This window comes from Dipodomys merriami, unplaced genomic scaffold (assembly GCF_024711535.1).
Source record: "Dipodomys merriami isolate MVZ:Mamm:240054 unplaced genomic scaffold, mDipMer1.0.p SCAF_8, whole genome shotgun sequence".
Taxonomy (NCBI): Eukaryota; Metazoa; Chordata; class Mammalia; order Rodentia; family Heteromyidae; genus Dipodomys; species Dipodomys merriami.
In genome coordinates this window covers 56291517-56435695 of record NW_027206401.1, presented here as the reverse complement: position 1 = coordinate 56435695, position 144179 = coordinate 56291517, and the positions used below count along the sequence as shown (strand labels likewise).

Below are 144179 nucleotides of genomic sequence, written 5' to 3'. Positions count from 1 at the left end.
GCATGGGAGCCCAAGACAATGAAGCACTCAGCTGAAGGAAGCCTGAGGAACGGGGAGAGCTGGATCATTCATCCTGATAGCCTTTCACCACCAACGAGTCAAGCTGCACATTGAGACTGGCAGCCAAGTCCTTGATGGTTAGGGGCTGGCTCCGGACACTTTGCAGCATCTGATAGCCTTGAGAGGAAGAAGAAAGGTCAGAGCGTTTAGGAGCACAAGAAGCCTATGGGAACACAAGGGAAGGAGAGGGAGGCAAGAGAAATCCCAGCACACCCCTCTAAGAGAACCCATTCATATCCCTCATTTCCTTTTTCTCCCTCGATGACTTGATTCATAATATGGTTGACTCTGGGGTCCTGCACTGCAGGGGACTGTGGGAACATCTGGATTCTCAGATTCCTGAGCAGTCCAAGTCTTCATGATGCCGTATAGGAGCACCAAGTTTGGCATCAAGGCCTCAACCACGATTAGATCACAGACACTTACCTCGAGCTCGATAGTGAAAGTTCCTGTGCTCCAAAAGCCATATCATGCCCACCAGCCACTGCCTGGCCCTAGGTGGACCCACCACAGTGACTCGGGTGTGGCCTGTGACTGTGAACCAGGGCTCCAGCTGAATGAGGGTGTGGCTGTGCTCTTCTATGCAGCGGAGGTATCTTTCCTCCTGCCCTAGGAACAGAAAAGGAGAGAGGAAGAACAGGAAAACCACCCACAGAACTGGGAGTCAGGTGAACGTGAGAGTGGAGGCTTGGCACAGATCCCAGAGGAAACATGGGGAGATAATGATGAATGTGAAGAGACAGGAGATGGCATAAGGGCCACCTACCGAATATTATCTGCTCCAGCTCCTCTGCCAGGTAAAAGACCAATGGGGCATTGAAAATTTCAGGCTTGATCAACCATTCTCCTATACCAAAAGAATTCATGTCCATGTTGTCTTCTCTCTGTGCTTTACTCAGCACAGAGTAAGTCCAAGAAGCTGATTGTAGAGATGAAGAAGTTCTGAAGCCCTGGGTTTTATATCCTCACTCAGCTAATCCAAGCTTCCCCAACCTGGACCCACCCTAGAGAGGCTGAACTAGCCCTTAAAACTTTCAAAGATAATCCACTCAATCACAGATGAATCCAACCCTGGATTCCTCCAGTCTAGATCCAAACCTTCATGATAAACTAGTTAGTTAACACAACCCATGTATCTGGTGCCTAGGAATGCAAGCTCGTTTTCACTCTGATGGAGTGAGCATTACTGAGGTTTGAGGGGTGCCTATGCTAGAACAAAAATGGCTTCAGAATGGGTCTTGTTGGTTTTTCTGTCCCAACCATGCAGGATATGGAAGAAAGAGGATAGAGAATGAGGGATCTATTCATAAACTATCTCAAATTAATAAAAGTTAATAAGAGCAAATGGTTTGGGATGTGGAGCAGTCCTAGAGCTAGGGAAGTTCAGCACTAACTGCATTCAATCCAGGATAGGATAGAATAGGATAGGGGAGAATTTGAGAGGAAAAGCAGAGGAGAAGTGGGAATGGAAGAAGACAAGACAGCGCAGGACAAGATGGGAAGACAAGGAAGAGGATGGGAGAGGAGAAGGGAAAGGGGACATTGCTTCATTGAAGGCATCTGTTTCTTTACCTGAAGGTTTGTGCTTCAGGTCTCTTTCCATGGATGATATTTGTTTCTCTACCTCACTGTAGAAAGCTCAGTTCATGGTTTCCAAGTGGGGTCCTTTCAATCAAGGGCCAGTTAACTTTTCCTCTTCATTAGACATTGGGCAGAGGCTAATGTAGCAATTTTCAGGCTGTTGAAAGCTGAATTATTTATTTTAAATTCACAAACACCTTTTGATCTTCATAATGATAGTCACTGTAAGCCTATGCCCAACTTTGGTCCTCAGCTCCATCCAGACCTGAGCCCCTCCCTGCCATGGAGTTCCCAGGGTACAGCTGGCCTCTCCCTCTCTCTGCCCAGACCCACCTAACTCCATCTACCTCACTTCCTAACCTCCAGACCCTGCTGTACCTAGATAGCAGGGGTTGCCATGTGCTCTCTCTTTGGGGCAAATATGGCTCCTCTATTAATCCTTGTAATGATCTTTCTCCTGTGCCTGCCTGCCTACCCATGGTCTCCTAGGATGGATGTGATGGATCCTTTTAGTCATCATTTCAATCTACATTGCTCATGAACTCTATGACCTTTTACAATGACACTTTTTTCTTTACAAATAGAGTGATATGTACATTTCTTTCCTTTTGCTTTTGCTTCATATCAGTTATTCCTTCATTCTCGTTCCCTCCATCCCATCTCCACACTTGCATTGATTAGTCCACTGTCACCAATGTCCAGTGTCCCTTATGGGTCCTTCTGCTGTATTTTGTCACCTGCTTTCCACTGATTCTGTGCTCTGCTCCTAACTTCTCTCAGATGTGCACATGTATACACCATAGATAAGGTAAAGAATACAGAGTCATCTAAAATGATCACACAAACTAAGAAGAGGTTCTTTGTTTTCTATCTTCGGGGTTCTTTTCAGTATGCATATTATTTTATATATAAATGGAGAGGTGCTTGGGTATTGCACTTGGGTGGATAGCTGAGTTTTGAAGAGTATTCTGAATTTACTTTTGGAATCCATATTTTCTCTCTCTGTTGATTCTAATTATTCACCAAAGACAGGGAAGAATTTAATAGCTTTTCTAAGGACAGTAAAAAATGTCAGTAATTCTTCCGTAACAGAGTGAAATATAGCCCACCTTGCTGAAATGGAGTTTTGCACCTCAGCCAGGAAATCTTACCTACTTAGGAGCCCGAGACATGAAAGAATGCTCATCAAAACAGTGCTGTCAGAAAATTCAGGGAGTCTACATCTCCAAAATAATCAGTAACAGCTGGGCTAGAGAAGTCATGTTTCAAGTGGTAGAGTGACAGCTGAGCAAGCAAGAAGAGCAAACCTGTATGCCTGAGTATAATTCATAGTGCTAGATAAAAAAGGAAAGGTGTTTCCAGACATGGGCTTGCATGCCTTTAATCCCTTGAATCGCTATTATAGGAGACAGAGGAAGGAAGATGGTGAGCTTGAAGCTAGTCTCAAATTCTGCCTCAAAACACGAAGGCTTGTATGCAGAATATTTTTTCGTTTTGTAAAAAGTGGCCAAACTTACTTTCCTGTATTTTACCCTACTCAATGGCATTTAACGTTACTAATATTCCTTGCCTTATTTTGTTTCCATTTTCCAAAGTGGCTGTCCCATCTTGCATTCCCACCACCAAGGAATGTGAGTTGCTAAAGCTTCATATCCTTGCTCATATTTAGTGTTCTCAGTTTGTTACCTTACTGTTGAGAATTTCTTAGGGTTTTTCTACTTATTTATTTACTTGTTTGTTTGTAAAGGTGCTGTAGAGAGGGGTTATTGTTACATATATCCAATTCAGAGTACATTTCTTTTTGATCAGTGTCACCCATTTTCTAACTCTCGCCCAGTTTTTCCTTCCTGTGCCCACCCATGAGTCCCCACCAATTTTCAATCGTGTTTTGTGAGTGTCACTGCTACATTTATTCCCCTTTTGTCCCTCCATTTCTGTGCTGACCATACTATCCTCTCCCATGCTCTCCCATTTTGTCCTGTCCTGTCCTGTCCTGTTGTCCTGTTCTGTGTTCTCTTCTCTCTTCTTTCTCCTCTATCTGATCATATCCTATCCTGGATTGAATGTGTCTGTGCTGAAGCTTCCCTACCTCTACTACTGTACCACATCCCCAAATGTTCTGACCATACTATCCAGCAATTGTACATGTAGGTATTTGTCTCCAGGACTCCAAAGTGTATATTTACATAAGCATTTACACATCAATATGTGTTGTAACTTTATTCTCAATTGTCAAAAGCTAAAAGAAAGCAAGGTATCAGTGAATGGATAAATAAACTATGATATATCCAGACAACTTGGTAATCTTCACCATTGAAATGAGCTGTCACACCTAAAAGACATGGAAGAGTCTTAAATGCCTATTTGTTCTTTTTTTTTTTATTGTGAAAGTACTGTACAGAGGGGTTACAATTACTTGGGCAAGATAATGAGTACATTTCTTATCAAGCATTGTAGCCTCCTCCTTTGTTTTCCCTTTCCATCCATTCCCATCCTCCCCCCACCCTCCCAACCAATCCTCCTCATTCCCCCACCAAAGTTTAAAGTTTGTTTTTGACATAATGACTTGTACATCTCATTGTTGCAATGGGTCCACCTGTATCCCTATTTAAACAATTTGTTTTTCCCCTGCCCCTCCACAAATTATACCAACATCAAATACAGTGAAAGCAGGCGTTATAACATGGGGGAGGGACATACAAAGCAACAAAGAAATCATCTTATAAATGTGTTAGAAACAATCACATGAAAGAAAAAAAACATTTGAATACATATCTTAGGGTTCATTTCCCTAACATGAACTTATCTGACCTTTTCTGCTTGACTCAGACATATACTAATTTTTGCAAATAATGGAAACCATGGGCCTATGTTTCTTTGGGCCTGGCTTACTTCACTTAATAAAATTTTTTCCAAGCCTTTCCATTTACTAACAAATAGGGCAATTTCATTCTTTCTGAGGGAGGCATATAATTCCATTGTGTATATATACCACATTTTCTTGATCCATTCATCTACTGAGGGCCATCTGGGTTGGTTCCATATCTTAGCTATAGTAAATAATGCTGCAATAAACATAGCCATGCTGGTAGCTTTAGTGCAGTCTTGTTTGTGAATTAAATGCTTATTTATATGTGAAAGAAAATCCACCTGAAGAGGGTCAGATCTGTATGTTTCCAACTATTTTATCCCTATGGATAATATTAAAAGATCAGGGCTGCCAAGATTTATGGTTAAGAAAGAGGAGTAGACACAATACAGAATTTGTAGGACAACAAAAATATCCAATCATACTGTCGTAATACTTGTCAAGACCCATATGATGCACAAAAGGTACAAAAGGAGGGGCTGAGAAGTTGGCTGAGTTTTAGAATGCTTGTCTTGCATCCATGAGGCCCTGGGTTCGATTCCTCAGCACCACATAAGCAGAAATAGCCACAAGTGGTGCTAAGGCTCAAGTGGTAGAGCACTAACTTTGAGCTGAAGAGCTGAGGGACAGTGCCCAGACCTAGAGTTCAGGCCCTATGAAAGACAAAAAAAAAAGAAAAAAAAAAAAAGAAAAGAAAAGAAAAGAAAAAGAATGTCATCAGTTATAACAGATGTTTCCCTGAGGCATTGATTAAAAATAGATGAGTTGAAGGGAGGGCAGGAGATATTTGGAAAATATCTTTTAGGGTTTCAGTAAAATAAAACTTTCACTGAAATAATAAAATCTCTTTCACTCTTGCCTCCCCGCCCCCTCTTTTTGTTGTTCATGGAGCTTGACCTCTGTGCCTGGGTGTTGTCCCTAAGCTCTTCAGCTCAAGACGAGTTCTCTACTACTTGAGCCACAGCACCACTTCCAATTCTCTCGTGGGTTTTTATTGGCGTTACATAAGAGTCTCATGGACTTTCCTGCTCCAGCTGTCTTTGAACAGCAATACTCAGATCTCAGCATCCAGAGAAGCTAGGATTACAGGCATGAGCCACTGGAGTTAGGTGTCTATTTCTCTTTTGAAAAGCGGGGGTGGAGGGGGGGTATAGACCATCATGAGTTGGTGTGTGGCTAGTGGTAGAACACTTGCCCCAGTCAAGTCTACCAGGAAATTATGTCTGAGGAATACTGGCACTTGCACAAACACTGTGTTGCCATTTTCTTTTATCAACCCATACTATAAACGACGGTTGTTATTTCCAGTGAGAAGTATAATTAATACCAGATGCTGGGGATAGGGGTGTGGCTTAGTGGTTGAGTGCTTACCTAGCATGCATATAAGGCCCTGGTTTGATTCTCAGATGCTAGTGGCTCACACATCTAATACCTAAGTTCACTACTCAAGAGGCTGAGATCTGAGTCTGGGAAGACCAATCTGACCATAAATTGACAGGGAAACTGCTGGGAGTGGGTCAGAGATTCAATGGTAAAATGGCAGCCTTGAGGAAAAGAGTCAAGCAAGAGTTCAGGCTCCAGTGTGTCCACAAACAGGAAGGAAGGGAGAAAAGAAGGTGTGAGAGAGAAACCACCAGTTCAACTCCAGTACTAGCACAGATACACACAAAGGTACAATTAACATCCAATATTGTTTTCTCACTTTTTTAATTCTATTTTTTGGTAATTATAAGTGTAATGTATTTTGGTAATTATAAACATGTTTGAGTTACAGAAATGATTGAGAATTTCAAGCAAACGCAAGTGTTCCTAAAATCTTTCCTGATAAGAAGAAAGGTGTCATTTTTACTAATGATGGTCAAACCAAACCAAAACACAGATAAAAGGACATTTTTCGAAGATGCATCTCCCTATGGGGGAGACAAATGGGAAGTTCTTGGTCTCAGTGAGGGAAGAATTCAGGAGCTGATCCACAGAGGACTTTGAACACAAGTTAACTTCTGGCAAATCTACATTTTAAATTACATTTTTATTGTCTTTTGGTATACAAAGGGAAGAGCTGAAAAGGATACAAAACCAGGAAAGATATGTATCATATATATGCATATAATCTTATTGTATAGTATACAAAGATAGGGTCCTCTGAGGGCAGATTGGGGGCAGCAGGCCCCCTAACAGAGAGCAGCCCTTGGCTCCACTCTCCAGACTCCTCCCCTTCCAGCTGTCAGGGTGAAGGACTGGTCTGGCACTGACAGCTCTTTCCAGGGCCAGGGTCTGAGGAATTACACCTTCTGAATTCTCCCCTGCAAATACCATCCTTCCATTAATACCTTTGTGTACACTTGGCATTTACTTCTACATGTCTCATCTCCACTAACCACAGAAAGTCCGGGAGTAGACAGTGCTAGCTGTGATATCTAAGTTGCTATTCACTCGCAGTATGGTCTCCTATTGTCTGGCCTCAATCTCTCCTGCTGTTGGAAATTTAGTCTCTCCCCTGAGCCCCCTTTCCCTTGGAAAAGAAGGATATCCATGAGAACAAAATGTGAAATCAGAAACAGAACAAAGTTACTGATAAAGGACAAACTCCTTGCTAAAGGAAAACTCCAGGCTAAGGCTGACCAGCAGTCAGCTCTAACCCGTTTACATCCTTGCTAAAAAGCAAAAGAATGTCTCTCCATCTTCTCTCAAGTTTACCAACCAAGCTGGCAGCTTTGCAGATTACCACAAACTTTGCTGAAGCCACTGACAACCTTGAGGCTTATTACCAGCTGAACTGAGTTGCTGTGTTAGTCCGGACCTTATAATGAAAATCATTTCAGCCTGGCACCAGTGGCTTATGCTGTAATCCTAGCTACTCAGGAGGCTGAGATCTGAGGATCACACTTCAAAGCCAGCCCAGGCAGGAAAGTCAGTATGACTTTTATCTCAAAAAAAAAAAAAACACCAGAAAACCAGAAGTGGTGCTGTGGCTGAAGTGGTGGAGTTCTTGCCTTGAGCTGAAGAAGTGAGGGACAGCCCCCAGGCTCAGAGTTCTAAACCAACCACTGACCAAAATTTTAAAAAAAATCATTACTGTAAAATAGACTATCCCCACCCAAGCTTGTATTTTGACTTCTGTAAACCATGCATATGTTTTGACTTTTTGTAATCAAGTATCAATAATGTCAATAGCATTGATAGTATCAGTCATGCTGACCAAGGAAAGATTGTTTTGCCTGTGCTCCTGTGACTCAAAGCTATGTTTTGTTTCTATGTGTCTTTACTTGCTTGCTTTGGTAAACATCACCCACATGAAAACCCTCCTTATAAAACCCTCCAGGAAAAGCAAACAGGGCTGTTCTGCAGCTGTGCGAGCTGAGGGCAGATGCCATGTGGTTAAGTAAAAAGCTTCCAGCCAGATTGACTGAGTGCTGTCATATCTTACTGGGAAATTGGAGTACTGCATTTTAAATTGGAACACAACACTAACCTTAAACAAAATAGCTCAGTGACTAGAACCTGAGTTCAAGCTATAGAGCCACCAAAAGATAGATAAATATATAAATATAATCAAAGCACTTTCAAAATTAACAATTTAATTTCCACCTTCTGATTTCACATCTCAGGAAAAGTCAGTTCTACACTCAGCTATCTACATAACTGTGTTTTCTGCTGCAGGTGTCTGTGCGATTTATTTCATGAAATCATTTTGATGCCCCAAAAGCAATGTATAATTTAGGTGCTTAATTGATGTGGTAAAATAAAAAACCTGAAATTTCTTGAGAGGGGTTGTTTTTCCAGGGGTGTTGGAGGCATTACAGGAAGAATGAATGGGCTGTAAAAGCTTGTAAAACAACACAGGCATGAAAGATTACTGAGGCTTTCCTCAGCACATGCCCAGAATGCATGAGGGAGCCAACGGGTCCGCATGGGCAAACCTGTCAGTGTCTTCCAAGACTTTCTCATCATGGGCTGAGCAAGACTCACCTCCCATCTCAGCTTCCCAGGGGAGGTCAGCCTTTACAGCATATAGAATGAACAGAAATGAAACCAAAGACCAACAAGGAATTGAGCCTGGGTAACCAGAGGAAGATGAAAAGATAGATGCCACCTCGTGCTGACAGGTAAACACAGGTGCCAGGTTTCCAGCTGCATATGGAGACAACTGACTAAAGTACGATTTACTCAGGCATTGGCTCCAGACACTCTGCAGCCTTTGCAGGCCTGGTCAGAGGGAAGAACTGATCAAACAGAGCCTGCAAGTAAGCCAAGATGCCTATGGATCACTAGGGGATAAGGAGACACCCAGCCCATCCCTGCCGAGGGATTCACGTATATCTCCCCAATCCCGTCTTCCTGAGTAACTTCATGCCACAAAGTGCTCAGTTCTGGGTTCCCACCAACAGAGTGTGTCTTCAAAAATTTAACCAGTCTTCAAGAATACCAGGGCTGGCATGAAACCTTCAAACCCAATTCAGTCACAGACATCTACCTTGGCCTTGTCAGTAAGTGTCTTGGTGCTCCAAATACCAAACCCTGTGTATGCGCCACTGCCTGGCCCTGTGTGGACAAATGACAGCAATGGACAGGTGGAGTCTGGCCTGTGCCTATGAACTCTGGCTCCAGCTGAATGAGGGCATGGCTGTGCTCTTCCATGCAGTAGAGGTAGCTGTGCCTTTGGCTTTGGAACAAAAGAGAGAACAGCTAAGCCACCAGCATTAGGGGATGTTGGAAGGGAAGAGGAGGTGCTGAAGATGGGGGCCTTTCCCAGACACGGGAGGAGGCACAAGGAGAATCTTGAAAGCATACTGAAGACAGGAGATAGGCTTGTGTTTGTCCCACAGCATTGTTTAGGAGACAAATGTTCAGTGCAGAAGCCAGAAAGGAGCCTGAGCCGAGGAGAGAGGTTCAAACCAGAGATTTAGCTATGTGCCATGATAACCAGGCCAGGAAACTGTGTGTATGCATGTATGTGTGCATCACAAGGCCATGTGTAAGAATGGCCATGTAAATGTGTGTATGCATGTATGTACCACAAATTTATTATATATATATTTCTGCATGTATCCATACATAAGTGTGTATATCTGTTACATGCCTGGGTGTCCCTTGGGAGAATGCAGCTGCCCTGTCCCATCCTGAGACTGTGCGGGTCCCACTGGAAACCTCTGCAGTGGTGACCACCATTGCCACCACTGGGGTTCGCGGCCACGCACAGTGACAACATGCCAGGCCATCCCAGGACACATGTCACCGGGAATGGGTGGGGCTGGGCAGGCCCCAAGAGACAAATCGACGCATCCAAGGTAACCACCAAGCAGCAGAGGAGGGGTTCGAGTCCACCCAGGAACCGGAGGCTGAGCCCTGCCGCACGGGGCCACCCAGGCGTGGAGGACAGGGCTGCCAGACATCCTGCTGTCAGCACGTGACAGGCCGGGCTCATGGCGTGGGGGTGGGGAGGGCCCACGCGGACACGGAGATGACCTCACTGGCCTCACAATGCACGAATGGAACCTGGAACCCAGGGTCCAACAGCCACGCTCGCCGCAGACCCTGGCTCACTTGTCAGGCGACGGAGGAGCAGGCAACATGTCCTGTGAGCTCCCTTCGTCCCCTGGCTCAGATGTCAATGGATGGTGGGGAGGGAGGCTGGTCCGTGCTCTGCGCCGCTGGACCACAACCCGGGTGACACCCCACTCCGGATCAGGATACCAGCCAAGATCCCATCCACAGCCCCCGCCCCGCCCCAGAGCCGAGCCAAGACCCGGGCCGAGACCTCGGCAGGGACCACGGCGCTTCTGGCCCTTTCGCTGGAGGAGCACGAAGGTGGCCCCTGCCAGCCAGGAGCAGACCCCTGAAGGGCAGGGGGACACCCAGACTGCTCATTGCCCAGCCAGTATGCTTGCGGTCCAGGAGCACACCCTGACCACCCGTGACTTTTCCTGGATTTATGGGATCCAGGGACGCCCAGTGACTGTCCGCGGCCCGGCCCAGGGGCCTGGTATCCAGGGACACCCAGTGATTGTCCACAGCCCGGCCCAGGGGCCTGGTATCCAGGGGTGCCCAATGACTGACTGCAGCCCGGCCCAGGGGCTCAGTATCCAGGGACTCCCAGTGACCGCCCGCGGCCCAGCCCAGAGACTCGATATCCAGGGGCGCCCAGTGTCCGCCCGCGGCCCAGCCCAGAGGCCCGGTATCCAGGGGCACCCAGTGACTGTCTGTGGCCCGGCCCAGGGGCATGGTATCCAGGGACACCCAGTGATTGTCTGCGGCCCGGCCCAGGGGCCCAATATCCAGGGGTGCCCAGTGACTGACTGCGGCCCGGCCCAGAGACTCGATATCCAGGGGCGCCCAGTGACCCTCCATGGCCCGGCCCAGAGACTCGATATCCAGGGGCACCCTGTGACCCTCCATGGCCCTACCCAGAGACTCGATATCCAGGGGCACCAAGTGACCCTCCATGGCCCGGCCCAGAGACTCGATATCCAGGGGCGCCCAAAGACCGCCCGTGGCCTGGCCCAGAGACTCAATATCCAGGGACGCCCAGTGACCGCCCGCGGCCCAGCCCAGAGGCCCGGTATCCAGGGACGCCCAGTGACCGCCCGCGGCCCAGCCCAGAGGCTCGATATCCAGGGGCGTCCAGTGACCGCGCGCGGCCTGGCCCAGAGTCCCGATATCCAGGGACGCCCAGTGACCGCCCGCGGCCTGGCCCAGAGGCCCGGTATCCAGGGACGCCCAGTGACTGACTGCAGCCTGGCCCAGGGGCCCGGTATCCAGGGTCGCCCAGTGACCGCCCGCGGCCCGGCCCAGGGGCTCGGTATCCAGGGACGCCCAGTGACCGCCGGCGGCCCTGCCGGGAACCCCAGCATTGGGGGTCTGATATTCAGGGAAGGGACCTTGGCAGAGGCACCTGAGAAGCCACTGCAGCCCAAAGTGGCCCTGAGGTCCTTCCCGGCAGTGCCCAGGCCCTGGGCGCAGCAGCTCCCGGTCTTGGTGGAGGAAGAAGAACCTCAGAGCGACACCGACGCCGAGGACCCGGAGCCCCCGAAGGCAGGCTACGACGCTGAGGAGCATGCACTGGCCCCGATGGACCAGCGAGCCCCGGCCTGCTCCGAGGCCAGGGACCTCCTGGAGGCCAAGCAGGCCTTGGAGATGGAGCTGGCCCTGCTGGACCTGGCGCTGGCCAAGCAGAACCTGGGCCTGGTGTGTGACAAGGTAGCCTCCAGGACCCCCTACGACGACAACCTGGACCTGGACCTGGACCTGGACGACTATCTGGACCTCGACAGCAACTCGGACTTGGAAATCTAGTGCCCCATCATCTCCCACAAGGGCCCGGCATCGTTGTGATCTGGGACGCTGAGTTCCAGCGGCCCTGCTGACCCCGTGGAGGAGGCCGCACCCCCAGACTCATCCACCACCCGTCCAAGTGTCCAAGCTGAGACCCGCCGATGTCACTGCCCCTCCCTGACCCCCCCTACCCCACCCTCCTCAGAGCCCTGTTCCCGCCCCTCCCGGAGACCCCGCCCTCCCCTTGGACCCCCAAGACTGCACTTTCCCCTCATTTATTTCATATTTGATTTGTAATGTTATTATTTTAATAAAAGCTGGTTGTGACTCACTTCAGTAGCATCACTCAAGCCGTCTACGCACACGGGGTTCCACAGGAGCCAGAGGCCCTGCAATTGGAAGCCATGGCCTAGCATGGCGGGGGAGGCCACAGCCAGCCTGGAGGAAAGGGCGGAGGGGAGGGAGCGAATGCCTGGGGCCAGGGTACAGATGGGGCCTAGAGCTCGACCAGGGCCCCGGGCCATATGGGGATCTTGGGTCCCCTGGCAGAGTCCCTGTGCAGGAGGCCCTAGGAGGAGGCCCTTGGTCGTGGACCCTGTGGTTAGACGGCACTGGAGTCTAAGGAGCAGCGGACTCTGCATCTGCCAGATGGGCTGCTGCCCTCCAGAGCAGGATGAAGAAGAATCACACAGCAGGGTGTGGGGTCACTCCAACTGCAAGCTCAGGCTGTGCGCCTTCTGAAGCTCTGGCGATGCACAGTGCTGAGAGCAGAAGGCGGGCTTCTCTTCTGGAGATCTTTAATCCATCCTAGACACACAAAGCCAGGCTGATTTTAGGAGGGCGTGACTGAGCCTTTCCCCACAGGGTTTGGTGGACTCTGAAAGACGATCTTGTATGAAAGTGGTCTGGATGCCATCCCACTGCCCTTGTCCCCACCACTGCTGTCCTGGTAGTCATGGCACCTGGCACAAGAGCTGTTGGGACAGGGTTGGGCCCAAGGGGTTTGGGGATTCTCTAATAATAGATTAGCTCCTGCCATATCAAGGGAGCCATCATTATATTCTCTGCACAGTGGCCAAGCTGAGCCACACCTGGTCCCAGGTGAGGAGACAGGGGAGGCCCAGTGCTGCACGTACCTGAGTTAGACTCCCACACCCAATGAAGATGAAGTGGGGTTCTGAGGTGGCCATGGCCATGGACAGAGTGGATAGAGGTAAGGGGGCAGAAGTCAGCAGCAGGGCATCAGCAGGAAATTATTAGCAGCCACAAACAAAAGGAAATACAAACTATACATTCACAAGTCACAGATGACCTAATACTATATACACACAATTCTAGGGAGTCTAGAAAATACCCTTTGTATGCTTTAAGGTCCCCCACCTCCCCTCTGATCCTCCCCCCTGGCTCTCCACACACACATACCCTCCTCTCCTACCCCCCCCCCCCGCAGCTCCCCCCTTTCTCCTGATCCTTTCCCCTGGTCCTCCCCCCTGATCCTCCCTATGATCCTCCTCTCTCATCCTCCCCACTGGTCCTCTTGCACAAGAGGCAGAGTGCATGCTGTGGCCTCCAGGAGGATGGACAGACATCTCACTGTGCTTTGGGTGACTCCCTCATGGGGCCCAGCATCTCCTTGTGACACAGGCCAGGCCCTGTAGCTCACTGCTACTTTCTGATACAGCGTGGCTCCCCGCAGCCCAAAAGACGTGTCCGGGGCTCAGAGTCAAAGCTGGTCCAATGGAAAGGGCAGACAGTGGGGCAGACATAAAACCAAGAGATGGGGATGCAAACATGGCACTTGGGCGTGTGTATTAAAGATTGATAGTAAATTAGGGCATTATTTATAAAGCCTTTAGTATAATTCTCTCCTCCTTGAAAGTCCAAGGACATAGTTTTTCCCCTCCCTTTCTTCCTCTGATAGTACAAATTTCATTTTTATATACTTTTTCATGTTCTTCATGTTCATCAGCATCATTGGGCGTGCAGAGGAGGGCAACGGCTGTTCCTGGGTTGGGGAGATGAGGACCATGCTTCCTCCCGTAATGGGAGGAAGTGGGTCTCCACTTCACCAGTTCAGAGCCCGGGCAGCCGACAGCCCAAAGCTGGGGGGGGGTGAGCGTGGCTTGGCAAGGCCAGGGGCCACCCAGCTCAGCCAGCCTCCTCATGGAGAGACCCTCTGCGTGTCATCCTTGCCGTCTCAAGTAAACCGACTCTGTCTGCTCTAACCACCTTCTACCTTTTAAATCTTTCGTTAGAGGACACATGAACCCAAACCCTAGAAGGCATCAGAGAGGCACAGATATGACCAGGCCACTGATGCCACAGGACTCACGATCAGAGTCTTCCGTCCCTTCTCACCTTCCCTCCACCCGTGTCCCTACTTGTTTACTTATTTAACCATATTTTAAATAAGTGAGAACAAATAAACAAAATCCCCTGCATTCAAACACAAGCCAGGACAGTGTGAGCCATTGCTCCTGCACATCTCAACACGTCTCCAGACTTCTCTCTCTCTCTTCCCCATGCAGGCCAGCTGACTGGGGGACATTGTATTTGCTTATCTAATTTATTCCAAAATCTCCCACCTCATTAAGCATCCATGGGAGCCACTGACTTAAGCCTGTGTAATATTCCCTCCCTCCTCCATTCTTAACAAATTAATCTCAGAACACAAGGTACCTCCACCTCTTGTAAGTTGTGTTTCAGTGTCTCGTGCAATGGCTTCAATGGCAATCCTCTCAGCAAAGTGCCACTGGGTTGGGTGTCACCATCTTTTCTTCACAACATTTTGAATGCTTGACCTCTGTCATTCCTAAGACTGGACATCTGCCAGAACTCACACAGTAATTGCAGTATTAGATACATTTTTTCTGGCAATGGAACAGCTTATGAATTCAGAAATTGTGTAATAATCGGAAGACAAATATAATGAAATAAAGAAGCAAATTTTCCGTGAGAGAAAGGATTTTTGTAATGAAAAATTTCCTCTTGCTATTTTTCTCTTCAAACCCCACCTTTTTTTGTTGCTGTTGTTGGTTGGGGGCTTGAACTCTGGGCCTGGGTGCTGTCCCTCAGCTCTTCAGTTCAAGGTTAGCACTCTGCCACTTGAGCCACAGCACCACTTCTGACTTTTTCTGTTTATATGATGCTGAGGAATCGAACCCAGGACCTCATGCATGTGAGGCAAGCACTCTACCACTGAGCCACCTTCCCAGCACCAAATCCCACTTTTAAAAGAGGAATCTGAATAAAGTATTTCCAAAGAGAGTGTGCAGCATCTGTGGAATTACACAAGGAAATTCCTGATTACACAAAGCTTGATCAATTTCATGCACAAACCTTTCAGATTATTCTTACAATATATGATTTTCTGAAAGATCATTCTTTCCTAGATGCTTTTGTTCTAAACACCTTCCAGTACAAGTTTGCAGAGGCTGAGACTCAATCAAGCAAATTCAGTCAGTCATATATATTCCTCCCAGCCCTCAGCACGTGGGTGACATTTTTAATCACCTATTAAGCACTGAGAGAGAGAGAGAGAGAGAGAGAGAGAGAGAGAGAGAGAGAGAGAGAGAGAGAGAGAGAGAGAGAGAGAGAGAGAGAGAGAGAGCGAGAGAGAGAGAGAGAGAGAGAGAATATGCTGGTCTTGGGGCTTGAATTCAGGGCCTGGGTGCGGTCCCTGAGCTTTTTTGCTCAAGGATGACTACCACTTGAGCCACAGCTCTATTTCTGCCTTTTTGGTGGTTCATTGGAGATAAGAGTCTCACAGACTTTCCTGACCCAGATGGCTTTGAACTGTAATTGTTAGTAATCTTAGTGAGAAGGTAGGATTATCGGCCTGAACCACTAGCACCCAGTAAGGCCATATCTTTTGATATCCTAGGGAACTTCAGGTAACATGTTCCCCTATATAAACTTCTTAAAATCCTTAAATCTCCATATTCAATACAAAAGCATGCAAGTATAATTTGTATTTAGTATGAATATAATTATACTGGTAATTATATATTATGAAGTAAGGTCATAATTCAAATTATATTTTTATAATAATATAAACAATATTAATCAGATGTAAAGGAATAGTATTTATTTTAGTTTTATGCCTTAATGTACGCACTAGCAAGCTTCAGTATATGATGAACATAATATATTTACTCTTTCCAGAGCTTCCGTTTCTTTCATTTCCCACACTGATCTTTTATTATTGATGTAACCCCAATTATTTAAGTTTCAATGTTTCTTAATCTCACTTAACTATTTCATAATTTAGATTTTTCTACAGATTAAGTTTTCTCTAGAAAATCTCCCCGGCTGCTGCTAGTGTTAAGTAAATAGAGTTGGGATAGAGTTTGCTCTGCTTAGTGTTTTAAAGTAGATACTCACAGTGTGAAAAATTGCTCTTCTACATATTACATTTTAAAAACCATCTATCATCCCATTCAAGGAATATATGGTACACCTGCACTGTCCACCAGCCAGGAGGAAGGGGCTGGAGAACAGACATAGCCTTCAGGGCCGGTGCCCAGTGACCTGATGCCCACCAGACTCCAGTTCCCAATAACCTAACCCAATGACATCATCTGCAGATCGGAACAGGAGTCACACTGGCCCGGGTGACCGGTCACCTGCCAATATCAGCTGGGGCTTCAAGGACTAAGCCTTAAACACATGGATTTTGGTAGGGGTCATTTTATATTCACACCACCATACTTGTTTACCCTCATTTTGAGCTTTTGGTCTTTACACATTGTATTTCATAGGTTATGGTTCCTTCTTGATTAGATATTTCTGTGAAATACCTAATATTATAATGTAATAGGGACACTTATTACAACTATCAGGAAAGTAAGATCCAGAGTTTAGCTGGGTGGCTCTCACTTGTAATCCTAGCTACTTGGGGAGGCTGAGATCTGAGGATCACAGTTCAAAGCCAGCCTGGCTGGGCAGGAAAGTCTGTGAGACTCTTAACTTCAACAAACTACCAAAAAAGCTGGAAGTGGAGCTGTGGCTCAACTGGTAAAGTGCTATTCTCCAGCAAAAAGAAACTCACAGACACTGCCCAGGCCCTGAGTTCAGGCATAGAAAAGAAAAAAATTAAGAGTTTGGAGTATACTCTTTAATTAGGTTCCCCAAGAACCAAGCCAACTAAAATTAAGCAGATCAAAGATGAGGCATTTGTCCACTTGAACCAACCAGCCTGTTTACCAATTTTTGCAACCGAGTCTTCCTATTATTTTGTTGGTATTGGGGTTTGAACTGACGTCCTTATGCTTGCTAGGCAGGCCCTCTACCAGCTGAGCCACATCCCCAGCCCTACAACCAAGCCTCCACAGTGCCTGAAGCAGGTACCCACAGAAGACAAGCCCCCTCAGCACCACACAGGCTCTTCTCTCTCTAGCTGGTAGGCAGTGTCTCCGTCATGTAGCCGTGGGGTCGGGCCCAGTTCAAACAGACGAGAAAGACTGCGAGCACTGCAGACAAACATCTGCAATGGGAATATTGCGTGTTCTGCCAAGTGGTGGTCAGGAATAAGAGAATACTATTTTACTATGTAACCATGGTGTAGCTACTACAATTAACTTAGGCACATAATCATTTTAGTCTAAATTTGGAGCTCAGTTGGCTATGGACTGTCAAAAGGTTGTCTGTCCCACCTTTTGTCTCAACGTTGAGTGTTTCAGTCACTGGCACGTCTCTGGCCTTCTGGTGGCTGATCTAGCACCAGGCTGGCACGTGACTGCGTGGCCTAGCACCTGCCTAGCACACGCGAGGCGCTGACTCATCCTCAATACCCCAGGAAACACCCACATCAAACTAGTCCTACAAAGGACTAGTTTGGCCTGCTGTCCAAGGGTGAGGAATTATGACAGAAGCCAGCCAGGGAGGGCACCCGGACTCCTGCCTGCGCGGCGCTGATCACTAATCTAGTTTGGGTATTGCTTTCATAATGTATCCTCCGAGCCTAAAAGTACTTGTATAAATACCACTTTGAGGAATACTGATAAACCAAGACCTCCAGCGCTGATCAAGCCCAGGACTTCTTTTAGTAACCCGATTTCTCCACGTAGGTCATAGCTGTTTCTTCAGTGGCCAAGTCCTAAGTGTCAGGGTACGTTTGGTTTCTGGTGAAACCCTGTCCTCATCACACCAGGGGGTCGCCGATTGCCGGCAGCAGCGCAAGGGCCAAGGGAAGCTCACACGGGCACCTCTTTTATGTAGGAAGGAAAATTTTCTTTCAATTCCTCTCTACCATGAAAAACCGGGCAGTTTAATCCACTTAGCTCAACATCGAGGTCAAAGGGATTCGTGATTCCAGTCTGAGTTAGCCTGCCCCGATGGCACAACACTGGCCCTGAGCGGAAAAGCTAAGGGGAGCATGTAAGGCCCCGAGTTCAAGCCCCAGTATTGGCAAAACAAAAAATTAAAAAACAACCCCCCCCCTGACAGCCTCGTAAGAAGGAAGATGCACATAAATGATCGATTTTTTTAAGTCATGGTATATAAGTAGTACAAAAGCATAGTACTAGCCAGGTGCTGGTGCTCATGCCTGTAATCCTAGCTACTCAGGAAGCTGAAATCTGAGGACTGCTGGTCAGCCCTGGAAGGAAAGTCCATGAAACTCTTAATTAACCAGCCAAAAGACCAGAAGTGAAGCCATGGCTCAAATGGTAGAGCACCAGCCTTGAGTGAAAAACAACTGAGGGACAGTCCCCAGATCCTGAGTTCAAGCCCCTGTACTGCGTGCACGCATGTGCACATGAGTGCACGTGTGCACGTGCACACACACATACACACACACACACACACACACACACACACACACTTCAAGACCCCCCAAAAGCACAGTGCTTTGGAACTCTTGAAGTGGACATGCTCTTGTCCACACCGTGTGGCTTCTACTGTCGGGCTTGATGTTGGGAGGCACATGCACCAAGTGTCCACAACCACAGGGGCAGCACTTCAGCGGGCAATCATCTAGAAACGGAAGTACTGCATGTCTGAGACAGAGCTGGACTTTGCATTCTGGCACGCACTTGGAACATTTCCTTCCAACGGCTTTCTTGTGGCCTAGGAAAATGAGGGCCAGGGCAGTAGCGGCCACGTGCCCTGGCCACTCATGCAGATCCATGTGACTGATGTGGCTTCATGGGTGGAGGCCCTACACACCCACAGGCCCACAAATAGCAGCCTTGAAACAAATCGATGCCCAGAGCAGAGCTGGGCTTCTTAGTGGAACTGTGGGCCCAGCTTTCCTGACTACACAGCAAACGTCTCAGTTCCCACACTACATGAAACAAGACACCTTGAGATGCTTTGATTCTGAAGTACTGAGAATTCCTCTTTGGTTAGCATCAGGTATGACAACCTGGTGTTGGTGGCTCACGCCTGGAATTCTAGTTACTCAGGAGGCTGAGATCTGAAGATTGCAGTTCAAAGCCAGTCTGAGCCGGAAAATCTGTGAGACTCTTATCTCCAACTAACCCCTAAAAAGCCAGCTGTAGAGGTGTGGCTCAAGTGGTAGAGGTGCTAGCTATGGGCAAGGAAAGTTCAGGGACAGAGCCCAGGACCTGAGTTCAAGCAGAGGACCAGTGGCGTGTACACACACACACAAACACACACACACTATGTATGTGTGTGTATATATATATATATGTAAATGTATACATATACATATATACGTGTATGTCATGATAATCTATTAATTCCACAGTGGGCCTCACAGTGGGCCTTGGGGCCCTGGGGACCTGGTTTGGATCATCCCCTGGGCTGGTCCTCCTCGGAGCCAAATTTGGAAACCAGGAGGCCAAGGAAAGCCACTGAAGCCCCCAGATTCAGCAAGCTCACAGAGGTGGCTCTACTTGAATGTAATATGTGTGTGTGTGTGTGTGTGTGTGTGTGTGTGTGTGTGTGTGTGTGTGTGTGTGTGTGTGTGTGTGTGTGTGCTGGTCCTGAGGCTTGAACTCAAGGCCTGGATTACAGGCCTGAGCCACAGTGTTGGGCTATGATATTATTTCTCTATGATAAGAAATTTATGAAATTTACAAAACTTCTGTGTGATTAGTTTTTAATGAATGCCCCAAATCCAACTTCATTTCTTGCCTGGAAATGAAGTACCATGGTTGATTTTTTTTAAAAAGTCAAACTCTATCTTACAAGGGAGATTACATCTATAGGTTAGATGGATATAGCTCAATGAAGTCTTACTGAGTTCAATCTTAGGCACTTAGCATACAAAGTTCAGTTCTGTATTCTACCTTTCTTCAAATAATTCAAAATACGGGGCTGGGAAGGTGGCTCAGTGGTAGAATGCTTGCCTTGCATGCCAGAGGCCCTGGGTTTGATTCCTCAGCGCCACCTAAGCAAAAAGAAAAAGTCAGAGTGGCACTGTGGCTCAAGTGGTAGAGCGCTAGCCTTGAGCTGAAGAGCTGAGGGACAGCACCCAGGCCCAGAGTTCAGGCCCCATGACTGGACCCACCCACCAAAAAAACATTCAAAATAGGGTAAGGATTTCTCTGTCATCTTTCCCTCCTTTAGGTCCAGACTGAGGACTTGACGCTGGGTAGCTGACGCTTTGGCTCATTGGCTGGTGCTCTACCAACCGAGCCACACCTCCAACCCCTGCCTCTCTGCTTCTCTCTCCTCCCTGACACACATCTGGAACAGATGGGAGGAACCCAGAGAGGATGAACTGTATCGGGCTGGCTGGGCAAGTATGAGGGACAAGAATGATGCTCTAGAAGTGACCCCTGGGTTGGGATTGGCAGGATTGGTGGAGTTTGCTGGAAACTGTGTCACTCCACAGAGCCAGGCATGGAGGCTTCTGAGATTCCTGGTGAGGGGGGACAGTGCCTCCTAGTGGTCAGGAATCGCAGGAACCAAGGCTTACAAATCAGACCTGACTGGACCGACCATCGGTGGTATTCACAGCGCTTGGCCTTCGATGATCAAGAGTTGACTGAGGTTTTTAAGTCAGGACAAGGTGGTGAAAGGGAGTTTTCAGAAGGAGGTCCTCGAGCAGCTCCATGCAGGTGCACTGGGGTGAGGTTTTGGGGAGGAATTATCTTGAAGCACAGAGCCCAACATAGACCTGGGGCCTCTCCGCCCAGGACAAGGCAGAGAGAGGGCAGGAGAGGGCATGCCCTGTGGTCAGAGGATGAGGTCTCAGCATGGTTCATGGCTGCTGAGTGCGGTGGACAGCGCCGGGGACCTCTGGCCAGCCAAGCACCACTGTGAGAACTGGAGCCCAGACCAATCAAGAAAGCAAAAGCAGCTCTGAGGCAAGAGATAAGGAGGTCATTGATAACGAGCAGGCATGTTAACCAGGGCTGTGCCGTGTGTATCATAAATTGACATTGCCCTTACACAGACGAAAAAGTTAACTTAAAAAAGCAAAAACATTTTAAGCTCCTATAGTAAACTAAACCATCAATTGTGTGTGGGGGGGGGTGGGGGGGTGTGGGTGTGGGTGTGTGCTACTACTGGCTTTGAACTCAGGGCTGGACACTCACTCCTTTAGCTAGCTCCCTATTAATTGAGCCACAGCTTCACTTCTGGCTTTTTGCTGTTTTTTTGTTTTTGTTTTTGAGATGAGTCTCATGGACCTTCCTACCTGGGCTGTCTTCAAACTGTGATCCTCAGATCTCAGCCTCCTGAGTAGCTAGCATTACAGGCATGAGCTACTGGCACCCAGCTTTTATTTTTTTTTAAAGTGCAATAATAACAGAAAAACAACAAAGAGATGATTTGATGAAAGTAGTGATGACAACATTCACACTACAGTTCAAAACTTCCATTCGAGATGGGTGTTCAATGGGTGTGAGCTCTTCTACTATGATGAGCTGACCAAGAACTACGTGGACTCCAATGTGGTGGAACTCTGGCCTGGTCCAGCCCTGCGTGCGCACCTACAGGGATGAACTCCTCCACCCTGAAGCTCCCTACGCTCCCAGACTCCCCGGGGATGACAGGGAGCCCGGTCAAGTGTCCACCAATGGATGCAGGGAGAGAGACAACACAACAGAGTACTGTTCAGAATCCAAGGAAAGGGAAATGCTGTCATTTGCAAGAATATGGTTGCAACTGGACAAACTGCAAGGTCACCTATGCCAGGTATAAAATGAAAAACAGTGTGTTATCTAACCTGTATGTGTTATCTAAAATACAAGTCAGACTCACAGAAAGCAAGGAGCAGTGACCACAGAGGCCGGGTAATTCTTGGTAGAAGCATACAAGCATCAGTCAGACAGGAGAAAGGAAGTTTTCAAGATCCATTGCTTGGCACAGCAATTAGAGCTAACACTAAGGTGTTACACGCTCATAACTGCTAAGAGAATACAATGCTTTTAGTTCTCTTTAAATTCATTTTCACCAATGAACAAAGTATAGATTTATTGATGAAATATGTATACACAGAAGAGCGTCTAAACTAAGCGACTCAACATATGTATTGCTTCACATATTTATCCAAGCTAGTAAATTTCAAGTGTTTTCACCACAAACAATACATATATGAGGTTATAGATGTTAGCAGGATTTAATCATTTTACATTAAGTATGTATGTACATGTACATATATATTAGCTATGCATATATGCAATTATAATATATCCATTAAAACAAACAAGCATGGTAGTACATAGCCATAATCCCACTCTCAGAAGTCAGAGGTACGAGGCTCTCAAAGTTAAGGTCAGCCTGGCCTAGATAACTACATAATGTTTCATAGACCCAAACAACAGTAAAAAAAAAAAAAAAAAAAAAAAGCCAATTGAGCATTGGTGGCTCATGCCTGCAAATCTTCACTACTCAGGAGTCTGGGATCTGAGCATCATGGTTTGAAGCCAGTCAAGGCAGGAAAATTGAGATAAATAAGACTCTTATCTTGAATTAACCACCAAAAAGCTAGAAGTAGAGCTGTGGCTCACATGGCAGAATGCTAGCCTTGAGCACGAAAGCTCAGTGACAGCGCCCAGGCCCTGAGTTCAAGCCCCAACACTAAAAACAAAAAAAGAGAGGCAGAGTAAGAGAACAGAAAGACTCACCATGTAAGAACACCAAGGGCAAACTGGTCTGTCTTCAACATTACCCCAAGATGAGGTTTTCCCATGCCCGGAGCGTCTCCTCCAGTACCTTGGCTCTAGAACGGTCTCCCACTTCTCAGCACAGCGAAGTTCTAGTGTCTGACTTTATAAATAGGCTTATAACATTTTACTATGAAGAATTTTTTTCTTCCCTGGGACATTCCATGAAGAATAACAGTGTATTAAATGCCAATACTAACCTCAAAATTATAATCTATACCAATATACAAGGACACGTGCACCTCCATGTTTATTGCAGCACTGTTCACAATAGCTAGGATATGGAAACAACCCAGATGCCCCACCACGGATGAATGGATCCAAAAATTGTGATTTCTGTACACAATGGAATATTATGCAGCCATTAGAAATGACAAAATAATGGCATTTGCAGGGAAATGGATGGAGCTAGAAGGAATCATGTTGAGCGAGGTAAGCCAAGAGCAAAGAGACAAACGGTACATGGTCTCCCTGATAAGTGGATGCTAAATCCAAAATGTTAGGTGATACGACAAAACTAACAGGACTTAAGAAACAAAGAACTCCCACTCATCTGGTTGAACTACTACTAAATATCCCCATGCTGCTGATCACATGTATGGTGTATAACATGTGAACACTGTTATATGTTATAGAGTGTGATAGACAATTTGCTCCAGGAAAGTTAGAATGAACTTGTGACTTTAAATGAGCATCATTATTCCATAATACTGTGAAATTTGGGAAATTATGTAATCACTTAATCACAATAAAAAAAAAAAAGAACCTCGGGGAAGGTAGGGAGGGAAGGGATGGTAGGGGGAAAGCAATGGAGGGGGTAACAATGTTCAATAGGAAGTGTACTCATTACCTCACTCATGTAACTGTAACCCTCTGTATAGTATCTTTACAATAAAAAAATTATAATCTAAAACACTTTAATTACAGTATGTCCACAAAACAATATATAAAAAGTAACTCATAAAATTCATATGATAAAGTCATCTACTCAGCTTATGAAATTTAGCTTTCAAGATAAAAATCTTGAACTAAGGAAAAAACATCTTTAAATAAGGAAAGAGTAGGTTTTAGATAGAAGAGTATTTTTCTTTTGATAAACACTTTTACTTAAGATTGAACTATTTCGCCCCCCTCCTCCCCCCCGCCCCCCGTGCTAGGAACCGAATCCCGGCCTTGGGTGCTCCCTGCCCCCCATCCCTGAGACTGCTCTTTTGAGATGCTGTAACAATCTAGTTTAGGCCCAGTCTCCGTGTGTCAATGTGTGTGTGTGTGTGCAGGCCAGCATCAGGCGGCATGGGCTTCTTCGACTTCCATAGAGAATTCTTGCAAACCATCACAAGATTTTAGCTGCATGTTTTACAAGAAAGCAAACCCTAAGATATAAACACCCCTAAGAAAACAGACCCTGAGATAATTTATTTGGCAATAGGTATGGGGTCCCAAGTTAAATGACGATGGCTCATTAAAATGCCTCCCCCACCCTGCTTTTAAATGATAGGACCAAGGAAAACTATATTGGCACCAACGGCATTTCTCATCTTGAATATTAAAAAGATTTCAGCCTCGTGCCTTTGACATGAGCCTTTGGAAATAATCAACGAGAGAAAGGTTAAGTTTGCGTTTTCTTTGTTCAAGGTGTTTATTGCATCTCAGAGGGCGTACATGCACTGGGGTTTGAAACTGAAATACAAAGAAAAGCCATTTTGAAATTGGTTTTGGGTAATTTCCCCCTGTTACAGTGTATGTTATCCCCACAGTAAATTCAGATACAACCACTTTTAAATGGTACCATACATCTATTAAGTGATTTGAAAAACAGGCGAATGCCTTTCCAATCCAATATGCTTTTATGAAGAGCCGTCAAGCCACGAGCAACACTGATTGACAGCGACCTCATTTGTGCTCCCACATCGTAAGCCAAGCCATCAGCACAGACAACATGACAACAGATTAAAAACCAAAGAATGCAGTATGTACAGTGAAGGCTACACTTCTTGGAATCAGTTTAAATTCTAGTCACAATGGTACAACAAAGTCCACGCTGAGTTCAGTGGAAGGATGGAAAAACACCAGTCTCCAGAACACACAAAGAAATATGACATGAACAGATGTACAGAAAACCCACAGCCAAGTAAAAATATTTGCAGTAATCTTGAAGTCACAGATATCCCTGGGGTATTTTCATAGCCACAGAAATAGCACATCTCGAATTGTATTGTCACAGACAGGAGAGAAATGGACGCTTCACTTTTCAGTGCATTTAATCAAGAATTCATAAATAGGTCAATTTAGATGCAAAACCTGTCAAATATAATTAAAATATACATCTTAATATAGCAGTGATAAATAGGGACGTCTTCCCCTATGAGTTTTCATTCTTGGTAAGGTAGCTTCAAGGAGAAGTATTTATTATGGACGTTAACCTTTATATATATATTTTTAAAATAAAATTTCTTAACATATACAGTGCCACAAAAATAAACATTTCTCACGACAGCTGAAGTTTCTGTGATTGGAAAAATGTACTCCACACCGAAAAAAGTTTTGTGTATTTTAAGAGCGTTTTCCTTACTATCTGGTATTATCACATTACGCTTGTAACACAAGATACGGAAGAGAATTCATGGGGAGAGTTTAGGGTTTGTCCAAAAGTTGTATATACACATCAAAACTTTCAAAAAACACAAGACACACCTTTCTCAATGGCTCGCCACACCACAGCTGTGTCACCCGTCCACAAGCAAGGTCCAGAAAAGCACTAAAGGCATTGGAAATATCCATTCATTGTTTACGACAACGTACAATGCACAAGTAGCCCACATACACTAGGGGTTGAGAGGAGGGGGAACAGCTAAGGTTCACGTTCCTAACTCTTGCTTCGCGGCTGCACTACGCGTCCTGGAAGAGGAGTTATGAGGAAGCATGGGGCTCGCACGGCGCTCTGCCCCTGGGAGCCTCTGAGCAGCCATCTCATCTGAAGTTCCCAAACTCATTTCAGTTTTCCTATCCAGTCACAAAAACTGCAGCTGTAAAGAGAAAAGGCCTTGTGTTAGAAGAGAACAAGTACTTGAATTAGAAATAACACCGTCAGTCCCTCTACAGCCCTGAGACATTTTGCCTTCCTAACAAGAATTCTGCACCATGACGAGGGAAAAGCCTTTTGCTGCTGAAGGGGTCTGTAGTAACAAATCCACATTGATACACTTTCACAGTTTTTTCCCCCGATTCAGAATGTGTCATCTCTTTCAAGGCATGGGTTAGTTGTTCTGGGCATTTCACTTTGGCATGCTCGTCTGTGTGTACGCCGTTCCTGTTCTCTCACCCCATACCACCCTCCCCAAGTTTCCTGGCCCATGTTTACAGTAAGCATTTTGGCCTTATTCAATGTTCTCCTCCATCCCCTGCACCCCTCCTCTCCCACTGTAGCCCCATCCTACAGGGAACACCTCTCATTGTCCTATCAAGTCTCCGTTTTTGAAAAGAAAAACACAGAACACTTCATGAATTCACATGTTCTCTTTCAGCAGGGGCCACGCCCATCTTTTCCACGTCAGTCCAATGCTAGTGTGTGCACACACATATATATGCATATATATACATATATATATATATATATATATATATATATATATATATATATATACATACACTGCCAAAGCAAGCACTCCGCATGCTTCAGAACAGGCCTAACATTTCATCTAGTAGACGTAAACAAACTGGCTGCGTACCACTTCATCTGAGGTGAGAATGATATCACTAAAGCTTTGAAAATTCAGCTACACACAGGACATTCAGGAATCAATGAACAATGAACCTTTAAAACTGGGCAGTGGAAAAAAACCAGGTGACTCGAGTGGCCGTGGGTACCCTTCTTTTTTTGTTTCTCCTCCACGATGGAGGTCAGTGAGTCACGCGGGGACTAAACAGCTGGAGCAGAGACGGCCCAGCAGGGAGAGCCCAGCTGCTCCCCCCCAACCCTCTTCTTCTCAGGGAACCTTCCTAGGGACCAGGACCCCTCACGGAGCCCCGCTGGTGTCCCTGCTGTTTCCATTCCTCACCACAGTTCTGGGCAGGCCAGGGCTCTGCATATTAAGAGGCGGATGGATACAAGGTGGCTCTGTGCTGCTCCTTAGCTATTCCTGGAACTTAAGGAATGAGGGTCGCTGTCTTACTTAGCGCTCTGCTGGCCCAACTCAAAATGGAATGGGAACACTGGGCACAAAGAGAAATCACTTGAAATCACACTGAGGTGCCAAGGTCCTACAACGACTTGCTATTTTTAAAAGGAAAACCAGTCGTAGAGCAGGAGTCCGCAAACATTTCAGTAAGCAGATTTTTTTAAAATGTGGGGAATAGAAATATAATGAAAGTAACACTGGAAAGCAGTTTAAAAGCTGCTGCCTTCTTATTGTTCATTCTAAAAATAAAATTCTGGACTTATCGCCCAGGGCTCAGTTCCTTTAGCTCTACACGAGGGTGTAAAAAAAACCCCAAAAACACAACAACCCACACAAACCCCTGAACTGCCTGGTGCCAGAGCTCAGGCCTGTAATCCTTACTACTCAGGAGGCTGAGATCTGAGGATGGAGGCTGGAAGCCAGTCTGGACAGGAAAGTCTGTGAGAATCATCTCTAATGAACCACCAAAGATCAGGAATAGAGTTGTGACTCAAGTAGTAAAATGCCAGCCTTCAGCAAAAAAAGCCAAGCAAGATGGAAGGCCCTCAGTTCAGGCTCCAGTATGAGCTCAAAAAAAAAAAAATGCAAACAATAACATCCTGAGCTTTAGTTTGAGGTAAAATAAGGGTAATAAAAGTATGAACAGGTAGCCAAATGCATTCTTAGACTGATTTCTAAATGTAACAGTACAGATGTTAGCATTCTATAAATTACAGACATATTAGAATGAAGCAGTAATTTTCAACAACTACCACATGGCTTAGATAGCTTTGTTTTGTCAATATCATCTTAGTTCTTTCAGGGTGAGGTCATCTTAAAGTTCTTGCTCTTGCAGTTTTATACATTAAGTAAGATCTAAAATACATCTTCAGTAATGACAGCTTTTCATGTGAATTTTAGAATTTGATTCCAGTTATTAGCCAGCCAGAACTCAGAAATAACAAATATCGTATCTGAAATAGCTAAGCATTGTGTCTATGGCTCAATAGCACAAGCTCACAGGAAAAGCTCAATAGTAGATACCTTCAATGGTTTACATGAAGTCCTTGATGTTAAGATCCGCTAACGGGTCCTTTGCTGGAGGTTTCTTGGGACTCTGAGCAGCAGGTGAGGGGCTTGGAGAAAGCTAAGGAAACCAGCCAGCCCCAAAGAGCAGGAATAGAAAGCAAACAGAGAGACAGCAAGCGTTAGGCAGAATGCATACCCCAGAAAATAAGCATGCAGAAAACAGGTGGCTCAACGTCACACACAAACAAACGAACTTTGTTCTCCTTTGACACAATGTTTGTCACCGTGTTTGATTCTGGGGTGATAAAATAACACTTCAAATGATATTTGACTTTCTTGAAATTCTCTGCTATCAGATCGAGCCAAATGTTACTTAGCCTCCAGGTAAAACTGGCGAAGTCTGGCAGAGTGGCATGGTTACAAGTGAGGAGAGAGGGAAACGAGCCACACACAGAAGTGATGGCTACACAGTACAACGGCACACAAATGAAAACTCATCAGTTTCCCGCACAAAAGCATTTTTACTGCGTTATTAGTGCCACTAAACCAGCAAAGGCATTTAAATGGCTTTTCTTGCAGCAGGAGGGAGGGCGGTGGTGGGAAAGGCTGAAAGGCAACTTTGCAGAAGCCACTTAAGATATTTCTTAAAATGATGAGCAAACTAGACTAAGATTGTAAGCAGTTTATTTGAAATGAAAACCAGGTTTTGGTGGGTAGGGCTTGTTTAGGGAGCAGGTGGGTTTCTAGTTATGAGTGTGGTGAAGATGCAATCCACCCATCCAGCTGGCAGTAGGAAAGACCTTCACGAGATGTACAGCCAAAGGCACACAGCACTCCTACACCACCTCGGAACTGGAGAGAGCGGAGAGAGCTCGGGAGCAGGCTTCTCTACAAGGCTCAGGGCTAAGGCCTCCTCAGGCCTCAGGCTAGCATCGCAGGTAATAGCTAGCTCTCTGTTGCACCTAATGCAAAATCTCTTATTTGTCTGATGAAATCTGAGTTCAGTGGGGCGGGGCTGGGGAGGGAGGACCTCCCGGTAGGCTTAGCACACAGAAGGAGCAATTCTGAGCTTCACCCTAGAACATCCAGAAGCATCATCTAATGGTCAAATGCCATTTGCAAAGTGGAGATGATGCTTGGCAAATACTGGAAAAGTAAATGTAAGCTCGAAGAGACACGAGCATTGGTCCATAAATGAATCCATAGATGAAGTGACAATGTTAGGATATGAACCAATTAATGAGCACTGGGATAGCCTAGGCATTGGTAATAAGTAATTACATTCTCAAGCTACAAACCCAAGTTTACTTTATATTCTAGGATAATTATACTTCTTTGACATAAAAATATAATCTCAAGGGCTGGGAAGGTGGCTCAGTGGTAGAGCACTTGCCTTGCATGCCAGAGGCTCTGGGTTCCATTCCTCAGCACCATATAAGCAAAAAAGAAAAAAAGCCGGAAGTGGCGCTGTGGCTCAAGTGGTAGAGCCCTAGCCTTGAGCTGAAGAGCTGAGAGACAGCGCCCAGGCCCAGAGTTCAGGCCCCATGACTGGACCCAAAAAAAAAAAATCTCAAAATTACATAAAAATAGCATGCCATCCACCTGCTTACTATAAATTGATGTATTAATTAAAATGATGTATCTTTATTATATCATGCTTTTCATTTCTATTCTCCAAATTAAGTAACAATTGATGCTAAACTAGTATTATGAAAGAAAGACTACTGCAAGTGATAAAACTCCATTAATTTACTTCTAAAGCATTTAGCACAACAAATACAATAAGGTTTAAAAAAAAATCCCAATAACAGCAAGGCACTGGTCATGCCTGTAATCCTAGCTGCTCAGGAGCCAGAGATTTGAGGATTGAGGTTTCAAGCCAGTCTGGGCTAGAAAGTCCATGCTCCAATAAACTACCAAAAAGATAAAAGTGGAGGTGTGGCTCAAGTGGTAGAGCACCAGCTTTGAGTGACAAAGCTAAGGGATACCACCCAGGCCCTGAGTCCAAGCCCCAATGCTGGCATAAAAAATAAAACAACAATAATAAGACCTCCACAAACTCTTAAGATTGTGCTAAGTCCATCAAAATTAGAAACATCCTTTCTTTCTTCCCCAAAGGGTAGCATTTGCTGATCTATTCAACTACCAGGCAACACAGCAAATAAAATCCATCTTAGAATACAGGCTAATTTTACTCCAACCAGAGGCTTGTAACTTTCCTTGTGTCCCCTAAAGCACTGTTAGATGAGATTCATTAGTGTCCAACAGACTAGAAAACCTTTCCTGAAACCAGAGTCCTGGGTATGGTGCAGGCCAGGGTTTCTTGCCTTCTACACCATCTTTTGGGAAACCAACCCTTTGCTCACTTGCAGCTTTTTAGGGGCCAAAGAAGCTGAGAGTAAACTTTGGGGACAGATAGAAGATAGACAATGATGGAGCAAGGAAAAAAGGGATGCAATCTACCCACAAGGCTCCCAGTGTAAGTCTTCCAAGGATAAGAGGCAACACTCATTTGGTTAAGTAAAAAACAGGACAGGCACGGAACCGTGCTCTGGTGTGAGTGGCTTTTGGTTTAGCGTGCTCAGGATGTTGCTCTTCCAAGTCCTAATTAGGACTCTGCCCAAGTCAGTGTCTCACGATGGCCAAAGTGCTTTGGCTGCATAACACCACTCTACTTTGACAAGGGAGGAGAGGCTGGCTCCCAGGGTAGTTGGGAATTATTAGTGAAACTTACATGTATTTTGCCTTTTTTGTGTAAGTGGAAGCAGCACATGGCATAGATGAGAACCCAGCCTCACTTAAACGGATTCCCGCAGCCCCCTTCCCCTCCACCTGCTCCCCCCCCCCCCATCCTGCATCCTGGTGGTTAATGTGGAAGGCCTAACTCCTTGAGTTATAGGCTTGTTCTCTGCCCCCCCCCCCCCCAGGTCTTGGTGACAAGGTGGCTGGCTGCTCCTGCTGGCAGGATGAGTCACGGAAGAGGCTTTCCTGAGTCTGTAGGCCTAGGCTGGTGTGAACCCCAGAGTGCCGCTCGCCCAGCCATCGCCACCCCAAGGGCCTGGCTAGGCAGCTTCCGACCTGACACACAGGGGAACGCACTCTGGGGACACTCTGGGGCCAGCTGTCCCCACGGCTCTATCCAGTGGGCTCACGGGTATGCGCAGTCCCACGACCCGGGTGTTCTGGCGTAGGCGCCCGGGGAACCCGCGCGGGGAAGCCGCTGATCCGAGGCCGTGGGGACCCGCAGCGTGGGCGCCCGGGCAGACCCTTCCCGAGGCCAGAGCCTTCCCGAGGCCAGAGCCGTGGGGGCGCATCGGCCCCTGGGAGCCGCCCCAAGCGCCGCCCTGGCCGATGCTCCCGCCACGGTGCTCCCCGTGCCGGCTTCCTACCTGCGCGCCCGGGCCCGCGGCGGCTCCGAAGGGCGGCCTCATCATGGGCTGTGCGAACATGACCGGCTGCTGGGGCATCATGGGCATGGCGGCGCCCGCGGGAGGCTGCGGGGGAAAGAGGTTTGCACAGGCGCGGACCACATGCGCGGACCGCCCAGACCGGCCACCGTGAACAGGGGGAGGCACCGGGGCGTGGACAGCCCGCTACCCACGGCGGGCGCCTTCATCCCGCCCGGCTGTGTGGCCCACGGACCTATTCTAGCGCGCACATGCGCTGTCTGTGTGCGTGTGCACACACGTGCGTGTGTCAGTCCTAGGGCTGGCACTCTCATGGGACTTATTCGCTCCAGGCGCATGCTCTACCGCTTGAGCCACAGCGCCACTTCCGGTTTCTTGATGGCTCGTGGGAGATCAGAGTCTCACGTACTTTCCTGCCCGGGCTGGCTTCGAACCTCGATCGTCAGATCTCAGCCTCCCGAGCAGCTGGGGGGGGCGGGGGAGGGTGGACAGGCGGGAGCCGCCGGCGCCCCGCTCCCGGCTCAGGACTCACCATGCCGAATCCTGCTCCAGGCTGTCCCACGGACGGGGCGCCCGGCCCGGGGGGCACCGCGCCGGCCGGAGGCACCGCTCCTTGCTGCGCACCACGAGCCCGGAGGAAGATGACAGCGCGGCGGCAGGGGCAGCAGCAGACACACACACACACAGAAACAACACCGTTGGCTTTCAGACGGCAGGACGCGAGTTAAAAACACGCATTTCAAGCCTGTGCGCACGCGCGCATGCGCGCACAGTCCCACACGTCAGCGCTGGAGGCCAAACGCCGGCGTGAGCGTGACGCCGAGGCACGCAGAGGCCACGCACGCCGAGGCACGCCAAGGTCACGCACTCCGAGGCCCGCCCGGGGCGGCGCCCTCCCTGCCCTCCCCGGCCCGGCCTGGTCCGCACATGGGCCGCATTTCTGACCACTCCTGTCTGTGTCGGTGTCGTTCCTGGTTTTGTCCTGTTGTGCGCATGCACCAGGTTCTTCCTGTAGGAAGCCGTTAGGAGATGGCAGTGCAGTCTACCAGTTCCGGGTCAGGGCTGGGGGTTTTTGCATACCCCATTGAGCTTCCCCTCACACCTTCCCCTCATTTAAAACATCCCAGCCGAGGGCCGGTGGCTCACGCCTGTCATCCTAGCTAAGCAGGAGGCTGAGCTCTGAGGATCACGGTTCAAAGCCAGCCCGGGCAGGAAAGTCCATGAGACTCTTATCTCCAATAAACCACTAGAAAACCAGAAGTGGCGCTGTGGCTCAAGTGGTAGAGCGCTAGCCTTGAGCTGAAGAGCGCAGGGACAGTGCCCAGGCCCAGAGTTCAAGCCCACGACCGACCGACAAAAAGCTAAGTGCAATCAAGGGCCATTTCTCTTCCCCAGGTGTGAACCACCTGTGCTCAGCCTGGTATTTTCTTTATAAAACACTTGACTGAGAGAAAACTCATGCAGCACTTACATGCACTGTTTACAGTTATAAACTGTGAAATCATCATCATTGTCTAATCCCAGAATATTTCTATCATTCCCCAAAGAAACAGTCCCTTCTAACTTCCCTTTCCCCTACCTCCTGAGCCATTCAATTGCTGAGTGCCTGTTTCTATGGACTGGCCTATTGTGAATACTGAATCTAAACAGAATCTTAAGCTACTAATTCCTTTGATTATGGCTTCTTCTACTAGGCATACACTTATACATTCTAATTCACCTTAGTTCATATTTATGTTGTATTTGTATTTATTCATATTTATATTTCTTTCATGCGTGCTTGTCTGGCTGGAGTCTGAGCAAAGTTCAGGAGTTAGTTCAGAACAAGGAGAGGGTAGTGCCCAGAGAGTTTAAGGAGTGGCAGACAGGAGCAGGTGAGCACAGGACAGAAACCCCAGAGGGGTTCAAGCAGCAATGGCTCACCTAGTTTTGCTTTTAAAAGTAAACATAGAGAGCCTGAGCACTACCTTTAGCCTTTTGTGCTCAAGGCTGGTGCTCTACCACTTGAGCTACTGCTCTACTTCTGGCTTTTTGCTAGTTCATTGGAGATAAGAGTCTCATAGAACCTTCCTGCCTAGGCTGACTTTGAATCATGATCCTCAGATCTAGGCCTCCAGAGTAGCTAGGGTTGCAGGAATGAGCCCTTGGCTCTGGGGAAAAAAAAAAAAAAGTTTTCATTGCTTATTGATTGGGACAATCAGAAAAATGTAGGAAAAAAATAAGACTAAAAGATTGCATGATCGACGACAACAATAATGTAATATCTGAGTTACTATTCACTGGCAAAAAGTTCTTCCTATTGTCTGGCCTCAGTCCCTCCTGCTGTTGGAAATGTACTCTTTCCCCCTGGACCCCCTTTTCTCTGGCAAAAGAATGTCCATGGGAACAAAAATGCGAAATCAGAAAACGGAACAAAATTATTGATAAAGAGCAAAACCTCTTGGGAAAGAAAAACCCCAGACAAAGGCTGACCAGTAGTCAGCTTTTGTCTCTTCTCCATCCTTGCTAAAAAGCAATCTCTCCCTCACTCAAGTTTACCAAGCTGGCAGTTTTGTAGAAGGCTACTGACCACCTTGAGGCTTATCACCAGCTGCACTGAGCTGCTGTATTAGTCAGAAGCTTATAATAAAAATCACTTCTGTAATAGTGTCAATAGCTTTGATAGCACTGATCACACTGACCAAGTCAAGATTATGTTTTGCCTATGCTCCTGTGACTCAAGGCTATGTTTTTGCTATGTTTTACTTCTGTAACCTTGCTTGCTTGCCTCAGTAACAGGGCCTTAAGCCCACCAACTGAAGACTACCACCTAGTGGTCCCACTATGGGTAGCCTATTGCAAATTATTATGTATGATATTTACCATAAAGAACAAATGAATTTAAAGGTCATATAACTATAACCAATGAAAATGTGCCAAACCTGCCTTGCATGGCTCATCTATGTAACTCTATGTAACCTATTCCTACAAAAACCCATCCTATCCTGAGCTCAAGGCCAGTCTCCTACTTTCCCAGTGGTAGGAAGCAGTCCCTGCACGGTAGTAATAAAGTTTCTAGCTCCTTTCACTGGGTATCTTGGAGTCCCTTTGGATCTGGGATATTATAATGAAATGCTTTGGAAAAACTGTTCCCATAATTATTTAAATATAGAAGAAGCATAGACAGCATTTCAAACTAAAGTAAAAAATAGGTCCCGTTACTGAACATCAAAGTCAGTGGAACTGTGTTCCGGTAGACTTTGCATCTTGCTACTTCTTCACCATGGAGGCAGAAACCCAACATGAGTGGCCACATTCAGAGAAATGCCCTCTGCTCTGCACACCTGAACCTGGACACTGGGGGGCTTCCTCCCATATTCCCCCCCTCCACCCCCTGCCACGTTACCTACCAGAGGCGCACTGGGGGGCACGCCCGCAGACCATGTGGCTGGCGTCACCTTTGGCTGCCAGTTGGCTCCACCAGTCAGCTTTTTCTCCCCAGCATTCCACTGGAGATCTCCCCTACAAATCAAGCAGACAAAGGAAACAGAGCCAAGAATTAGAAAAAGAAAAAATGGAAGAAGGTAAAAACTTACAAAGGGTGTCTTATCCTATTTTATCTAAAAGACTGGAGAAAATATTCATTTCAATCTCAATGATAACAGAAATTTCCTGTCACCTGTACAGAAAAGTATTCTGGAATATTTAACTCAATTCCTCACTCATCATGGAGTTTACAAAGAATACATAATTACTGTTAGGCACTTCTATTTTGTTGGATTTGAGACACACTGCTGATGGCAGCTTGGGATCTTGGAGAGTTTCATATCACTGTGTCATGCTGACACTTTGCCTTGCTGTGATTTGAAGGCAGGACACCATACATTGCCTACCACCGTAAAAGCCTTCCTTGCTACCAAGGTGCCGTGAAAGACTCGTAAAAACCAGTGTTAGCTAGGAACAGTGTAATGAGTTTGGAATTTTAAGTTATTAAGCTATTTGAACCACCATCCTAAAGTACGTGTGGATAGAATGGAAACAGTCTTTGAGACCACAATGGATTATCCTTTTTCATTGCAGGGTAAGAGCAGCGGTTTCAAGAGAAGAGCAGCTGACAACTATTTGACATGAAGAATGGATTTCGAAATTATCCAGTCTGAGCATGACAGCAATGTTTGATAGTCTCAAACCAACACAAATACACTGTTAAAAGGAAATTAGATCATTTCAAAACACTTACTTTTTGGTTGTGGTACCAGAGATTCCAAGATCTATAAATGGATAAAAGAAAAAAAAAAGGAATTGAAATCACTATATTCCACTTACATACTTAAGAAGTCAAGGAATAAAAAACTTAGAGAAAGTCTAACATTTTGCTTGGAGTGCCTGCATCCAATTGTAAAAAGATCTTTACAAACTTTACGATTTAATTTTATTACATGTCATGCTTAAGAATTGCATCTTGGTGTTTTGTTTTGTTTCTCTGGGGCTTGAACGTAGGGCCTAGGCACTGTTCCTTAGCATTTCATTCAAGGCTGTTGCTCTACCACTTGAGCCACAGTTCCATGTCTGGCTTCTTGCTGGTTAACTGGAGATAAGAGTCTTGGATTTGTCTTCTTAGGCTGGTTTTCAACTGTGGTCCTCAGATCTCAGCCCCCTGAGTAGCTGGAGTTATGGGTGTGAGCTGCACACACTTGGCTCAAGGACCACATTGTGATGTGTTGCCGAAGGGTATGCATGGGTAGATTCAGCTGTCTACCTTGTGTCTGAGAACTGGATTGACTAGTCCATAATCCATGGTTACAAACTGTTCTGTAAGTGGAAGGTGACAAGCACTTGTGATTAAATAATTAGTTATTTACCATTAGTTTCATAGAGAATGGTAACCAGCTAACTGACTGAAAATGTGCTCCTGTGGAGCATACTTCCTGCTTCCTTGAAGGTGTAGAAGTGAGGCAGAGGCTGGGCAGAGGCCCTCATGCCCCGCCACCTCCGGCCCTGGTGTTTTCCCACTGCACAGGCTGTGCATTCGCCTTCTGTCCCCAGCCTGAGCTGGGGTTTCATTGTCCTTCGCTTCACTCCCAATGGCCTCACAAGTGATTCCTCTTCCCTCTTCTGTTTTGTCTCCATGACACTTACAACTTAACATACTAAAGAATTTGCTTATTTAATTCAGTCAATTATTTTCTGTTGGTGGTAGTGTGGTTTGAACTCAGGACTGTAGGTTTGCTCAGCCCTTTGTGTTTGATTCCCCCCTCCCCCCAATAGTCTCTTGTGTTTTTTTGCTCTGGGCCAGCGCACACTATGATCCTCCTATTTATAGTCTCTTGGGTTGGAGATCCCAGACATGCATCCCCACACCCAACTTCTTAGTTGAGATGAGCACTTGCTAAGATCTCTTGATCTCTATCTCTCAAGTAGCTGAGATTATAGGCATGAACCAATGTACCCATCCTGGAATCTACTTATTTTAAAATGTCTACCGTTTGTCTCTGCCTTTCCTATGGGCCATCAGAATAGAGATTTTATCTATTTTGTTCATTGATTTATCTCTCATTTATCTCAAACATTTGTTGAATGAATGACTGAAATGCAGATACACAATTTTAAATACACTACATAATAATCCTATATTATACATTACAGCATAGAATTCAAATATACTGCATTCAATACTAGTGTATTTCAAATATACTGTACTCAATTATATAGCATATTATTCAGATATCCTGTATTCAATTTACTCTCTACCCTTGTTTTCAAATGATGAGAAAGTCTTTACTACATACCATCCACTTGGCTTCATACCTGTGCATGCTCCTTAATTGTTCCTGTGGTAGTTCAGATTAAAAATGGCACAGGTACTCCTGAGACAATGGATTCACCACTATTACCTTCCTTGAAGGGCTCTGGGTTGAGCGCTAAGTCTTTCTATCCTCTCCATCAGCAAAACCAGCCGGAAGATGCATGAAAGGACGGAAAACAACCCACCTCGTGTAGGCGCCCATTGAAGAAAGCTGATTACTCACTGCCTACTAAGCTGGCCAGGGACGAATCCAGATCACTTCCCAGGGCTTTGCTGGAGGCCATGGCTGGACTGGGTGGTACCATGGAGACAGGGGCAGGCTGCCCGGCTGGTGCCATGGTTGGCATCAGAAGATCACCTAGACCATCAAATACTGGAAATCAAATAGGCCAGATTCAGAATGATCGAAAAAAGAAAGAAAGGGGGGGGGGAAGCAATCACAGGCAGAATGAGAGAGAGACTCTCTTTTTGTCACAGATGGCAATGAGTAACTATGCATTCATATGACTGAAGGCACGTGAGCCACAGCAGGGTGCCGGGGAGCACGCTACACGGGTCTGCTCAGAAAGCGTTGGAACACTAATGAGGATGGAGAGAGATGGGGAAGAGAGCTGTAAAATGTACAGGATGATCCCTGACCCCGCTAGCTCTCTGACTTCTGTGGAGCAACTGTCTAGGCTTTTCCGTTTTCTCATCTCTCAGTAGGGAGAGTGTCACTAACACATCATACAAGGCTTCAGTGTAACAGTAAATGAGGGAATCCATTTCAGCTCATTTAGTGGAGTGCTTGTTTTGTTGTACTAGGCTAGTCTTATTAACAACTGCTACAAAAATACTTTTTTTTACTCAAAAGGATAGTGACTCATCACAAGGCCTAAAGGTTTTACTCTGAAAACCTACGGTGCTTCCTTTAAAGTAATTCCTCAATAAGCAAAGAAGATCACATCTCCTAGTTTTCTATGAAAATAGAACACTTAATCTAATAGTCGGAACCTAGTAATAAATGTCTACAGAATGACTGATGGTTATTTTTGAAGCAACAACTTTGGCTTTTCCTTCTCTCTCACTGCAGCAATTATGTTTGGTTTTCACTTTAAAGGGGATGTTTACATTAAACAAAAGTCTAAGAATTAGAAATCAAAGACCATCACTGATGGTTTCTGATCTCTGTAGGACAAATACCACTTTTCAGATGCTAGAATTCAAAAAGACTTCAAAATGCAGATGCTGTATCTTTATAAGATACTGAAATCTCATTTTGTGGTTGTAAACAATTGTTTTAATCAAGAAACTACGAGTATCTACCATATATACTACTACGCAAGAGTTATAAAGTAAAACAAGGAAAGCATTCAACTAGGCACTGGCAATAGACACAACCAATTTGTCAGGCAGGGGATGTATTTAGGGTACTTCTGAAACACATTGAATTACCAAAAACTCACCAATTGAAAATTTGTAGTGAGGACCCAGCATGGGGAGAGGAGAATGGAAGAAAATACAAACAAAATGACAGCAGTGATGACAGGTCCAAGGCAGGCAAAGAATATTATTTGTGTCTCAACTTCGTCAAACTGAGGGCCATGCAAGCTTTCAAGGGTCTAAGCAACAGGCAGGGGGCTGTCCGACCGATTCAGAGACAAAGACTCAGGTACGAAGGTCGTACCAAGAGAGAGAGTGTGTGTGTGTGTGTGTGTGTGTGTGTGTCCCCTTGACCATTTCTAAGTCATGTGCGTGTAAGCTCATGCAAAGAGATGGTGGTGTGCGTGGTTAAGTGAGAGTTCTGCTAAAAATCAAGAAGAGAAACAGAAAGGGTTGTAGGTTATTCTTAAAGCTGTAAAAAGGTACTGAAAGTTTCATTCAGTTGTTTCTAGAAAGAGAGACTTAGCTTTTCAAGCCTGGCTATCACTCAGGCTTGCTGGTGGCTCTCTGACCTCCGCTGCTCTGTGTTGTTATCAGAAGAGACGGTGAGAAGGCTTGCCAGCCAGTGCCTTACCTGACGGGTCAAAGGAGCTGCTGCTGGAAGTGGCGGGCGTGCTGCCAAAGGCTGCCTCGAAATTGGGCTGGAGCAGGTTATTCTGAGCCGGGGTCACCGGGGACGGAGAAGGGGCCAGGAACGAACCCCCAAACCCTGGAAATTAAAAAAAAATCCCAGAAAAAGGTAAGCAAACACAACTAATGGTGAAAGAAAAGAAAGGAAAAAAGAATGCACAGTGGCTATTAGTAGGCAGTGTGCCCAGAACATTTCACTTTTCAAAGTTTCTCTCTTTTAAATAATGTCAACTAATTGTTTAGAGGCGTTTCATTGTGATATTCCCATATGTATAGATGATTGAGATATACTTGGATCAAATTAACCTATTACTCCTTATTTCTGCTCCTTCTCCCCAAATGAAAACAATTTGCTGAGTTTCTTGACATTTTCTTAAACATAGCAATGTATATTAACTGGTAAATTAACGTTTATAAACTATATGAATATATCCCTTTCCCTCTCTCCTCACATGGGTTCCTCCCCTGAATCAGTCCCCTTTGAGCAGACTTTCTAGTATGCTGATCCATCATGTGTTAACGACAGATTTACTTTAATTAGAAATACGATATCGTACATAGGGATATATGGACTTATTAAAAGAACCTGTGGCATCCAATTGTTACTATGACCAAGTACAAAAAGCAAAGAAAGCATCATTGGGGTTAAAAGTCAGGCAATTATTTTCATTATATTTGAGGATCTTATGTTTCTACAAATACACTAGGAGCCACCTAGAAAGTATCTAGGTAGGCACCTTAGCTTAGAGTGACAGAAGATGATCTTCTATATGTATCTCAGGCCCTCTGGTGGGTTATCTCCAAATATGGGCCTGCTCACCTCTGCTTTTGGAATTCAGAAGCAGTCCTGGGGAGGCAGCCTGTCTCCAGGCTGGACCTAACCAGTGCAGGCTCCACATGCAGCTGGGGTAGAACATGCTAACCAAGTCATTTCTCTATCATCTGCCACTGATATCCCATGGCTTTCAGATTCTTACAATGCCAGTAGCTTCCATTTACTAATATTCAGCTTAAACACTGAATTTGTGCTTGTGGACTGAAGGTAAGGAGATCACAAAATCTACTGAAAGTTAACAGGACCTAAAATTCTTTATTCTTTGAGGACTAGAAGCAAATCATTTCTCTCAGTTAATGGACAAAAACAGCAGCAGATGTTACCCTGCATTGTTGTATAAGAATATTCAGCCTGGGAGGAGAGCTGAGCATGATGTGGGCTGAGGATTATATATGAAAAATACTTCAGATTGGAAAAGTTGTGAGTTATTATGAAAGTCTTTCTAGAGTTCACAGAGGGCATGTTAGGCAATTTTAGTATTTGAAAGGTAGATTTGCATTGTGAATACCTTTACTAAAGGATAGATGTTCTCAGCCGTGCCCTGGTGCCCATGCCTGTAATCCCAGCTCTTCAGGAGACTGAGATCTGAGAACTGCAGTTCAAAGACAGCCTGGGCAAAAACCTCTATGAGACTCTTATCTTCAATTAATCACACACACACAAAGCAAAGCCAGAAAATGTAGTTATGGCTCAAGTGGTAGAGTGCCAACCTTGAGCAGAAGGCTCCAGTCCCTGAGTTCAAGCCCCTGGACCAACACACAAAAAAGGACTACTTAGTCTTTGTCTTACATACAAAATTTTAATAAATTTTTTTCTGTTTTTAAGTTACTTTTTAAATGTCTAAAGAATACTATGCCTGCTATTTATTTTTCCCCTTATTATTTTCATGTAAATGTATTTCCTTTAAAAAAAAAGTAGCAGTGCTGAGGATAGAGTCAAGCAGCACAGTGCTTGCTGTGGTCCTGGGTTCAATGATCTCCAGCACTGAAGGATAAACAAAAACAAAAAAGCAAGCCGGGGACTAATCTTAGGTGGCACAGGGAAAGAGCCCTTACAATAAAGCTCTTAATGAAAAGTCTAAACCATTCATGATCATCTGGGTATTGTTTGTTCTCTTTCATGTTCATTAAATAGTTTTATTACTCATAGCCAATAATGTAAGACTAGAACATTCTCCATAAAACACAAACTCTGTTATCTCTCATCCCCCCTTTCTTTTCCCTCCCTCCTTCCTTCACCCCTCCCTCAGATCCTGATTTGAACCCTATCATGTTTGTGGGCTTCCTATCTACAATTTTTAAAAAACTGATTCTATTTAAGCAGACTTATATGTGCACCAAATGAAAATGCTTGGGGTAATGTGAAAACTCATATAGTCACTACTGGCTAGAATCCCCGAGTTCACAGGATAGAATTATATTGATATTTCAAGATTTTTTTTAAAAAAAACTAAGAACATGATTTCCTGTTGCTTTGATATTTAAACAAGCATGAGAAATACCTTTCTGTAACTAAAACACAATCTGGTCCCAAGATTAAACCTTAGGGGGAAAAAAAACTTCAAAATTAAAAGTTACTTAAAATTTCTTAGGTCATAAGATAAAAAGATAAAATCATATGCTTCCATTTGTGTAAATTAACTCAATTGTGTTGGAAGCATTAAAACCCACATAGACTCATTTGTATTAAATATTACTTTACTTACATAGAAAAGAAAATAAGAAAGTTTACACAATATACAATTTCCCCATCATTGAAAGAGCCATGGAAGTTGTAGTGGAAGAAGTAGAATGTGCAGAATAAATGAAACTGAACTCTCATCACCAATTTTCTTTCTTCTTTCTTTCTTTTGGTATCCCATTTTTGATTGAATAATATACTTTCTTTTGGGGGACTTCTTCCAAGCTCCCCATGACACCTGATGCATGGGACAGCCCTTTCCTAGTTGCTCCTGATGTTTTTTAGATCCTGTCTCGTCCCTAGGAGCAAATCTCTTGATGGAGTCACTGACCTCTGACTTGTAGCCGGGTGAGAATGCTCTGTTTCCTGTTTCTTAGTGGGAAACACTAGATGAGCCCCTGTGGGCTCTTCTGGAAGCAGTAGCTCAGTTCTAGGCCTGGAGGGCAAAGGGGCACAGCAGTCTGAGCATGTGGGAGGTAACAGGGTGGCTGGCCAGCCCTGCACATGGCAATCAGAGCCTAGCCACTCTGCCAGGCTCCTGTCTGGTAGGAGCTTTTCTATCTGGGGCAAGGTAGAAGATATTCAGGTGAGAAAGGCAGACTTCTCAGAATTCTGCAAGAAGCCAGAACATTTTCAGGTGCCATTTCAAGCTCATATAACTTCAAAGCAAGAGGTTTTTTACTACAGCCCATAGGTCATTTCAAATAGCCATTTGAAACTACGCTATTTCTAGGGTCAGATGAAATCTCATTACCGGACCTTGGATGGGTGAGTTACAAATACAAGTTCAGAAGGAGCTGTGGCCAATTTGAAGGGCTGTGAAGAGGATCTAGGCCAGGAAAATAACCAGCAAGATTGAGAACTTTTTTTTTTCTCTCAAGTGAAAGGTTTGGTCCACTCTCTCTCATCATGTTTCAGCTTCCCAAGAACCCAACAGCAGGCAGGTCAAGAAACAGCAGCTCAAGAAAATGACTCTGGCAGACGCTGAATGAGAGGATGTGACCAAGACACTGCTAAGTGCGATCACGGTGTCTGGAGAGCACAGAAAAGACACCAAGAAACCACTATTGTACTTGAGAAAGAATTAAATAACCAGATCGAATTACTGATGGGAGGAGAGGTTAGCAGCCGACTACCTCCAGCTTCTACTTTTTTGCTTATGTGGTGCTGAGGAATCGAACCCAGGGCCTCATGCATGCAAGGCAAGCGCTCTACCACTGAGCCTCCTTCCCAGCCCATACCTCCAGCTTCTTGAGGAAAGATGAGAACTCAAAGAAACTTCCTACAACCCTGCAGGTTGACAAGGGTGCCTCGGGACCTGCCATTACTACAAAGCTGAACACCAACACTTTGGCCTGCAACACTGGGGTCAGTATTGTTTATGATACTACTTAGAACCATGAGTCCGACCCTTGAGATGGGAGCTAGTCACTTACTCTTACAGAGAGCCACACGAGAGACATGGCAGATTCCCATGTGGCAGCTGTACTATGTTGTGATGATCCCTATGGCTCCTGGCCATTCCAGGACCAAAGTGCATCCCCTGAAGGGGCTAGCCGGATGGAAGCTGCGTCTCAGAGTCTGCGCCTGGGTAGCATCCCTGCTGTGCCATGTGGAAACCTACTGAGTTTCCCTGATCATCTGGTCCCATACTTGGCACATTCCATCATTTTGAGGTCTGATTCCCATGATGCAATGCTCTCCTGCCCCAAAGTTCTTCCTGTCCTTGAGTACTTATACTGTTTTCTCTCTCTTTTGTGTGTGTCAGTTACTAGGGGCCTGAGAGTTGTTCCTTAGGTTTTTCACTTAATGCTGGTGCTCTAGAGCCTCAGCTCCACATCTGGCTTTTTAGTGATTAGAGATAGAGTCTCTTTAGATTTGTCTGCTTCGACTGGCTTTGAACCACAAACCTCAGATCTCAGCCTCCTGAGATCTGAGATCTAGGACTACAGGTGTGACCCATCAGCTCCCGGTTCCAATAGTTCTCTCTTATTCTGTCTACTCTATGCTAACAATAAGCAAGGACCCTAGATAGACTGTACCAATCTACCCCATACCATGTCTCTGTTCAGCTAGCATCAGCTATGTATTTCAGATAGAAAAATGATCAGCTTGTTAAAACAATGATTTATGTAAGAAGAGCTTTAAGGCAATGGTAGAGATCTCGAATAAGTTTTTCCTAGGATGATTTGTATATCACAACACCATTTGTTAAACATCATGGTACATTTCCCACAAATCCAAGATAAATGAGCCTAGTCAGTATAAGGTGAAAACTGCCACACAAGACCATTATTTTTTCAGTAAACAAAAAGACAAGTACTAAATGAAAATAAGGCAGGTTGGGACAATCCAAGGAGCCACCATTGTGTACAATTAATTGTGACTTTAAGACTGCTTCCATAAAATCCTGGGAAATAATCAACCTTCCCGTACAGAATGCCATGGTTTTCAAGTTCATGTCTTGAATGTGAAAGAAAAATGTACTTTTCAACTTACGTAGTATCTGTTACTTATAAAGATACATCTGAACTTAACTTCTTCTAAATGCTATGTTCGTTAATTAAATGAGTTACCGGCTAGTAGGTCGGCCGAGGCTGATGAACTAGAAGCTGCCTGAGGAGTAGGTTGGGACTCAGATGCACTAGTTCCAAAAGCATCTATCCATTTATCCATTATGCAGCAAAAAAAAAAAAAAAGCAAGAGAACGTCAACAGTAAGTACCATAGGCAACTCAAGTGTGAGGGACAGACATGCACAGACAGGACAACCTGTGTGTGGGCCTGTCTCCTGTGTGCATGCAATGTGATGGGTGAATGAAGTGATGCTCTAAACACTTCTAGTTCATACTTGGAGGAGGGGGGGTATTGCAGGGTATCCCAGGCTGGCCTCAAATTTCTGACTGTCCTATCTGAGTGGCATTTTGAGTGCTGGGAAGACAGCTATGTGTGCTACTAACATCATCTCTAAACATTTCCTTTTCTCAAAAGCCTTCTAAAACATTTAGGAATCAGGACACCCCCCCCCCCAACCTTTGCGATATTAAGACACTTTAAAAAGAAAAGAATGAATCTTTTGGATCAAATCTCGTCACTTACCAAAACAGGACTGAGGTTTAAATTGTCATTAATTTATTTTTTACCAAAGGTAAAAAAAAAAAACCCAGAAGCTTCCCACCTAGAAGACTATCCAACTTTGGAAAATTTGAATGCAGCTCAAGCAGCAGCAACAACTCTGTGCTATTTAAGTGTCAGTGACTGGGGCATGAGACTTCCAAGTCCTGACCTGGTGAGTTCTTTGCATTCAACGGCACCTGCCAGGGCCGGGGGCAGGCATGGGTCATGATGTGCTGATGTCCAGCGGGAGCTCAACCACATTCCCGTGGCTCAGGAGGGCTCACTAGCCTCCAAGGGCCCCCCGGGCATTGGGGACATGGCCCAGACTTTGTCTCTAGAAGTCTACTGACAACAGAAGACTTTAACTGGATCACCCAGAAAGGTGGTTGCAGAATTCTCTACATGTTCCTGTTTTCAGATGTTGTTAAAAGGAAGAAAAGGATACATCCTACCCAGAAAAAATCATCTTCAAACTCTCCGGAGGATTTCTAACACACTAAGCGTGATGTAAACCCACGGTGGCACACACGCGTGCCATCTTGCTTTTACGCCTTTGGTTTTGACTGGGGGATGTGTGTCCAAGTCTGAATGGTCTCCTCCACCTTTCAATTGTAAAGAGCTCCGGAACGGTGCCAGGTCCGGAAGACCGGTATCACCAAGGGAGAGGGGCAGAGAGGACAACCCTGGGGTTGACGAGGGTTGGGAGGAACGGAGGGCGGCGGGTCATGCAGTGAAAATGGGGATGCAATGATGAGGTTGGAGATGATGGCAAAAGAAATGGAAACACATAATGCCGCATGGAAGAGACAGAAATGATGCCACGTGGTTTGGAGAAAAAGGATGAAACGTAACAAAACAGAGAAACAAGAGCCGATGGTGCAAAACGGAAAATAAAACCAAGCGAGTGGTGGTCAGGGTGGGAGGAGGAGAGATACGCACCCCCGAACAGGTCTATCACGCCCGCGGGCTCCACCTTTGCCGGAGAAGCAGCGGCTGCCGGGGCGGGCGCGGCAAACGCATCCACTGCAGTGAGCACAGAACACGAGAGCGCGCGTCACGCGGGAGGAGCAGCGTGGGCCGGGGTGCGGGGCGGCGCGCAGGGACCCCAGGCCGGCTCCACGGCTGGGATAGAGCCACGGGTTTTACAACCTATGCCCGGCCCGGGGTTGGGGGTCCCGAGGTTTCCCGTGGAAAGGTTTTCTTTTTTTCCACCAGCCTTGGATTTGCAATGTGAACCCTCACCTGTCGGCCATGGGCGGAGGGAGAAGCGGGCCACACCTGCAGCCCCGTTGGGGCACGTGCGCGAGCCCCACCCCCCACCCCAGCCCTGAAGGCGAGCCCTGGCACGGGCACTCACCGGAGAGGAGGTCGGCTGTGAGCGCGCTGTCCGGCACCGGAGAGGCCCCGTGCGGTGGAGAGGAGAAGCCATCTTCCCAGAGGGACAAGCCAAAACCAAGCACAAGTTAGCGGAAGGCTGGAATTGGGCAGAGATCTAACACAGGTATCGGTTAGTTCGGGGCGTCTACGAGCACGCAGCAGCGGAGATGACACGGAAGGAGAAACTGGAGAAACTGGGCGTTTACCTGTCCCGAACAGGTCTATGCTGGGCGCAGCCTCCGGCTTAGTAGGTGCTGGGGCCGCCGCCACTTCTGGAGCCGCCTCAAAGAGATCTATGACCGAGAGACACGGGTCCAATCAGCGGGGCGCACAGCCCGGGCTGGGCCTCCACGCGGCAGGGCATGGGGCACACAGCCTGTGCCGCGTCACCTCGCACTGTGCGCTGTGCGGGGCATGCTGCGGGTGGAGTGCTGAGCGGAAGCCCTGTCCCCTTTCGGTGCGTGAGTGCATGCATGCATGCAGCTGAGTTGCGTGCAGGTGTGTGTGCAAGCATGTGGCTGAGTTGCTTGAGTGCGTGCATGTGTACGTGTGCATGCGGCTGAGTTGCATGCACACAGGCGTGCGTGCATGCGGCTGAGCCGCATGTGTGTGTGCATGCAGCTGAGTTGCATGCAGGCGTGCGTGCATGCACGCAGCCGAGTTGCGCTGCATGCGTGTGCATCTCAAGGGCCTGGGTTCAATCCACAAGACACAGAGCGTTTGGCAACAACAACAGCAACAAGAAGAGCAATAGAATTACCCCCAAAGATATCTAGAGCGGGAGCGGCGGCCTGGGCGGCCGGGGCGGCCGGGGCTGGGGCCGGGGCTGCGGCGGCGGTGGTGGCCGTGGCGGCGGCCGCGGCAGCAGGAGCAGGAGAAGGCGCGGTGGCGGGAACAGGGGGTGCGGCGCTAGCGGTGGGGGTGACTACAGGAGCGCTGGTCTCGGGTGGCTTCATGGCAAAGAGGTCCAGCTCGGGCGCAGCGTCCGCGCTCCCCTCGGACGGGGCGAAGGGGTCTTTGGGGAAGGAAGGGGGAGACACGCGTGAGCCTGGGGACTACGGGCACACACACGGCGGCGTGCCCGCGGCGGGGCGCACGCGCACTGGCACGCCAGCAGGGCCGGGCTGCCTGGACTGAGCTCCTATCCTCATCAGCAGGGGCAGCGGTAGGGGCTTTTTTAAAGAAAAGAAAAAAAATTATTTTTTAATAGAGGAAATGTCGGCTCCACGGGAGCCGGGAACACGAGCAGCGCGGTGCGCGTGGCCCCCGCAGTCTGGTGAGCCTGCTTCCATCCTCGCCCCCTTCCCCCACCCCCCCACCCTCCCGCATCCGCCTGGCCAAACCCCGCAGCTTGGAAAGTTCGCGAACACAGATCCGAAGGGATCTGCTCTGCTCCTGCCAAGAGACTCCGCCTGGTGCGGGGTGGGAGCGTCCAGTGCGCATGCTCGCGCCCGCACGAATTGTCAGCCACCTTGGGGAGGTGTCAATTCGGCGAGGCGCGCGGGTTCCGGCTGCCCGGACGTCTGAGGGGGCGGCCGTTCCCGGCCGGGCTGGCATGAAGGGTGATTTCTACCCCGAAGGACACAGAACGGGGGTGGGGTGGGGGCATAAAAACAGAACCTCCAAATCACCCAGGGCTCCCCAGGACGTTGCGGGGACCCACCATTTCCTGAGCAAGCATCGCGGGCGGCAGCCACCGGGGCGGGCGCGGCGGGCGCGGTGGCGCCCTCGGGCACGGCGGGGGCCTCCCCCGGAGAAGCGGCAAACGCATCTTGGGTGCGGTTGTGCAAACAACAGAAATGCGAGGAATACAAAGAGAAGAAAATAGAGTGAAAGAATCGAGTTAACACCGTGAAGAGGGCTCCCTTATACAACATGAATGCTGGGTGTTTCCAAAGGCGTCTTTGGTGGCCCTTGCACGCGTGCACACATGCATGCACGGTGCTGGGTGCACCCTGGCATGGGTTGGCGCGCGCGTGCACGCATGGCCCTGTCCACACCGCGCGAACCCCGATTCTCATTGTATAAGGGCCCTTGGAAGCGTGTTTCATGGACCGCTAGAAACCGACAAAGTAAAACACAAGACGACTTGGTTGTGTACTTTGAGACATCGGGACTCCGATGTGCAAGCCACGCGGGCGCACGGGCCAGACCTCACCACCCAACCTTTCCCTCCTCCCCGCCAACACCAATGCCTTCTTCCGGGCACATAATGGTAAACAGAGGTTCAAGGCAAACAGAGGGGCGCATCTATGACCAGTTTAAAATTCTGGTGGTCTGAGACACACTCTCCTGGCGACCTGAAAGGCTTAGCGTTTATACATGTTCCGTTTTTATGATGTTAAAAGCGCCTGGGGAAAAAAATCTTAACTCACCAAGCCCAGGATCCGTTTGTAAAGAAATAGGTAAGTTAGGGCAGGATGCTTATTGGTACTTACATTTATTCTTTTAACTACTATTCTATTTTCCTGTTAGTTGGAAAATGATCTGTTTTCAGCAGGCAAAAACATAATTTCATGTTTAAATACTAGATGTCTATATTAATCATATAATAATATATTATTGTTATTGTGGTTATGAAAAGTCCATTAACACACTGACAGGTCCAGTATATAAATACACACATTCCACCCCCCCCTGTTTTTTTGGTGCCAGTGCCCAGGCTAGAACTCAGGGTCTGAGTGTACCCCTTAGCTTTTTTACTCAAGGCTGAAAACTACCACCTGAGCCACAACTCCAGTTTCAGCCTGTCTCATGAACTTTTCTGTATGGCTGGCTTCAAACATCAATGCTCAGATCTCAGCCTCTTGAGTCACTAAGAGTACAAGTGTGATCTACTGGTGCCTACCTGTCTGTCTGTCTGTCTGTCTGTCTGTCTGTCTGTCTACCTATCTACCTACCTATTTTTGAAGTAGTGGGGAAGGAGCCTTGAGTCTTGTGCATGCAAAAGGTAAGTAATTACCACTTACATCTCTAGTCCTGTATGTTCACTTTATAACAGCTGGTGTGTATATGTATGTATGTGTGTGACTTTCTCAAAGCATCTCTATTAGAAAAATCATATTATATGAGATGTCCTAGAAATTATATTATTTTGAAAGTACAGAAGCTCCAAGGCTACCATAAGCATTGCAGGCTTAAAAGCAGAAACCCTGAGGGAGCAGGACCAGGTCAACCTAGAACCTGCACCTGCCGTGTCCATAGTACCCACCTAGAACCTGTACCTGCCGTGTCCACTGTACCCACCTAGAACCCGCACCTCCTGTGTTTACTGTATCTACTGATGTGTTCTACAACACTCATCCTCAGGAGTTGAAAAGCATTTGTGAAATGTGCTTTGGAAACAGTACATACGTGTCCCTTCTCTGGGAGGTTTATTTAACATGTGAGGCCTGAGGAAGTCCCACAGTGAAGACACTTGTTTTTCTGTTCAAGTCAAACTGACAGGGGTTCTAGACTGACAGAGGTGTAAGCACACACTAGCAACAGTCTGCTCATAGTGTCTTGTGGAATAATTTTTAAAAACCACATTGAATGAGAGAATCTCCAGAGTTAGAAGGGCCTTTAGAAAACCACAAATAGAACATCCGTCACTGATATCTTATGGTTAATTGGATCTGGTTGCTACTCGGCTATATGAAGAGGATATTTGCTGCTCCAGAGGTGAGGGGAGAAGGCAAATAAATAATACAGGAGAATACAAAGGGCATGGGGGGGCATGCTTCTCCAGCTACAAGTTTGTGCAGGGCAGGAGCAGCTCTGAGGAGCAGGCCACAGGCTGGGGTGAGTGGGGCCTCTCTGTCCTCACACAGTCGGGAACTGAGGCCAGTCAGAACAGCAATGGCCGTCGAGGTTTTGCATATCATTAAATTTCATTCCTACAGCAATCCTATCATTATCTCTATCATGAAGAGGATAGAAGCAAAGTTTAAAGATCACTGATGTGTTCTCATCACAAAAATGACAAGTGGGATACTATAAACTATCCATCAACTGCCTTGATGTAGCCATTCTATGATGTATTCTTATTTCCAAACACCATGTGTAGTTTGTAACAATAACAGGATTTGATCCTCAGCTGCTTATCTGAGCTCACACTATACCATTAGAACCATGTTCAACTCTATATTCTACCACTTCCTCTGTCTAGGGTGATGAATGGACCAGGCCTGGAGTCTGGGGACACATGGCTGACCTCTCCAGGTGGCTGCTTCCTCCTGTGTAAGTTGGTTGAAACCTGATTTACAGTGAGGCCCTTGGGTTTTTTTTTCCCCATCAACCACACATCCTTTTCAATGCTGCTTCTGCTACTGAAAACTAAACATTTTACCTGGATGCCAGTGGCTCACGCCTGTGATCCTAACTACTCTGGAGGCTGAGATCTGAGGATTGTGGTTAGAATCCAGCCCAAGCAGGAAAATCCATGAGATTCTTATCTCCAATTAAGCACCCCCCCAAACCAAAAGTGGAGCTGTGGTTCTACTGGTAGAACATCAACCTTGAGCAAAGAAAAAAACTAAAACTAAAACTAAACATTTTTAATTTTATGGGTGATGGTGGCGTTTGCCTGTAATCCTAGCTACTCAACAGGTTGAGATCTGCACACTGAGGGTGAAGTCAGCCCAGGTGGACAAATCTGAGAGACTGTTATATTCAATTAACCAGCAAAAAGCAGGAAGTGGAGGTGTGGCTCCTGTGGCAGAGCACCAGCCTTGAGAAAAATAAAAGCAGAGGGACAGTGTCCAGGTTCTGCCTTCAAGACTCAGTACTGATGCCCCCCAAAACATTATGCACTAACTCTCACCTCTTGCTTAAAGGTGGGAGGGTCAACTTTTCCTGTCCCCAGATACCCAAGTCTCTCTGCGTGGGGGAAGGAATGAATCAGCCTCTCACCAATGCTGCCCTAATTACTTTGGGACACGGAGTGAGGAAGACCTGCTAAGCTACAGGTGACAAAGCTCTTGCAGGAAATCTCCCTGTAAGTGGCTTTTAGCAAAGGTGGATTCACTTCATTTGTTCACTACCAGGCAGGAACGGAGTCAGGCCTGTGAACTGCTTTGTCTCAAGGCCGGCCACTCCACCAATGTCCTGCTCATTGAGACCCAGCTGACCACCAGTCATCCGGATAGCTTTAAGGATTTTCTTTTATTTTTAATATTGTCTGCAAGCTTTACTCTGTGTGTGTGTGTGTGTGTGTGTGTGTGTGTGTGTGTGTGTATGTGTGTGTGTGTGTGTGACAGAGAGAGAGAGAGAGGACAGAGAGACAGAGAGGGGGGAGAGAGAGGGAGGAGAGAGAGAGAGAGAGAGAGAGAGAGAGAGAGAGAGAGAGAGAGAGAGAGAGGGAGAGAGGGAGGGAGGGAGGGAGGGAGAGGGAGAGGCAGAGAGAGACAGAGAGACAGAGAGACAGAGAGACAGAGAGAGAGAGAGAGAGAGAGAGGGAGAGGGAGAGGGAGAGGGAGAGAGAGGGAGAGGGAGAGGGAGAGGGAGAGGGAGAGGGAGAGAGAGAGGGAGAGGGAGAGGGAGAGAATGTATGTGTGTACTGGGACTTGAACTTGACCTGGGCGCTGTCTTTAAGCTTCTTTTGCTAAAGGCTGGAGCTCTACCACTTGAGCCACAGCTCCTCCACTTTGGTTGGTAGTTTACTGGGCATAAGTCATGAACTTTCCTGCCTGGGCTGGTTTTGAACCCAATTCTCAGCTCTCAGCTCCCTGAGGAGTGAGGATTGCAGGTGTGAGGCATTGGTCCCCAGCTATTTTAAATTTTAAAGTCCATCACTGTCTTACAACCCTGTTCTGCATGGCTCCACAAAGTAGGCTTCCATGTTTGGAGTTTGTCTAAAAAAATGAAGCAGCGATATTAGTGTGATATATTTGAGAAGTCCTTAAAAATGTATTTTTTAATGTCAGTTGTGGGGCTTGAACTCAGGGCCTGGGCGCTGTCCCTGAGCTCTTTTTGCTCAAAGCTATTGCTCTACCACTTTGAGCCACAGCGCCACTTCTGGTTTTCTGGTGGTTCATTGGATATTAGAGTCTCATGGACTTTCTTCCCCTAACTAGCCTTGAACCACAATTCTTAGATCTCAGATCCTCAGGAGCTAGGATTACAGGCATGTGAAGGAGTTTTTAATGCCTTCAATAAGCCATTTCCATTGAAATGACTGGAAAATGTATGTGAATATAAATCTGAATGTTAAAAAAATGTTAAAAATAATGGGTCTTTTCAATTTCCCAAATTTACAGTTCTTCTACAGTAATGACTTAGAAAAAGTCAAGGTTTTAATATTTCATATTCAAATGAAACAACTATTTCCATGAAATTGAAATTTATCACACTTCTTCCTAAACGAATCCACACAACTTCTAAAGTTATGCAGCTGCACGCAGCCCGGGTCAGCCACTTGCCCATATTAGGGAGAAAAAATATTTCTCAAAATGGCCATGCAAGAGGGTCCAAATGATTTAAGGGTAGGTTTCTGTTTAAGGCAAATCTCAAAATGATTTCTAATAAATTAGGGGAAATCATGGAAAACTACCAAACAGACTCCAGAATGTGAAGCTGCTGGAGGCTGAACTCTGTGTGTATGGAGATAAACGTTGTGCTGAGCCCTGCAGACGCACCCAGCGCCACTCCTTCTCCAGCCAGCTGCGGCAAAGACTCTACTGAAGCCACCAGGGCAAGCCTGTTCTTTGCTGCAAGCCCGGTGTTACTTGTCTTCCACAACCTCAGAGGGATTGTACAGTGCATTCCAGGGAAAGACAGGCACTCCACCCAGGTCCCCTAAACCTTCCCTGCCCTCGCCATCCCAGCTGCTTCCCATTTCTCTCCTAGAGGAAAAGAGACTAACGAGGAAACCCAAAGCTATATGGATTATCACAGCACACCTGATACCTGTCCCTGACATGAGCATGCCTCAAGGCTGGGAGCCCAGCTCCACCCCTGGCTGGATGAGTGGGCTTCAGCAGTCTCCCTAGGCCCAGGCATTCAATGTGGTGTCTCAGAGACTGACCGCAACCTGTGTGCACTCCACACTGCACAGGCAGCTGTGGATACTCTTTCCCAGTGCCCAGGGCAGAAGGGCCCAACTTCTTCCATGGTGGGAGCAAGCTAAACGCCACAGAGATGGACAACCTCAACCCATTCCCCAGGAAGCCTGCTGTCTAGAGGACCTGGGGCTTTTGCCCTGAGTGTTCGGACACGATTGAGGCCAGGATGCCTCTGCCAGTCTGCACATTTTCTCCGGGAGTGCAGGGAGATCTGGAAGCAGCCAAGCCCTTCATGTCAGATCCCCGGGGGGGGGGGGGGTGGAGGAAGCAGAGGTAGGCTGACCAGGTTAGCAAGACGTGTGTGTGGCGTGGAACCCAAGGAAGTCCCTGTGCATGGCCACACCGCTGTGTCACATGGCCAGAGTGGAATGCCTCTCTGCCGGGGATGTCTGCGCACCACGAGGACACTAACCTCCAAAGAGATCCACGTCCGAGGAGGCCACCGGCACCGCGGGGGTGGTGGCGGCTGGGGCGGAGGCCGGGGCTGCTTCTGCAGTCGTGGTGGAAGGGGTGGGCTCTGGAGCGAAGGGGTCTGAAATCTGTGCTTCGGAGGGGACAGAGGACAGCCCAGCCAAAGAATCTGCAGTGCATCAGAGACAGAGAGCAAAGGGGAAGAGAAGGGAAAGGACAGAAGATACCCAGACTCAGAAAGTGTAGACGAGGACAGTTCTGAAGATGCAGACAGTTCTCATGAGAAGCGAAAACGTACAGGGATACTCACCCTCTCCCAAAAGGTCTGCCAATGTCCAGCGGGCAGCATAGGGAGAAAGAAGAGCTAGAGCTGAGACACTCATTCAAGCAGGGGAGGCACCCACAGAAGGAACTTTAGCTTTGGGTTTCCTTTCCAGGCCATTTGTGATTAAAACACCAACACCCCACCCACTCGTAGGATGACACTGTCAAGTTGGAAGGGGCCTTTGTCTCCAGATCAAAGTTCCAGTGTTACAGGTGTGCAAACTGAGGACAGGGAAGTCCACAGACTTACCTGAAGCCCGGCCTCAACCACCGTGACATGTCAATGTGTTTGCTAACAGCCTGACCATTTCATCTGCTCTGACTGCTTATGCTACACTACATCAATTCCCAAGAGAGGGGAGTTAGTTGAGCCTCCCTGATTCTCTTTATTTGACCGGTCACTTATACCTGGAATACCAGTGAATAACAGAGGCTGCATGGTAGCTGCGGTTTAGAAAATAGAACGTACCAAATATAGTTTTAAAAAACCAAAATAGAACACAGGTGTAGGTATCAGGAAAAAAAATAGCTCTAAACTATTTTCTGTTTCGTAAGTTTCTCATTAGCAGGTATTTTTCAATGTAATGTATAATCTTAACACTTAGAAGCATAATGATCATATTAAAATGATCATTATTACTATTGCTATTATTATATGGTACTAGGAGTTGAACTCGGCCTCAGACTTCCCAAGCAGGCTCTCTACCACTGAGCCATAACCCTAGCCTGTTTTCCTCTAGATAATTTGAGGGTCTTGTGCTGTTGTCTGGTCTGGCCTGGACCCTGAGCTTCCTATTGGGCCACGAACTCTAGTCCTCCAAACCTCCACCTCTCAAAGCATTAGAGTCTTGAGCCATCACCCTCAGCCTTACCAGGATCATTTTAAAGATGAAAACAAAGAGAGATTATGAGGCCTTAAAATGTTTTGCTCTTGCTGAGGTCGGTATGCAGCCGGGTTTCCACTTCAAGAACAGAACTACAGTCAGCATCTTCAAACCACCTCGGAGCAGCATTCTTAGGTACACTCAGGCCTGGTGCGCAACACTCCCTCCCCCCTCCCCTGGGCTCCTAAGTGCATCAGCAAATGTCATTACAAATGTATTTTAATCATGAAGAAATGCCACTGAAATTCATGGGGGGGGGGGGGGGACTATGTTTTCAGGGAGAACCAAGGCAACCAAAATTTCAGAAGGCATTTAAAAGACCAAGAAACCCAACTCTGATATGGAAAACAATTACATTCATTAAACTATACTAACAGCAGAAAACCAACTACTTCCAAAGCAACACAGGCCTCACAGTTTTGTTTTTATTCCCTTCTTACCTATTTGTTAGGCATATGTTCTAAAATATAAAAACTAGAAAGGGGAGTACTTTTCCATTTCAGTTTAGAAACGACTTCAATTTCTTAAGGCTTATAAAGTTTGATCATTTATTTAGCAATGAGAGAACTTTCCCATTACCTTTTCCATTGTGCTGTGACTCTGATTCTAGATACTTTGTTGAGACAGAAGTCCAAAGCCTCTGTGCTCTCAGCATAGCAGTTCCACAGCAACTAGGAAAAAAGTGCCCCCTCTAGTGGGCAGTATAGAAAACAGAAAAGTACCTCCAGAATGGTTGAAATAAAAGTAACCCTTTTGTAGATGGCCAATCCGTCTTTTGTGGAAACCAACAAATGTATTATTAAAACTAAGTTTTTAATTATCAAAGTTTTATTAAAGCCTTGTATATGAGTTTCATGGCGGAGAAAATTTAAGGATGTGGATTGAAAAACACTTAAACAGTAAGGCACTCATTATGAAAATAAATTGGCAGCAAATTGAAACAAACTATTTAAAAGATAAAGCTCAGGATAACAGATTACATACCCTGATGAAACTTCTTCAGCAATGTTTTCCTTAATTAAAATTTAATAAAATTAAATTACAGTAAGAATAATTTTGTTTAAAAATTGATAGCTATCACAGCTTTAGAAATTGAACATCTCAATAGAGAAGGCCTAAATGCACAAAATGGAAATAAGCCAATACTAAAAAATTTGGGGTTATAATTACACATTTTTCTTTTAGACTTTTTTTTTTCTGCATATGTGGTGCTGAGGAATTGAACCCAGGGCCTCATACATGCAAGACAAGCACTCTACCACTGAGCCACCTTCCCAGCCCTATAATTACACATTTTTCTTAACTACTTTTCTGTTATTTTTTTTTTAGTAAAAATCTTGAAAACAAGATCAAGAAATTACAGAATGCACTTTTTAAAAACTATTCTAACCGATTTATATTTGCCTTATTTATCTTTATCTCTCCTACATTTCAGTTTGAAGTAGTTTCTTGTTCATACACTTATCTCCTTGTAAATTTTGAGATTCCAGAATATAACAATTGGAAGTTAAAAAAAGCCACTTTCTCAGCTCTTTCTCAGCTCTTCTCTTCTCTTCTCTTTCCCAGCTCTCTTTCTTTCCCAGCTCTCTCTCTTCTCTCTTTCCCAGCCGTGGGGAGGGCCAACATGGCAAAAAAAAGCGCCAAATAAAACAGCAACACTTCTGTATTCATGTCCACCTCCCAGATCCCTTTGCCCTTGATGGTATTAAGAGACCCACAGCACAGGGTGGGCTCAGGAAGGACTGGGTAAGCCCAGCAGAGGGACAGTGGGTACCCTTTGTGTTTCTATGCCCAGCAGTCCTAGCTGCAGACACAGGCTCCACACAGAACCCCATAGCACCAGCAGCAGGGTGGTGATCTCTGGCCCCGGGGCTTTGCCATCATTTAGTCACCTGGAGCAACAGCCTCTGAAATTCCTAGAAAGCAAGCTCCTGACCAGAGTGGACTCTAGATCTTATGCGCTTGTAATAAACCCAGCCAGGGATGATTTAATTATTTTGGGCAAGGTAACTGCATTGGATTTCGTTATTTATTGCTAATAAATAATATAATAAATAATATAAAATATAATACAATTAAAGGATTATATTAAATCAGATCTTATTATCTGCTAGCGATGGGTAATACTGGTAGTTGAAAAACAAATCCTCAATGTTTTTTTTTCCTCATAACAGTTTTGAATCTAACCTGGCCATCTTCTTCTAATATTCCTTTTCAAGTCTCTGTAAATATAGTAAATCCCTCAAAATACTCTAAACCAGCTTTACTGTATGACTGGCTACTAAGTCTTTTACCTATGTTGCTTTTATAGTTGTGTGCTTCACATCTTAGCCTTTCTGAAAATGTTATTCTGATAGTTCACTGCTGTAGGGCCTAGTGTTAAAAATAGTGCCATGCAATTCCCAGGCTTATGAAGTAATTAATTTTATGCTAGTATTAAGCATTTTCATTGAATACCTAGAGGAGGTTGATTTTTTTGAGATCCGTGAATCAGATGGGAATCAAGCAGTCAAACATGATTCCTCTCACTTAATCAATGCAGCAGGAAGCAACTTGAACTGTCTGAAGTCAAACACAGTGGATAAAGCCCAGCCCAACCTACATGGGTCCAGGAATCACCCCAGACAAGATCAAATCAGACGTACTGTCTCTAAGCACTTCACAACGTCATGGGAATATGCAATGTTGTAGATGTGAATGTCTAGAGGCATACTGCAAACATAGATGTGAATGTCTAGAGGCATACTGCAAACATCACTGCAGGTTTAGAATCACCAAGGCAAAGACTTCCTTTCTTCCAACTTTTGAAGTAAGAACAATTGGCTACCTGAACACGCAAGCTGGACTCTAGATTCTCTGCCTTCCCCCGACCTGCAGTATATATTTCAATCAGGAAATGCCATGCTCAGCATTTTCTCTACACATTTTCTAACAGCATGGGGGATGGGAGGAATAACCAGAAGGTAAATACAACCATGACAGCTCAGAGGAAAGCAGCAGCCTCACTAGCCAGAGGAGAACTGGCAGAGTAAGGGCCAACTCTACTTACCTCCCCAGGCCGTGGCTCCGCCGGCAGGTGGTGCTGCAGGGGCTGCAGCCGCTGCTCCTCCGGAAGAGAAGGCTGGCTGGAGGTCCAGGAGATCACTCGATGGCTTGGAAGCACTGAGCAGAAGGGAACATCAGAATCAGAGGTGGAAATGTGAAACAGTGTAAAACTGTTTGACAAGGCGTACACAGACAAGATCAGGGGTTTGGGATATCTCAAGTCTCATGGAAGACTAGTGTTTTGGGAAGTACAGCAGCATAGCACAGAGCAGGGCTGGCGCTCCCGGGGGGAGGGCGACTTCACGCCAGCAAAACATCAGGGACAAAAAGCAGAGAGTGAGCTGGATTTGAACCCCGGGCCATCTTCTATAGGAAAATGAGCATCGTAACCTTCAGGTTATCTTTTCTTCATTTTCAAACTATTTTTGTGTGTGTGTAGGAAAATTATGCTTGAGAAAAAAACATTATGGACCAAAGAATACTAAATAATTGCTATCTTACCCTTTTCCTAATTATACTAATGACATCAAGTTTGCCTGTGAGAAGACGCATCTAAAATGACTGCTGCAGTTTCTTTCTCAGCTGTGGGGGGGGGGGCTGATCAAAGCTTGTTTATCTGCATAGGTCCCAAAGAGAAGCCCAAGTTTCCCTGCTTAGAATATGGGCTCCATGCTCTCTGTGTCCATGCTCCTTCTTAGAAACGTGGGATGGCAGGCTTATTCTCATGCTACCGCAGCAAAGTCTTCGTTTAACAAGACCCTCACTGAATTCACAGATGAACTCAGAGTGGAGCTTACCACATGAGGCGCCCAATTATAGAGCCCCAGGCTCTCTATTTGTCTTCATAAGAAGCCACTTTATCTTCTTTTAAATACATATTATTTCTGAGTGATACACTTTACAGTCTTGGGGTTTGAGCTCAGGGCCTCATGCTTATTAGATGGGTACACTATCACGTAAGCCCTGGTTTTTGTGGGTTATTTTACTTTAAAAAGTTTTAGTAAGCAATCATTTTCATAAAGCAAGAATTAAATAGGGAGAAATGGCAGACAGCAACATTTCCTGCTCCCCTAGCAGGAACTGGGAGTTTAAGACTCTTTTGGATTATTTTAGAGATGATATCTCATGCACTTTTCTGCCCTGGCAGGCTTCAAATCACGATCCTCCAGATCTCAGCCTCCTGAGTACCTAAGATTACAGGCATGAGCCTCTGGTTCCTGGATCGCCAAGTAACATACTTTTGAAGAAACGACACTGCTACTTTCAAAAGCCATTTCAAAACCCCTGAAAGTGACTGGTTTCAATGTCCTTTTCATAACCATAGCTGGATGGAGGAACAGAAAAGAGGGCATATTTATTGTCAAGAGTATTAGTTGAGTCAGGGGCTGGAGGTGCAGCTCAGTAGTGGCATGCTTGCCTGTCAGCCACGAAGCCCTGGGCTCATCTCCAGCCTGGGCTGGCTGTTGTAAAGCTGGCTCTATGAACGGCGACCGAAGCACTCCATGAGCAGTACACACACACGGCTTTCTCTCACAGTTCAAGATCCACATCTCTAGACAAAGGCTTTCATAAACAGAGTCACAGATCACGGAAAGGGAGGCCAGAATCCTCTGAAGGCAAAGAACCTCAGGGAGTCCTCATCCTTCATAAGCAATCCTGGGAGGTTTGCAGAGCCCTCTGTCCCCACCTTCCTCCAAACAGCCCTCGTGGAGAGGTGCACTAAAAGTGGCCTTAAAACACCCCCAAAGGCCTCTTCCAGCCACCAGAGTTCGAGCTCCTTGAGCATGCCAGCACATCCACCTACAGCACAAAGTTTGTGTTTGCTCTGAAAGCCTTTCAAAACACCTTGACATGTCCCAAGCGAAGAGTTTAGTAGAAAATGTCCAAGTCAGCCAATCAGAAGAGCGCCATCCTTCTACGGGGCTCAATGTATGCATGGGAAGGCCTTTCCCACAGGCCAGGGCGTTCTCATGATCAAGTGGGTCAAAGAACTTACCTTTGTGGAGCAAAAAAAAAAATGACTCTGCCTCAATCCGTCTGATTAGAACCAGAGTTCATCTGAAGAAAACCTCTGTGTGCAGACCCTAGCAGTAAACCCCAAGCCTGCCCCACATACAGTAACAGACAGCTGACAGCTGACGGCCACAGATAACAGACTAACCTGACGGGCACAGCCGCAGATGCCGTTGCAAATAAATCGACGGGCGGGGACGTGTCGATGGTTTTAGCTGGTGTGGAGTTAGGCGACGTGGCAGTGGTGACTGGGGAGGACTGTAAGAGAAGATGCACACACGTGATCACGGCAGATCGCAGGCTAGGGCACAGAGGAGCAGTGCTTTTGCTTTGCAGACCAATGACTCTCCCGGCACCAGTGGCTCACGCCTGGAATCCTAGATGCTCAAGAAGCTGAGTTCATCTGAGGATGGTGGTTCAAAGCCAGCCCAAGCAGGAGAAGTCTGGGAGACTTTTGATCACCAATTAACCACCAAAAAGCTGGAAGTGCAGCTGTGGCTCACGTGGTGCAGTACTAGCCTTGAGCAAAAAAGCGAAGGGACAGTAACTAAGAACTGTAGTGACTCATCCTTATTGGACAAAGCCTGCCTCAGGTTTTACACAAAAATCTGAGAATGCATTTGGCCCAATGTTGCAACGACTTGCATTCTCTTAGAATGAAAGCTAACTGTATGTACTTGGTGAATTTTAAATGACTGGGGAAGATCTTTCTAGCTGCTGAAAATGATCACCTATAAAAACTGCTATAAAATCAGGGCCATTTCCTCACTTTTCATCCTAACTAGACTTCAGGGAAAGTCTTACTAGACAGCAGCTTGAAGATACTGTGTCTATATCTAATCCTTGCTAAGAGTGGGGAAAACATAATTAATGAAATAAAACTTAAACCTTGTTTTCCTGGAATTTTCTCTTTTCTTTTTTTTTTTTTTGGTGCCAGTCTTGGGTCTTAAACTCAGGGCCTTGTATACTTGCGTAGCTTTTTCTGTCCAAGGCTGTCACCTTACCACATAATCCACACCTCCACTGCCAGCTTTTTGATGGTTCATTGGAAATGAGACTCCCTTGATATGTCTGCCCAGGCTAGTTTAGAAATGCAATCCTCAGATCTCAGCCTCCTGAGTAGCTTGGATTACAGATGTGAGCCACTGGCACCTGGCTCTCCCCCAATTTTTAAAAGTTTATGGTCAACTAATATATTAACAAACTATAAATTTTGTGTAGTATGCATCCAAATTCTATTTTACAGACTACATTTAATTTTCCATGTATTTAGAAGAGAAATATTACTGGAACATTTCAAAACAGTATACTTGTGGTTAGGGTCTATAAGGGGAAATGAGCTATAACAACAACAATGATACAACAGTAACTAGAATTAACTAGGAAAGGCTATCAGTTGCCACCCTAATTAGACATGTGATTTCCAACAAAACAGATTTAAAGGAAGTTTTGTTGTTGTTGTTGTTTTTCTTGTGTCAGTCCTGTGGCTTGAACTTAGGACCTGGGTGCTGTCCCTGAGCTTCTTTTACTTAGTGCTAGTACACTACTAATTGAGCCACAGCTCCGCTTCTGGTTTTTGGTGGTCAAATGAAGATAACAGTCTCACGGACTTTCCTGCTCTGGCTGGCTTTGAACTTTGATCCTTGTATCTTGGCCTCTGAGTAACTAGGATTACAGGTATGAGCCATCGGCACCTGGCTTTTAAAGGAAGTTTTAAACAAATAATTTTAAAGAAGAGGTTAAAGAAAAAAAATGTATGGAAACTTTCAAATTCCATAGTATTTGTCTGTTTACTCATCCATGAGTATAACAAATCAGGAAGTAAAAATTCAACAGATAGGCAATTATTAAGCACTCAGTGTTTCAAGACAAACCCATGAACAGTTTGAACATGATCGCTCAGGAAATTGCCTCTCTCGTCAACAAAAGTTCAGATCCAAATGGAATACAGAATTGAAAAAAAAAAACTAGCTGAAGTTACCTGTACATTACCCATTGTAGCCATGAGCAAGTCCTCCAAAAATGACTTTTATTCCTAACCAATATATCTAAATAAATCCAGAAGTAGTGATGATATAAAACCACACTGAGACTTCAATGGCAAACGATCACCACCAACATAAACACAGACATGCCAGGCTATAAAAGCCCTTTCAAATGCCACGAAATCTCTGAGGAGACACAAGAGCTAGGAAAACAGAAGACAAGTAACCCTAATATTATAAAAAGAAAACATCAGCAGCACTTTCTTCGGCCAGAAGGTGAAGCAGATGAGCCCAGAGGACGGTTTAAGCACACCCGTTAATGATTTCAGGTGTGGCTTTCTCTCAGAACAGCCAGAAAGCTTTCTGCGTATTTGTTTATTGAGCTTCATGATGGAGTTCTATGGGGTTGACTCCTGTGGGACTCATAGGCAGGCAGTGCAGCCAGGCCCTGGCACAGCCTGCAATGCCTGAGAGTCACCGGCCCTGTTGTCACCACCCTCTGTAGTGACAGCGATCTCGTGAGGGAGGAACACACCTGGCCCATGATTGCCTGGAAAATACAATGGCAGATGTGAACGACGGATCTACGGAAGGGAATGTTCTCTCACTCACAGCCCAATCCATCCTCAGGGTGTCTCAAAAGAGACATGGAAATTTAAAAAAACAAAAAAGATTCCGATTATTCTAGCAGATCTAGCAGGCAGGCTTCGAAAAGGACACATGGACTGGGAAGGTAGTTCAGTGGTAGAGCGCTTTTGCCTTGCATGCATGATGCCCTGGGTTCAATTCCTCACCACCACATAAGCAAAAAGAAAAAAGCCGGAAGTGGCGCTGTGGCTCAAGTGGTAGAGCGCTAGCCTTGAGCTGAAGAGCTGAGGGACAGCGCCCAGACCCAGAGTTCAGGCCCCACAACTGGACCCCCCAAAAAAAATAAATAAAGGAAACATGCCTAGTTAACAGTTTCTTCTCCCTCAATGCAACCACAAGATCTCGTGTCTGACCTTTCTCATGGGTTGTGACTCTGCATATGTGAAAGGTTTTGATATACTGATATACTTTGATATACTGATATACTTGTTTTTATTTGTAAATATGAAGGCACAAAAAATGTTTCCTAGTTTAGAAACAAGTCCAACGGAGGCCTAGAAGACATCTAATAAGCTCTACTGGACTGAGGAACTAATACATAAAAATGTAACTCACCTTTTCTCTGAAAATTTAATTCATACGACCCAGCAATTCTACTTCTTTGTATAAAGACCAAAGAATTGAAGGGAGGGTCTAAAACAGATCTGTTTCCCACTCATGCTTATAGCACAAAAGGTGGAAAACAATGAAGTGTGTGTGTGGGGAAGGCAGAAGGACTTGGGAACTATGGTCCAGGAAGGTGACCTGGGACAGTGCCACAATACCACTGGCCCTTGGAGATGCATTGAGTAAAATCACAAAAGGAGAGATGCTGTTTGAGTCTGCTTATGTGAGGTACCTAGAATAATCAAATCTTAGGGACAAAAAGTAAGTTGGGGTTTGTCAGGACTGGAAGCCAGGAATGGGAAACTACTGTTAAGGAGCATGGACTTCCATCTTTTGGAAGATGGAAAGTTCTGGAAAGGCATGGTGTGATGATTTCATATACAGCAATACGGATATAATTGATGCCACTGATCTGTATTCAAAGACAGTTAAAAAAAATCCAACAGAAAACAAACTTACCTTACTTAATGGAGAGGGAGCACCAGACCTAAAAGACAATATGAGAACATCTCAGCCAATTTTCCATCCATCCCTTGCAGAAGCACTTCAGTTTGATAGGACATCATCAGACGTTAAAATGCTTTGCATATGTCTCCCAAATGCTTGACCTGAACAGTTTACATTTTGTGCATTTGAGTTGGTGGAACAATGAATAATGAAACAATGAACAAAAGGGGTTTCCATTCCTCTCTGTAGCAGTAGCAAATCAAAGTCAGCAGGAAGTCATTACAATGTGGTTCAATAGGAGGCACAGGTTTCTATTTAACTGCTCATTTCCAAGGATTTACTACTGAGAAAAAGGAATTTCGTATTCTCTGTATTGGCAGAAAAATAAGAACCTAAAAATCAAGTGCTGAACGAAGTTGAAAATTCTTGCATGAGGTTTCGGCTAACTATTTCTCTACTTCTGTCATTTCTCCTTTTCATTTATGGAATAGAGAGCTAAGTTTAGATAAAAACCCAAGAAAATAATAACCTAATCTCTTCAAAAAGCAAGACCAACAAATCATAAAAACCATTGTTACAATCAATCAATTTCTTGAGTTAGTTTCAGAAATCAATTCTTTGCCATATGAGAACAATGAGAAACAAAGAATTGAGAAAGATAATTGAGAAAAAGTAAGCGCTTCCAAAATGTATTTTGATGTATTTTCTATCCTATAGCAAGAATAAAGCATAAAGAATAAAACAGCACTGAGCTATCCTGCTATAAAAGAATACAGAGCAGTGTATAAAAAGTCATAATTGACACAGCAATTAATTTGCCAACTTCTTCAAGAGTGCTAATACTAAATGATATTTATAGTAATCCCGGGGGACAAGTAGACACAAGCAAATCTCCTACCATTGTGGTTGAGCTATTGTCCACTTACTGCATTCTGACTGTCTGGCTTACTACCTGCCTTCACAACTGGATACTAAGGAAGAAATTCATCCCTCCTTCCCTCTTTCTGTGCCAGCACTGGGGCTTGAATGCAGGGCCTTAGCTAGTCTGCTCAAGGCTAGTGCTCTACCACTGGAGCCATAGCTCTACTTCCAGTTTTTTGGGAGGCTGGCTTTGAACAGCGATCCTTAGATTTCAGCCTGTGGAGTAGCTCGGATTACAGGCAGGAGCCACCAACACCTGGCTTCATTCCTTTGTTTTATGCCCCTAGCACTTTATATAGCTCTAGGCATTTTCTCTATTATTCTTGTATTATTTGAAATTTTAAGTGAGTGTATATAAATGTCATTTTGAAGGCAACACACTAACCATTAGTCTTAATAAATTACTTTCTCTTCAACTAAGCTGTCAAGACCTCTGTTTCCAGGGAACAGATCTGGTCTTTGTCGTGATTTATATTAGGGACTATCGCTTTAGAGAGTACCACTAACCATGGATTGAAATCGAGGGCACTGCTCATAGGTCAGAGAGGTGGACACCTTGCCCAAGTTGTATTATTGCTTCCTGGTGACTTCAGGACTGCTCGAGTCTGTCTGCTGCCCAGTCTAGTCTGACACACTGAAAACACCAGGTGCCTAGAACATTTGTTCATTTCTCTTTTACACAACACATAGATGGTTGCTTCTTACATGTTTCTTGCTTAATTTTCTGTCTTACTGTTGGTCCTTTTTTTTTTTTTTGGTCATGGGGCTTGAACTCTGGGCCTGGGTGCTGTCCCTCAGCACTTCTGCTCAAGGCTAGTGCTCTACCACTTGAGCCACTGCACCACATCTGGCTTGTTCTGCTTATGTGGTGCTGAGGAATCAAACCCAGGGCCTCATGCATGCAAGGCAAGTACACTATCCCTGAGCCACCTTCTCAGCCCTGGTCATTGTCCTTTATGAAAGAAAAGACTATGATATTTTATATATAGACAATACTTCTAGTTAGAATTTTGCCTAGAGAAAACTAGTTGCACTAGAAAAACTCTACAAAATGTTTATGTCGGGCAATCTACTCTAAATTCTATAACAAGCCACAGAACAGATCTATGGATTTTTAAATTTTTGCTATGATCATAGCAAATGGTAATGTTTTCTTTTAATATGGTACCTGTCAGCTGTCAAAAGAGGAAATTTTGTTATTTCTTATTTGATTCAAAACAATAATCACTATCTGGTTTTAAGTATCAATGCTAGCCAGAAAAAATAGATATGTAAAAAAATTTGTCTACAACTTCTAAATAATTTCAATACAAATGACTTATTTTGGGTTTCCTATACTCTCAACACTTAAGAATACCCACATACAGAATAAAATAAATTGGTCTTTTACCTTGTGAAACAGACAATATACAAGGTTTGTCATGTAGCATTGCATACAATTTAAAATGTAACCATCCTGGACATAAGTACTAAAGAATGTACATGCTTTCCATAGCCGATATTTGCAAATGCTTCGTTCTATATGTTAAGAGAGGCTCGATTAATGTTATAATGCTACTGGCTGACAAAGGACAACTGCAAATAATTTTCTTTAGAAAATTGCCTGTTAACACTTCTGTTATCTCACAGGGACATCGTTCTGCTCACTTGACAGATGAAAAATCTTTGATTTCTAAGATCCAGAGGAACGTTTATCCTAAAATAGCTATTAGTTGTGATCTGAGAAGACCAAAGGAAAATAAAACTATTTATGCCAGTCACTTTAAGAGACAAAAATAAAGTGTAATGTTAAAACAGATACACACGAACAAAAATATTCAAATACCAAATGTGGGATACTAACAGGTGTTCCTATTGCATTTTTAGTAATTACTCAACATAGTACTCACCCTTCACTTAAGTTCCCAGGTAAGCACAAATATACAGAGAAAAAAATAGTTAACTACTATAGCGCATCTTTCTATGTATATATCCATACCCATATATACACATTGTGTGTGTGTGTGTGTGTGTGTGTGTGTGTGTGTGTGTGTGTGTGTGTGTGTGTGTGTGTGTGTGTGTGTGTGTGTGTGTGTGTGTGTGTGTGTGTGTGTGTGTGTGTGTGTGTGTGTGTGTGTGTGTGTGTGTGTGTGTGTGTGTGTGTGTGCTGGGCCTGGGCACTGTCCCTGAGCTTCTTTTGCTCAAGGCTAACAACTCTACCACTTGAACCATAGCTCCATTTCTGGCTTTTTTAAAAAAGTAGTTTATTGGTGATAAGAGTCTTATGGACTTTTCTGTCCAGGCCAGCTTGGAATCTTGATGCTCAGAACTCAGTCTCCTGAGTGGCCAGCATCACAGACATGAGCCACGGCACCTGGCTTGCTCAGATATTTTTGAAACAGGGAGTAGCAAGAGCCAAATTCAAATGTGGTTTCAGCCATATCAGAAAATAAATAAAATGGTTTTAAAGGAGAGAAAAAATTACTCTAAGAAGAATTTCTTAGAATTTCTGTTCTGTTTCTCCAGACATGCAACTAAATTTAAATGTGGATGGATAATTTTTCTAGAAACACCTCGCAATAGCCACAAGGGGGCAAATGGAGATTTTTTTTTTTTTTGAGTTGGGGCTGAGGACAGAAGCCAGCTAGGAAGGGGTTAATTTAGCCTTTGACTGCTGAAAGGCAGCTTTGATAAGAAGCCAGCGTTCATTATGGGCCTGTCTGGAGTACAGAGGACCCCGGGGGTGGGGTGGGGAACAGTGTGGCGCTCTGAAGGAGGTGACTGCTTCTAGGGGCGGTTGCATAGTTCCTGAACTTTAACCACTGGAGCAAGGATGCTTCTCAGCTCTCTGCCTCCACTTGTATAAGCAACTCATATGGCTTCCTAGATACCCCGCAAGAAGGTGGGCCCCAAAAGAATTGGCATGGGGCAGTTGCCATTGAATTATATTGTGATTTCATGTGTTTTCACGTCAATGACCTGACCATCCACATCCACCCCCAAATGAGGAGCAGATCCGGGGCTGTGTTGGGTAACAAGCTGGGCAGCACCCTGGAGAGATCCTGCCAGCCACCCCTCCAAGCAGCTCTGCCATCCCTGCCTGCAACAGATCCATCCCCACTGCTCTCACTGAAACATGCCAACTTGGAAAAAAAACAACAGAGATAACATTTACCTAAGGAAAAAACAATAAAAAAAGGAACAGGGAAATGATAAGATAAAGCTCTAAAGAAGGGCCTGGAAGAAGTCCCAAGTTGACAGAGCTGTCACGATCCAATGTGGGGTCAGGACGGACCCCCAGTTCATGCAGCTGCCATGGTCTCATCAACAACACATTCCAACTGACTCTGCAGAAAAAGCACCGGTCCACGTTGAGATGAAGTATAAACTAGGTCCTGACCTTTGGAACCAGAAAAAGTCCTGAAAGTTTCCAAGGCAAAAAAAAAAAAAAAGTTCCTGATTCAAGAGGGAAAGAAGAAGGAAGGGCCAGACATGGCCTCCACCAGGACACAGGACAATGTCAGGCCCAAGGTCAGCAGAAGCAAAGTCTGAACAAGACACCAAAACTGGGAAGCCTCAAGCTTTACTTCTACTGGGGAGATGGAAAAGTATAGAACTTGGACATTTTCTGCAGGCAGTGAAGGAAAAGGTCAAAATACAAGTTCCCAGAGGGGGGAAAAATCCAGCAATATGCAACTTAGCCCTGCTTTGGTGCCACTCCCTGGAAGAGATCTCTGAGTAGGAGGTCAGCAGCAGGCCGCAGCTCAGGGTTCAAGGAAGGAGAAATTGGACTCTAGAAAGCACTTGAGGTCTGCTTTTAACCCCACTGAGGCTGGTGAAAGGAGACTTGTGAAATTATTATTGCTTTTATAAATCACCACCAACCATAGCAGTTTTAATTTTTAAGTCTGAACAACTCTTTTCTCTTCGCTTTATGAATTCCTTCTCATGGGCAATACGTGTATGAACAGGTTCACTCAAGGCAAGAACATGACTGATTTGCTGCATTACCTGCAGGTGTGTGAGCTCATATAGTCTGTTGTAACTGGACAGGCAGCTCAGCGGGTCCCCAGGGAACCCCTTAGAGTGACAACAACACGCACACGGAAACTGCAGAAGCGTAAGCTGTACATGACAAGTCTCATGACTAGCAGCAACCTGAGTTTTTCTTATCTTACTTAGAATATACAACTAATGCGTACTTGTTTCCGGGTTTCTTTCCTTCTAATGTATTTAGATGCTGTTCAAGGGTCTCCATAAGACTGCTGGGAGCCTACAATAAGAAAGTGAGAATAAGTGTCTGCATTGTTCTAATTTAAAGCCAACACCAGCACATCACCACGACTCTGTACAGCGGAAGTCTAGGGGTGGATCCTGACCCTCGGAGGTCATTTCATTCCGGATTCTCTTGGCACTCATTCAATTCCATGGCTCTCATACAGGTCCATCTTGAATACACTCAAACCCCACTGCATAACAAGTACCATCACAGCATGGTCTCAGTGAAGAGGTTACGCCAGGCAGGTTTCCACTATGACATTACTTACATGCAGTAAACTCGAGTCAAGTTCACCCCCCCTTCCCCCAAAACACAGTGAAAATAGAACAGTTACTTGTACCCCAGTCCAAATGGACAGAATTGTGAAAATGCCTGACTAAAATATTGTTACCATATTTTTAAAAGTGAAAGCAGAGGGGGAAAAACACAACTTTAATAGTTGATAAAAATTAAGATTTTTCTGGCCATGCATCAGTGGTCGGTCACACCTGTAATTCTAGATACTCAGGAAGCTGAGATCTGAGGATCACAGTTTGAAGTTAATCAGGCAGGAAAGTCTGTGGGACTCTTATCGCCAATGAACTCCCAAAAAGTCGGAAGTGGAGAGCACTAGCCTTAAGCAAAAAGCTCTGGGACAGTGTCCAAGCTTTGAGTTCAAGCCCCAGGACTGGTGTGTACACAGACACAGACACAGACACACACACACACACACATACATTTTCTCATTATTGAGTTCTTCAGTTAAGAGACATACTATATAGTACCTAGCAAATATAATAATGCTATAATAGAGTACTATGTATTAGCAGATTTACTATAGCTCAACTCTTGTTTAAAAGTTTTTTAGTGTTTCTATAAGTAAAATATAGGGCTGGAGGAATGGTTCAGTGGTAAGAGTGCCTGCCTAGCAAGCTTGAGGCCCTGAGTTCAATCCCCAGCAGAGAGAAAACAAAAACAAAAACCTGAAATCTAACAATGAAATTTTAGGCAATACAAAGTGATATTTTACTGTATATTGGAAAAATAGGTTCATACAAATATTCCAACCAGTCTAAGAGATTTATTTTATCATTCTCAAATAGTCTTACTCCAACAAGATATTAACAAAAGCACAGGCATTCAAAGAAAAATATTTCACAAATGAAACATCTAATGACATTTACAGGTATATTAACTCATAATAACTGTTCTTTTTAATATATTAAACCTTTGTAGTTTTTAAAACACTATAAAACTATTTTTGAAGAAATCTAGTAACTGTGCTGTTAAATCAGCTCATAGAATTATATTTTTCTTCTTACGAATAGTACTCAAACTCAACATTTATGAGATTTTTACATACATACATTTGTATACAATCACCATAAATGCAAATTGTTAAGTGAACTAAAGCACATAGTTATAGAAATTATTATACATATCTATCTATCTATCTATCTATCTATCTATCTATCTATCTATCTATCTATCTATCTATCTATCTATCTATCTATCATTTGTCAGTAGTGGGGTTTGAACTCAGGGCTTTGTGTGATCTAGGCAGGTATTTTAGTATTGACCTATGTCTCTAGCCCTCTTTTTTTGTTCCAGTAATTTCTGGTGTTTTGCTGGGTTTAGCCTGATCTCACCCTCTTTGTGGCTGGGATGACAGGTGTGTGCCATTGTACCCAGCTTTCTCTATTGGATAGGGTCAGCTTTTCTGTTGTCTGGGCTGGCCTGAACTGCCGTTCTCCCACCCCAGCCTGCTGTGTAGCCAGGATGACAGGTGTATACCCAGCTGCTGGCAGACACTGGGTCCTGAGAAGTTTTACCTGGACTGGCCTTGAACCATGATTCTCTCTCCCTCTGCTTTCGGAGTGTAGACTACATGCATGAACCACTGGTGCCCATCCTACACTCAGATTTAAAAAATGAATTTGTAGACCAACTTTACAATGTCGGTGTGGGGGGGGGAGGGGGGTATAATTGGGTGGGGGGAGGGGGGAGGTTGGGAAGGGAGCTGAAGGGTAAACAAAGGAGGAGGCTGCAATGCTTGGTAAGAAATGTATGCATTATCCTGCCCATGTAATTGTAGCCCCTCTGTACAGTATGTTCTCAAATAAAATAAAATAAAATTTAAAAAAAATGAATTTGTAGGAGAGATAAAGGAAAATTTTCTCTCTATGTCAGGTAGGTTCTACATTATAAAGAATGTGTCTTCACTAATAAATGCACATTGTAACCTGAATAAGAAAAGCCTAGAATGGCCTGACCATTTTAAGATGAATTTGTATCTGATGAATTGATGAGGATTTTGATGATGGAATGAAAGCCTGGATATATGAACCCAAACTTTTCATGTTTTCAAGTCATAGAACTTCTTTCAGGTTAGAAGACTAGAGTCCTCTGAATGTGAACTTCAATGTAAAAAGTGCAATTCTTTGGTATACCTAGCTTTAAAATACTATTTCAGAAAAATACATGGTGTATATAATCACAGAGATTAAAAACATGAGCTAACAAGAAAAGGTAGTATTCTCTCTTTTAAAGTTCCTTAAAGTTCCTACAAGAAAACAAAATACCAAGGCATGAGACAGGAGGTGAACATCAATGATCTCCTAAACTTCAAAGTAGCAAAACTTCCAGAATGCCTCTGCTCTTGTAAGAGTAGTTTATGGTAACAAAGTGTTGTCTTGTGCATTTAAAAATGCAAAGTCAACAGATCAGTCAGAAGAAACTCCAAGCCAAAAACAAGACATCAACCCAGGAGGCTAAGAGGTGACAGCAATGAGCCATGGTTACCCATGCAGAAGGGGTCCAGTCTTTAACAGGTGGCTTTTCTTTACCAGTAGATTTCAGGTCAACCAAAATTCCTGCCATCAAAACCTATGGTAGTTTTTATTAATGGATATATTTAAAATTTGGAACACACACACACACACACACACACACACACACACACACACACACACACACACACACACACACACACAAAACCAAATTCTTTTCTTGAAATAATTCACAGCTGATTACACACCAGGAATCAGAATGAAAGCACCCATATCCAATGTAGATGCTTTAGATAATTTAAGTTTAAAGTGACTTAGATAAAGCATCATTAAAATCAAATAGAAACAATGCAATTAATAGATCATTCAAAATTTTGATCGGTAGGTCTAAGAAATTATTTGATGTGCTGAGCAGAAATATTTCACCCCGATACCATGTTGACTTCTAAATACAAAATTTAAAGATCTTTTGAATGTTTCATTATGTGCCATGTAAACTGTGATTATTTTATATGCACAGTTGAACAGGGCTACAGATAGCCATACTCATAATAACACATTCTTTAACATAAAAGGTACACGCTGAATCCCTCTTCCATTTTGCTGTGCGAGGAATGGCGCTCTTGTCTGGGTGAGCTATCTCCTTTCTGCCCTCAGTCACTGGGCTGACCTCATGCTCACTAGACCCCCCCTCTGTTCCTCTTTCCCCAAGTATTTCTGTCCATCACTGTGGCTAGATTCCATGCCAGGTGAGCCAGGGAGGAGCCTTAGATACAGCAGAACCTAATCTGAGGGAGTTAAATGGGGTCCACCCAGCCTGCTATGCAGGCCCCATCTCCAGGTTAATGCTAACATGATCTAATAGATGATGATGCCCAGACTGTTTTGCTTTGCGGCTCAGACCTGTCCTAGTGGGCTTAATTCCCTAGCTTAGACCTGGGGAAGGGGCTCTAAGGAACAATTATGGGGGGGTGCCTAGCTGTCTGTTGCTAATGATCCCACAAGAAGCCACAAATTGCCTACAGAGCCACAACGTACTACTGCACTGGAACTGAAATGTCTACAAGAGAAACCTAACTAGAGAGGTTTTTAATGCGGGAAATTGAAGATGAATGTGATAAATATATAAGTAAACATGTACTAGGTGGTATGCAAGTGTACACGAGTGTGTGGTATTGGCAGGGGAGAATAGAAACAGTGTCATTCCTTAGAAAACTCACTCAGAGTCCAATGAAATGATCACGAGGAATGTTGGTGCATTGAAGAGGATGGGAGATGCATGGAGGAGGGTGGGAGCAGGGAGCGGGAAGGGTCAGGAAGCCTTGTATTCAGAAACTGATTTGTTAATTGTAAGTCTTTAAAGGTAATAACACTATCACTAAAAAAAAAGAAAGAAATGTGAATTTGGAACCTCACCTGGCTCTAAGTCAAAAGAAGCAGAAGCCAGCAGGGCCAACAGATTCTAATAAATCTCTATCATAGGACAGCTCTCCATTAGACCCAGGGCACGGTTTTATTTCTTTGAGGGTAAAGTATGCGTCCCAAATCATGAAAGCATACAGCTGAAATTATTTTTTCTTTTGTGATGGACTTGGGGCTTGAACTCAGGGCCTGAGTGTTGTCCCAGAGTTTTGTTTTGTTTTGTTTTGTTTGCTCAAGGCTAGTGCTCTATTACTTGAACCACAGCTCTACTTCCAGATTTTTTTTTTTTTTGGTGGTTAACTGGAGGTAAGAGTCTCAAGATCATTGCCGCCCTGGCTTCAGACCTTGATCTTCAGATCCCAGCCTCCTAAACTGGAGCCACTGGTGCCCAGCTGTTTGTGAAATTCTTAGGATTATGAAAGTTGCAATAAATATACGACTAAAAATTAAACCCAAGGACATGAATCTTTCAATGACATCATTTCTGAACTGGGGAAATGAAGAGCTCCTTAAGCAGCCCCTTAAATCTTTCCTAAAGTTTAGACTGCACAGTCTTAAACAAGCACCTGCTCCTACCTGAATGCCAGGCTTGAAAAATACCTCGTTTCTCACTTATCTCAAAGTGAGGGCTGTGCAGAGTGTAAAAAGAAAGATGACTTGCTGCTTCTAAAATCTATTAATATCCACCTCATAAAAGTAAACACTTATATGTCATCCAGGATAGTTAGCAAAAATATATACATATATATATTTGTGATTTATGGAAAAAGAAGAGAATTATTTTATTTGCTTTTATGTTATTATAATATTTAAGATCATAAAGATAAATCTACCTGTAATAAATTGATTTCTAAATATTTCATGTACATTGAATCTTAGTCATACTCAAATGATACCAGTACTTGATCCAGCTGTGCACTCAGATATTAGTATTTTCAAGTAGGAGCCAACACATTGAAACTAATATTCTGGTTACCATAATAATAGAAGCTATTTCCCAATTTTTAAACTACTATTATAAAGGTAATATTTCCCAATTTTTCAATTAGAACAATACACAATTCTATCATGTTCTGAACTGCTGTCTGAATTTTATGCATGAAGAATTTTCAATATCTTCTATGTCATTAACACAAATTTAGAAGACCAGCTCATTAGATTTCCATAATGGTTAAGAAAAATTGAAAGATTAACATTACTTTAGATGTATAATATCCCAATGTACTGTAAATACAAGAGAAATTTTGAAACATACCACTTTTAAAAAGTGGGAAATTATATTGTGACCATTTTCTTTTTTTTAAATTGTGAGAATACCATACAGAGGAGTTGACCATTTTCTTTATTACAGTGAATCTCAGTTTATAAAGAGATTCTTGTACATGAATATCTATGTGTGTGAATATATTCAGCATTAGTATACCAGGTGGTAGCTCTAATTCTCTTCCACCTTTTTACCACCATCTAGTCAAAGGATGTGTTGAGTTCAGGACAGACATTTGCCATTGCATCTGGTTACACAGGAGCAGCTCCCTCCGCTGTGAGAGGCTCACAGGACGGGTGTGCGTGCCGATCTGTGGCGGCGGTGATTGTGTAACAGGAGCTCTGCACTATACGCTTGATAGATAGAAGAGCTGGTAAGGAAGTTTCTAGGGATGTTGTCATTACTAGACCAGCCCCAGAAAAATAACTCATCTTCTACCATGACTTCTAAAAAATACTCTTTCATATAGAGAGATCCCTCCTCTTCAAAAGGAAGCAGAATGAATACAAATGAATTGTGATTCAGGTTTTGCTCTTTACGTCCCTCCTCCATTTCAGGGATATGGTGAAAACTAGGAGCACAAGTACACAGACAGTTCTTATGTCTATGAGGAGCCAGAGCTAGGCCTCAGGCCCTTTTAATAACATCATTCCAGGCTTTCTTTTGATTCAAGTTCAACAATGAGAAGACCTCAGATTTCAGGCAAGAAAATCTGCCTATTACCTCCAAAATAAAAATTAGTAAGATAGAATAATTTCTAAGAGAATGGGTCAACTGATTAAAATTCAGTCACAAACTTGCAAGAGCCTGCCCATCTCTGGTTCTACTCAGAGAATGAATGCATGTGTGCTGACTCTTCTAAGTGGAGTCACTTACCTGAGTGAGGTCGGGGATGTCCCCTTTATCAATACCAACTTGCTGCGGATTAAAAAAAAATAAAAAAATTACTAAATGGGATTTTTGTTTTTTTATTTTTAAATTATCTTCAGGCATGTACACAAAAGGGTTTCTGTTTGACATAGCAATTTGAGACACAATACATCTTGATCAATGTCATCCCTTCTTTCTTTCCCATCTCCCAAGTAAGGGGGATTTAAAAAATTTTTCAAATTTTTGGCACCCAAAAATTAACCAATGTGGAAGCTCATTGACAGCTGTTAAAACTGCAGCTAAATCTTGATGTAAAAGAGTTCTCTTTATTTATATATGTTTATATAAATGTATATATTACCATATATCCTATATCCCTTATGCAGTTTCCTACTCAATAGACTAGAAAAATGATTTCAACAGTATGGTTATAACAAATACCTAGAATTTTACTGGAAGCCAGAAACAAATGAAAAGACATTGAAGCATAAAATTTGAAGGCATTGTCCATAACCAGTCAAAAATCTAGAAACTGGGCAGGGCAGTGGGTGACAACTGTAATTCTAGCTGCTCAGGAGGCTGAGATCTGAAGATCATGGTTAAAAGCCAGCCTGGAGAAACCAAGTCTGTGAAACTCTTATCTCCACTGAAGTACCCAAAAAGATGAGTCACAAGTGAGGCTGTGGTTCAAGTGGTAGAGCACTAGCTTCTCTCTCTCTCTCTCTGGTCAATGTTGTATTTTCACTGCTCTGAACTTCTGAATCACAAGGGAACCAATGACAGAGGGGAAATGAGAGGTATAAATCTCACCACTTTTTGTCCGCAAGTATTCAGGGAGATACAACGCCTACAAGTCTGATACTTACCCGGGAATAGTAAACTAAGAATAACTTGCTTCTATAAAAGGAAAACTGTTTAGCAGAAATGCCTACCTATAAAGCAACCCTTTTACAACATTTCAGCTGTCTCTGCCTAAAGAAACTTGGATATAAGAATCTAAGACACAGTAATTTTCCTGCCCTTCAAACTATGCCTCTGGAAATTTGAGTATTTCCATGAAATTGTTCAACAAGTCTATAAGATGGACAATTTATTATTAATATTTTCCAAGTAGCCAATGTGTCTGTATTGGTGGTTTGGTTTTCTGGTTCCCTGAATCTAACCCAGAGTCTCATACATGCTAGATACCACTCTACTCCTGAGCACTAGTTCCAGTCCCATTTCTGTAAAAAAAAAATGATGGTGTAGAGATATTAAAAAAAAATCTCTCTAGACTGCATCTTAGCTATCAAGGGCAAGCCATACGTATGAATATGGCATGAGTATTGTTTGGAAAGACAGAGGGTCTATAAATTTATTGAACAGTTTCTATCTTAACCAATCATAACCAAACCATTCAATGTTGCCTTAAAGCCATGTGTTCAAATGGTAGATAATGCAATTTAAATATGAAAGGAAACACAAGTGATTAGGAATATCCCACTGTGGTTTAAATGTTTAATAAAATGATTCCTTCAAATTATCACCTATGCTATAAAAAGTCTTCCATTGATCAAGATGCACTGTACTCATCAACTGACATGTTGAACTGACATCCCTTTGTATAACTACTTAAAGATAACTTAAAACGTTTAAGCAGAAGTTTTATTCACAATGTTCAAATAAAAATACAATACTTATATTCAGTTGTTTTAAGACATTCTTAAAATGAGAAGCGATTTCTGCATGGCTCCCAATGGTGTCAATGTGGCATGTACTAACGAGTGCATGACATCAGCCATGAAGTCAAAATTTATGTGTCAGTGCCCATGTGATGTCGATTAGAGAACCAGGTCTCTGTCAGCTGCCAGCTTCTGGCTCATGTACACCAACTCAGGGGAAAACCAGGAGCAGGCAACCTGGGATGGGTAGGGGAATATGAAGTAATCTTCTGTGCTGAGTGTCTGGACATAACCAATCCTTTCCCAGAAAGAATTCAGCAAATTTTATCAGGCTACCTTGATAACTATACTTAAACCACGGGAGCAATCATACCAAATACAAACAATAAAACCCATATAGAGCAAAGGAAAACACATGTGAGCAATGCTATTCTTTCCCAAAAAGACAATCTATGGTTCTCAATAACCATTAGAAAATACCTATGAGCATACCTATGAGCATAATATATTTATTATTATTCATTTATTGTTTTTTATTTAAGCCAGTGCCTACATTTATTTGCCTTATTATAGCAAAGGGAAATCTTTATTCTGACTACATGTCATATGTGGCAAAGCTCAAGAATTTTCATTTAGTGATAGTTTGTGGGTCTCAAGTTTGGATGCTAAAATTATTACTTCTGTGAATTAATGAAATTTGAAAGATAATATATGTACTGTAGTACTTTTGAAGTTGTGTTTATTAAGTGATTGTCTTTATATTGTATTTTCAAAATCGAAATCGGTCAGTTGCTATATAGGATAAATCCCACTGGTGATCCTGCCAACGCACTACATCAACAATGCCAATATTGCCAATATCAATGTGAAGCCATGATCAGGTTTTATCCTCTTGCAGATAACCATAGAAACAACAGCTGTATAGTCATGAAGTAATTAAGTCTAAATACCCTTCAGAAACAATTTACAAGCTTTTTAAAATGAATTATAATTTGTTTTCCTCTTTCATTGTATTTAAGGTCACCAATACTGGAAGGAGGGTCAGAATTTAGAACACACACACACATTAAGAAAGAAAGCATAAACTTTTCTAGAGAAAAACCAAGGGTTCAATAAAAAGAAGCACTTTCTTGTAACAGAAAATAGACATCAGATGGAATTTAAGAGTGAACCGCTCTTTCATTAGCTGGGCAGCAACTAGCTTCTGAGCTGTGGAACGTTCATTAAAGGCAGAATGCTCACCTGACTGGTGAGCATACGACAGCTCCCAGTGGCAGAGGTCTTGCCAGATTATATATTATACACACATGAGCTAAGAGCTTTTAAATCAAATTCCCACAAAAGCTATTACTCACCTCGGCAACCTTGAGAAATTCGGACACTCGCGTCATCCTTGTGAGAAATCGCTTGTAAATTTCTAGGGCATCTTTACATTGTCCTTTCTTCATTTCAAAAAACTTTTCTAGAAGAGATCCATCAATGAGCAATTTGAGAAGAGTATCCTATTTTCTTCTAAGGGCACGTTGGGATTACTACATGCAACCATGAGTACTGAAACTACTCAACCAGAGGTGCACCTGAATAGCTTAAGAAAAATGCTATGGGCTAAGATAATAATTTGTCTCACATGAAATGATTTATAGATAAGAGAAAAAGAATTAAAGTAGAATATGTGAAGAGTCACATGGATTAACTGCATGCTCTGGGTATCCCATGTACACCATGTATTGGTCTCTGAGACAGTACATTCCTTCTAGAAACAACCTCAGAAGTTAATGACTGCATTTTACGGCATTCATACTTTCTTCCTAACTCATCATAAACCAATATTCAGCACACCATAAACCAATAATCTATGAGTCATCCTACATTAAAGAATTCTTCAAGCTTTCTATACTCTAAACTTTCTGTATCAACTATAAGTTGATACTTTTCTGGTTCATAAATTATTTCCCGCAAATGGCAATAATGTATCTTTCAGTTATAAAGTAACAGACTAGGTAAAACATTTGGCTTAGCAAACCTTTTCTGATTTCCTTGTCCATAATCCGATCTCTTTCTCAGCCATTAGCTTTACAGACAAATAGAACCACTTCCCTGTTCTCCTTTGTACCACCAAGACAAGAATTCATGATCCTTATGGCTCAATAGCTCTGTTATAATCACAACACTTCCCCAATTCATTTCAAACCAAGTACTGCATTGCAGATGGCAGCATGGTAGTAAACACCACAACAGGACCAGGCGACTCTGTATGACACCCGATGGTCCTGCTCGTACCCCGTTCCTTATTTCACACTTTCACTGGTTACTCGAGCACTACTTTCATCCTCTCTCACACTTGAGAGCTCTCTGTTCCTCAGCATGTAATTTGACTACCTCAAAGTATTTTTAATTTTCTCAAGAAAAGCTTGAAGATATATAATTACTCAAAAAACTAATTATCCAGGGCAGCTACTCATTACCTTCTGTTGACAGTCACTGAGTGATTTTACTGTTAACACAGGCCTCCCCTGAAGGACACTTAAAGGAAGCAAAAGAGATCAAGGAAACAAAAAGTATTGGTTTCTACCTCTAAGATTCGAGAAAGAAGTGAGGCTTTTAAAACACAGTTAAATCTGAGGACATTTTCTTTATCTGTATTATCCTGATTTCTAATGTTACTGATATGTTGGCAGGAAAGAAATCTTTGTTTCAGTCTAAAAATTGGAAAACAAAGATGATTTTTCAAGATGATTATAAACTGATATGTTGAATTGTAACCCATTTGTTCAACTATGTAAAGATAATAAAAATATAATTTAAAAAGACTTATTTTGGTAAGACACAGTTTTCCTTTTCTCTCTTGAAAAAAATATTCACACAATTTCTTGCAAGGGACTATGTTTCTTTACTACAATCTAAGGTTATTTCTTTCTATTAGAACTTCAGCAAAATTACAAGGAGAGAAAGAAACTGAATAGGTTCAATTTTCCTTTAAAACTAATATATCAAAAATTTAAGGAATTTTCCCCTGACTCTTGTGGCTTTTTGTATTTTTCATAATAAACTTGGGTTCAGCAACAAAAGTCATCCATCATTATGGCTTTAGGTTTAATCTCATGAAATGGCGCACAAGCTCGAGGTCTAGAAAAATTACTACTTTTATAGAAAGAGAATGATACCCCCAAATGATGCTCTACCTTTCTTTCATTTCGAAGATAACATGTGCTGGTTTTCAGTATTTAAAACAGTCAAATTTGATGTGTGTGTGTGTGTGTGTGTGTGTGTGTGTGTGTGTGTGTGTGTGTGTGTGCTGGGACTAGTGTGTGTGTGTGTGCTGGGACGTGTGTGTGTGTGTGTGTGTGTGTGTGTGTGTGTGTGTGTGTGTGTGTGTGTGTGTGTGTGTGTGTGTGTGTGTGTGTGTGTGCGTGCACGCTGGGACTAGGGCCTGGGTAATGTCCCTTAGCTTTATGTTGAAGGCAGGTACTCTACCAATTAAGCCACAGCTTCACTTTCAGCTTTGTTGGTGGTGAATTGGAAGAGTCTTAAGGACTTTCCTGCTGGAGTTGGCTTTGAACTTCACTCTTCAAATCTCAACCTCCTAAGCAGCTTGGATTACAGGCATGAACCACCAGCATCTGGCTAAACTCGACATTCCTAACATTAATATTTGCAAAGCAGTGACAACATCTCCTTTGTATCTTAGTATTAATTTTCAGAGGATAGCTATCACAGGAAAAAGAACCAAATGAGGCTACAATGCTTGATAAGAAATGTACTCATTATCTTGCCCATGTAATTGTAACCCCTCTGTACAGTATTTTCACAATAAAAAAAAAGAACCAAATGAGAAAGAACTTCGTCCCGAGATGCACTCTTACAAATGCACATAGGGGGAGCATCTGAGGGGAATTCGGATTTATCCCAGCACTGCATGCAGGAGGACCTCGATTAAACCTCACCTGCAGACCCTCGACACTATCTTGTCAACACAGAAAATCATGCTTTCCTCAAAACAAGTGGCATTGTGGCGTGTACATCTGTCTTCTATACTGTTACTTCACAAGACCGGCTGGGACACCACCACTGAGCGTAGGCTTGGCCACACCACAGTGCTGGACAGGACACACAAACCACAGTACCGTGGTAGAAACACCTTTACTAGGGAAAGGTGCAACTCTGCTCCTTTTCTGCTCTAACTTGCCGGTATGCTATCTTGATTCATGTCTTGAGTCACCACTGTCTCAGCGAGAAGGGACGCCGCATTCTCAGTCCATCTGTCTGTGAAATCAATGGAAAGCATGAAGTGGAACAGGCTGATTGGCATGGCCGCAGGGCTGTGCACGTGTAATTGCTAAGTGAACAGTGAAGGCACTCAAGCCCCTGCTCTTGAGGCAGCAGTGGGATTAAACCAGGTGAGGAAGCAGGAAAATGAGCTGGAAGAACTGCATTCGGATTTCTGACTGGCTGTGGACTTCAGAAAGATGAACAATTCAAAGGTACTTGGGGTATAGTTTAGGGTGGCATACTAACAGAAATGGGAGTAGGAAGGGCAAGTAAGTTCAAGAGTTCCGTTTGACTCTACTACAAAGCTATAGTAATCAAAACAGCTTGGTACTGGTACAAGAACAGACCTCAGGACCAATGGAATAGAATTGAAAACCCACAAATGAACCCACAGGCCTATAGCCATCTAATCTTCGATAAGGGAGCTAAAAAAATAGAATGGGAGAAAGACAGCCTCTTCAGCAAATGGTGCTGGCAAAATTGGTTAACTACTTGTAGAAAACTAAAGCTAGATCCTTATTTATCACCCTGCACCAGAATCAACTCCAAATGGATCAAAGACCTCGGAGTCAAAGCAGACACTCTGAAAACATTACAGGATGGAATAGGAGAAACCCTAGGTCTCCTTGGCGCAGGCCGAAATTTTCTTAATAGAGACCCGGACACACAACAAATCAAAGAAAGGTTGGACAAACGGGATTGCACGAAGTTGCAGAGCTTCTGCATGGCAAAGGACATAGCTAGCAAGATCAACAGAAAGCCCACGGATTGGGAGAAGATCTTCACTAGCCATACAACGGACAAGGGTCTCATATCTAAAATATACTTGGAACTCAAAAAATTAAATCCCCCAACAACAAATCCTCAAAGAAACAACTGCCCAATAAATAAGTGGGCTAAAGACTTAAAGAGAAATTTCTCTGAAGAAGAAAGAAGGATGGCCAATAGACACATGAAGAAATGCTCAACCTCCCTAGCCATAAAAGAAATGCAAATCAAAACAACATTGAGATACCACCTCACCCCAGTTAGAATGGCAAAAATCAAGAACTCTGATAACAACAGATGCTGGAGGGGATGTGGACAGAAGGGAACCTTACTGCATTGTTGGTGGGAGTGTAGACTTGTTCAACCACTTTGGAATGCAGTATGGAGGTTCCTCAAAAGACTCCACATAGAGCTCCCCTATGACCCAGCAATCCCACTTTGGGGCATTTACCCAAATGTTCACAAACAAGACCACACTAAAGCTATCAGCACGACTATGTTTATTGTAGCATTATTTACCATAGCTAAGATCTGGAACCAACCCAGATGCCCCTCAGTAGATGAATGGATGAAGAAAATGTGGTATATATACACAATGGAATTCTATGCCTCCATGAGAAAGAATGAAATTGCCCCATTTGTTAGGAAATGGAAAGACTTGGAAAAAATTATATTAAGTGAAGTAAGCCAGGCCCAAAGAAACATAGGTCCTATGGTTTCCCGTATTTGCAATAGCCCGTGTATGTCTGAGTCAAGCAGAAAAGGTCAGATAAGTTGATGTTAGGGAAATAAACCGTAAGATATGTAATCAAATGTTTTTTCTTTCATGTGATTGTTTCTAACACATTTATAAGATTATTTCTTTGTTGCTTTGTATGTCCCTCCCCCACAGTATAACCCCTGCTTTCACTGTATTTGATGTTGGTATAATTTGTGGAGGGAAAGGGGAAAAACAAATCATTTAAATAGGGATACAGGTGGACCCATTGCAACAATGAGATGTACAATCGTTATGTCAAAAACGAACTTTACAACTTTGGTGGGGGGGTGGGGGGAGGATAAGAAGGGATTGGAAGAGGAAACAAAGGAGGAGGCTACAATGCTTGATAAGAAATGTACTCATCTTGCCCATGTAATTGTAACCCTCTGTACAGTATTTTCACAATTAAAAAAAAAGAGTTCCGTTTGAGACAGTCTTGAGTTAGGTAAGAATATAACATTTAAATATGTGTCTGCAAATATTATGACACTTCACTAGACATCTACAGAACTGATGTTCAGAAGAAAGCTAAGAGCTGGAAAAAATAGATTTGTGGTTTGTCATTTGTAGATGATAATTTTTATTTTAAGTAATTTTTTTTCTGCTTTTCCTGGGATTTGAACTCAGCCTAAGCACTGTCCCTGAGCTTTTATGCTAAACACGAGCATTCTACCACTTGAGCCATAGCTCCCTTTCCAGCATTTTGGTGGTTAACTGAGATAAGAGTCTCACGGACTTTCCTGCCTGGGCTGGCTTCGAACTTTGTTCCTCAGATCTCAGCCTAAGTAGCTAGGATTGTTGGTGTGAGCCACCAGCCCCCAGCTGCAGATAATTTTTTTCTAAAGAAAAATATACAGAAAAAAATGATAGCAAAGTAGATGGCTAGAAGTGAACTTCAGCAAAAGCTTACATTCATAAATAGTGAGAAAGAGAATAGTCTGTGAAAGAAAAGAAAAAGTGTATTCTTTTTTGCTTTGGTTTTGAGCTTCTTCTGTAGGGCAGGAATCTTTTTCTCCCCTGAAGGCAAAACCTCCAGAAACACAGTTGAGATGGCAATCAGTGGCTCAACAACTCCTCTCCTATCGCTTGGATTCATGTAAAGTCAGGGTGCTGGATGCAAAGTCAGCTCTGGGAAACCTGCAAGGTGAGACTTGGTCCTGAGCCACTGTCTTGTTCCTTTGCTGTGGTGACTCTGGTGGGTTGTACGGGATGGGCAGGGAGATTGTTCTTCTGCAGTGTTTGTTCTCTGGTCCCTCAGCAGCTTCCTGGATCTTGAAGAGGAGTTAATAAAGCTAGCCACTTAATCTGACTCCCAAATCCCTGGATTACAACGCAGGCATCCATGCTCCGCCTTCCCAGGGTTGCAGAGCATCTGTGGCGGCAAAGACAGCTCACCTGGCTCAGCAGCTTCTCCACAACAGGCTTACTGTATGAGTACTTACTGTATGAGTCATCTAAGGAGGCTGAGCCTAAGACCAATTTTTGGGGGGGGCTTCCAAAAGTCACATAAGCACCTCACTTACTCTATTACAATTCCTTTCTATTTAGAGTATACAGAAGAGTTCTCTTCCCTTCTCTTCCTCCTCTTCCTTCTGGCAGTTCTGAGGACTGAACTTAGGACTTCATGCTTGCAAGGCACTATTACAATCACTCAGCCACACCTCCAGTCTGTTGGCTCCGAGTTTGTTTATAAGGTAGGGTCTGGCACTTTGGCCAGTGCTGGCCTTGGACTGAGATCCTCCTCCCTACAACCTTCTGAGTAGCTGGGATTACAGTTATGAACCGCTGCACGGAGTGAGTTTATTTCTTCATTTATTGAGATAGGGTTTCATTATGGTATGCAAGCACAATCCTCCTGTCAGCACGCACCACCTGTGCCACTACTCATGGCTAGCTTCTGATTCTTGGACACAGTGTTTGGTACTTGAAGTGGGTGAAGGCAACAGACTCTCAAACTGTTAAATTTGGAACTAGGGTTAAATCACTGACTCCTCTGGAATAATGGGATCCCATTAGCACAGAAGAACAAAACAATTACTTAAATTGCCTAGTAATTTATGAGTGCCTGGAATGAAGCTTATCAAACTGTGGGAGAGACCACTGTGATGGAAACAAGCAACCACACTGCTTCAGCCTGAAAGGAAGATGAAAGCTCCGCTGTCTGCAGTATCGGTTGAAGGCACAGTTGGAGGGTGGCCACGGAGCCTTCACTAGGGTAATCTCACTGCTCACAGCTGCACGGCTCCCCAGGCTGATGGGCAGGTAGAGACGGCTGCTGTGAGCCGCTCAACTTGAGCGCAGGGGAGAAGTTCTACCTAGAGTCTCCATGCTCTCTGTTGTGAAAGCCAGGGCACTGCTGTAGAAAGCCACTGTCTGGGTAGATTCTCAGCGTGGGATGTGTCCATCTTTTAACTTTGTTCTTTTCCAACATCAACCTTGCACTGGCTACTGTGATAGCTTTGCCCCTCCAGACACACTTTAGAATCCATTTGTTGATATCCATAAAACAATTTTGCGATTTTAAGAAAAGCGCATGGAATCTATCGATCAAAACAGGAAAAAATCATCTCCGCACTTGGGAAGACACAAATACTAAGGAGTTTTCTGTCTGGGAGATTTTGTTCTGGCTGAAGAAGCTGGTCCTTGCTTCCCTGGGGGGTGGTCATGTGTCAACCCATATTTCACCAGGAAATGAAATGATTCTAGTCTACCACCCTCTTCCCACCCACACACTCTCATCCACAGTATGGAAAGAGAGTCAGAATATAGCTATCCCAGCACACCCTAGGAGGTAAGGTGAAGTCTGACCTTGGAGGGAAAAACACTTGCCAAAAGAAGTGTAAAATATCACCCATTTGTTGTTGTTGGTAGATTTGCCAGATTAAAAAAAAAATAAGACAGCAGATTAAACTGGAGATACACAATAAATAACTGTTGGTGTGAATGCATACCAAATACTGTCTTGTTAATATTAAAAATGTAATCATGTTGATCTGAAATATAAATTTAACTAGTTTGTCCTATACTCCTCCTTCTCACCAACTCCTCCCCCAATCTAACAACATTTGTCATCAAAAATCTGGAAAAGTGGAATGGATCTTAAAGGTATAGGGCGGGAAAGAAAGTGCTACATTAGATTTGTAACAAAATCGACAGTTTATCCATTTGACTATGCTAAAGCAAAGCATCTGGAGGCACTGTTTCACATTGGTCCCCAAAAGGAAGTCCTCAAGCCAACAGACACGGTGTCACTTGGAAACTGATGAGGAATGCCAATTATCCAGCCTCTGCCTTAGACCTGTTGAATTAGGAACTCTGGGCTGGGTCCCAGCACCTTGATTGTAATGAGGTCTCCATGTTTTCTTGAGGAAAGTCCTTGAACACTTCAGAGAGCACTTTTCCCTAATCTTCTGCACTGGGACTTTTACTAGAGGAAAGGAACATACCTAAACATCAAAACAAAACAAAACAACGGAGCCACAGCTCCACTTCTGACTTTGTGCTGGTTACTTGGACATAAGATTCTCACAGAGTTTTCTGCCAGAGCTGGCTTCCAACAGTGATCCTCAGATCTTAGCCTTCTGAGTAGCTAGGATTACAGGCATGCGCCACTGGTGCCTGGTCAGTCACAACATCTTAAACTTGGCTGAACTCCCTGAGGGAAAACAAAAAGTGTGCATACCCCCGAACCTGAGCTCCTCTGGAGATATGGCCCTTCAGACCCCCGCCCACAGCCTGGGCCCCTCTGGAGATGTGGAGATGTGGCCCTTCAGACCCCCGCCCACAGCCTGGGCCCCTCTGGAGATGTGGAGATGTGGCCCTTCAGACCCCCACCCACAGCCTGGGCCCCTCTGGAGATGTGGAGATGTGGGCCCTCAGTCTTTTCTGCCAAGTGCTTCCAGCACCTTGTCTGTTATAGTTCAAGTGTTCCCCCCTCTGCCCTGGCTTCGGTGGCCTGCACTTTCCCCTTGTCTCTGTCCTGGTAGCCACCACTTGCTGCCCCACTTCTCAGTCTCTCCAGGGGTTGGGGCAGACATTTGCTTTTTCATTGTCCTTGCTTCTCCAAGGAGAGTTTCTGGCTTCTCTTTGCTCAGCTCCTGTCTTGCCAGGGCAGCGTTGGTATCTAAGCTCCTTCCATGTATACTGGGGAGCAGGGAGTTAGTTCTAGCTCTGAGATGCCCGGGGACCCAAAATGTGTCTGTGTTCTGCACCAATCTGAGAGGAGGCTTTAGGACATGAAACTCAGATCCGGCAGACAAGACAAAACTACCTGTGGGATTTCCTTTTGCTTTCTAAAAGCAGACCTCTGGCAATTGGCAGAATCTCTACATTGGGTTTCTGATCCTTGCAAAGATCCACAGAGATGGGTTAGATTCCCATCCCCAGTTCACCTCCACATCTGGCTTGGACTTCAGAAGGGAGTAGAAGGTCACAGTGAACTTAACCAGGTATCCACATCTGTCATGGTAAACTTAACACAGATATCCACATGTGTCCCAGTTCCTGGCACCTGACAGGCATTCACTGAACCAGAAAATGCTTTTATCTCTACCCCAATAAGCAGAGGCCACCTTCAGAAGTCATCTGGCAGGGATGCTGGTATACAACCACTGCCATCTAAGGATATAAACCTCCCTGGCTTTCATAATTCCAGAAGATATTGTTTGGATGACTATGGGCTGGTTGTACCTATAGAGCTTCAGGCAAGAGAAAAGCCTTGATAAGTGACGTGCATGCCAAAGAGAGAGAGGAAGAATCCACGAGAGAGAATTCATCCACCTGCCATCTCCAGGAAGCTTCTAAGGGTCCTAGGGCCTGGGTACTTTATAGACATTCTCTCCCTATCAAAGGCAAATTATGGAACTCCCCATAATTAAAATGGGATCCAAAGTCTGCTCAGCTTCTTCTTTTTTGCAGGTAACATTACAGAACATGTGTGCTGAACATGAGCAGAGTATCCGATAATGAATCTGATATAAGCAGGGCCCAGATGGAGGCAGGATGGACTAACTGCTCCAAACTGAAGCCACACAAGCCTCTGCTCTGGGGGTAAAGCACCAACAGGAGGTTCGAAGGCCTTGGAGCCCATGAAGCCCTTCCAGGTTGGGCCTTCAGAGCTTTGTAGCAAAGCCATGTGATGTTCAGATGACATCTACTTTTGTTTGGAAAAAATTGCTGGGTTACCTCTGAAAACTGAGATGCTGGCCACAGACTATCCAGCCACCTCCACACACAGAGGGCTGCTATCTAGGGTGCCTGGCTAGAAAGCTGGACTAGCATCAGGACACTCCGTTCTCAAATGGAGGTGATCTAGACAGTCATTTGAAGTGGTTTAGCTCTCAGGTGAGGAAGAAGCAGGTAGGCTATAGTGACAGAGGGTCACGCCAGCCAGCCAGCGCACCAGCTCTCTCTCTTCCACCGCCACCGCTCTGATTTCTCCTTAAATTTTATCTCTGAGCCTGGGGGAGATTCTTATGACCAGCTGGCAGAGAAAGAAAAAAAAATCCAGCTTGGCTTAGCAATGACTCCTCATGCTGATACCAGCTGGAAGTGATCTGCCAAGTTCTCGCTCCACAAAGGGATGACCTTGACAGGAAAGGGTCAAACTCTGAGAAGTCCATCCATCTGATTTTCTAATCTGTCACAGGAGCTACACCAAGGCATAGGTAGTTCTGGATTGGCTTGGATGATGAAGGACGTGGAAAATTAAAACCAAAGGATTTAATTTAAGGGTATTAGACGGTGCTTGCAGAATGGATAATTAGCCTGAGGCAATCTTCATCCCATATGTAAATCATGTAGCATGCACGACACACCAGCTTAGGTATCAGGGAATGGCACAGACAGAGGTGTGACCTTGGAGATGGAGGTTGAGCTGCAGGCTGCAGAGCACAAGTTCCACCCCCCCTCTAGGGACAGGCCAACCCTGGCTTCCAAGTCCAGCCAGTGGTGGCCATCAGTGCACCACAGCCTTGGGACACCAGCCAAGACTGAGGCAGGGGTGGAGGACTGCTCCTTGGGAGAACAAGAGCAAGCTGCCTGCGCTGTGGTCCAGTGATCGGAGGCGTGGCATGAGTGTCAATGCTCACAGGGCTCTGTCAGCACCACCATGTGTGGACTGTCCCAGCATCACCACGGAGCCCTGCACGACGCAGCCCCTGCTCCACCTCACCATCCTGCAGGCGCCGAGACACTAGACCCGCCCCGCAAGGCTTGTCGGCCTCACCCGGGACCCACAAACCAGCCACGTTTCCAGCCCGTCATTCTACCTACCGAGCAAGTTAATCACTCCATCGTTGTAGCAAGCAAACAGTTTGATAAGATCTTTGAAAAGAAGCATAAATGCAGCATTGATGACACCATTTGTTAGTTCGTTTGGGTGCACCTAGAAAAAAAAGAGGAACACTGACTTTTAGGTGGGTATCATCCAATGGGTATTTCCTCCCAAATCACATGAAAATGTCTCAAATGCTAAGAAATTTGCTTATGTTCTACAAATGTTGAGTAACTCTTAGCGTAGGCTTAATGATATAAAAGATGGGTTGCCTTCGGGGCTGGGAAGGTGGCTCAGTGGTAGAGTGCTTGCCTTGCATGCATGAGGCCCTGGGTTCGATTCCTCAGCACCACATAAGCAAAAAGAAAAAAAAGCCGGAAGTGGCGCTATGGCTCAAGTGGTAGAGTGCTAGCCTTGAGCTGAAGAGCTGAGGGACAGTGCCCAGGCCCAGAGTTCAGGCCCCACGACTGGACCCCCCCCCCAAAAAAAAAAGAAGACGGGTTGCCTGTGTGTTGGCTTCAATTTAGGTCAATGAAGTTAGGCCCATGCATTAAAAGACTTAGGTTCATTCTGGTTGGCCAGTGATCCATAGGGCAGACAAAGACAGCTTTTGAACAGCTGGTCTCTTGTTAAATTTACAATGTGATATTCTCCCTATCTAACCGTGTCCGTGAATGCATACAGGCCCTGGGAACCTGCAGCGACCTCCATGAACGAAGAGCAGGGGTGTGAGGACCCCTGGGCGGCATGTCACCGCAGGGCTGAGAGCCAGAGCTATTCTCTCACCCACTTCAACACCAGCCTGAAAGCTGTACTTGCTCCCCGCTCCCTCAGCCTTGTTTATAGCTCCTCAGTGTGTTTTTCCCCCCTTTGTGACTTTTGTCCTTTAACTCTGAACCCTTACTAAGGTCAAAGAAAACAAAGGAAATACATGACTAAGAAGCAAAAAAAGATAAGAAAAGCAATTCATAGAAACTAAGAAAGCCCTTACTATACAATCTGCCAAGAAACAATAAAATAGATTTCTACTTCTACTGAACTCTCACAAGAGTTAAATGTAAGGACTAAAACTCAATTATAGGCTAAACCATATAATCTCAAGAAAGACGTTAAGCTACTAATATTTAAAGAAAGTGTTTTAGGCAACCACTAAAGTAAAGAAAAGCTGACAATGTAAGTTAAGAATTTCCCTACAAGTGGATTTTATTTTTGTGGATCAGATTCTTTTAATTTTGAGGTAACTGTAAATTTCTATGCAATTTTTTTCTTTTGTTTCCATTTCCTGGAGTTTGTTTCCATATTATTTTGTATGATCAGATGCACATAGGCATTACGCCTTTGTTTTATATGCAGTTAGAAGCATCAATACAGGGAAGTCATTTCTCCTAAGGGGGATATCATGTAACACCTTTACAAAAACTGTACTTTTAGAACCATAGCTGATCCTATCACAACCAGGACATAAACAGAATGATCCTGTCAGCCACTTGCATTCTGATCTTCTAGCTTTACTTGTATTCATTTCTATTTAGTTCTATCTGGTTTGCTCATGTAGATTAGTGTATTCACTATCAAAGCCCAGCATAGGCCTTGCTTTAAGAGACAAAACTCACAGCCAGTGCTAAGATAAAGAAACTTTGGTGCCTAGTGTTATATGACACAGCCTCTACCAGCAGGCCCAGGTAGTTAGTGACCTTCAGATACTGCATCCTGCAAGCAACATCCTGCTCAGAGCAGGGGGTTTCCAATGACACCAGTTCAGGAACACCGCACTGGTCCTTTCCCTGTCACTTTCGTATGCACCTTGTACACTGCTGGCAAAATCTGAGGGACCAGGATTCACCCAATTCATCTCACCCGAGGAGCCTGAGGTGGCTTTCTGAGCTGTAGGCCACCACTCAAGGAAAGTCACAAGTGACTTCCGGGGAGATACATACGTCAAATTCCAGCAGCGCATCAATCTGTCCCTGCAGTATCGGCATGCTCTTCAGCAGCTTCTCTGGAGCCATCGTTCTCATGACGCCATCGGCCCTGTGAGATTGATGCAAACCAAAGAGAAAGCAGAAGCAAAAGATGAAGCGTCCTTGCAGGTAGGAAATTCAAGATCTCATTCAGGGTCCTAAGCTGGGCCCCTCCTCCATCCCCCGCCAATCTTGCAGGAAGGATGTGAGGCATCGAGAGATTGGGGGAGGGGTGCTGTTTCCTGTCTAGACTCTGAGTCCTCTTAGGTCTTCTGGATGCTCAACCCCACAGGCTATGCCTGCTCCCATCAGCACCACACGTGGGGAGAAAGTGAAGCAGACTGAATGGAGTGAAACAAACAAGAAATCTATGTGGGTGCTGGCTGACCACGCTTGTAATTCTTGCTGCATGGAAGGCTGAGATTGTTGGAATTGCTGATTGCAGCCAGCCTGAGCAGAAGAGGTTCAAAAAATCCTTTCTTGAGAAGGGATCTTCTGGAAGGGGTGGTGTGCACCTGTTAGCTAGCACGGGTGGACCGCACCCAGTTGTGCACCTAGGCAGGAGATGAGACCCTATTTTAAAAGCAATGAGCAAAGTATCAGGGCTGGAGGCACAGTTCAACAGTAAAAGCACCTGCTTAGGAAGAGCAAGGCCTTGAATTCTTTTTTATCCCAGTACTTCCAAAACAGAAGTAAGAATGGTAAAAATGTAAGTTTTTTGAAAAGTCAATTAGTTTGTTTAGGAAATCATGCCTTCAAAGTCTACAAAATGTATCGAAGTGGGAGCAGAGCTTGTGTTATTAATCACCTCCTATGACAGTGCTGTCATATATAGTTTGCCCAAACAAAGATAGGACACATGAGAGGCTGGCATTGGAGGCTTTTATGTCCTGTCCCCCCACTGACAGGGCTCTCATGGAGACTCTGTGTCCAGCGATGGCTGTGGGGGAGGCAGTACTGGGGACATCATATGTGCCCGGTGATGCAGGTGGGCTGGTGAGGCTGCCCCGTGGGTAGGAATGCATCCCGGAGCGTCTTCCAAGGTCCACACAGGAGACAGAGGTCTCTAAGAGCCTGAGGCTGCAGTGGACATGAGCAATGGCGGCCACAGCCATGGGAGAATCCAGAGGAAGGCCTGTGACCCAGAATCACTGCTAATGTAGAAGGGATGAAGGGGAACAAACCCTAATTTCATGAGGTATTCACCCACAGAAGCCTGGTTTACTTTGAATAGGTAAGTTGATATTTTTCACCACCATAATGGAAAAAGTGGTCCCAAGTTAAAGTCAGGTCATGGTTCATGTGAGTTCTTAAAACTAAAACACTCCATCTTCTGCAACACTTAACCAGTATTTTAGACAATCAGCACAAACTTCGGTTGAACACTTCCAACAAGATTCTAACATCTATTTAGAGGGAAATAAATGGCAATTAGGATTAAAAATTGAGGGTTTCTGTTTCAATGAGTTTTTATAACCAAGAGATAATATTTTAATCAGCTGTACGTGTGTGTGTGTGTGTGTGTGTGTGTGTGTGTGTGTGTGTGTGTGTGTGTGTAGCATTCCCTTTCAAAACCAGATCTCCACATCATACGGGTTCCATTTTTAGCTCAAATAAAATACTCTTCTTCATAATCAATATACTTTTTGGGGGGAGGGGCATGGTGTATTACTGGGGCTTTAAAATCAGGACTTTGCTCATACTCTCGCTTGTTTTTTACTTCAAGGCTGGGACTCTACCACTCGAGCCACACTTCTGTTTCTCACTGTTGATTGATTAATTGGAGAAAAGACTTCTCTGCCTGGGCTGGCTTTGAACCTTGGTCCTCAGCCCCCTGAGTAGCTAGGATGACAGGCATGAGCCCCGCTGTAACCACTATCCTTTTTTAAAAAAAATAAGCCTCATTAGTTTTCTCCCTTTTACACTACTTAAAAGTGTTTTACATTTTTAGGAGTCCTGAGCTATTTTTAACAGTTAAAATTCTATACCATGTACATTCTGAGCAGCAAATCACGAACTAGGAAGTAACATATTGTAGCCTCAGACCTGTCGTGTATATTTGTTACTTATCAAACTTCTTCAGGTGATCGCACACTGAGCCTTCATGGTCAAAACCAGCTGGCCTCTATGCTGAGCTGAAGCGAGCATGCTCTGAGGGCCTGTTCTGCTCAAAGAAACGCAAGAAAGAAAAAGGAAACACACCCTTTCTTCACTCTAGCAAAGTCAAATGCCATTTGTCTATAAGAGAAAGCCTTTTCATTCAAGTATCTACTGTAGCGCCTTATGAAGGTGGACATATCGTAACCTGGGGAAGAAGAAGAGGAGATAAGATGAATCAACAACATGCTTTCAATAGTGATTTGTACTGTACACATGTTTAGCTCCCCAAGTTATCTATAGAGTTCTAGGAAGAAGTCAGTAACTGTATCAGCGGGCCTCACTGAAAAATCCTACTTTTGGGTGAAAATGCTTTTTGCATGAAGCTAAACTGATGATGAATTGATTTGGTGCTGTCCTGTCCCCATTCAGATGTGTTGTCTGCTTTCCCCTGCACTTTTCTTGCTCGTTTCATGTAATAGCCTGCTATATTTAATACATATCGCCATCTGATAGTGGTCTACTGTGTGAAGTGCTTGCCTTGTAGTTACAACCCTATTACTCTACAAAGAGAATTTATGGCTAGAAGTACTAGAATTATTATCATTTTTACTGGCCACAGAACTTGAACTCAGGGCCTGGATGCTGTTCCTGAGCTTTATTGCCCAAGGCAAGGCTCTACCACTTAAGCCACAGCGCCAGTTCTGTTTTTTTTTTTTTTTTTTTTTTGATGGTTAATTGGAGATAAGATTCTCACAGATTTTCATGCCTGGGCTGGCTACAAACCACAATCTTCAAATCTCAACTGCCTGAGTAGGTAGGATTACAGGCGTGAGGCCCAGCGAATGGAATTAATAATTTGAATGGCATCAGGTATGGTGGCTCATGGCTATAATCTTAGGTAACTGAGAAGCAGGGACTAGGGAATTGGGATTCAATGCTAGCCCAAGCAAAAACAACAACCACAACAAAACCCCCCAAACAGACCTCATCTCAGCAAAAAATATATGGTCAGGGTGACACGAATCTGTTACTCTAGCCACAAAGAAGTGTAAAAGAGAGAATGACAATCCAGGCCAACCTTGGCAAGGAAAGCAAAACTCTGTGAAAGCAATAGGGGCTGTTGCTCAAGTGATCAAGCACCCGCCTGACAAGTATACATGCCAGGTCCTGAGTTTGAATTCCAGTATCACTGATATAAAATCGATGGCTTTTTAAATTCCATTTTCCACTGTATCTTCATAAACAAACTGTGGATCTAAGGAACACTGCTGCTTTCTTAGGTGAACATTTAAAATGGTAAAAGTAAATTTAATCTATGTTTTATATGCTGAGTTATCTGTACAATCAAATATTTTAAGGTTTCTTGTATATAGTATTTTATTAACCATCCAATATACCTCTCAGTTGCAATGATTTTTGGATTATTAATCGCATGCAAAACTTAACAGTTTTAGCAATGTGTATGTGTGTGCATACATGTGCGTGTCCATACATATTTATGAATGATAAAGCTCAGGGACAGCATCCAAGCCCTGAGTTCAAGTCCCATGTCTGACAATAATAATAATAATTCCAGTCATGTGTATGCATACATATGCAAATACATATGCACACACATAATTTAAATAGTTCATGTATAATTTAAATATTCTTACCATGGGATCCACTTTTGTCCAAAAAGTTGCTGAGATTAAATAGTGTATTTCTAGAAGCCAAATACTGAATAAATCTCTGAAAAACAAATAATTAGAATTAAGCACCTGTATTCTCAAACATACTTCTAAGCCACTTCTGACTTTAAGGCAAACTTTATTGAGATTTCCATCGTGAGCCCTCTTGCCTAGTTATGGACTTCCTCTTTCTCTGACTATAATACTCAACACTACCAACTCAGCGAAGCACATGCAAACTGGGGACCTTCAACTTCACACACAACAGAAGCACTGCACATTCAACCGAAATCAGTAGGTATTCCATATAAAAGGAATGATTTTATCAATCTTTTCCCAAACTAAGTACTTTATGAAAGCAATTGTCTCTCAAAGGCACAAAGGACCATTTTCTATGAGGAAAATAGTCTCACCCTTTCTCCTTCCTTAGTCTGTTGCTCACTAATAGGTTTGTACAGTATATGCATTTTAGGCACTGGTAATGATTAATAGCTCAATCTCTTTAAGACAAAGTCTAACTTAATGTATTTTTTAAAATAGGTAAATCAAAGATTAAAATTACACCATGGATGATATGGAAGCACAGATTTCCCCCCTTCTTTTTTGGCTCATTAGTGAAAATTCAAAGGATCTTAAATCATCACCACATTCTTCAGTCGATGTCTCCCTCCTCCACCAAAAGAGATAGCAGAGTTGCCTCAGTTTACCTCATTTCCATGCACCATGAGATGATGTGTTGTCACCAAGGCTTTGAACACAACCACCCAGCTACTATTGGTTGCCCGCTCAAAGAGCGTGTCTGCCATCTGAGGGATATTAACATTGGTTTCGTTGGTTGCCTGGATCAAATCTGCAACAACAGAAGATCTTCATAAATCGTTATATTTTAAAAAAAAATCCCCCTCAAACATTAACCACTTAAACCTCTTTACTAAAATGTGACTTTGAAATCACTCAGAGAACGGCCAATTAAAAAATTAAGCCAGGTGCCAGTGAATGATGCCTGAAATCTAGCTACTCAGAAGGCTGAAAGCTGGAGAATCAAGGTTAAATTATAGCCTGGGCAGAAAAGTCCATGAAGCTCCATCACCAATTAACCAGCAAAAATGTTGGACTGGAGGCCTGGTTCAAGTGACAGAGCACTAGACCTGACCAAAAAAGTTGACTGAGTGTATGAGATCTTGAGTTCAGGCCCCAGAAACAGCAAACACACAAAAAATAAGCAGTATCTTTATATATGGACATTTTTAGTACATTATTTAACTAATGTATTTTTATGTTTTTGCAGGGACTTGAACTCATTGCATCAAACTTGCTGGCTGGCTTGCTCAGCTGATGCTCTACCACTTGAGCAATGCTTCCTGACAGTTTTTTTCTTCTGTTCTAGAGTTTTGGAGATGGAGTTTTGAGAACTTCTCTGCCCAGGTTGGCTTTCAACCTCTGTCCTTATTTTAGCTCCTGAGAGGGTTGTATAAGCCATCAGCACTTGGCCTCACTATTAAAACTTGGCGTAAGAATAGCTTTTCAACTGAATTCTCTTCTACCTCTTCCTGAATTTTATATTTGCTAATATTGGTGCCTTTTTTGTGCAAATGATGAACTGCAGGAGAGCTAAGCCCCCTGCTCCAAGCACAATGTCTCCAATGTAGCTGTTTAGCCTAACTATACCACCATGTGGGAGAAAAACATAAACATATTTTTGAGACAGGTGTGCTTCCCTTGGATATTAATATTCAAATATGTTGGTAGATATAGTTTCTAGACTATGAGCAAATAGCATGTTCATCAAAGCTCTGGTAGAATACAAAGCCAGTGTTAAGTTCTGATAATTTTGACCTGAGTTTCTAAGACAGCATGGTCCGTATCTTCACATGAGTACAACTCCAGGTGATTGGGGTTTCATAAAGTTCCAATAGGGCGTTCTCAGAGTTCAGAAGATGTGCTGAGTGTGCAATATGTTGTTAGCTGGTGCTCAGGAGCAGAAGCTGAGTCACGCTGGGGTGGGGTGGGGTGCACAGCACAGCTGACTGCTTCAGAGCAGGAGGCCCCACTACCCGCCAGAGACCCACAGGAGGCTCTGCAACGCCCCTCCCCCATCCCCCCCATCACTCTCTCTCTCTCTCTCACACACACACATCCACTGGTAACATGCGACCTGCACACCTGATCCATGCGTTTCTCTATTTCACAAGACATAAGGCTTACAAACGGATGAGCTAGCACTCAAGCAATTTTTAGTGCTTGGACTGAAGGCTAGGTATCATTGTTCTGAACCAAACCAGGCTTATACTTCTGATTGGTATGTACTTCAAAATTGCAGTCATCATCCTTATCCTGACTATAACACTAATTCCCCCTATACAATATGTTCCCCATCATTTTTCTTTTTTTGCATTCCTTATGTCCTTCAGCCAGCGTTCCCTGATCCTTTCCAAGCCTCACCTGACTCCCTGCACTTGGAAATCGTTTCACTACTGGTTCTGACTAATGCACAAGCACCACGTCCAAACACCTAGAAGACGGAAACACATGCCAGCGCTTGTCTCCTGGGCAGTGACCCCAAAGCCCGCACACCATAAATGCTTACTGAGCAAATGAACACGAAGCACACTTCACCCAGAGACATAAGCAGGCTTTGGAAACAGAGAAATCTCTGTGTCATCATACTGTTGCTAACATGATATCGTGGCACTGTATTTGATTTGAAATTCTGTGCCAGTCCCAAAGTCTTCTGTTCTCTTGTTTATTGAACTCCAAGGTGAAGATATAGGGGAGATGAGAGAGAATCAGACAACACTAAAATCTCTCTGGGTGACAAGAAGAGAAAAGCAACACAGTAGAGCAGAAAGCCCAGACCAGAACCCAGCGCAGCCCTGACCAGATGAGTAATTCCAGGCAGATTATTTGATGTCTTTGCCTCAAGCATCATTGTTAAAATGGGTAACAATTACTACCTTTCAGAATGCTACCAAGACCACAAACTACTATCTGTAAGTGCTCAAAGTAACTTTTTGTAAGTTCTGTTGCAGGCATATTACATTTTGAGAATTTAGGGTGAGGGTGGTATTAGGAAATTCTGATTGGGACCCTGAAGTAATCTGTAAAATAGGGCAGGAATGAGGACTTTTCTTGGGAGTGGTACTGGGGATCGAACTCAGGACCTTGTACTCGCTAAAAAAAAAAAGTGCTGTACCAGTTGAGCCGTGTCCTAGTTTGTCAGATAAGGTTTCTTGCTGACATTGCACAGGCTGGCTTTGGACCCGTGTTCTCCTTCTTCTACTTTCCAAACAGCTGGGATCACAGGCACCCAATATCACATCAGGGCTGGCAAGAACATTTTAAAAACAAAAACAGATACATGCAGAGAATGGATCCTTAAGAGACGTGTTTGGAGAGCCGTGGCGGTCGGTGAGGAGTGGGTGGGAGAATGGCCAGTGAGGACTGTCCATGTCACACTGAAGAACTTCACTTCCTCCGATGGACAAGGGAGCCCATTTTAGACTTTTAGGAAAAAAATTACCAAGTAGAATTGTCTTTTTGCCAGGCACCAGTGTTTGGTGCCTGTCATCCTAGCTACTCAGGAGGCTGAGATGTGAGAATCGCAGCTCGATGCCAGCCTGGGTAGGAAAGTCTATGAGACTCTTATCTTCAATTAACCACTAAAAAACCGGGAGTGGTGCTGTGGCTTAAGTGGTAGAGTGCTAGCTTTGAGTAAAAGCACTCAGGGACAGGGCCCAGACCCTGAATTCTACTCCATAACCAACTTAAAAAAAAAAAAAGATTTGGCTCTTACTGTCAACTACCTTATAAAATGCGTACTAAACACAATCGGCAAGACACAGCAGAAGCACAAGTCAAGAACCATCGATCTCTGCATGAAAAGTATACCAGAAGATAGAAAGACAGGAAGCCAGGCAGCCCAGCTGAGCTGAGCTGAGCTGAGCTGAGCTGAGCTGAGCTGAGCTGAGCTGAGCTGGAATGGGGAAGAGCAGCAGAGATTGCGAAGGAGAGACAGGAGATTTAGAGGAACTGGTGGGCAGGTGAACCTGAAATCTGCCAGCTGGATTTCTGCTTGGAGGCAGGGGTCCAGTCAACGCTATTTTCGGAAGTTGGCCTCAGGTGGACCTATACTATTTTAGAGATGATAAACTTCAAAGTGCTGTTGGAGATAGAAGTGGCGAGGTCTGATAGGGAAGCAGAAACGTGCTGAAGTGGAAACGTTCTGAAGCATTTTGGTCCATATACAAATCTTGGAGTTATCACCAATCAAATGGGAACTGGAGTTATGAGAAGAGAGAGGTCATATAAGGAAAGAAGAAAAGTGTATATCAGAGCAAAGCTAAGCAGGACCAGCATGGGTGATGAAAATGGAAGAAAGTGAATAAAAGAACAAAGTGATACAGAGGAGCCCAGAGAAGTGGAACAATGGATTATTTAAAGAGAACTTTAAGACGTTCAAGAAGAAACTGGAAGTCCCCAGAGCCAAACACTGCCCACAGTCCTGTTTGTCTGAAACAGAACTGACATGCCAGGCCGAACGGACTCGTGGACTTGACATCAGGAGGAGGAGGGGTCCAAGGGAAAGGCTGTGTGTTGTTTAAAGATGGGCGGTATTTAAGCATGTTTCAGGTCAAATAGAAAAGGTCACAAAGAGGGGAGGGATAACGTCTGGAAAAATCTAGAGGCAGGATGTGCTGTAGAACCAGAGGTCAAGGCCACAGAATGAGGGTGAATAAGAAGGGGTGCTGTAGAGAGAGAAGAAGCCATTATTCTTCTGAAAAAGAATGTCTTCCTGGAGGCAGTGAAGTGTGTTCATGCTACCAAACCTTCATCCTCAGTATGAGTTTTCCTGGAGAGGAGACGGTCTCACTGTCTACTCGGACTGGTCTGTATCCCCAGGCTCCAGGGATCCTCTCTCTGGCCTGAGCCTCCCAAAGCAGCAGGGACTAGAAGTGTGAGTCACTTTACCGGGCTATCGTCATCTTTATGTGACAGGTTGCCAAGCTACAGCTTGCTCAGAAAATCAGGCATGCTTCTTCTTTTCCTAACGTCTTCCTTGCGCACAGACGGCCATGTTTGCTCTGAGCCCAACTGAGCCCACACAGATGCAGTGACACAGCTATCACACCTCACTCCCCAGACTTGCTGCTTTTAGTTATTTTCCATGTAGCCCGTGAATTTTGTGTAAATCAACCTTCAGTGGTCCTCCTACTTCTCTACCTCAAGTGTCACCAGGATTACATGCACACACAGCTTTCTGATTCAGTGGGGTCTCCCTAACTTCTTTCCTTGGCTGGCCTCATACTGCTATCCTCCAGATCTCTGCCTCCAGTGTAGGTGTGAGCCATCATACCTTGCTTTCCCAGCCGGAATTCTGAATGCAGTAAATATTTCATACAAACAAAAGCACTTTAGAGTCCCTCAATTACTTAAGAGTAGAAAGGAGTCCTGAGGCTGGTTTGTGAACTATAATTTTTTATACGTACATACAAACAGAAGATCTCAGTTGTTGGCTATGCACACATTTATTTTAAGATGTTTTAACCTAGAGATAGCATCCATTTATGTTCTCTCTAGAGTATACATTTTCTTTCCTTTTCCTTTTCCTTTTTCATTTTGTTGGTCGTAGGGCCTGAACTCTAGGCCTGGGCACTGTCCTTCAGCTCTTCAGCTACTAGTGCCCTACCACTTGAGCCACAGTGCTACTTCTGGCTTTTTCTGCTTGTGTGGTGCTAAAGAATCAAACCTAGGGCCTCATGCATGCAAGGCAAGCACTCTACCACTGATCTACCTTCCCAGCCCCTAGAGTATACATTTTTCTCCTGCTCTACTTCCTCATCAAACTGTTTCTGCTTAAATAATTTCAAGATATTAAACAAAAATATAACTATAAGTATTCAGAACAAATTCTTGAGAATTGAGAGTCTAAATGCTCTTTATGGAAGAAATACAATGCTCTATATTTGAAGTCTTAAGCATTCAAAGTTTTAATTGAATTTAGGAATATGTATTCTTTTGAAAGTCAGCTTTATAAAAGTACAGATAGCAAGCTGGGCATATGTGCTATTTGATAAGTTTTGACAAACATGCAATCGTCAATCTATCACCCACATCAAGGACAAGAGCTTCTGCAGCACCTGATGATTTATCCACGCCTGTCAACACCTCCTCCCATTCTCTTCCTCCCTCCCCTCCATCCCTTACCAGCTACCAATATGCTTTCAATCAATACAAATCAATCTGCATTTTCTAAATTCCACCTAAGGAGAATCAAACCATTGTTTGTAGTGAGGAAGAGGGATCTGAATGCTTTCAGTCAGCATAACTTGAGATCTGACCATGTTACTGCACCTAACCATGAGAGAGCACAGAAAAAGTTTTCTTATTTACCTATTAATGCACATCATCTGGGGTTATTCCAGTTTGGGCTATTCCACATCCATCTGCTTTGAACATTTATTTATATAGTTACTTGTATGTAGATGGGAGTGTACTTTTATTTCCCTTGGGTAATTTCCTAGAAGAGGATTTGTTGTCATTATTGATTACTTATTTATTTATATTGTAAAGGTGATGTACAGAGTGGTTACAGTTATATAAGTCAGGTATTGAGTACATTTCTTTTTCATTCTCTGAACTCAGGGCCTTCCTCATGCAAGGGAGTTAGGTGCTCTCCCATTTGAGCCACGTCTCCAGCCCTGCTTCCAAATTAGACTGTCCTCCATAGCAAGGATAATGAGTGCACATCAAGCTTTCCATTGGCTGCAATGGGTTCCTGCAAACTCTGTTGCCTGGCCAACAGTGGTCCTCCTTACCTCATATCCCAAGTCACGAGAATGACAGGGCATTCGCTACTGAGCCCGCTTGGCCATTTATTTATAGTTCACCTTAAGAAATGACTTGCAGACCAGGCATAGTGGCTTACTCCTGTAATTCCAGCTGCTTGAATGACAGATCAGAAGGACTGTGATCCGAGGATAGCCAAGATTAAAAGGTTAGTGAGATCGCCCATCCCCACCTCATCTGTGTCCAACAGTAAACCAGGCCTGGTGGGCTCTGCCTGTGCTCCCATTTACAAGGACAGCCGTAAGTAAAGGGGTCACGGTACAGGCTGCCTGGCAGAAATTCAAGATCCTGTTAGAAAACAGTGAAGTCAAAGAGGCCTGGGCACTGAGCTTAAGATGTACAAAGTTGCCGGGCGCTGGTGGCTCACGCCTGTAATCCTAGCTACTCAGGAGGCTGAGATCTGAGGATCGCGGTTCAAAGCCAGCCCGGGCAGGAGAGACCATGAGACTCCTATCTCCAATAAACCACCAGAAAACCGGAAGTGGCGCTGTAGCTCAAGTGGTAGAGCGCTCGCCTTGAGCTGAAGAGCTGAGGGACAGCGCCCAGGCCTGGAGTTCAAGCCCCATGACCGACAAAAAAAAAAAAAAAAAAAAGATGTACAAAGTCTGTCTAGCAAGCCTGAGGCTCTCAGTTCCAACAAAGAACTATAATAATAATCATAACAACAACAATACTCCCAAAGTATTTCTACAAAGTTACATTCCCACCAGCAGTATAATCATGGTTCAATTATTATTGATCCTTGCCAAAATTTGACAATGGTCTCTTACACTTTTTCTTTTTGCCATTCTTTTTTTTTTGCCAGTACTGGGGCTTGAACTCAGGGCCCGGGCATTATCCCTGAGCTTCTTTTGCTCAAGGCTAGCACTCTGTCACTTGGCCACAGCACCACTTCTGGCTTTTTCTGTTTATGTGGTACTGAGGAATCGAACCCAGGGCTTCATGCATGCAAGGCAAGCGCTCTACCACTAACGCACATTCCCAGCCCCTTTTTGCCATTCTTAGCAAGTATGTTGTCCAATCCCATGATAGTTTCTGTGTGCCTTTTCCTGAATGAACAAAAACATCATTTACTTGGCTTTCATTTAGTTTGTCATTTATTTCAGGCAGAAAAGTGAACACAGATTCTCTCTTTTTTTTTTTTTTAACTCTAGCTTGCTTTAGAGTCTAAGTCTCTCTCTTTGGTAGTTTCAAGCAATTGAAAATTTCTTTCAAACACCCTTCTGAGGTAAGATAATTCATCCATAGGAGAATGAAATAAATGAGTATAACTGGGAAGACAGCTTTAACTTTTAGGAGTTGTACATAATTATTCACTAAATTGAGACTAGCAACAAACCTGTACAGCCCTGGAATGCGGCTTGACCTGCACTCTCCAGTACCATGTGAGGCTGATAACCACACAGGCTAGGTGTCCAGTTGGCTCTCCATGGCCCGTGAAACCCGCTGCATGGATTGCTATGTCATCTCTTCTCTGAATCATATCCAGCTCAACTAGAAGCGTTTGTAGAAAACTAACTGCTCCAAAGCACTCACTCCACTGAGCCTGGCTTCCCCCGGGCCTCCTGCTGTCCACTGAAATAAATACAAACACCTCAAGTATAGATCTTCTACCTTATACTTACGCCTTGAGCATGAGACCTTTACTTAGATCGTAAGTATAAGGTGTAAACCTATACTTTACCTCACGGATAAGGCCTTTCATTAGAAGTCTCAGCTACTGTCCTGATCTTTTCAAATCCACAAACTGTGTTCCAACAACATGGACACCTTTTCACGCTCTTCTTGTCATGAAGAATTCCTCCGCTATCACCACATATGCCGATGAGCTCTCAATATTCTGCCAGCCGGGAGTCTTTTCTGACCTTTTCTTCAAGGGGAAAGGGTCGTTGATCTTCCCTTTTATTCAGGGCAGGACAAAGGACTAGGAGTCACAAACCTAGTTCATGACCCAGCTTTGCTACTTATGGACAAGTCGATTTGACCATTCTGTGCCTCTGGTTTTACGCCAAGCAATGAGGATAACATTAATTACTACCTTATATACTGTATACTTTGAGGCTCTTATTACACAGAATCGTAATTATTAGTTTACATATGTCTGTTCTCCATGCATCTCCAGGTCTACCGAGGCAAGAATGAAGTAACATCTGACCACAGGCTCCGGCTATAAAGCAATCATTTCAGACAACTAGTACTAGCTTATCTGTATCAAGTTAAGATAATTTTATACTAAAGCTAGTGGCAGGTATTAGAGACCATTTTTCAGTAGTCTTTGTTGTCACAATTAAATCAGCAAGGTAGGAATGATTTAGTTTCCATTAAATTGTCAAAGATACATTAAGCAGCAAGTGAGTTCAGAAAGGCATCTTCTATACCATTCAAAACTCCACCCCTGGGGCTGGGAAAGTGGCTCAGTGGTAGAGTGCTTGCCTTGCATGCATGAGACTCTGGGTTTGATTCCTCCGCATCACAGAAGCAGAAAAAGCTGGAAGTGGTGCTGTGGCTCAAGTGATAGAGTGTTAGCCTTGAGCTGAAGAGTTGAGGGACAGTGCCCAGATCCAGAGTTCAGGCCCCATGACTGACCAAAATAATAATAATAATAAAAAACAAAAAACAAAAACAAAAAACTCCACCCCTAAGTAAAACTCCACTTAGACTGAAGGCCAGTAGAGAGAAGGAAGATGAGCTGTTCTTTTTATCATCTAATTATCTTCTTAACTGTTTTTTTTTTTTTTTTACAAAAGCAAATGGAGAACTATACTCCAAGTCCAGTGGCTATTATTCATTTCTTAAACACTTCTGCAACATCATAGCCATTTGGAATATTTAAAATCCTCCTTCCCTTCTCGCCTCTCCTCTTCTCTCCCGTCTGTTATGGACTGAATGTTCATGTCCCCTACAAAGTCCAAATATTGAAATGTGAACTCCTAATGTCACAGTATTTGGAGGTCTGGCTTTTAGCTGGTGATTACCCTGAGTGCAGAGCCATGATGAAGGAATTGGTGCTTTTATAAAAGAGAGCCCGGAAAGCCCTTCAGTTCCTTCTGCTCCAGAGTGGGTGGGGGAAATGGTGCGAAGCCAGCAGTCTGAAATCTAGAAGAAAGCCTTCACCAAATCTGGCCATGCTGTACATACTATATACACTACACATGCCACACACGCTATACACAACACACACTACACTCGCTATATACCCCATATACACTATACACCCTATGTATAGCATACACTGTACATACTATACACGCAATACACCCTATAATGCTATACATCCTATATATGTTGTACACCCTACATATACTACATACCTTATATACTCTGTATACTCTATACACACAACACACCCTACATGCCCTACATACATTATACCCCCTATATGCCCTATTTCACTCTACACCCTATACACACAACACAGCCTATGTGCCCTATATACACTATACACCCTATACACCCTATACACACTACACACCCTATACATCCTATATATACTATACATGCTATACATCCTACCCACTGTACATGCTGTACACACTATACACACTGTGCATATGATACATGTAATACACCCTATACATCCTATATATACTATACATCCATACATAGTACATAGCCTATACACCCTATATACACTATATACCCTATACACACTATATATCCTTCATTCTGTACATGATATACACACACTAGACTATATATCCTATGCACACTACACACCCTATATAAGCTATATATATATATATATATATATACACTCTATGCATACATGTTATACACACTATACACCCTATAATGCTATACACATTATACACCTACACATTGTTCATGCTATACATACTATAGAGACTATAGAGAATATACAGACCATATACCCTATAATCCCCTACTACATACCCTATTTACTCTATACTCCCTGTATACCCTATACATCCTATATATGCTATATACCCTATACATGTGATACACACTATATACTCTCTATATACTACATATATAAGCTATACACACTATACACCCTACACATGCTATACACCCCAGATACCTATATACACTATACAACATATACACATTATATTATATATACACCCTCTGTATGCTATACACACTACACACCCTATATATACTATATACACTATAAACCCAATACACACTGTACAGCCTACACATACTATGCATACTCTACATCCCAGACACCCTATACATACTATACATACTTCCAGACAAATGAACTGTGTGAAGTCCATTTCCTAACCCTCCATAACTAACAGTTCTCCTTTCTTTCCCCCTCCCTGCTTCCCTGGCTGCCTATCCATTAACCATGTCAGACAGTTCAAACACACATATGCTTCAAAATAAGAACAGATCCTTTCAATGTGGACAATACAATTAATAATGACACAGATGAATCAGAAGCTTTCTTCTTGGGATCAGCATGAGTGAGAGGCAGTAGTGTGGGCTCCCCACCAGCCATTTCCCTTCTCTCCCGCAGGAGAAGAATGCCGAGCTCATCCTTGCACGTCTGTCAGCATTATAAATACGTCAGAATCGCGTCACCTCGGCTTTGCCGGTAGCTACATGCATGATTAGCGGTCTGCTGAGAGGACACTGTCCTCAGGAATAAAGAAAAATGTAACAGAGCAGAAATGTGGCTCAGCCCCTTCTACGATCGCACATTTCCTTCACACGTGAGGTCCTGGCCCGCGCGGGACAGACTGTCAATCAGATGAAGGTGTCAGTGTACACAGAAGCACCAGAGGCTGAGTGACATTGCTGAGCTGCCAATCAAACCCCAAAAACGACCCCTGCCTCCAGACAGCCTTTGAAAGAACACAGCACTGTTCTGTGCTGCGGTGAATGGCTGATGTGATTGCTGTGTTACCCTGGCCCGCTTTCTCTCCTTGTAACAGTAGGGATCAGGACCCCAAGGACAGACTCTCCATGAAGATCCCAAAACAAAGCAAAACAAAACCTCCAAAGCATCATCCACCCCAAAGGCTGCACAAATCACAACCCAGGAACCAGAACTATGAAAAGGAAAGGCAGTACAGCTCCTCCAAAAGCTCATGACTCCTTATAACAAGATCAAAAAATGCTGACAACAGCGGAAACACTAGACAAATCTGAAGTCGACTTTTAAAAGTTGATCAGTTACCTCAAAGAAGATGCAAATAAACAGATGGATTCAAACAAGGAAGTCAGCCTCAGAGCCGGATGGGAAAGTCTGAGACTTAAATGAGGAATCAGGGAAGGTCGACAAACAATTGTATTAAGTCCTTACTTTGAGCACTCTGTTATTTGCAGCTAAACAGGATGCACAAACAACAACACAAAAGGAACCAACCCTAAAACCTCTGAAGACTCCTCTGGCTCTACTGTCTTTGGGGAGCTCGTGGCTCTTTATAATCCCACAGCACCTGTCCTTTCCAGCATGCTTGACAGCCTGGCAGTGCCTGAATTTGGGATAAGAACCCTTTGCTTAGAAGTTTAGCCTTTGGTGAGTCGGTGAGAGGAACTAAGAGGATTATGAAAGGATTCTATTTTAGAAGGAGAAAGGGACTATCATTTTTTTTTCCCTTGTAGAAAGAAGATCAAATAGTGTGCGGTAAGTTTATTTGATGTAAATTCTGCATGTAGAAATTCTGAGACAGCCTGAGGAAGATTGTGAAGTGAGGAGAACCAGGATTGGAAGAAGGCAGCTGGCAGGAAGGGTGAAGAGGTCTGGGGGACACAGGATCCAGCCAAGGTGAGGCTGAGCTGTTTGGGCCATTTCCCACCGTCTAGGTGGGTGCCCCGCCTGAAAGGGCGGGGCTAAGCTTCGCAGATGACAGCAAAGGAAAGAGACAGGTAAACAAGAGATGATCCTAAACTGCAGATAGAAGGGGTCAAAGAGCAAGCACCTTTGCACTCACAGTGGTTTGTAAATGTGCCAACATGATGATGTCTATTTGCAGAGTTTAACAGCAGGAATCCTTCATTCCCACTCTCCCTCTTTCAACAGAAAGAGCTAAGATGTCAGCCTTTAAAGTCTCTCAGTTTATTCAATATAACTGGATTTATTCAAGTTAATTCAGTATCATTAAATCTATGAGTACTTTTGCATTACAACACTTGGTTTTTTAAAAAAAATATAAACTAATTTCTACATGTTTTAGGTAGCTCTTTGTTTTCTGTTCCAAACAAAACTCTATATGCTTTGTCACTTTGTGTAGATTTTTGGAAAACCATAGACACACTACGAAAGATTACTTCTTATGCGATTTGTTCTGAGATAGGATTCTGGCAGATGCAAAATTAGGAGACATGATATACGGCACACAGCCTGAGCTAAGGCCTGGGAGTCAGACCAGACCTGGTTTAATTACTCTGTATTACTTAATAACTGTGTGGCTCAAGCAAACTGCCCCTCAGAACCTCTGCTTCTTCAGCCCAGTGACAGGGAAACAACAGCCACTATCTGGCAGCTGTTTTATTTAACTGGGTAAGGCAAGCAAAGAATTTTGATACACTATAATATGAAAGAGAAAGAGAGACAAGAGACAGAAACAGAATCTATCTATATCCACGTATCATCTACCTCTGTCTACCCCTCTTCCTCTCTGCATATGATACACAATTATAATTAGATTCAACCCTTGGCCATCTAAATACAAAGGGACTTGGAAATCTTTTTAAGTTAATGTCAATTAGTTTATTAACAAATATTAACTAAAAGCCTATTTCGTGCCAGGCACTGTTTTATCAGCTAGAGACAGAACAGCCAACAAAACAGACACTGTCAGTTTTAACGAAGGTATTCTAGAAGCTAGATAACAAGTGGGCAGAGATGACCAGCGTGATCAAAAATAGGGCTGGATAGATTGACACACAGACAGATAGATGGTGCCGGCAGCCTGATCAGAACGTCTCCCTAAAGACATGATATTCTAAGAGACCTACTGCAGGCATTCTGTCATCTTTGAAAGGAGAATGGGAAAGGAAGCAGTGCATACAAAGGCTTAAAGATGGAGGCATGACCAGAAGCATGGCTCAAGTGGAAGAGCACTAGCTATGAGTGAGATGGAGGTGTGCCGGCAGGCGCAAGAGCATACAAGCAAGGCACTGGGAACAGAGACAAGCGAGCCCAGGAAGGAGGCGCAGGGAAGAGCTGGCAAGCTTCTGAAACTCAGTGCAGCACGGCCACAGGAAGGACTTGGCTGTTTGTTTGGTGCTATGGGAGATACTCAAGGGTTCTGACCACAGAAGTGATGCGACCCAAATTATATTTTGACGAACAACTGTGACAACTCCAGGGAGACAAATCAGGGAGGTAATTTTAGCAGCTCACTGGGCTGGAGGCAATCTTGAGCTGGTGTCCTTGTGGCAACGGGACGGAAACAAGAAAACAGAAATCAGACTGCAGGGACTTCAGAGGTTGAGCCAAGAGAAACAGCTGGTGGGTGTGTGCTGAGGGCGGAGAGAGAGGCGTAAGATAGAAGGGTCAAGAACGCTAGTGGTCACACCCGAACGAGTCGCATTGCTTCCTCTAAGACATGGAAGCGTGCTGTGTGCTTCCACGTGGTTCTTGACCGACTTTGTCGCTGTCTCTGACCTCACTCCGGGGCTTCTGCACTAGTTGAAGTCCATCCAAAGGCACATGGGCCGTCAAGAGAGCACCGAAGAGCACGCCCCTGGCACACTGGCCATTGAAGAAGCACAGAAAACTGTAACCCCAAATGTTCAAAACCTGCGCCATAGTAACCTTTCAATGCATTAAGAATTCCTGACTATGGAGCTAGAGCGTGGTTTGGGTGGGAGAGACCTTAGCTAACAAACACAAGGCCTTGAGTTCAAATCCTTGTATTGCCAACAACAATGGCAACAAAGGATTGCTGGTTATGAGTCACTGTTTCCAAGGGCAGTGGAAGAGACATTGCAGGCGCTCGACCTGACTCAGAGCTCCAAGGACCCGGGACTAAAGGCACCTACTACCCTCACTACACGGACTTTGGAGTGGAAAGACATGCGTGTGCACAATGCTAACACTCTCCAGGGCTGTGGAAAACTAGTAGGACAACAGTGAGGAGTTGATACGTTTGTCCTTCAGCTTGATTACGGCTGTACCAACAATGTGACCTTACATAAGGTAACATGGGATTTCTATAGAACTATGCCTGCCAGCCATAGAACTATATAGGTTTTTTCATTAAAAAATATCCTTTCATCTTTTGAGTTAAAAGATCGAAATGGCTTTTAAGTAGTTGTGACAAAGGGTTTCCGGTGAACACGTCAAGTTCATGAGGACAATGCACCGTGGTCAGTGTACCCTTCTACCTTTCTCCCCCACAATGCATCTTGCCTGGATGACAATGTCACCCCTTGCTTCTGTCATTCTCATCCTGGTTGTCACGGGGGACTCTCCAACAGCTCTGTGCTACTAGGAGCAGACAACAATTAGCAGCAGCAGAACCAGTGACCGATTCCTTACCAGAGGAGACAGCCCTGTGGGAGCGGGTGGTGGTGGCTGATACCAGATCTGGGAAGCAGGAGAGCTAGGTATTCTGGCATCCACAGAGCCCCTCCCCCCCACAGCTGGTGGCTGCTGGGAGGGCAGTCTCTATGGTCCAGGTTGCTAGGGAGATTGGAGGAGATACAGGCAGCTGGGTTTCTGATTTCCTGTGATTGCCACACGTAGATGAATACAGGTCCTATCGACATAGTGGGAATACGGTTTCATTTCTTTTTCAGAGGGTAATACAGGCTTTTTTTTTTTTTAATTAAGTTTGCCTTTAAATGATCCCCCAAACAGTCTTGTAGGGGTGCCTCTAGGGCAGAGCTTGCCGTGTTGATAACCGGATCATGTCTCAGCCCATCATCCCTGCACTTGACCTCCTCTCTCACCCTGAGAGCTCTCTCCGTTCCATGCCACCTTTCCATAAGGAAAAGCAGAGGTTCTATGCATGGGCGCATTGAGCAGAAACTGGGCATCCGTGTTCTGTTCCAAGCATGCTTCCTACCCACACATGGGAAACTTAGGTTTCCTAAAGATAAGGAGCACTCAGAAGTGGTGACAGTGGCTATAGCATCCGGGACCTTCCTGCCATCTCCTCACCGTCATATTGGCTATTTTCCATCCCCAGCCCATCCAGGCCCTGATCTCCCCTCCCCTTCCTCTCTCCTCTTCCCAGGGCATGCTCTCGCCCCACAGGGCCTAAAACTTTCTGTTTTTAATCTTCACAGCCCTCTTATTGCCTAGGAAGAAACATTAAATACCAAGGAATATACCTTCCATTCTTAAGCACTTTTATCCTTTACTATGGAATTTAAGTAAAGAGAGGGAAACAGAATATCTAGGTGAACTGAAAAAAATTTTTTTGAATTAAAAAAAACTGTCTCCCTTTTATTTCTTAGGGGGAAAATAGAAGGGAAAATCAGAAAGGGGTTTTACATTCGTTTAAAGAGCGGTTTACTGATGGGGAAATAGGGTGGGGCTGGGCAGGCAGAAGACTGGTCAGAATTCAGAAAGAGGGTACTGCAGAAAGCTCACTCAATAGACATACCCAGGGGTACCTGTCCTCAAAGCCCTACCTTTAACTCTCTCCAGGCCCCACAGAGAACCCCACCAGCCAAACCATGCCAACTCCTGTCTGTCCAACAGGCCGAAAAAGGAACCCAGGTTCCAGTCCCGTTACAGAGAGAGAGAGAGAGAGAGAGAGAGAGAGAGTGGGGGGGGTTAGGAAGATCTTTCTCCCTCATGGAACACTGAATTTTCAATCTCAAAACACTGTAACAGAGGTTTGTGCTTTGGTGATTCAGCCCCGAGCCTTGATGTACTTTAGGAACAATTATAATAATTATCATTGAACTTAAGACACCTGAAGAACTTAACTACTAACCAGAACGCTGTAGTGAGAGCCTCCACCATGGTGGGTGGTGGTGGCATCTGGGCTGAACCTAGTTAGAGAGGCCTTCCAAGTCCTGCTTCTGTCTGTCGGCCACCAGCCCAGGCCCAGTGCTCAAGTGGCCTGCTGCTCAGGGCCTAGGCCAGAGGGGACCAGAAGGCAGGGAGTGAGTGGAGAGCCACTGCAGGTGTGCAGAAGACAGTACCTCCTTCACCCCATCCCCGAGGAAAAACACCAGAGAAGAGACCAAACAGAGTCCATCTCAGATAGCCAGAGATACACGGAGGCTCACACCAGAGCCCCGGAGCCACAAGTGGCAGATTCATCACAAGAGAACCACCAACAGCCTCGGAGTTGGGAGCCAGGGGTGGGGAGGGTGCATGCGCATGGAGACCCTCCTTAAGGGAGAGGAGACCGAGGTGGAGACTGGAGCCAGGCCTGGCTGGGCGAGGCCTCAGACTCCATGCACTCGCACTGCAGGTGCAGAACACCTCCTTAGAGATTCCGATGGCACTGGACCCTGAGTCTGACACGCGAGGGGCCATGCCGGAGAGCGTCTACTCCGCTCTTCCTTGCACTCTGACCTTGCGCAGAGGCTGCTGGCTTCAAGGAGCTCCCAGAAGGGAAGGATGCAGGAGATGCAGTTCCTGACGGCGCTGCTCTGTGGGCAGGGCTGGAAGTTACTGAGGAGCTGTGTCCTCTGACCACATGTTCCGAGACACAGACCATGCTAGCGTGGTAGGACAGACTGAGCAGCACCTCTCACCATTCGGTGGACGGTGTCCATGCTTGTGCTGGCAGTAGAGGAGGGACCTGCACAGGTTGGCTCAGTTCCAGAGCTGATTGAGCAGCGTCCATTTCCTCCCTCCTTCTGGCTGCAAACACCAGGCGCCCTGTTCTGTCTGGTGGCATTTCCCTCCACAGTGTGAGCCACTCTTGGGGGGGACACTTTTCCCATGAGCTCTCCTCAGTGGATCACTGTAGGAGGAGTGACTTCATACTGCTGTCTCCTTGTTTATTGTGCTGGGTGGAGGACCACAGTGAAGACTGTACTTTATTCATAAAACCAAAGGACAGCGTGTGCAGTCCTAAGGGATTCCCTAAGAACCCATTCAAGTATCAGAGATGACCCCAAGTACTATAGTGGGCCTTATGTAGATATAGCAATGCACTTCAGAACAACAGCTTTTCAGGTTGTCATTTTACCTTGAGCTCAGTGTTTTAGCTTTGCTGTGAAATACTTATGGGTCATTGGCCCAATGTCTCCAAGTACACATGGAGCTTCCGTGTCCCCATGCGATTCTCATCCTTCCGCTTGGCATCCTAGGCTTTCCTAACATTTTTCATCTTTCAGTTTGTGTCTGCAGGCAGAAAAGACTCTTTCTGAAGGGGTTGCTTTTTACTCAGTACAATTCAAATAAATCAAGAATCGTTCGTAAAAATCATAGAAGTATATAGTGTAGTGTAAGTGTTTGATGGAAGCTTTTCCTGCTCCTGTCATTTCTGGAAGATGGTTTTTCCACTCACCCAAAATGACTGGTGTAATACAAAAGTGTGTTGCAAGCCAGGTGTCACAGCACACACCTGCAATCCCAGTACTCAGCAGGCTAAGGGGAGGAGGAGCCAGAGTTAGACAGACATAGCCAGGGGTTCATAGTGAGGCACTGTCTCCAACAAACAAACAAAGACACAAAACTACCCTCCCTCATAAAATCAGAACAACAACACGGTGTTCTAGAGGACTGAAAAGCTTCGACGTTCATAATACGTGACACAAAGTTATAGACTACCTATGTTCACATCTGTATTTTTTTTCCCAAAAGTTTGGCTAAATCAAAATATACCTGCCAGTCTCACAATACATATACTGCTTAATTTTCTCTTACAACAGCACTCTTTATAACACAGCCTTGTAGCTATTCTGCAGATATAGTCAATGAAGTATACCACATGCTTGAGCAGCGACTCTCATACACCAGGATAAGAGCAAGGGTTGGGAGACAAATTGAGAGGGCTATAAATTAAGAGGGATAGCAATCACTCCTGGCTCATTGCCTATATAAAAGACAACCAGTCCTGGTCCGTCATACCTTCCCTCCTCCGTGTGCTCACCCTGGGGAGGGGTGGGTGGCACAAATCCTAGACTAGAAAGCAGTTGCTAAGCAGTTTAAATTGGAAACGGTGGGTCACAGAACTCAGGTCATCAGGTAACAGAGCGGGAGCCACAGCACACTGCACTGACCTTTGAAGTTACAAGGTAACATGAGCTCCTCGAGTTCCCTTCCATTGGTGACATGGAAGTCCTTTGCTTTTCCTCTATACATTTGCTCTTCAACCTCCTTCCTAAGGCCACAACCTTGACTGAGTTCTCATCTTCCCTCTCCCATCCTCAGGCCCACTCTGTCTTCTCTAAAATCCTTTAAAAATATTTATTACATTAAAATATTCTCCTCCCCTTCAAATCTTCTAAGTGCGTGTTCCAAATAGCTCCCTCCACTTTTAGCAAGGAAAAGAAACATACAGCTGGGCACTGGGGGCTCATGCCTGTCATCCTATCTACTCAGGAGGCTAAGATCTAAAGATCATGGTTCAAAGCCAACCCAGGCAGGAAAAGTCCATGAGACTCTTATCTCCACTGAACCACCAGAAAGCTGGAGGTGGCAGTGTGGCTCAAGTGGCAGAGCACTTGCCTTGAGCTGTGGAACTCAGGGACAGTACCCAACACCACAGTACCCAAGCCCCACGACCAGCAACAACAACATAAAATCCCTCTCTTGACCCTGTGTTGCATTCTAGACTCCTTAAACCCAGGGTTTCCTGGCTTTCCATTTCATCACTGGCAGCTGTTAGACCTGCCCAGGCATCATGAGAGGTCAGCACAGCATGACAGCCATCCTCGCCAGGTCCCCAAATCTGCTCCTGGGCCTGCCGAGTTCTTTGACCTGCCAAATCCAGTAAGTTCTCTCTAATTTCTACCGAAGTCCATTTTGTGTTATGGACAATTATGACCTAGACTTCCCATGTTCACGATGGGAAAACTTAATATTGTCCACACTACCCAAAGTGTTCTACAGATGAGTGTGTTCCATCCCCAAAATCCCAGTTATATTTTACATAGGACTAGTGAAAAAGAATCCTCAAATTCCAACAAAAGCACACATCTCCCAAAGCCAAAGAAATCTTGACCCAAAAGAACAATGATGAAAGGCATCACAATACTGTGATTCAAGACATAGTAACCCAAACACCAGGGTACCGGCATCCAAACAGACACAAAGATCAAGGGAATGAGATAGAGGTTCTAGAAAACACCTGACATGCACACTGGAGAAAAGGCAGCCTCTTCCCTCAATGATCTGGGCAATCTGAGTGAGGCACAGCTGATTGCCTGACTTCTTGCCCTGTACAAAATTCAATTAAAACAGATCAAAGACCAGGTGTAAAGCTAGAAACTTGAAACTAGTTGAAGAAAACATTGGGGAAAACACTTCGACACAATTACTTTCTTGATAGGCCTCCAAACACAGAACAATCAAAAGAAAAATTTGACAAACAGAAGATTGTATCAAATGAAAAGCTTCTGCCCGGCAAAAGCAATAACCAACAGGGGGAAGAGACAACCACCTGAACCCAGAACGGGCTGAGGTATTTGCCTGTTTTTCATGTGACGAAGGGCCTGCATTCAGAATGAACAAGGAATGCTACAAACTTAAAGACAAAAACAAAACAAAAGCAAACACACATACACACCTGAGTATTCTAATTACAAATGAGCAAATGATCTCAACAGTCACTTCTCAAAAGAACAGATAGATACAAATGACCAACGAACTTGAAAAAAAAAAGCTCCTTGGCATTAGTTACAAGGAAAATGTCAATTAAAACAAATCCCCCAAATAGCAATTGCTTGAATTTTAAAGTCACAGTTCCTGGGTTTGAGGGACTCATGATTTTCTGGCCCATAAAGACCAGTTGTCCCATAAAGACCAATTGTCCTCAAGGTGGCTTAGTTCTCTCCTGTCCTTTGTCCCTTCCTTTCTCAGTCAAGATTTCTTAAGCAATCTCTTCCATGCCCCTGCTTCAGGTAAAGCCGAAAGTCTTTCCTCAGTAAGACAAAAGTAAAAATCATTACCCTTCAATCCTGGTCCACTCACACAACGGCGCCCCATTCGTGAAGGCTCCACGGCTTCCTAGCTTGTTTCTTGTTTGTTGTACACAGCCAACCACCACACGCACGTATCTCCTCTCCCCAGTTCTCAGAGGTACCTTAATCTTATTATCTTCTACTGAGATAACAATCCCAATTGTCAGTTAACTCTCTTTCTCCTGTCTTATTTTAATCAGGTCTCCAAAGTATGGTTTTAAATACAAATGTGCTTGTGTCATTCAACTGTGGGGATGAGTAGTTTGATATCATCAAGTTTAATATAATTAAGAATTTCTTCGTGTGAGTTCAGCTGGACTGGTATGAGTTGTAGTACTGGGGTTTGCACGCACAGCCTCACGTTTTCAAGGCAGGCTGTCTGCGGCGCGCACCATGTTCTGGTTCTGTCGTTTCCTGCAAGGAACCTGGGCTGAGGACAGCTGGCCTGGGTGGGCCTCCTCTCACCCACTTTCCACCACTCCTGGCCACGTCTCGTCTGGCCTGCTTTTAGATGGGAACCAGCCCTTGCTCCTCTGCTCCCCCATGAATGTGGCCTGGCACTAAAGGCTCCCATTCATCTGGATGCCAGACTGGACTTCCTTTGTGAGCATCCATGGACCTTGCTGGATGCACATTATTCTTCCCCCACAGCCTGAGATCTTCCCACAATGCCATGCAGATTTATCCACCAGTCAGCCCTGCTTCACCAGCAACAGGCTTGAAAGACCAGAAACATCCACTAGAACCACAGTAAATGCCCCTTTTCTTATCTGGATCAGTATGAAAATACTGTCATGAAACCCTTTGTACAGTTAATATATGCTAACCATTTTTAAAATATGGTTAAAAAATGCTGTGCCGGTCATGAGGATTGAACTCTGGGCCTGGGTACTATCCCTGAGCCTCGCTGTGATCAAGGCTAGTGCTCTACCACTTGAGCCACAGTGTCACTTTTGGATTTTTTTTTTTCTTGAGTAGTTTACTGGAGATAAGAGTCTCATGGACTTTCCTACCCCAGCTGGCTTTGAATCACAATCCTCAGATCTCAGCCTCCTAAGTAGCTAGGATTACTTGTATAAGCCACCAGGCTAAAATATGGTTAAAATTTGAAAAAATAATTTGCTTGGATTGAGGTGTAGCTCTGTGCTGGATTCACAAGGCCTTGGACTCACTCATCACAGCAAACAACAACAATACACCCCTCACATACACACACACCGATCGACCAAAACAAACCCTGCCACGATTATAAAGCTGTACTCATTATTTTTTTTAAATCAGAAACAATATCATATTGGCACTAATAAGTTACAAGAAAGCCCAAATTCCCTTGCAATGACTTTTCTTTCTCAAAGGAACAGATGGAGGAGAAAACCATGATAATTATTCTTAAAAATGAGTCCCCTCAAGATCCATGCCACTTTCCCCAGGAGATAACCAACATGGAGAGAGAGAGAGGGAAAAAAAGAAGATATGGAATATTGGTACAAAGCTTGTTAACATTTTCTTTAAGCATCCACAATTCCTTTGCTGCTCTAAGCTCTGCTAGCAAGAATAAGCCAAGTGTGTTCCTTGGTTTCTGCTCAAGAGGAGTGTTCTGCTGAGATGTCCGCTGCTCTGTGTCAAGCAGGGGTGACACAGGTCAGTGTGCATTCAACACAGACACACGGTGTGGCCCCTCTTGGAGCATGACTTCTGCTGGGCTCCCCCAGCCCAGGGCCTCTTTCTACCCTCACATTCCACTTCTCACCAAAAGCTGGAGGCAGGGGAGCAATGCCCATTGCGTTGTCCCGGAATATGAGAGAAAAATTAAGGAAATCATAAATGTGTTGATTTCCTTGCTTCCAAAATCCTCCACGGCATCATGGTTATTAACGACGTGAGCAAGGCCTGCCACCAAGGTGAGCCATCCCACAGTTCAGCAGCGTTTTTGACTCTCTGCTTCAGTCTCTAATGCCTTCGTAGGGCGGAACTGGACTTGGAACCCATACCAGCAAAGTCTTTTCCCTGTCTATGTTAACACCATACATGCATTTTCCATGTCTTCAACTCCAGCCATATTTTCCATTTCACTACCACCTCCCAAACCTTCTCAGCACCTGTTCTTGCAGCTGAGGAAGTCCTGCAGAATGGCTCTCCACCTGCAGTCCTGTCTGCACCAGATGCAGCTCTCTGAGCATCCTGGGTGTCAGAGAATGCCATGGGCTACCATCCTGCCTCCTTTCCCTCACATTCAAGGCCCACTGAATTCCTTCATCTCTATTCTCCAGAGCTCTTTTTCTGCATCTGATATATGACTAACTTACTATCTTCATTACTTTCTGGCTCCACGACCCCTGGCTGACATTTGGTTCAGTGATGCGCCCTGAGCACCTACAATAGCAGATGAAGAGAAAATACTCAATAGATATTTGCCACAAACACGGAATACACTTAGTTGCTGAAATTCTAGCCTTGCTCCGTATCCTACAATAATACTTATTTCTTCTGTCTTTCACTTGTATTATTCTAGCTTGCAAGAGAGATAACATTAGGCAAAGTCTCTTAGGTGAGCTGGGTACTTAGTAGAGTACTAGTTTGGGTGACATCAAATGCTCTTCTGAATAAGCTGGGTATAGTTACATCATTCAAAAGAACTCACTGTTTGGTTTTCTGAATTTCTAGTCACAGAGGGTGGAATATAATGAGTTTTAAACTCAGAGTTTAAATATTAAATAAGAGACTCTTACTCAAAGCAATGACAAAGCTTTGGGCTTTTAACTACAGCAAGTAGATAGCTGGTGACTAGTTTGGCTAATAAATTGCTTAAATTTAGGGCTTAATTTGGATCCAGGCCATTATAAGGGGATATAATTGTTTTCATACTTTATTTTTATATTACCTGGCACTTTAAATAGCTCTGCTAAATTCCAGTGTAATATACTATGGCTTAACTATCTTTTAGGCAAATGACTACATCCATTTGGATTAATGCAATGTTTCAATAGATGACATTAGATCCAACAATTACAATTTTAATTAGCAGAGCTCACTCAAACTTTTCTTATTGTTATTACCATGAGAGGGTAACTAAGTAAGGATGAGATGAATGTCAGCTTCTGAAGAGCTTATAAGAAAAAATCTAGGCATTCTATTTTATTAATTACACAGTTTTGCTATGCAACAGTAATTTTTGTTGTGTTGGGCATAAAGGTTTCCTTAGTCATTATTAATACCTTCCTTTAAGAATAAGTAATGCTCACTAGGTTTTAGCCATCTTTGGTAATTTTTATATAAAAATGTAACTCCTTGGCTGTGCACTGTGGCTCATGTCTATAATCCCAGCTGTTTGGAAGGCACAGTGGAAGTATCTCAGGCTAAGGCTGGCCCTGGGCAAAAGCCTGAGACCCTGTCTCCAAAAAATAAAGCAAAAATGGGTGGTCAAATAGAAGGCCCTGGGTTTAATCATGATTAAAAATAAAAATCTTCAGGGCTGGGAAGGTGGCTCAGTGGTAGAGTGCTTGCCTCACATGCATGAGGCCCTGGGTTTCATTCCTCGGCACCACATAAGCAGAAAAGGCCTGAAGTGATACTGTGGCTCAAGTGATAGAGCGCTAGCCTTGAACTGAAGAGCTGAGGGACAGTGCCCAGACTGAGTTCAGGCCCCATGATCAACAACAACAACAACAAAAAAAAAAAAGGAAATGAAAAAGAAAAAAAATTTTCATCAAAAATAAAAATATAAATCTTTGAAAAGGTCAGATATATTGCACTTGGTCTTTAGAGTGCATACAATGCAGGATTTAACAAGACTGATCACGAAATTAGTCAAGTGTTCCACATCTCACATAACCTTGATGTGAACCCTAGCTTGCTGAGCTAGTGGGGGTTCCGGGGAACCAGACTCTTGCAACACAGGTAGAATAAAGTGTTTAGAGGAATTTGTGGTCAAATGTTTCAGTGAGAACATGCTAACAGGCTATCACAATAAAAACTACTGTATTAAGAAAAAATTGCAACCAATTTCACTCCGTGTCTTTCGGGAAATAATAAGAATATCCAAAATGTCTGTGGTGAAGCGCACCTGATTCGGTGAAAATATAATCGCGTCAGCAACTTTAAACCGTGCTTGCATTGTAGTAGTCACAGGAACTGAAGAATACAATTTTCTTGGGTTCATTACCTGACTTGTGAAATGGGAACTCCTCTGTGCAACACCCTAATGATAACAATGAAATTGTACTTCAAAAACAGGACTACAATTTTCTTTCTATATATTTCCTACATAATTTCTTTTTCTCCCTCCCTATCTTAAGCTCACCTCGGGTAGAGAGAGGTCACCCACATATCAAAGAAGCTCTCTGGGAAAAGGAAAGGGCCATGTGGGAAGAGCGTGGGGGCTGTGGGTGTGGAGATGAGTGGAAGGTGGAGAGGCAGGGCTCAGATACTGAGGGGGGCCGTGAGGGCCCCCAGGAAATCGGAAGGGATTATCCAGCTGCTACATGCAAATGATGCAGCTGGGGGATTTGCAAGGACTACCGGAGAACTAGAGGCCAAGCAATCCTGCCAGCAGATGCAGAAGAAGTACTCAGATGGCTACAAATTCCGCAGACAGGCAGAGCCAAGAAGCTTATCAGGCTGAGTCAACAATGGGGCACAAGGGAAAGAAAGGAACCAAGGAAGACCTCAAAAGGTATACCTTGTATAGTTTGGTGGGGTTAAACTGCAGAGATGGGTTTGTAGATAGTTGAGTGGGAACTTTCTAACCACTTTCTAAGCACTCACTATGTGGTGGCATGCTATTAGTGATGCATTGGTGGTCTGTTCTAGGGGCTCGCTGTGTGGTGTCATGCTGTTACTGATGCATTGGTGGCCTGCTCTTGGGGGATTCCCATTAGAGATTACTCTGTCTTGTCTGGTTTCCCTAACATGTCACTAAGCAGTGGGCCCTGGAAGACTGTCTGCTTACTGAGCCCTCAGATGAACTCAGTGTTGCTCAGAGGCAGGATGATTGCATGTGCTCCAAGATCTGTTGCTTCCAAGCCGAGCGCTGGTGGCTCAGGCCTGTAATCCTAGCTACTCAGGAGGCTGAGATCTGAGGATCACGGTTCAAAGCCAGCCCAGGCAGGAAAGTCCATGAGACTCTTATCTCCAATCAACCACTAGAAAACCAGAAATGGTGCTGTTAGCTAAAGCGGTAGAGTGCTCGCCTTTAGCTGAAGAGCTCAAGGATAGCGCCCAAGCCCGGAGTTCAAGCCCCATGATGGACCAATAAAAAAAAAAAAACCAAAAGAGAAAAGATCTGTTGCTTCCACATGTGACACCCATTGGGGTTCAGAGTGGAGCTTAGAACCTCTTTACCCAACACTCCTGCAATGTAAGGGACAGGGACTTTCAGGACCCTTCAAAGAAAGGGAAGACAATGGTGGGCTAGCATAGCTCACAGCCGTCCCCATGGTCCAGAGCCGCCACCCACCTTTTCATGTTTGAATAGACTGAGTTTACAACACAGGACCGTACAGCCGTCGGACAGCCAATCACACAATTAGCCCTTTGCAAGAAAAACTTCTGCCTTGGCTCTCCTGCCAATGTATAAAATTACAAAAGCCAGAAGACCAAAGTCTAGAACATACAACGGGTTCAAATAAAAATTTGTTGAGTACTGATGACAAATGAACTTTAATCTTTCTCATTCCAAGAATGGTAAGAAATGACAGATCACTAATTTAAAAAAGGCAAACTCTAAAAGCGGAAACTTCAAAAATAATTTTCAGATAAATCTACTTAAAACCTGGCAAAAATTCACTCAATGTCAGGCTGCTGTTTTCTCCCCACCTTGTAACAAAGAAGGCAGTAAAGAATGACATCACAACATTTAGACAGTATTTCACTAAATAGCCTTAGACACTGCTGACTCAAAAACTGCAGATATAATTATCACCTCCTTAAGTTTTATTAAAAGTATTTTGCAGTCAAATATTTGTCTGGAAACCTCTCATTTCTTCACTCAATTGCATGGCCTTTCTTCCCTATCTTACACATTTCTAGTTTGATATTTAGCTCACTACCTTCTGTTCCTATCTTTGCACAATAAGTTAAAATTGTCTTTGCATTTATGACTAACATAGAATACTCTCAAGGAAATTTTTTTCAAGTAAGTAAGCTTATCTGACTGTCATAAGCGAGCTAATGATTATGGTCCCAAAAGCAATAACTTAATTTGCATATCTGAAATTTTTTCAACAGTAGTTCCTAATACTACTGTGCAGGATAAAACTCTATTGAGAAATGGCTAACACTGTGATTCAAAACAAATGTAACCAAATTTCTTCTAGCTCAAGTTGGGCTTTTTAAAAGTCCTACTATCTCCTTGACCTTTTTCACTAAATAACTCAGAAAGGACTAGAACATTTTGAGATGTCAAAATTAGCTAGGAAGCATTGGTTGAAAGAAGGTTTGTAGGTCTAAGAAAACACAATGCATCTCAGTTACACATTAATAATACAACACTTCATTCTGTCTACTCAAACGACAGCTCCACTGGACGAGCATTCCGATGTGACTACTGACTGGCTGCCCTGCCTACCAGGGAAGAGCAGGCTAACACCAGGACACTTCCAGGCACTCCTAAAAAGGAGTGAGTTTAACACAGGAATAGCAGGCACAAAGAGAGAAAAGAGGAGTGGGAAGAAGGGAGGAAGGAAGGAAGGAAGAAAGGAAGGAAGGAAGGAAGGAAGGAAGGGAGGGAGGGAGGACAGAAGGAAGGAAGGGAGGGAGGGAGGGAGGGACGGAGGGAGGGAGGAAGGAAGGAAAGAAAAAGGAGGGGGGGAGCAAAGAGGAGGAGAGAGATTACAACAGGCACTCTCTCTAGGTCTGTATCATACCCTTCACTTTTACAAAACTCTTCTGCTATGCATGTTCTAGAAAAAAATGAGATGAGTTGTATCAGTTTGGCTCCTACATTAACTAGCAATCAAATAATAGGTATGGAAAAGGCACTACGAACTTTCATATACTATAAACATTATTAAATTGTCACAGGATGCCATCTTAAATTAAATACAGTAACCAAGACTGGGTCACACCATGATGTGGAAATTGCTAATCTCAATTTCTTAGGCATTTAAAGCTCTCATGCCCTATAACTGATGATGATACGCCTGGGAATTTAAAACTAAATGCTTAACTGAAAAAAATGGCACTGTCTATCAGCTCAGATTTTTGCTTTTTTCACAATTTAATTTATCTTCTTATTTATTTCCTCACTGTTTTTGGTCAGGGCCTTCTGCTTGCTAGGCTTATATTCTACTACTTGAGCCATTCTTCCAGTACTATTTTTTTGTTTACTATGTTTCGGATAGCTTGGCCTCAAACCATGATCCTTCTAGCCTCAGCCTTCTGACTAGCTAGGATTATAGGCATGAACCTCTGACACCTGGCTTCTTTTCACACTTAGAAATAGAGGTTAGCTAAGTATAGCAATTTTAAGAAGCAAATAACAAAGCAACATGCAAAAAAATGTTTAAAAATAAAATAGCTCAAAATTATGACCTACATAAAGTTTTGACCTTCCTAAAGTTATACTGTCTCTGCTCCATTAGTTTATTAAATGTCATAAATTTTAACCACAACTACACCTAGCTAACTGTTAAATATAACAAAGTTTTGCTTTTAAGGCTTAAAATGATTTAATTATATGGTTACAGGTGTTGAAAATAAAGAATGAATGTCAGTATCCTTAATATTATTTGTCAACTAAATTTTGTTATATGGTGCCACTCAGTTATGTTCACCTTTCTACTAGTGTTAAAAACTATCAAAGTCCTTCAAACATAGTTCAGTGTAAGTATACACAATATAAAGGCTGAGAATCACAATACCTTTTGATCATTGATGTTACTTAATTTCATTATTAGGTCAAGTTTTCTCCCTATATTTTACCAGTCTTTCTCAATAGCAATGTGTTATTGTTTAATGAAAAACAGTGAGTTGGTGTCTTACCATTTCCATTTGTTCTAACCAGGAAGAACTCAGCTCCTTTATATGTCTTAGCTTCCTTGTTGCTTATGTGTCTTAAAGTACTTTGAGTGGACAATCATCACTATTTTTCTTAAAGGACCAATAACTCTATTTGGAAAATTTAAAAAGGCAGCCTACATCTATACATCAAGTCAGAATAATCTATACTAATAAAAGTAAACTGAAACAAATATTCCAATCAAACACAGATAAACTTATATCTTGATGATAAAAATATTAACATCAGTCAAGGAACAAAAGATTATGAAACTACAAAGGAGGTTTAACTGCCCCTTCTTTCAGATCTTCTCAGAATAAACCAGCATTTCTCAAACAGAAGCCAAAGAAAAGCTTTTTGTTGTCATATTTCCTGTCACATTCTGTACCTACAAGGTACTGAGGAAGGTAAATGCTGGGAGCAGAAAGCTTTCTCTCTGGTAATACTAATGCATCAGGTAATTTAGGGTTGAATCCTGTTGTTGGTATCCATTTAACTGTTGCCATAACACAGGCACCATGCCTGAGAAAAGAGACAGAGGTCCAGAGAAATTACATTTGTCTGGCCAACATCAAAACAGAGAGCAGCAGAGCCCAATGCATGGGCTATCTGATGGCAAAGCCATGTTCTTCCTGTAGCCCCTTCCAGCACCTTCTAGAGTCCTTAATGAGTACTTTAGGAGTAAATCACCAAAAGGCAGGCGTGACTGATAAGGATTCCATTCTGCTCTGTGAGTTTCCCTACTCACCAGAGGTGAGCCTGCACAGGGCTCTTCCCCACGCAGCTCCTTAGCTAATGAATCCATCCCCAATAAAACACTAATATTAGGTTCTACTTCATTTTTTTGTTTGGGTTTGGAAAAGAAGATAGCTCTTGGTGAATGCATGCACCAGGCACAGCACCCGTTCATATATAGTTCTTTCCTCCCCCCCCCCCACTAGAAAATTCCTTTGTTATTTTCCTTCTGGTAAATCCTATGAGCAAAGAGAGGTTGCTGAATGTACTTCCATGGAACAAGCAAATCAAGAATGATCTGCCTTGGTATAAGTTGTGGGGGGAAGGGAAAAAACAAATCGTTTAAATAGGGATACAGGTGGACCCATTGCAACAACAAGATGTACAAGTCGTTATGTCGAAAAACAAACTTTACTTGGGGGGGGAGGGGGTGGGTGTAAGATGAAGGGTGGGGGGGCAGATGGGAAGGGATAGGAAGGGGAAACAAAGGAGGAGGCAGCAATGCTTGATAAGAAATGTACTCATTATCTTGCCCATGTAATTGTAACTCCTCTGAACGGTATTTTCACAATAAAAAAAAATGAAGTAAGTTTTAAATGATAAAAAAAAATGATCTGCCATGGAGAAAGAAACTCTCACTACACAGCTCCTGAAGTGAGAACTCTGAAACATCCATGATTACTAAAATTCACATATTCTTTGTGTTATCCACATGTTAAGGTGATTGTGTAATATTAGATATGATGCCAAGAGAAAGGTTGGATTTTAAACAGAAAACTTCAAAACCTCCTTTTCCCGACCTGTAATAACTATAGCTGTCTCTGCTAAAACAAAGATAAAGTCAGGGGGAAAAATACCTTTGCTATCAAGCAAAGATGGAAAAATTTCTCCTTAGGCCTAATCAAACAAAACACCGACTTACTGGCTTAAAGGACAGATGAATCCTGGCAGATGAATCCTGGGTTCTGTACTCTCGGCTAACCAAGCAGCCTGCCTTAGTATCAAGCAGGGCTAAGTTTCTTAGACTAAGGATGGTAAATCGATTTCAGCTTAAGTGTCAACTATGATGGACAATGGAAACCCAACACACTGTGTATTGATGTAACTTGAGATCAAATCAAAGCTCTGTGGAAAAGAGCTCTGGGATTAGGCTGCAAAGTCTGCCAAGGAGAGAGGAATACATAGCGGACCCCTGGCTATTAGTCATCCATTTCCAAAAGCCTCCTGTCTCACAGAGAACTGACAGTAGCCAGTTCACTGCTATATCTTGGTGAAAGATCGTCATTTTCTAGACTCACAGAGACTCCAGCCTCCAACGTCTCCTGTGTTTTGGCCATTAATGAAATTCTTACCAATGGAACACAGGTAGAAATGATATCGAAGTCTCTCTCTCTTGCCCTGAATACTTTCCTTCCTCCCTAGCCAGATGCCAGTGGAGGTCCTGAAGCCCCAGACAATACAGTCCCCGGATAGAAGACATCTGCATCAAACTGCAGTGCAGCCAGAAGTAAAATCGGTATTGAGTCACTTGTGCTGGAGATTCCCAAAGAGGCAGTTGTATTAAAATTGACCGTCAAACAGCACTGTACACACACTATCACCTCACCTGAGCTAAGCAAACCCTAACAATCCCCCTTGACTGTGCAAAGTTCTAGCTATAGGAAGAGAGGAAACAAGTCTGTCAGTGCCGAGGGAATGTGAGTCTGGAGGTTTCAGTTCATTGTATTTGCAGCTTATTATGAAAGTTCGTTTGCCAGGTGCTGGTGGCTCACGCTTATAGTCCTTGCTACTCAGGAGTCTGAGATCTGAAGATTGTGGTTTAAAGCCAGTCAGGGCAGGAAAGTCTGCAAGATTCTTATCTCCGGTTAGCCACCAAAAAGACAAAAGTGGAGCTGTGTTTTATGGTAAACCTCCAGGCCTTGAGCAAACAAAAGGGACAGTACCCAAACCCAGAGTTCAAGCTCTATGTCCAGCACACACACACACACACACACTCAAGAGTCTGCAAAAAAGAGTAGTACCTGAGTATTATTATGTGAAATAGGAGTAGGAAAAGAAGAAGAGGGTAGGAGTTCTGAACAAGAACCAGGAGGGCCAGCCTCAACTTTGCTCGTTCCTTATATTGGTCAAGGGCCTAAGAAACCATGTTTCTCTTTTTGCTTGAACTAGTTTGATCTATACTCCTATAACATGCAAACTGAACAGTCATGACTGACTGGGATTATACAGCAGAAGGTGAAACTCTTTTACTTCACAGAATTTTCATATATATTCTTCCAAAATAGGCACTATGGACATACATAGTGTTACAAATGAACATTAGATCTTACTTCATAAATTCTTTCCATAAAATAGAGCACCTCATTTCCCACCATTTCCCTGATATGTAACTGTTTGGAGATACCACTGTTATTAATTAAGCATTTATGCATATCAATATTTCAGCAGGACTGAGATTTGAACTCAGGGCCTCACACTTGCTACATAGGAGGTCTACAATGCCTCCAGCCCTTTTTTCATGCATTTTTAAGATAGTTTTCATTCTTTGCTGGAGTGTGTTTCTGCGCTGCAGTGTGCCTATATTACTGGGATGACTGGCCAGTGCTGCCACACTCATTTTCTGTCAAGACTGGGTCTCTCCAATTTTCTGCCCAGGTTGTCCTGGACCTGCGAGCCTCCAACCTCAAGCTTCCTACGTGGCTGAGATAGAAGGGCTGCACCATGGTGCCCAGCTCCTGGCCTAGGCAGGCCTCGCCTCACAGTCCTCCCATCTCAGGATCCCATCGCTAGGATGCCAGACAGAAGCCACCAGTGCCTGTTTAGGTGTGTTCAACCATGTATTCTGACACACAAGGATGCAAACCCATTTCCTTGATGCACAATTTTCTCTACTTTTTTCTGAGATAATTTTGTAGATGTCAATTTTCTGAGTCAAAGGATTTTCAAGAGTTTTGACTGCTGTTGACAGTCTGCCTCCCGATCTTTACACCAGTTTATACTCCCACAAGTTCAGTGCTTCACTCCACGGTCTTCCCACTGGGGGCTTCCTTCCTAACTCAGAGCGCAGTCTGCAGTAAGGACTAAAGTCGAATCTCTATTCCATGGAGATCTGTTTTGTGTACCTGCATGCATGTGTGCGTGTGTATATGTGTGTGCTTGTACCACAGATCATTGGTATAGTAGTATCACAACAGTTCTTCACGAAATGGAATGCAGAAGTATAAGTAAAAATTAAGTGACCCTTCGAAGCATATTGAGATTGTGGGGAATGAAGAAGTGGAGAAGGACAAAGCAGTGAGGAGGTGCAGAAGTGAAATGGCTAGCTGGGCCTACCCCTCCGTGAGGCCCAGAGCAGCCTCCTGTGGAGCCTGCATGCTCTCTCTATGGCAGCCAAAACCAGAATGGTACAGGTCACAATACTTAATGAAGAGGACAGAAAACTATAAGACACTGCAACCTTGGTGGGTTAGAGGGGGGAGGGGAGAGGTGGGGTGAGGAGACAATGAAATGGTTAAGCCGCAGTCTGAATGACCTAGCTGGAAGTGAACAGCTGGAAGCTGCAAAATTTGACACTAACCAGGTTGAGAGTGAGTTGAAGTGAAATTCCTTGGCATGGACGTGGCAAATTAACTATGCGAGCAATGACACTGAAAGGCAGCTTAAGACAGGTGTACACCAATTCTTTAGCAGCAGCAGCAGCACATACAGAAGTAGGTTTTTTTGCTACTTTGGGACTCAGCTTCTTCATCTGTACAAATTAGACTGGAAAACCTCTAAAATACTTTTCTAAACTGCTCTTATGGTGCTCCAGCTGCAGGTCCATTCATAATTCAGGGAGCATCTATCTCTTCCCATTTCTCAGCTCCTAACTCCGCCTTCCAGCTCCCCTCTGCTTCCTTACCTTCCTAGAGTATGCCTCCCTCTCTCAATGCACCGTCCTAGAGAGCAGTCTACAATCGCCACAGCTGCAATTCACCAACGTAGAACCAATTCAACGTACAACCAAGTGTCATCTATTTAACTCTAGCACAGCCCTCATTTTCCCAATTTCATTTCTAGTATTTCCAAGTAGGTCGTTAAAAACTTAGTACATATATTGACATTTGTTTCTCCTTTTTTTAAAGGCAATTTTAGGTTAAATATGTCCCTACTTCTCCCTATTCTAAACCTCTAAACTTGTTCTGTCTCCCTGTTCCTTTCCTCTCTTCCTCCTTTTCCCTTTGACCTACCCTCTTCTCTGCATACTGTATATACTTGTAAAGTGAAAAGTAGGTATTGAAAGGCAATGCTCTCAAACTATAACTAACCCAAGAGAAAATACGTTCATACGCAAACACACACATGCATGTACACGCAGCTGGGGAAGGATTTTCTGTAATAGTAACAGCTAATAACTATGATCTAATCATTTATGATGGAAATACAGAAATAAAGGGAAACACACATACATTTTTAAATCTACAACCCAAAACTACAGATATAATTGTTCAAAACGTTTTCTTATTTACATACTTGCTCATTGTTCTAAATTTACATAGAAGGTTATACCTTTCACCAACTAAATGTTTAATCAGGCCACAGGAAAGTGCTGAGAGGCTTACAAATGTACATTAAGCAATTTAATGTTTTTTTTTTTTCTCCAGTGTTCATTTTTATCGTCTCCATAGTCTTTTAAGAGACTGGACCAAGTTTAACTCCATATTCTTCTGAGAGTTAACAGCCAAAAGAAATAGCACTTGTTTTTTAGATTCATCCAATTTTATTTGTAAATTTATCTTCATGAAGTAGTTCTACAAAGGGGATCTGATCCTTGAGGTCAGCGTGAAATCTTTATCTGTAAAGCTTATGAGGAAACAGCCTGGTGCCAGTGCCTCATGTCTGTGATCCTCACTGCTCAGAAGCAGGTATCTGAAGATCACAATTCAGAGCCATTGCAGGCAAATGCTAGACAGGAGGTGTGAATCCAGCCTTGAGCAAGAAGATGAACAAGAGCACGAGGCCTTGAGTTCCAGCCCGGGAATGGCACCCCAAAATAAACTAACAAACAAGGAGATGTATGAGACAAGAAGGTATAAAATTTGGGAAACAGCCGGGTGCTAGTGGCTCACGCCTGTTATACTAGCTACTCAGGAGGCTGAGATCTGAGGATCAAGGTTCAAAGCCAGCCCAGACAAGAACATCCATGAGACTCTTATCTCCAATAAACCACTAGAAAACCAGAAGTAGCACTATGGCTCAAGTGGTAGAGTGCTAGCCTTGAGCTGAAGAGCTGAGGGACAGCACCCAGGCCCAGAGTTCAAGCCCCATGACTTACCAAAAAAAATGGGGGAAATAGAAAATGTATAATAAATCATTCAGTAAATATTTCCCAAACCCTACTATCACTCTATGTTCACTGCTGGAAATAGGCAGTTTGTGAGAAACACCAGACTAGAGGAAGAAAGAACAGGAAAGAATCCCACTGAAGCTCCCATGTGCATGTGTGAGTAATGAGAGGGAGTGCCCAAAGCAAGGTTTTAGAAAAGAGATTTCAAAGATAAACAGGATAAGCATCCACTAGGGTGAACTCACAAGAAAATAATAATAATAATAATAATAATAATAATAATAATAATAATAATAATAATAATAAAAACACACCACAAGTAGAAAAGCAGACTTACAAATTAAAGGAATGAGATGAGACTGGCAAAGTAGCCAAGTGGTAGAGCATCTACCTAGCAGGCATGAAGGCCCTGAGTTCAAATCCCAGTACCACGGAAAGAAAAAGAAACAAGGGAGTCATGAAAGGCTAGGGGAAAAACGGTAAATGGTGCCCACAGAAGTAAGTAAAAGTTAATGTACTTCATTTAGGTGATAAGGTAAAAAAGAAGAACTCTGAGGTTAGTGGCTTGGCTAATTGAGCAGGCAATGGCCAGTATGAAGTGGCCATTCTAATACTTCAAGGAGCAGTTAGGACAACCAAAGACCTGCAAATGCCCCAAGAGGGCCACAAACCTATGTCTGTTTGGAGATCACTGTTTCAAGAAGCCTAGTTGCATAAAATAACAAGAGGCAAGGGGATTGGAAAGAGTAACAGAGGGGATGAATATGATCAAAGTCCGTTGAGCACATGTGCAGAAATACCGTAACACAGCCTACTGTGCCATTTTTAAATTACATTAAATATTTAAGGCTTAGTTGTGTTTTTAAAAAAGGAAAGAACAAGTTTACACTCTATGTATATTTTAGATATGAGGCCTTTGTCTGCTGTATTGCTAGTGAAAATCTTCTCCCAATCTGTGGGCTTTCCATTGATCTTGCTAGCTATGTCCTTTGACATGCAGAAGCTCTGCAGTTTCATGCAGTCCCATTTGTCCAACCTTTCTTAGATTTGTTTAATTTCTGGGTCTCTATTAAGAAAATTTGGTCTGTGCCAAGGAGCCCTAGAGTTTCTCCTAATCCTTCCTGTAATATTCTCAGGGTGTCTGCTTTGATTTTGTCTTTGATCCATTTGAAGTTGATTCTGGTGCAGGGTGATATATAAGGATCTAATTTTAGTTTTCTACAGGCATTTAACCAGTTTTTCCAGCACCATTTACTAAAGAGACTATCTTTCGTCCATTCTATTTTTTTAGCTCCCTTATCAAAGATTAGGTGGCTATAGGTCTGTGGATTCGTTTCTGGGTTTTCAATTCTATTCCATTGATCCTGAGGTCTATTCTTGTACCAGTACCAAACTGTTTTGATTACTATGGCTTTGTAGTAGAGTTTGAAGTCTAGAAAGAAGAATGAAGGTTCCTCAAAAGACTCCCCTATGACCCAGCAATCCCACTTCTGGGCATTTACCCAAATTACCACAAACAAGGCCACACTAAAGCTACCAGCACAACTATGTTTATTGCAGCATTATTTACCATAGCTAAGATATGGAACCAACCCATATGCCCCTCAGCAGATGAATGGATCAAGAAAATGTGGTGTGTGTGTGTGTGTGTGTGTGTGTGTGTGTGTGTGTGTGTGTGTGTGTGTGTGTGTGTGTGTGTGTGTGTGTGTGTAATGGAATGCTATGCTTCCATCAGAAAGAACACCACCACCCTATTTGTTAGGAAATGGAAAGACTTGGAAAAAATCATATTACATGAAGTTACCCAGTCCCAAAGAAATTTAGGTCCCATGGTTTCCCTTATTTGCAATAATTAGTATACATATAAGATAATCTTATTAGATGAGCTGAAAAGTTCAAAAACCATGTACAAATGACCATATAAGATGATGCTAAGTGAAATGAATTCCAAGATATGGACACAAGAGGTCTGTCTTTATTGCTATGGTTTTAAATGTACCATGTGATTTTATTTTTTTGTTGTTGTTTCCTTTATATGTTCTTTCCCCTATGGCATATCCCCTGTTGTCACTGTACTTGATTTTGGTATCCTGCATCTTGTATATACATATGTCTGATCTGGGGAGGGGAAGGGGAATAACAAAACATTGAAACAAGGACACAGGATGACCATTGCAGCAAGGATAGCCACAGCACAGTATATTGGAAATGAACTTTATAACTTCAGGTGGTGAGGGGGGAGGGGGGAGAGGGAAGGGATAGTGTGACAACAACAAGGAAGGGAAGGGGTAATGCGTGTGGTGGGTGTGCTCTCCTGTTTAAATGAAGACACCTGAAGATGCTTATAAGAGAGAGAAGGAGTGGTTAACGATACAAGTGAAGAGACAGGAGAGCAAGCAGAGAAGAGGACAGTCATCATTCAAGCCAAGTGTCAACTTTAGGAGGATCATCAGGTGATCCAGCCAAAACCCCAGAATGAGGCAAAGATCTGTCCTGCCTCTCCCCCTGAGCAGCCAAGGACAGCACAAAAGTCCTTCAGAGCACAACAGAGCTGACTTAGCCATGCAAACTAGAGAAAACTTGTTACACTCAACATTTCTCTACAAGAGAATGTACCAGAGAAACGGAAGACGTTGTCATGATGACAGGAGGGGCCTGCCCACGGGTTAAGTGACCTGTGAGGAGAGGGTGGCCCTGTCTGCAGAGCACAGGTGCAGAGGCGCCAAGGTACAGCTGGGTAAGGAACGCATCCGTGGCCTCCAGGGAATAGGGTCATATGTCATGTCTGACCTTCTTTACTAAGCTCTTGAAACAAGGGTAAGGTCTGCAGAGCAACTCAGCCCAGCATCCGTCAGCGTGAAGGGAAGAAGTAAGGTTTTTAAGGGATATCTGTGAAAAGCGAAGTGAGAAGTCTGTGGCAGTGAAGCACAAAATCCAATTACAAACAAGCGCTTGGCAACCATTTATTGATCATTAAAATTAATGTGGAAATGTACTAGAAGTCTAGAGTTTAGTTAAAAAGGTTGTATGTGAATACTGCAACTATGATACGATTTCTCCTACTAATTTTATATATTTTTCTATACACATTTTTTAAGTCAGAAGGGAAGCATTTAAAAAAATAGATTTATTTTTGAGGATTAGAGATATAGCTGAGTGGCAAAGTTTGTGTTTAGGCCCTGGGTTCAAAAAAGAAGGGAGGGCTGGGAAGGGGGCTCAGTAGTAGAGTGCTTGCCTTGTGTGCATGAGGCCCTGGGTTCAATTCCTCAGTACCACATAAGCAGAAAAAGCTGGAAGTGGCACCGTGGCTCAAGTGATAGAGTGCTAGCCTTAAGCTGAAGAGCTGAGGGACAGTGTCCAGGCCCAGAGTTCAGGCCCCACAACTAACCAAAAAAAGAAAAAAGAAAAAAGAAGGGAGAGTAAGAGACGGGGACAGGGAGGGAGACAGGGAGGGGGAAAGGGAGCAAGAGAAAGAGAGGGAGATGGAAAGACAGAGAGAAAGAGAGAAAGGAAGGGGGAGACAAAGAGGGAAAGAAGACTCAGTCCCTTGAGCTGGCTAGACCTTTACCACAAAGTAAATCTTGTTTTTAACAAAGTATCTACTAACTACACTGTTCACCAAAGTGATCCAAACATATTTAACTTTACATTGTAGCAGTTTAATCTAAAAATTCAAAAAAGAAAACAATCTGGCTAGGCTCATGCTTGTAATCCTAGTTACTCAGGAGGCTGAGAAAGAAAGAAGCCAGTTCAAAGCCCACCAGGGCAGAAAAGTCCATAAGACCCTTAACCACCAATTAACCACCAAAAAGTCAGAAGTAGAGCTGTGGCTCAATTGGTAAAGCACTAGCATTAAGGAAAAAGCTAAGTGACAGTGCTTAGGCCTTGAGTTCAAACCCGAGTACCAGTACTAGAATGTGTTTGCATGCACACAAACATGCACACACACACACTAACCCATCTGTGTCCCTTGCTGGTACAGGGGCTATTATATTCTTGGTAAATTACTTCTAAAACCACATCCTTCTGTTCTCTAAGGCTCTGCCATTCTTCTGCTTCCTCTTCTGAGGCTCATATGATGATCTCTCTCCTCCGGCCCTCTAGGCACCATGTAAGGGCATCACAGGCCCACACAGACTGGAACTCCTCGCAGACTTCTAACCCAATGGCAAACTGAGAAGATGCTTTTCAAATGAAGGGTATTGCCTCCTCTATTTTTGACTGCCTAAAAATTAACACAGTCTGTTTTAAACCATTTCCCCAACTAAACTGGGTGTTTTAGTTACCCTCAAATAAGCACCAAAGAGTTACAAGGGGAAGGGTGGGGGCTGCACACATGGTCTCTGATGCACTATGTCAACGAGTGCAGGTTGGGCCTCAACTTCCATGTGCCAAGGGCAGCATTATTACATATAGTAGGGAATGAAATGTTGTCTATAATCCCAAACTACCACAAAGCATATGACCCTTATTTAAAGTTTACCATCCTTTCTATTGATTGTACTACTGCGGTGGTTTCCTCAATCTGTTTTGTCCTTTAAGAAACCCATTTCATTTTTAAAATTTTTCTAGGTGATGCTAGGGCTTGAACTCAGCGTCTTGTGGCTGCTAATAAGTACTCTCCCACTTGAGCCTACACCCTTAACTCTCTTTAGTTTCTAGTTTTACACTTTTGCCACAATCAGCCTCACATCAAGACCCTCCTACCTCTACTTTATGAGAAAGTGGAGTTACAGGCATATATATATATATATATATATATATATATATATATATATATATATATATATATATAACAGCATGCTCTGCTTGTTGTGTTGAGCTAGAGTCTCATTGCTTCTTTGTCCAGTATTGTCTTAAACTACAGTCTTCTTAACTCTGCCTTCCAAGTAACTGAGATTACATTTTATTTTAATAGTGCTGGGGCTTGAACTCAGGGCTTTGTGCTTGCTAGGCAAGCACTCTAGCACTGAGCTAAATCCTCAGCTCCATACTGTTACTGAATTAAAGAAAATCAGAAAACATATGTATAGAGTTCCATTACCTCTACCTTTCCTCAATATGCAATTCTGCTCTCAGATGTTAACAAATCATTTCTTCAAACATAAAATCATATGCTTTAACTATTATTTTACAAAGCCCCATAATTAACAACAGTAATAGTTCTTGGCCTTTCAGTCTAAAGAGATTAGCTTTTAAGCCAGTACTTTAATATTAAATGTACATTTCATAAAGATTAGGATTGACTCAGTAACCTTTGAAGAAATAGCAAACTCATAATTTTTAGTGTCATAATCTTCCAATTAAAATCCCAAAGTATAAAGAAATATACAAATCAAACTAATAGTAAATTTAATGTTTTTTTTCTCTAAGCCATCAAATTCTGTACTCATTTCTTCCTTCTTTTTTCAAAACCAAACCAAACCAAAAAAGCAAGGCACCAGTGGTTCACGCCTACAATCCTAGCTAAGATCTGAGGATAGAGGTTCAAAGCCAGGCCATGCAAGAGACTTTTATCTCCAGTTAATCACCCCCTCCAAAAAGCCAGAACTGAGGCTGTGGCTCAAATGGTAGAGTGCTAACCTTGAGGAAAAAAAATAAAAAACTTAAGAATAATGCCTGGGAATAGTGCCCAGGCCCTGAACTCAAGCCACAGGACTAGGAAAAAAAACACAAAACAAAAAGCAAACCCAACTACTTAAGAATGCTTTATCACCTATGGACAAACTTATATGTGTCTGCATATTTTAATGACAAGGATGATTTGCTTTTACAACTGCTGTATTACTACTTGAAGCCTGTTCATGACTGACTAAGATAGCCTATTTGAAAGGGATCTCACACAGAATTTCGAACAGAGATGCTCTCTTACAAGGCATATAATTTATATCTGCGAGTAGTACTCCTTGTCATTTTTGTCTCAGAATATGACATGTTGGCAGTTCCTATCTTTCCAAATTCCACCCAAAGTTTGGAGTTTAATGAAAGATAATATATTTTGTATGGATCATCGGAAAAGTCAAACATGACAAAGGAAAAAAAAAGACTTACTAATCAACACTCCTCATTTTATAAGCGGTATAATTTTTTAAGAATAGACACTACATTATGTATGTGGTTTGTGATGTGGGTGTTTTACACAAAGGGTCAGTTAATGAATAAGGCTCCCTTCCCCCCAACTTAACAGAGAACGTTGCTAAATAAGCTCTAGGTAGCAGTTACATGCAGAGGATGAGACCAAAGTGAGGACAGATGAATAATGTAGACCTCAGTAGTCAATTGTGACTCCTCAAAAAAAGTTCAGCATGTACACAATTACTCTTAGTGACAATTCAGCATCAGTGCCTCTATGCGTGAAAAATTCTGCCCCCACTATGAGCAAAAAAGCAAGCATGGATGAGGATTGGTTCATGGTTTTTCTTTTTGATGTTTTACTTTCCCAGTAAGTCAGAAAATAAGTGATCTTCTGGTTAAACTCAGCCTTGGGGTGAAATTTGGAGAAACGGATATAACACAAAGACAGATATCATATCTAATGTGTCCTATCTGAAGAAATAATTATAGGGGAAGCTTGCAGATATAACATGGAATATTCCTCCATATCCCACAGCTTCACAATCAGCCCACTCACGAATGCAGGCTTGTGATATTTGGAAAACCTCCCATTTTCAAATTTCTTAAAAAGACTTTTCCAGATCTAAAAGACTGAGGAGACTAAATGGTCAGCTGTAGAGAAGTCAAGCTCTATTTAAATGCTGTCTTAAGGAAATGCTCATGCCTGTCCTCCTCAATTTATCAAAATGCTCTGAGTGCATGACAGGGAGCCATCTGCACCTTTCTTATGCTAAAGATTTTCTAATAGATACCATTGAGACATGACACTAATACACACCACAGAGACATGAGTCAGCCTTCCAGAGTTGGGGAAACTGATGGAAAGATGGGTAAATGATTCAGCAAGCTGCAGAAAAATGAGTCGGTCATGAATTTGTAATTTCTACTTCTGTTAGGTGTGTAAGCCCTGGTGTCCTCTCTCATCCGGTACTGGATATGTAACATATGACAGAGGTTGTTAAATAAATGAATCCCCCAGCAAGGACACCTCGGTGCTTCCCTCTTAGACGAACTTCTAGGAAGAAAAGCACTTAAGGCCATGAGAGCCCAGTTCATAAGGCTGGACCAAGCTAGGGCCAGGCCCCATTCACACACAGGGGTCACTCTCTCAGTTGCACAACAGACTGGGACTAGGTGGGGTGGGGGGTGGTGGCTTGAAGCAGGAGAAGAACAGAGAAGAGACAAACATCCTAACAGCACAGAAGATCAAAAAGACTGCATGGGCATTGCAGGCTACAACCCCAGGAAGCCTCCCTCCTGGAAGCAGATGATCAGGTCTTTTTCTAAGTGTCCCTATTTGCCTTTAATAAGGAGGAAGAGACCACAGCAACCAAGTGACAAATTTCAGAAGCAGTGAGACCCAAAGCAAACCAGAATAAATCCCTTTCCATCAAATAACCAATGTGAGAAGAAAAAAAAATGAGAAACACTCTCATCTGCAAGTGTGCCATCTCGAATGCTGACAGTGCTTCCATTTTGTGACCACAGCTCCGCAGCCCACCTGGTACTTCCTGAGAACCGACAATGCAGTGTGCCAGGATGGGCGCCCGTATCTATTCAGCACAATGTCATCACATTGATTTGGTGACAGATGACACAGGCCTCACACACAAGCCCTTAGCAGCAATACTGAAAACACAGAACCATTTTAGAACTATTGAAAATATATTCAGGAAACTACCGAGGTGACAAGTATAACCTTCCATCTTCCCTTCCCTTCCCCAGCCCCAACCTGCACCACAGAAGCACTGATTTTCTTAAACTTGGACGAAGGAGGTAATAGAGAAAGAAAAAGGTATATAGCATCTAATCCCAAGTGTGATACTCACACACAGCCCACAGCCCACTCACAGCACACACGGTACACACACACACCACACGTGCACACACACGGCATACTCACTGTGCACACAGTACATACATACCACACACATGTACACACCACACACAGGGCACACACATGCACATGCAGCATGCATACACACGCACACAGCACACACACACACATACAATACACCAAATACACAGCACGCACCCAGCGCACAGGTAACACACAAAAACGGCACAGAGCACATCCATACAGCACACACACAGCTCACACATACAAGTAGCTCTTTGCCCTGGCTGCCCTGGCTGGCCCGGCCTGGCCTGGCCCGCGGGGGAGGGGCGTCTCCGCCCGCCGGGCCCCACTTATCTAGGGGTGCTCACAGTCCAGGTGCTTCTTCTTGGGGCCCATCACTTCATGAGTGGTGGCCTTGCACACGGCCCTGGCCACCGCGGAGCCCGTCACGCTGTACTGGGCGGCGGCGATCCGGTCGGTAAGCGTTTGGCCCGACATCTTCTCCAGCCGCGTCTATGCCTCCTCTTCTGCGGGGAAGGAGAGGACTGGCTGGCTTTGACCCGCACCCCAACCTCGGGGAGCCTCGCCTCGCCTCCGGGGGGTGCACGGGGCCCCTCCCCTCTGCGACCGCGCCCTGTCCGGCCCCGCGACCCCTGCGCGGCCCGGGGATGTGGCCTCACCGTGGGCACCCCGCACCCCACCCCCGCACCCCTCCTCTCGGGCGCCCCTGTGCCCATCAGCACTTTCTCGGCCGGCGGGCAGGAAAGGCCCAGGAGTCCCGGGGTTCCTCCGGTTGTCCCCGGGCGCCCCTCCCCGCCATCCTCCCGTTCCTCCGCGGTGCCCGGGCCCCGCGGTCCGCCCGGGGAGGGTCACCCCAGCGCCCCGTCCCCGCACCCTCGCCCCCGAACCCCGCCTCGGGGACCAGGGCCTGGGGCGCCTCACCCTTCCCGGCCTCCAAGCCCAGCGGGGCAGACGGCGCGGCCCCCGCCCTCGAGCTGTCACCCCGCCCGGACCAGCCCGCGCCCGGGGGATTATCCGCTCCGCATCCCCGCCGCCTGGCGAGGAGAGGGGGGCGCAGGGGAGGGAGGGAGAGCAGAGCAGGGAGGGGGCGCAGGGCAGGGGAAGGAGGAGGCGCAGGGGGAGCGCAGGGCAGAAGACGGGGGCTCGGTACTCACCCTCCGTGGCGCGGCGCCGCCGCCGCAGGATGAGCGGAGCCTGGGCCGCTCCACGCTCTGTGCGCAGCCGCGCGCGGGCCCGGGTCCCTGCGGGCGCGGTGCCTCCGACGCTGGGCCGGGCCCCTCCCCGCGCCTCCCAGAGCCCCGCGGTCCCCACGCCCGCCGCCCGCGTCTCTCCCACCGGCCCCCGCCCCGCGCGCCCCCACCTCCGCTGGAGCTGGCGACGACGAGTCAGGTGACAGCGGCCGAGGAACCAGGGCGGCTGCGGAGCGCCGCGCGCCCCTCCCGCCGCGCGCCCCTCCCGCCGCGCGCACCTCCGCTCCCGCCGCCCGCACCGCCGCGCCCCTCCCGCCGCGCACACGGCCGTCGGCACCGCCGCGCGCACCTCCGCTCCCGCCTCCCGCACCGCCGCGCCCCTCCCGCGCTCCCCTCCGCTCTCGCCGCCAGCACCCCCGCACCCCTCCCGCGGGCACGGCCACCCGCACCGCCGCGCGCGCACCGCCGCGCGCACCTCCGCTCCCGCCGCGCGCACCGCCCGCGCTGGTCAGGACCCGGGGCGCACGACGCCCGCCGCGGGCGCTGAGAAGAAGGTGGCCGCGGGCGCCGGCGTTTTCCCCCTCCCCTCGCTCTCCTCCTACTCCCCCGCCCCGCGCGTACGGCCCCGCACGCACCTGTCCGGCAGCTGCGGGGCGCAGGCGGGCGCGGGCCTGGTGGAGCCCTGACGTTTCCGCCTTTGCTCGTGGACGGTGCGGCGGAGCCCGGCTCCTCCTCCGCCCCCAGCGTCTGCCGGTCACAGGCCGGGCGTGCGGGGCGGCCGTGGAGACCGGGGGCGCGGGGCGGGTGATCGTGGGTCCCACGTTCCGCCTGGGCCCCGAGGGAGCGAAGCCAGGCGCAGGAGCGCCCAGCTGCAGGTCGTCGATTTACATTCTGTGTTCAGGTGGAGCTTTGAACCCCGGGGCCTGGCGCTGGGCCCGTGCGTCGCCCCCGGAGCCGCGCCCTCGGCCCGCTTTGCTTCCTGTGTGTTTCTCAGATCAGGTCTCACTCTCGTCCGGCTGGACTCCAACCCCGGTGCTCCCAGCCCTGCCTCCACGCAGCGGGGCTTGCAGGTGTGCGCTGCCCTGCCCGGCTGGCGGGCTCGTGGGTCTCGGCGTCCCCGCGGGTCCCGGTGTCCCTGTAGGTGCCCGGCTGCAGCCGACCTCTGCGTGTCCTCAAGGGCACACACATCTATTCACACCAGCTCTGGTGTTTCGCCTTTTACCGTGCCCCGTGTGCGGGCCTGATTGCATCGCTGTTGGGGTGGATGATAGTATGAGAGAAGAGCATTGTGATTAAAGAAAGACCACGCCTGCAGCATCCAAGTGCTAGTGTTAGGTTTGACCCACGCGTACCACTCACACTAGTGTTCACCTACAAGGAATAAAAACACACCTAAATTAAAAAATGAAAAAGCTGACGCGGCTTGGCACCAGTGGCTCACGCCCGTCATCCTCGCTTCTCTAGAGGCCCAGATCCCAGGACTGCGGTGGAAAGTCAGTGGAGACAAGCAAGCCCAAGAAAGGACTAGTACACACCCAGAAAAAAGAACAGGGAGTCGGAGGGGGCAGAAGTAGTGGAGCCCAGCAGAGAGTGAAAAGAGTCCCAGTGCCAGCCTGGAGTTCACCCCTAGCCCAGGGGGGCAGGAGGAGGGGGTGGTTACTTAGGTTTTATAAAAGTATGGGGAACCAAAAGGTTATTCTTGGGCAAATACTCTCCATAGATATGTTAACCACTCACTGTAAGAACAAGAGCACATGAGCACCCTGGGTGAATCCCAGACCTGCGGTGCTACATCCTAAAGTGCTTGTTATAAACACCATTGACTGCTTTGCCTCGTTTATAGGACAATGTGCAAAAGGCAAAACTACACAGAGAGGAGAACATACCCAGAACCAGAGGTCAGGCGAAGAGATTGACTGTAAAGGGACAGAAAGAATTTTCTAGATCCATGGAAATGTATTACATGATAACTGTCATTGTGGTTACACAGCTGCACATCCAAGTCAAAGCTCACTGATCTGGACACTTACCATGATGACATTCACAATACAGCTAGAAAGGACCATATTAATATCAAAACAGACTTTACATGGAGGAGTTGAATGTTGAAAGGTCACAATGAAATCCCTCACTTTGTACAACCTATGTACACTCATTAAAATGGACTTTCATAATACACATATTTTATAAGGATAAATATGCACATTTCATAAGGATAAAAATTCATCAACCGTGTATAACAACCCTGGGTATTTAGGTATCTAGGAAGACAGCTTCACAATTAGATGATGCAAAAATGAAAAAGAGGAAAGAAGCAAATCCACAGTTATATTAAGAATTTCAACTCCTTTATTTGTAATTGGCAGGCCAAAATACCAGAAAGTGCACAGATGACTTGACATTGCCCTAGTGTCATTGGACTGGTGCCTACCCAGAGTGCAGTGCATTTTCTTCAGATACCCATAGAGCATTCACCAGGACAGGCTGTGTTCTCAGCCAGAAAGTGACACTCAGTACAATGGTAGAAATTCTAGTAATTAACACAGTGGAATGTCATCATTAACAAATGCCTGAAAAATCTCTAAATGTTTGGTTATTAAATAATCCATTCAAAATAACCTTTGGATCTAATTTTCTCACAAGCAAAATGAGAAACTTCTTTGACATAAATGATAATGAAAATGCAACACATCAAAATTTGTGGAACATACATAAAACAGAGACTAGAAGGAAATTGAAGAAACCTTAAAAATTAGAAAAAAAAAGAAGGAAATCAGTGAAATAGCAGACACATAGTAAATAAAATCAGTGAAATTAATAGGCATTTCCTTGCAAAGATCAATAAAGTCAATAAGTCTCTTGAGCCAAAATGATTTGCACTGCTAGGAATGAAAGGGGCAGAGATAATAGGACATTCAAAGATTAGAGAAAGCTATGAGCAGCATTGTTGACAGTAATTTCTTTTGTTTGTTGGTTGGTCGTGGGGCCTTAACTCTGGGCCTGGGCACTGTCCCTCAGCTCTTCAGCTCAAGGCTAGTGCTTTACCACTTGAGCCACAGCCCCACTTCTGGCTTTATTTCTGCTTATGTGGTGCTGAGGAATCGAACCACGGCCTCATGCATGCAGGGCAAACACTCTACCACCGAACCACCTTCCCAGGCCTATGGCATAATGCTTCTCCAACAGCCCAGCAGTGATGTCATGTCACCTATGGCTACTATTCAAGAAGTTTTGACCAAGTCACGTTTCTAATAATGGTTTAAAAAAATACCATCTTTGAATGATTCAATGTATCAAGAATAAAGTGGACTTACGTAACTGTAACTGCTCTGAATATCATCTTTATCGTAACAATAAAAGAAGAAGGAGTTGGAGTGGCTTCAAAGTCTATCCTGTAACCATGAATTTACAAATGGTGCCCAGGTAAGTTGTGAAGCCATAGCCTATCTTTGGGGTGCTGTGCTCATTTTTGCTATTGTCCATGAGAGAGTATGCCACACATTAACATCCTGCCATGAGTGTTAGAAAAAGGGGGAATCGACATTTGAAATATGGATTGTTCTCCTGGGAGGTCTGTGGTACTTTGAAAGTAGTAGGGTACTTCTAGGAGCAAGGATTAAGAAATGACAGATTCTTATGTCCAGAAATCTAGAATTATGATCGTGAATGTTACAGACTATATTGAAGGAAAGAGATGCATAGAAAGGAATCTATTGCGATAAAAATCATTTTTGGTAACATGTTCTTTTGTGAAGTTATAGAAAAATAATAAGTCTTAGGCAAGGATAAGAACTGACATTGGATGTTTTTACAAACCGGAAGATGTTTTGTTGTTGTTAGTTGTGGGGCTTGAAATCAGGACCTGGATGCTGTTCCTGAGCTTTTTTACTCAGGGCTAGTATTCTACAACTTACAGCCATAGCCCCACTTGTATTTTTTGAGTAGTTAATTAGAGATAAGAGTCTCACAGGAACTTTTCTGCCCAGGCTGGCTTTGAACCATAATTCTTAGATGTCAGCCTTCTGAGTAGCTAGGATTGCAGGCATAAGCCACTGGCACTCAGCTGAAAGATCTTTTGATCTCTGTCAGTGATGAAGAAAAGATTAATTACAAGAGATACTCTAATTTTAAAAGTATAAATATTCATTTATTCTGAGCTGACATGCATGTACATCACCATGTAAATTTTGCCTCTGCCTACGATTTAATACACACTTTCATCTGACTACCAGATTTAGCACACAGAACACCAAAATAAATAATAATTACATGTGACTAGACCGTTTATAGCAACATAAAAGGGCCAATGAGTTCAGGCTTTGTTGTTGTTGTTTATTTGTAAGCTAGACTAAATGAAAAAAAGTAGAAATAAAGTTGAAGGCAATTTGACTTCCTCAGGCATCAAACTGAGATGGAGTTGGAACTCTCAGACCCTCCTTATAAGACTGTATTGTCCTTAAAACAGCACAGAAATTTTATTCCAGGGACACCTTTCTGTCAAAATAGGAAAACAACACACAAGGTAGAAAGATGCCCTTTTTGCTATATGTCCATTACTGAAACTCAAAAGTAGTTGACAAAAACTCAAAAGTAATTGACAGCAAAACGCAAATGTTGAAAACTGTCCTCATTACCGGACTTCTGAATGCCACTTTGATAATAACAATAAAATTATATTTTTAAAAAAGTGAAGTTTGGTATTCTGAATACACTTGAATAGAGAGGAAGTGCTTTCTTTTTCTAAAACAAACTAATGAAAGACACCACAAAACAGATAAGCACGGGGAAGGGGCGATGTACGTTTCTTACTTATCAATAAAATTGTGATTCCTTCATTGTACCAAAGGATAACCCTTCATTCATGAAACCCGCATGCTAGTTAAGAATGAATGTCAATAAAGGATGTATATTCCAAGCCAGGATAGACACGTTTATTAAGTCTTGTTCTGCCTAAAATTCTAGTTAGAAATGAATTCACCATGACAACTGGTGTCATTCAAGGGAATCTGTACCTTTTCTAGGCATAGGAGCACACAAACAACAGAAGCATCTTTTCATGTTGTCTCCCCCTTGCAGTATCTCTTGTTGTGTCACAACCATTGAGACTTAAAATCACGATTTAAAAATTCTCCCCTGGATTGGTGCATGGACCGGTCTCTGCTGGACAGCTGTCCCTTGAAGTCTTTCGATTGGCCGGGATGGGGCCGTGGTCACTGGTCTCACCCCAGCCACCCAAGATGGCTTCATCAGTGCCCTGGCTGCCAGGGGACATGCATCTGGCTGAGAGCTCAGCTGGGGCTCCAGGACCGTCCACCAGGTCCTCGCCTGGGGCTGGGCCTCTTTGGAGGAATGGTCCGTAGCAGCCATGTTGCCTGACATGCTGGCTGAACAGCCCAAAGTGGAAGGTTCCAAGAGA

The 144179-nt window shown here is 44.3% G+C and overlaps 2 protein-coding genes across 2 annotated transcripts; both read right to left on the bottom strand.

Moving 5' to 3' along the window:
- Positions 1–64: 64 nt before the first annotated feature.
- On the bottom strand, positions 65–932 carry LOC138819009 (KH homology domain-containing protein 1-like). Its single transcript, XM_070010144.1, has 3 exons — positions 827–932; positions 487–669; positions 65–177 (listed from the first exon to the last, which is right to left on the bottom strand). The coding sequence occupies exons 1-3, from the start codon at positions 930–932 to the stop codon at positions 65–67; spliced, it is 402 nt and encodes a 133-aa protein (XP_069866245.1).
- A 23545-nt stretch (positions 933–24477) lies between these two features.
- On the bottom strand, positions 24478–138866 carry Snap91 (synaptosome associated protein 91). Its single transcript, XM_070010822.1, has 29 exons — positions 138728–138866; positions 137921–138079; positions 95381–95523; positions 94659–94734; positions 93106–93208; positions 90880–90973; positions 88942–89053; positions 78227–78333; positions 75217–75258; positions 68810–68880; positions 63720–63747; positions 60170–60279; positions 58013–58125; positions 54066–54080; positions 53757–53924; positions 47965–48072; positions 47062–47316; positions 46508–46594; positions 46282–46353; positions 45864–45947; positions 44385–44468; positions 39238–39372; positions 37465–37599; positions 35676–35706; positions 34846–34957; positions 31989–32072; positions 31439–31543; positions 28065–28167; positions 24478–25889 (listed from the first exon to the last, which is right to left on the bottom strand). The coding sequence occupies exons 2-28, from the start codon at positions 138048–138050 to the stop codon at positions 28075–28077; spliced, it is 2697 nt and encodes an 898-aa protein (XP_069866923.1). The 5' UTR covers positions 138051–138079; positions 138728–138866; the 3' UTR covers positions 24478–25889; positions 28065–28074.
- Between the last annotated feature and the right edge of the window lie 5313 nt (positions 138867–144179).

Bases quoted from the DNA above. Each gene is read 5' to 3' on its own strand.
- LOC138819009 (XM_070010144.1), bottom strand. From the start codon at position 932: ATGGACATGAATTCTTTTGGTATAGGAGAATGGTTGATCAAGCCTGAA. The intron at 670-826 runs GTAGGTGGCCCT...TTCTGTTCCTAG, and splicing joins GCTGGAGCAGATAATATTCG to GGCAGGAGGAAAGATACCTC. The intron at 178-486 runs GTAAGTGTCTGT...CTTCCTCTCAAG, and splicing joins CTTTCACTATCGAGCTCGAG to GCTATCAGATGCTGCAAAGT.
- Snap91 (XM_070010822.1), bottom strand. From the start codon at position 138,050: ATGTCGGGCCAAACGCTTACCGACCGGATCGCCGCCGCCCAGTACAGC. The intron at 60,280-63,719 runs GTAAGTTTGTTT...CTTCTCTTACAG, and splicing joins CTCCCTCTCCATTAAGTAAG to TCCTCCCCAGTCACCACTGC. The intron at 44,469-45,863 runs GTGCGTATCTCT...ATAAATGGATAG, and splicing joins CGTGATAGACCTGTTCGGGG to ATGCTTTTGGAACTAGTGCA.